Source organism: Crotalus tigris, unplaced genomic scaffold, assembly GCF_016545835.1.
Source record: "Crotalus tigris isolate CLP2741 ecotype Arizona unplaced genomic scaffold, ASM1654583v1 scf7180000024417.1347922, whole genome shotgun sequence".
Classification (NCBI taxonomy): domain Eukaryota; kingdom Metazoa; phylum Chordata; class Lepidosauria; order Squamata; family Viperidae; genus Crotalus; species Crotalus tigris.
The window spans coordinates 174,930-300,310 of record NW_024100583.1 but is presented as its reverse complement, the minus strand read 5'-3'; the positions used below and the strand labels follow the sequence as shown (position 1 = coordinate 300,310).

At 40.8% G+C, this 125,381-nt stretch overlaps 1 protein-coding gene across 2 annotated transcripts; it reads left to right on the top strand.

The window, feature by feature from the left end:
• The first annotated feature begins 5,245 nt into the window (after positions 1-5,245).
• Positions 5,246-77,474, top strand: TDRD3 (tudor domain containing 3). Of its 2 annotated transcripts, none has more exons than XM_039329826.1 (14): positions 5,246-5,425; positions 20,216-20,300; positions 25,229-25,294; positions 28,208-28,368; positions 33,037-33,178; positions 34,453-34,524; positions 37,324-37,473; positions 39,701-39,838; positions 41,734-41,890; positions 45,521-45,646; positions 52,520-53,346; positions 56,839-56,964; positions 75,106-75,231; positions 77,279-77,474. In XM_039329826.1, exons 1-13 carry the CDS (start codon positions 5,385-5,387, stop codon positions 75,223-75,225), a joined length of 2,211 nt encoding a protein of 736 aa, XP_039185760.1. In that variant the 5' UTR covers positions 5,246-5,384; the 3' UTR covers positions 75,226-75,231; positions 77,279-77,474. The 2 variants fall into 2 exon arrangements, with proteins under 2 accessions (XP_039185760.1, XP_039185762.1); XM_039329828.1 differs by having other exon boundaries at positions 5,387-5,425; positions 25,233-25,294.
• The last annotated feature ends 47,907 nt before the right edge of the window (positions 77,475-125,381 follow it).

Genomic DNA, 125,381 nt, shown 5'->3' with positions numbered 1-125,381 from the left:
CTTCCTCCTCTTCCTCCTCCTCCTCCTCTCCTCCTCCTCCTCCTCTTTCTCCTTCTCCTCCTTCTTCCTCCTCCTCCCTTCCTCCTCCTTCTCCTCCTCCTCCTCCTCTTCCTCTCCTCCTCCTCCTCCTCCTCTTCCTCCTCCTCCTCCTCCTCTTCTTCCTCCTCCTCCTCCTCCTCCTTTTCTTCTTCTTCTTCTTCTTCTTCTTCTTCTTCTTCTTCTTCTTCTTCTTCTTCTTCTTCTTCTTCTTCTTCTTCTTCTTCTTCTCCTCCTCCTCCTCCTCCTCCTCCTCCTCCTCCTCCTCCTCCTCTTCCTCTTTCCCTTCTCCTTCTCCTTCTCCTTCTCCTCCTCCATTTCTTAAACAGAAAAGTTTGTTACTTCAAACAGTAAGGAAAGAAATGCAGAAGAATTTACAGTGTCTATCTGGAAGTGAGCAAGAATAAATGGAAAGATATTTTAAAGAAAGAAATAGATCCCTACTTGTTTCTGCCATGGTTTGTTTCTCAGAATTTCAGAAAATGTCATTCGGTGACATCTCTTGGAGGCGAACAGACTTTTTAATAACACTTTAATGACAAAGGTTATTTGAGGCGAGAGAAAGACTATGAAACTTGGAGAAGTCCTTGATGTGTACATATCGGATTTAATCAGAAAGTTGAAGAAAGAAAGAACACTATAGAGAATGCTAGCTCTAGCAATATTGGGTAAGCTCTTTGCTTCAGCTGGTTTTTTCAGAGGTGTTTTTTTTAAAACAAAAATTCTATCCACCATTATTATAATAGGCACAATCACTTATTCTAGTTAATATCAAAATTATTAACATAAATGACCTGCTGTGTGCTAATTCTCTCCGCTCCCTGCTCCGACTCATTGAGGCATACGTTTTTATTAATATGCATTTGACATGTTTAATTTTAAAAAAGGACTTAAATAAATAGAAGAGTGACTGTACACCCTGGATAGTGACCTGATACCCTCCCAGTTTCAGCCTCCATAATTTCCAGTTAAAAAAAAAAATGAGAAAAAAAAAGGATCAGGTGAAAGTTCTTTGTGAGTTAACTCAAAATAACAAAGAGGCACAAACAGTGTAAGCTTGCTAATTCTGCATATTAAATAGAAAACTGGAAAAAAAATTAAAAGCACACTTAAAAATAAATAAATCTATGGATGACATTCAGTGATTCTCAACTCAAGGAGGGGTGTATTTCACCACAGATGAAATATTTCACCTGGAATATTATGATTGGGTTTTGAATGATGTAAGAAATTATCGGACTTTGCACGCATTTGTGAACACAGAGGCAAACGGCTGCTCTGTATATTGCAGATGTTTGGAAATAGCTTTTGTTGAAGGAAAAGTGTTCATCATGGTTCAATCCAAGCCGGGGATAAACATGGCGACTGCTTTAGAAAGAAGATTGCAGTTTATTGAAGAGGAGAGCCAGACAGAAAGATGGCTCTGGAAGAACAAAGAAGAATGAGCACATGTGGGGAGTGGGATTTTATACTCTCTGGAGCCTTTTGTTTGGAGTTGTTTCCTGTTCCTGTTTGAGGCTTTGTAGTTCCTGTGTCATGTATTCTGACCCGAGTCTGGGTGTGCCTTTTGGCATCTGTGGGTTAATCCTATTATGTCCTGTCTTAGACTTTGGGTGGTATATGTAGATTTTTGGCGTCTTTGTCTTCTTAATCTTCTAGCTGGGGGCCTCCAAACTTCCTGGATTATTTACATCTGCATTTCTACAGAGCTGGTTTCTGCTTGGGGGAGGGGGACTTGGGGCTATTAAGAAAACTGGGCATGCTTTTCTGCCTCTTTAAGATCCTTTGAGGAAATATATTTTTCTGCCCTTTTAATATTTCCTTCTCTGGGGGGTTGACTTCCCACACTTTGATGCACATGCTCTGGTCAGAGAAACCTGATTAGGAATTAGGAATAAATGCCAAACTAACCATGTTCATACATGGATATTAGCTGTTCAAATACTGCAACAGTCAAAGAAACACCATAATAAGAATAATAAATTAAAAGCCCTGAATGTCTCATAGGAAACCAACTAAACAATATATCTGAGGCCTGATTACCTGGGAATCTCCAGCTAGAGCTTGCAAAGAGGTTTCCAAAAGCTGCAATTTGCAAAGCACAGTATGAGTGAAGCAATCTCTCCTCGAAGTATTGAAGTGATGGTATCTTTTTGAAGGCCACCTGTGGCTTCAAAAGAGCTTCTTGGCAGTCCATAGGTGAAGGCGCATGCCCACCCGGACAGATGTGAGCCCCAGCAGAGCAGAGCAAAGTAGCTGCTTACGCATTTGAAGAGCTAATGCTTAGCTCCTGGCTCATGCATTTTGCAAGGGCCTTCTTTCATTGCAACGGCATGAAAGTGTTCAAGCACTTCATTGACTTATTTGATTTGTATCTCATCTTCCTTCAGGAGAGCCAGGCGACAGACTTAACACTTTCTCCTCTGACTTTTCTCCCTCACAAAAAGTTTTGAATGAAAAGAGAATCACACTGAATCCTCCAATCTGCTGGCTGAGACTGGATTCAAATTTGCCTGGTGCTCATCACCACTTTGGCTGCCTTTTGTAAAACATTCCCCCTTTTTAATACAGGAGTTTAATGTAGATGATGTTTGCCACTTAATTGAACTGTATTTTAAAGAGAGTATTGTTGAAGGAAAAGTCTTCATCATGGTTCAGTCCAAGCCGGGAATAAACAACATGGTGACTGCTTTTAGAAAGAAGGTTGCAGTTTATTGAAGAGGACAGCCAGATGGGAAGATGGCTCTGGAAGAAAAGAGAGCAAGCACATGTAGGGAGTGGGTTTTTATACCATCTGGAGCTTTTTGTTTGGAGTTGTTCCTGTGGCATGAACTTTGACCTGAGTCTGAGTGTGCCCTTTGGCATCGGTGGATTAATCCTATTATGTCCTGTCTTAGAGTTTGGGTGGGGTATGTAGATTGTAGGTGTCTTTGTCTTCTTAATCTTCTGGCTTCAACCTTCCTGAATGGTTTACATCTGCATTTCTACAGAGCTGGTTTCTGCTTGGAGGAGGGAGACTTGGGGCTATTAAGAAAACTGGGCATGCTTTTCTGCCTCTTTAAGATCCTTTGAGGAAATGTATATTTTCTGCCCTTTTAGTATTTCCTTCTCTGGAGGGCTGACTTCCCACAGTATAATAGTGTTGGTTTAATAAGCTGCGACTGTACAGTACATATGCACAAAAATGCGTCAAGGATATGGTAGAGGAAATTGTTACTGTTCATCATTCTATGAACAAGAGAAATGAACGTTTATTTCAATGGACCGTTTATTCAAAGCTGTTTCTTTGAATCATGTTTTTTTTTAAAAAAATAAAAACTAAAGGTGTGAACTTGCCAAGGAGATTGTAAAGTAATTACCGGATCAGTTTTATTATTTATTACACCATTTTTATTATTTATTACTACCATTTTCAAAGTGGGCAGATGGAGTGGCACAAAATCTTGAAGCATGGTTCAGAGACAAGGAAAGTGAGAAAAGAGGCTGATGGGGGAAACGCAAGCAAATCCTGCAGAAATCCACATAAACCCACTGGGGCATTTTTTTTTTTTTTTGCAACACAGCCCGGAAACGAAATCAGGGACACCAAGAGAAAGAATCCATGTTGCATTAGGATCCAAAGTGCCCGGTTCGAGTCCACCCTAAGGTGCAGAGACTCTGGGGGTGATTTGGGAGCAGGCTTTCTCCATGGATTTGACATACTTCGCCATGTGTACATATACACTTGAACTAGACTGTGATGTTTCTCTGTTTCATATATGTGGATGTATGTGGGTATACGCATAATGGTATTTTTTTGAGAGCTGAATGCAACACAATTTCATTTTAATGTATACTGATTCGTGTACATTTAAAGTGACAATATTCTATTTTCTCTATTCTATTCCATTTTCTTTATTCTATTCTATTGTGCTCTATTTTCTTTATTCTATTCTATTCTGTTCTATTTTCTTTATTCTATTCTATTCTATTTTCTTTATTCTATTCTGTTCTATTTTCTTTATTCTATTCTATTCCGTTCTATTTTCTCTGTTCTGTTCTATTCTATTTATTCTATTCTATTATTCTATTCTGTTCTAATTCTGTTCTATTGTTCTATTTTCTTCTATTCTATTCTATTTTCTTTATTCTGTTCTATTTTCTTTATTCTATTCTGTTCTATTCTATTCTCTTTATTCTATTCTATTCTGTTCTATTTTCTTTATTCTATTCTATTCCGTTCTATTTTCTCTGTCCTGTTCTATTCTGTTTATTCTATTCTATTTATTCTATTCTATTATTCTATTCTGTTATATTGTTCTATTTTCTCTATTCTATTCTATTTTCTTTATTCTATTCTATTCTATTCTATTCTATTCTATTCTATTCTCTTTATTCTATTCTATTCTGTTCTATTTTCTTTATTCTATTCTATTCTGTTCTATTTTCTCTGTCCTGTTCTATTCTATTTATTCTATTCTATTATTCTATTCTGTTCTAATTCTGTTCTATTGTTCTATTTTCTTCTATTCTATTCCATTTTCTTTATTCTATTCTATTGTGCTCTATTTTCTTTATTCTATTCTATTCTGTTCTATTTTCTTTATTCTATTCTATTCTATTCTATTTTCTTTATTCTTTTCTGTTCTATTTTCTTTATTCTATTCTATTCCGTTCTATTTTCTCTGTCCTGTTCTATTCTATTTATTCTATTCTATTATTCTATTCTGTTCTAATTCTGTTCTATTGTTCTATTTTCTTCTATTCTATTCTATTTTCTTTATTCTATTCTGTTCTATTCTATTCTATTCTATTATTCTATTCTGTTCTATTGTTCTATTTTCTCTATTATATTCTATTCTATCCTCTCCTCTCCTCTCCTATTCTATTTTCTTTATTCCATTCCATTCCATTCCATTCTTCTGGGGCAAAAGGCAGGATAGAAAGAGGACAAAAGAGGGACAATTCTGCATGCAGCAAATAGTGGAAAAAGCAACCAGAACCACGAAAAGGGGCTCATTCCAGCTTTTCCCAGCGGATCCTCTCCAGCCGCACCGACCTGCCGCCAACGCTCTTCAATGCTCCAAGGCGGGCGCCGTTCCTCCAGGATCCGCCAGGGGCACCCGCGCTCCCGCCCGCCGGAGGAGACTCTCTAGGCTCCGGGCAGAAGCGGAAAAGGGAGGCAGAGCGGAGCCCCGGATTTCCGGCAGCCTGAGCGAGGCCGAGGGGGCAGGGTCTTCCCCCTCTTTTTTTTTTTTTTAAATAACTTGAGAGAAACGCTTTCGGGATTGGCCCTCGCCGGCCACCGTGCCTCGGTTTCCCTGCGCGGGGTGGGGGGAGCAGGAGGCGGCGGTGGCGGAGGAACCGCCATGGCTGACACGGCGGCCGCGACCCTCTCCGAGTCGGGCTGGTGAGTTCCTGGGGCCGGAGGGTCTCCGGGCCGGGCTGGGGGCTGCCTGCCGGACAGTTCGCTCTCCGGACGGCCGGTGTCCTGGCTCCGTGGCCGCGGGGGCCGCTGTCCGGTGGGGGGGGACCGGTGGCCCCCTCCTCTCCGCGAGAGGGAGGTCAGCAAAGCTAAGCAGGGTCGGCCCTGGTCCGTCCTTGGATGGGCGACCACCCGGAACGGCTGAAGATGAGACTGTGTTGTGTTTGAGATGTGTTTGGATGTGTTGTGTTAAAACAAACAAAAAAAACCCCATGTGTTGTGTTTCGGTGCCATTCTAGTCTTGCAGTATGGGCACAGATGCTGTCAGTCACATCCTGGGCCTGGGATGGGAGACCACGGGGAGATGCCCGGGCGCATTTAAACAGAGAAAGGGTCCTCAGAAGAAGTCAGGACGGGATAGTAAAATATAACCACAGAGCCAAATGTGTGTGGACGTGTGTTGCTCCCTTTACAGTTGTGTTGCGCTTGTATGTAATATAATAACAGGGCCAAATGCATTTTAATGTGGGTTGCACCCTTTCCAGTTGGATTGTGTTTTTATATACTATAACAACAGGGCCCAATATATTTTAATGTAGGTTGCACCCTTTCCAGTTGGGTTTTATATACAGCCAAATGCATTTTAATTTAGGTTGCACCCTTTCCAGTTGTGTTGCGCTTGTATATAATATAATAACAGGGCCAATTGCATTTTAATGTGGGTTGCACCCTTTCCAGTTGGGTTGGGTTTTTATATTTTATATAATAACAAAACCAAATGCATTTTAATGTGGGTTGCATCCTTTCCAGGTGGGTTGTGTTTTCATATGATACAATAACAGAGCCAAAGGCGTGTGGATGTGTGTTGCGCCTTTCCCGGTTGTGTCGCGTCTTAAATTTCAGAGCCCAGCGCCACCCATCATCTTAAAAAATGTTTTTAACATTAGCCTCCTTTCCAAATGGCTTTTGATTTACGGGTGATGATTTGTGATAATGGAGCCAAGTGGGAGCCCTGATGCACCAGGCCTGGATCCAACCAGCGGGACTCACCAACTAAAAGCTTTCAGAGCATACTAAAACAGCTACATAAACCGAAAGCTTCAACCAAATGCATCTTTCCTTGGATGGCAAAGGGACACGTCTTTCAATGATGGAGAAAAAAACACATTTATTTGCTTGGGCTCTTTGCAGATCCGTATATGTGCAATCGCTGCATATCAATTGCTTGACGATAATCACAATAACCCTCGGCTTCAATCAATGGATTCATAGGTTGTATACAGGCAATCCTTGGCTTATGACTTATCATCCCAATTGAGCCCCCCAAATTTCTGTGGTTAAGTGAAATTTTGCCCCATTTTACGACCTCCCTGCAGTTGATAAGTTAGTAACCTGGTGGTTAAGTGAATCTGGGCTTTCCCCGTTGGCTTTGCTGGCAGGAAGGCCTCCCGAGGGGATCGCGTGAGCTTGGGACACCGCAAGCAGTGGTCATAAATATGAACCCTGTTTGCCAAGCGTCGGGATTTTGATCACATGACCAGGGAGGTGCTGGAAAGGTCGTAACTCTGAAAAACAATCGTAAGTCACTTTTTTCCCAGTGCTGTTGTAACTCTGAACGGTCACTAACCGAACTGGTGCAAGTCTTGGAAGCAACATTTTCTCCTGTAGAGGCATTTAGATTAATCCAGAATAAGATTAGATAACCTTTATTGGCAGTTTTCCCCCCTGTGGGCACTTCTCTGTTACAACCAAATAGATGTCCAATTATTATATAAAATGTTATTAAATATATAAAAGTTATCCATAAATGGCTCAAGAATAGCAGAACACATCATATTTTTGTTTAAAAAAAATCTATAGCTCTAATACTGAAGCAAACTAGTTTTCAACTGTCCTCTTGGATTAAGAAAGAAGACTATTTAATTTTTTTAAAAAATATTATTTTATTCCTCTAGCTGCAGCTCTTTGCATCCCCTTTTACTCTTTCATCCTACAGTTCTTTATATTCTGTTAGGCATGAGATAATTTTAAACGAACATAGATTTAAGTGGCATCTCCACAATGCCACAATAATAATCTTCTTTGGACAACTTACGGTTAGACATAACACTCATTTTGATACCTGTTGGTGATTCTGATTAGCTAGATCAGTGGTTCTCAACCGGTCTAATGCCGTGACCCCATAATACAGTTCCCCATGTTGTGGTGACCCCCAACCACTTATACATCACCGGGTGCCTGGGGCGTGGCCAAAGAAAAGGAAAAAAATGGCGGACAGCCTTGTTTGGCGACCCTCGTGAAATGATCGTTCGACTCCAAATGGGGTCCCGACCCACAGGTTGAGAACCACTGAGCTAGATGTATTTTAATTAGTTTTGTTATTGAGGTGGCCTTGATGATAGATGATTTTGACTGGGAATTACGGTTTGAAATACCGTTCAATAAACTTCCTGTGTTGAAATCACTATAATTTCACACTTTGTAACATGCCAGACTTCATACTGGATCTAATCCTTTCTTGTAGAAATGGTCTAGATCAGTGGTTCTTCACCTGGGCAATATTGCCCCCCAGGGGGCAATTTCGTTTTTCAGGGGGGCAATGGAACGAAAAGGGGGCAATGGAGCGAGAAGTTTTGGGGACACTTTTGAGACTTTTTCGTACAGTTGAATCGCTGTATATCTGATGGAGGGGGGAGCGCTTCTTTCGAAACATCGAATGCTGAGTGGCTCTGTAAAACATTTTGTATTGTACTTTTTTAGCGTGCACTCCAGTTCGATATCATATTTTCTTTGTGTCTTTTTAATCCTTTTTACAGTGTGCGTGACTATATATACTTTCCTCGAATCTTAATTTAGTTTCAGAGTTTTCGTCTTGAAAGTCTTAGTTCCTGCATTGCGGTTTGTTCTTATGCCCTTTTTATATTTCTTTTTGCATCTTAAATTTCACTTGTAATTCAATCATTAAATGTTACTGTTTTTCTTTTCGGGCATTTCACTTCCTTGCAATTGAATTTTGTTTTCAGTGGTCACTACATTTAAGCGTCTCGAATAAATAAGATAATAATGAAATACATGCATCACAAATTTTGGGAATAAAGTGACAGGTGGCACCAACATTGTTGAGGACCCAGATTGTTGGCGGCAATGTAAATATATATATACATTGCTTACTGGTGTACACCGCTTAGAGAGTGCTTGCACTTAAAGCGGTATATAAGTCTCATAAATACATAAATAAATAAACATTTTTTCACACAGTTGAGATGTGGGAAAAAGGCTGGAAATAAATTATTTGCGTCGATATGTCCTGATGACAGTTTTAAAGAAAACAAAAAAAGTGTTTGGATAAATTGAAGAATTATTTCCTATGTTGTGATTGAGAAGTTATGTTGGGGGAGGGGGAGGCGATGACAACTTCCTCATTGGCTCAAGGGGACGATTCGTTCAAAAAGGTTAAGAACCACTAGTCTAGATGTTGATAGAGTTAATAGGAAGATGAGCCATTAGTAGTTTCAGAATGCTAACAGACTGGCTGAGGAGTATAAATTCCTTCTATTCCCCTCCAGTTAGAACTGGAGAAAGTTTTGAGATGAGAAATAGAGAAAAATCACAAAGCCTAGAGAAAAATCACAAAGCATTTTTGGGACCTGGTTGAGTAAGAACTTCCATAATTAGTGTCTATCCAGGTCATAGTTATCCCAACAATGCTTTTCCACAAGGCAACTGGACTTTCTTGTTTTTCTTTGAAGACGTTTCGCTTCTCATCCAAGAAGCTTCTGAAGAAGCTTCTTGGAAGAGAAGCGAAACGTCTTCAGAGAAAAACAAGTAAGTCCAATTGCCTCGTGGAAAAGCATCATTGGGACTCCCTAGATCAGTGGTTCTCAACCTGTGGGTCGGGACCCCATTTGGGGCCGAACGACCATTTATTTATTTATTTATTTATTTATTTATTTATTTATTTATGAGACTTATATACTGCTTTAAGTGCAAGCACTCTCTAAGCGGTGTACACCGGTAAGCAATGTATATATATATATATATTTACATTGCCCCCAACAATCTGGGTCCTCATTTTACCTACCCCGGAAGGATGGAAGGCTGAGTCAACCTTGAGCCGGTGAGATTTGAACCGCTGACCTGCTGAACACAGTCAGCTAAAGTGGCCTGCAGTACTTCACGGGGGTCACCAAACAACAGGGGTCACCAAACAACGCAGTCCGCCATTTTTTCCCCCTTTTCCTTAGCTGTGCTACCCCCTTTTATTCTATTGGCTTTTGAAAGCCAATAGAATAGACTCTCTTGAATAGAGTCTAATTCTATTGGCTTTCAAAAGCCAATAGGAATTGTCCAGGCTATCTCTGCCCTGCTGAGTCCGCCAAAAGTCCCATTCTGCAAACGGTGCTGCACCAGTTGAGTAGTCCTCGACTTACGACCGGTTGAGTAGTCCTCGACTTACGACCGGTTGGGGGTCGCGGCATTAAAAAGGTTGAGAACCACTGCCCTAGATATTATGCACAACCGTCTTTCATAGCAATGGATTAGAATGTAATCCAACTTAAACAGGAGTATATAGTAATTGGTGAGCATGAATCTTGAGTCGGTTTTAAGGTTTCTGCCTCAGTTGACTAAGGTTGCATTATCTATCAAATGTGTGTCCTGGTTGGACCAGAAATTCAGATGGTAATCAATATTCATTAATTGGTTTTATCAGAGCAGAGTCCATTTGAGCAGGGGTCCCCAAGCTATGGTCCGCAGCCTGGGACCAGGCTGTGGGCTCTTGGCCAGCAGGCCGCGGAAACGGCTGGCCGGCATGTGCACACGTGGGTGTGAATTTCCCCCCACTCCTGCTAGCGCCCGTAGCCCTGTTTGTGCATGCGCTTGGGCACACACAGGGATGCTAGTGCAGGGCGGGTGTCTGCAGCCCTTTTGCTCATGTACCACTAGCCCGGATTGTTTGCATAGTCCATTTGCGCATGTGCAAACATGCCGCTAGCTGCCGTGGGTGTACATGGCTGTTCACACATGCACACAGTGCCAGCTCATGCCGCATATGCGAACAGAGCTGCTAGTGCCCGCCAGTGTGCGTGACCTCGTGTGCCTGCATGTGCACCCCAATTTTGAAGTTGCTCTCCTTCCCTCCAGTCCTCGAGCTGTCTGCATTTGAGGACCTCTCAAAACCTTGGACAGCATCCAGCTGGAGACACGAAAGTTACACCTCGACTTACCGCCACAACTGAGCCCAACATTTCGGTTGCTAAGCGAGACCGTTGTTAAGTGAATTTTGCTCTATTTTGTGACGTTTCTTGCCACGAATCCCTGCAGTTGTTAAGTTAGTAATGCTTAACAAGTGTTCAGTGAATCTGGCTTCCCCCATTGACTTTGTTGGTCAGAGGCTGGGAAAAGATGACCCCAGGACACTACAGCCGTCATAAATATGAGCCAGTGGCCAAGCAGCTGAATTTTGATCACATGACCAGGGGGTGGGATGCTGCAATGGTCCTAAGTGTGAAAAACGGCCCTAAGTCTTTTTTTCAGTGTCGTCGTAACTTCAAACGTCCAGTAAATAAATTGTTGTAAATGGAGGACTAGCCGTGTTGTAGAACAGGGGTCCTCAACCTTGTCAACTGTAAGACTTGTGGACTTCAACTCCAGAATTCCTCAGCCTGCAAGTCTTAAAGTTGACAAGGTTGAAGATCCCTGTAATAATAATAATAGTTAATAATAATAAAGTTGGAAGGGACCTTGGAGGTCATCTAGTCCAACCCCTTGCTCAGGCAGGAAACCCTATACCATTTCGGACAAATGGTTGTCCAATCTGTTCTTAAAAACTTCCGGTGTTGGAGCATTCACAGCTTCTGGAGGCAGGTTGTTCCACTGGTTAATTGTTCTAACTGTCAGAAAATTTCTCCTTAGTTCTAGGTTGCTTCTCTCCTTGATTAGTTTCCATCTGTTGCTTCTTGTCCTGCCTTCAGGCACTTTGGAGAAGAGCTTGACTCCCTCTTCTTTGGGGCAGCCCCTGAGATATTGGAACACTGCTGTCATGTCCCCCCCTCATCCTTCTCTTCGTTAAACTAGACAGACCCAATTCCAGCAACCGTTCCTTATATGTTTTAGCCTCCAGTCCCCTAATCATCTTGTTGTAGAACAGTGGTTCTCAACCTTTTTAATGCCGCGACCCCCAACCGGTGGTAAGTCGAGGACTAAACCGGTGGTAAGTCGAGGAGTACCCAACCGGTCGTTAGTCGAGGACTTTCCCTGCCTGGGAGCGCCGTCCATGCGTGGTGCTGCCCCCTGCACCGGCCGAGGCATTGCTGGCAAGCAGCAGAGATGGAGCAGGCCGACCACCGGCTGGGCCACCAGCTGGCCCAGCCCAAGGGAGGTAAGGCACCCGCTGGAAAAGGGGAAAAAAATGGCAGACACCCTTGCTTGGTGACCCCCGTGAAATGGTCGATTGACCCCAACTGGGGTTGCGACCCATAGGTTGAGAACCGCTGTTGTAGAAGATGGATTTGTACCTGGAGCACAATTACACCTGAGGCTTTAATAAGTTGGGCACAGGCAGTTTTCCCAGCTCTTTTTATCACTGCCTCTGTTGATAATCTCATGCCCCTGCCTGAATAAAGAGCAGGATGACCTATCCATTGGGAGTTGATCTTAGCTCCCTCTTATTGAGGAATAATTGGGAAACAAGGAAGTTGGGTTCCCTGCAGAAGGACATTCAGGAAGAGGGCTTACTAGACTTCATAAGGTTCCCTAAGCTTGTAGACCAGAAAATACAAGGGCAATTCGGAAATAAACCTCCGTTGTCAATGACAGACACTTGCAGATACAGAAGTTTTTATTATACCCATTAGAAAACTACAACATTGCATTACTTTTTAACGTAATCACCATTCAAATGAAGGCAGTTGTCATTGCGTCTTACAAGGTTTGAAATGCCTTAGTCGTTGTCGCTCGGCGCCAAATCTGGGCTGTGTGTGTGTGTGAGAGAGAGAGATCAAAAACATCCCAATGGAACTGCTTCCAAAGTTCTTGGGTGCGTCTAGCGGTGTGTGAACGAGCATTGTCGTGAACCGACACCACACCGGAAGTCAGCAGGCCCCGACGCTTGTTACAGAAGGCTCATCTGAGTTTTCATAACGTTTCACAGTACACGTCTGAATTGATGGTCGAAAGCACGCTCCATGAACATCACTAGCTGTACTCTTTTGGCATCTTCACATTGGGCAGGATTTTCCATAGCACCATGTCCGGTGTAGTGTTGCTTCACAATATAATACTCGCCTGCACACCACTAGATGCACCAAGGACTTTTGAAGCAGTTCCGTTGGGATGTTTTGATCACACACAAAAGGTTAATACAGCTGCCTAACGTGCAAGCGGCCCAGGATCGAATCTCAGAAGGGTATGGCTAGCTGATGAGAGCTAAATAGCTCAAAAAAGTTATACTAGTCTCCCTTTAATTCTTTGTCAGCAAAATCTAAATTTAACATAGAAATAGTTTATTGCAGTAGTGACTTTAGCCAGTAAAAGCTGCTAGATTCGGGATGAAAGGCAAAAGTAATATCCCATATTTGGGTAGACCATGTGTTCTATTAGACCGGTTTCACCAGAAAACATTTTGTGTGTGTGTGTGTGTGTGTATGTGTATATAATTGTGTGTGTGTGTGTGTGTGTGTGGGTGTGTGTGTATCTATCTATCTATCTATCTATCTATCTGTAGGTCTTTGGTTATTCGGGTTTTCTCCGCGTCAAATTGGAAGTGTCTTGGCGACGTTTCGACGAAGTCATATTCAGGCTGGTGTTTTCGGCTTCGTGCTCCTAGAAGCACGAAGCCGAAAACACCAGCCTGAATATGACGAATGAGACTTCATCGAAATGTCACCAAGACACTTCCAATTTGATGCGGGAGAAAACCCGAATAACCAAAGACTTACATACAAATACCTGCGAAAACCTCAGAAAACATATATATATATCTATGTATATATACTTTTTTAACATAATCACCTTAATGTTTGATATATTTGATAGATATAGATATAGATATTAAAGTTCTGTATGTGCGAGTGTCATTGTTAACCAAACGGAGGCTGAGTTCCGAATTGCCCCCGTACGGCAGATATTTTGCATCTGATCAGTCCAAAAGAGCATATATCCACAGCTGAAGTAGATGTGCCAACTACAGCCATTTCTAGACAGAGTGAATCTGGTCACTGCATTAATTTTATTGGGAGCCTACACAGCTTCCGTTCCGACGCTTGCATTTAATTTCAAGGGTACTTCAGCTGAATTTCAATGACCCTCTCACACAGATGAGTGCTAGGATGTCTGCAGCCTGCCTCTTTGGAGAAAAACTAGTGGCTTAATACAGGAATATTAGACGTAAAATATCACAGAAAGGAAAGGCCTATTGGCACTAATCTCACCTATCCTGTTGACCTCAGAAGAAAAGTCATGGCTCATCTCGAATTTCTTGTGTTGTGGGCAGGCAGTTGTCTTTTGAAAAGTGTCTGGAAACGTCCTACTAGTATTTATCGTAAGTAGAACATCTAGTCCATTGGTTCTCAACCTGTGGGTCGGGACCCCATTTGGGGTCGAACGACCATTTCACGGGGGTCGCCAAACAACGCAGTCTGCCATTTTTTCCCCCTTTTCCTTAGCTGTGCTACTCCCTTTTATTCTATTGGCTTTTGAAAGCCAATAGAGTAGACTCTCTTGAATAGAGTCTAATTCTATTGGCTTTCAAAAGCCAATAGGAATTGTCCAGGCTGTCTCTGCCCTGCTGAGCCTGCCAAAAGTCCCATTCTGCAAACGGTGTTGCACCAGTTGAGTAGTCCTCGAGTTACGACCGGTTGAGTAGTCCTCGACTTACGACCGGTTGGGGGTCGCGGCATTAAAAAGGTTGAGAACCACTGATCTAGTCCAAAGGGCAACATGTGCAGAGCTTAGCACACATATACAACCATCACATACAGGTGTTGAAGTCCACAAGTTATAAAAGAGCCAAGTTTGAAGACCCCTGACTTAGATGGTGTTTCTGCCTAAGGTAGGACTGGAACTCACTGTTTCCAGTTTGTAGTCGGGTGCCTTAACCATAAAACTATTATTGCTATAGTCTTAAAAAAAATAAAAGTGCAAAATTTATCAAGCTAATCCTTGATAAATCAAGCAACCCGATTTTTTTTTAACCGCACTAGAATTATATTTTACTCTTTTTTTCAGTAATCTTTTAAGGAGGTCTCCATTTCTCTTAAAGATACGGATCTGACTGTAGATATAAATGTGTATTGTGATTTGTTTAACTCTGCAATAAAGTGAACTCTGTTGCTATTAATTTATCCTTTAAAGTTCTAATTTAAAACTTTTGAATTTTTGAAAAACATGTTACCTAGTTATTTGATAAATGGAAGCCAGATATAAAAATTGGATGAAGTGGGAGGTTGGTAACAACTATGGAGCTAGGCACTTTGGTATAGGACAGTCAATCTGCATTGCAAACCCTTGGATGATCATGAGATGGCAGCAAAGGGATACTAACATTCTAACTTTTTGCTGCCATCTATTGTTCATCTAGTACTTTGCAGTTCACATACAGTAGTCTTTTGTAGTGTTTTTTTTTAAAAAATGTTAATTACAGCTAATTAAGGTAATACGCCATTTTTTTTCTTCACGTTTATAATTTAGCTCGATAGGAGAATCTTTAAGATATTGAAACCTTGAACATCATCTTATGGGCCCATTAAAGGTATTGCTTTCCTGTAGAAAATCATTTTTGTTCCTTTTTAACGTCCTCCACAGATACCATCGTAAAAATACATGCCAATTAAAAAGAGTAAACTGTAATGTAATTAAAATTCTCTGTCTCCCTCCCTGAAGTGGTGTTAACTTTGAGGATTACTGTATTTCTAATTGGCAATATATCGGTTTGGGTTTTGTGTTCCTTGAAATTATTTTATTCCATTTTTTTTACTGATTTTAGTTGTTTTCTAAGAATTCTGATAACTTTCTTATGTCTAGTTTAATGAAAAGGAGGATTAGGGGTGACATGATAGCAGTCTTCCAGTATCTCAGGGGCTGCCCCAAAGAAGAGGGAGTCAAGCTATTCTCTAAAACATCTCAAGGCAGGACAAGAAGCAACGGATGGAAACTGATCAAGATAAAGACAATGAGGACAATTAGCCAGTGGAACTGGTTGCCTCCAGAAGTTGTGGGTGCTCCAACACTGGAGTTTTTAAAGAAGAGTTTGGACAACTATTGGTCTACAGCAGTGGTTCTCAACCTGTGGGTTGGGACCCCATTTGGGGTTGAACGACCGTTTCACGGGGGTCGCCAAACAAGGCTGTCCGCCATTTTCCCCCCTTTGGCCACGCCCCTGGCACCCGGTGATGTATAAGTGGTTGGGGGTCACCAAAACATGGGGAACTGTATTATGGGGTCACGGCATTAGAAAGGTTGAGAACCACTGGTCTACAGTGATATAGGATTTCCTGCTTGAGCAGGAGGATGGACTAGAAGACCTCCAAGGTCCCTTTCAGCTCTCTTATTCTGTTATTCTGATCTTTGTTTCTTTCCATTGTCCTTTTTAATTTTATGGATTTCTCCCTCTTTCAAACTTTTTACCTTATTCTTAATAAGAAAGAAGAGCTGAGTTGACTTCTAATTTCTCCACCATTGACCGCACTCCATGCTTATATTCTACGGAAGTAGGTAGAAGTAACCAGACCTACTCAGCCTTAGCTCAAATTGTCTTGGTAATTCTTCTTCCTACATAACCTTCTCTTTGTGATAAGGGCTAATAGTTTCTACTTTCCAGTTACAAGCCCTTGGGTAAAATATATTTCCCTTTTTAAAGTCAGTTTTCTGACATTATGCCTATAGCTTGTCTGTCTCTTAGCCTTTAAACTGTTACAGCTTAAATTATAGGTCATGCAATATGCTATTTATATGTCTGGGAAGTAAATTTGAAGCTTCTTATATTTTCCCTGTACTGCTGGTCTACATCTGGCATCAGGGCAGTTGAACAAATTGGCAAATGTCATAATTCCAGCTGGAGCTATTACTGTTTTTCAGCTTTTACTAGTGTAGCTGAATGCTCTACAAAACATATTTATGAAGTGCCACCCTTGTTACCGATAGCTCAGCGTTGTTGGCCTTTAACAGTTGTATAAATCTGACACTACTGGCTTTACCGTTAACAGTGTTGATGAATTGCTGACTAAATTTAAGTCAAGTCAGTACTGATTTAAAGCTGGATCTCATCTGTCATATATTCTAAATTTAAATCAGTCATTTAAAGCTGCATCTCATCTGTCGTATAGCAGAGACTATAGCCAGTGGTTAAAAACTAAGCATGGTGTGGTAGCTAAGCTGCTGGTGTAGAAACCAGGAGGTGGCGAGTTCTAGTCTTACCTTGGCATGAAAGCTAGTTGGGTGATTTTGGGTCAGTCACCAGGAGATGGTGAGTTCTAGTCTCACACATGAAAGCCAGCTGGGTGACTATAGTCAGTCACCAGGAGATGGTGAGTTCTAGTCTTTCCTTAGGCATAAAATCCAGCTGGGTGACTAGGTCAGTCACCAGGAGATGGTGAGTTCTAGTCTCACCTTAGGCATGAAAGCCAGCTGGGTGACTTTGGATCAGTCACCAGGAGATGGTGAGTTCTAGTCTCACCTTAGGCATGAAAGCCAGCTGGGTGACTTTGGATCAGTCACCAGGAGATGGTGAATTCTAGTCTTACCTTAGGCATGAAAGCCAGCTGGGTGACTATGGGTCAGTCACCAGGAGATGGTGAGTTCTAGTCTCACCTTAGGCATGAAAGCCAGCTGAGTGACTTTGGATCAGTCACCAGGAGATGGTGAGTTCTAGTCTCACCTTAAGCATGAAAGCCAACTGGGTGACTTTGGGTCAGTCACCAGGAGATGGTGAGTTCTAGTCCCACTTTAGGCATGAAAGCCAGCTGGGTGACTTTGGATCAGTCACCAGGAGATGGTGAGTTCTAGTCTCACCTTAGGCATGAAAGCCAACTGGGTGACTTTGGATCAGTCACCAGGAGATGGTGAGTTCTAGTCCCACTTTAGGCATGAAAGCCAACTGGGTGACTTTGGGTCAGTCACCAGGAGATGGTGAGTTCTAGTCTCACCTTAGGCATGAAAGCCAACTGGGTGACTTTGGATCAGTCACCAGGAGATGGTGAGTTCTAGTCTCACCTTTGGTATGAAAGCCAGCTGGGTGACTTGGGGTCAGTCACCAGGAGATGGTGAGTTCTAGTCTCACCTTAGGCATGAAAGCCAACTGGGTGACTTTGGATCAGTCACCAGGAGATGGTGAGTTCTAGTCTCACCTTTGGCATGAAAGCCAACTGGGTGACTTTGGGTCAGTCACCAGGAGATGGTGAGTTCTAGTCCCACTTTAGGCATGAAAGCCAGCTGGGTGACTATGGTCAGTCACCAGGAGATGGTGAGTTCTAGTCTTACCTTAGGCATGAAAGCCAGCTGGGTGACTTTGGATCAGTCACCAGGAGATGGTGAGTTGTAGTCCTACCTTAGACATGAAAGCTGACTGAATGTCTTTGGGCTAGTTACTCTCTCAGCGATTAGTAAATAAATGATCTACCATTTTCATTCAGGCTTTGAGGTAAATGAATTTTCGACCTTCCTATTAATGATTGACATCTTCCATGGCGGAGACGAGAAGTCTACTGTTACTTTGGCCTAATCCTGTAATTCATTCACCCGCTTTCCCCTTTCTGTGGGTTAATTGCCAATAACTAGTTTTAAGGTGGAATTTGAGGGGAGTGGGACAAATGGATCCAGTTTAAAACTTTGGATCTCAGCCCCCACCATTATCCCTGGGAGACTCGCAGGAAGTGGAAGGCAACCGTAAGCCACTTCTGAAACTCTACAAAAGAAAATTGCTTAGTTTTATCCTGTTTCAAGACCTGAAAGTTGTTTTAAACCATTAGGTCTGCATCCCGCCTCCGTAACAGTGGTGCTTTATTTTGAAATGTTTGCAACAATAGTCTACGACACTTTTAGATCCTCATTTCTTAAATATCAGTCCACCGAAAATAGTACGTAGTAGTCCCTCTGCTTATTTTCCCTCACAACAACCCTGTGAGGTGGGTTGGGCTTAGCATGGCTTCACCTCAGCTATATCTAAGGGGGAAAAATCCATTCTCTCTAAGCACCCTAACCTGTGCAACAAAGTGACTTCATGTGCACCCTTATCCATTTTGTTGTTAGTTGCAAAGTCATGTCCGACCCATCGCGGCCCCATGGACAAGGTTCCTCCAGGCCTTCCTGTCCTCTACCATCTTCTGGAGTCCATTGAAGCTCATGCCTGCTGCTTCAGGGACTCCATCCAGCCACCTCATTCTCTGTCGTCCCCTTCTTCTATTGCCCTCCATCTTTCCCAGCATCAGGCCCTTCTCCAGTGAGTCCTTCTCATTAGGTGGCCAAAGTACTTGAGTTTCAACTTCAGGATCTGGCCTTCTAAAGAGCAGTCAGGGTTGATCTCCTCTAGGACTGACCGGTTTGAACGCCTTGCAGTCCAGGGGACTCGCAGGAGTCTTCTCCAGCACCAGAGTTCAAAAGCCTCCATTCTTTACCCTTCTCCATAAGCCACACTGAATAGCGTTGCTTAGATCACTCATTCTTCCCTCAGCTTATTGTATCCTCACTTTTATGAGCATGAAACTGTATGTATTTCAACACCCAAGCACCCACACGTTGATCCATTCAGTTTTTGGAGCTCCTCTATGTCTAAGTGATAATTGAACAGCTATTCCAAATATTTTTTTATGCCGTACAAATTAGCCTTTGCAGAATTGTGTATTTTCTGCGTAAAGTAAAAGTGACTATTTTCCTTTCAGAGAAAAGCCATTCTTGCTGCATAGGGTTGTATCTGCACCTTCGCTGCCATAGTTTTGCTTTTCTTGAACTATAATCTTACGTTAAAAAAAATCAAAACATAACAAATCCATAATTTAAAATATAACAATAACAACAACAACAACAATAAAAATAATAATGTTGAAAGGGACCTTAGAGGTCATCTAGTCCAACCCCCTGCTCAGGCAGGAAACTTTATACCAGAGATAGACAAGCTTGGCTCTTTTATGACTCATGGACTTCAACTCCCAGAATTCTTGAGCCAGCATGGCTCAGCTTGGAAATTCTCCCTTTCCTCTCAGCATGGCTGGCTCAGGAATTCTGGGAGTTGAAGTCCACGAGTCATAAAAGAGCCAAGGTTGCCTATCCCTGACCTATACCATTTCAGACAAACGGCTATCCAGTCTCTTCTTAAAAGCTTCCAGTGTTGGAGCATTCACCGCTTCTGGAGGCAGGTTGTTCCACTGGTTAATTGTTCTAACTGTCAGGAAGTTTCTCCTTAGTTCTAGGTTGCTTCTCTCCTTGATTAGTTCCCATCCGTTGCTTCTTGTCCTGCCTTCAGGTGCTTTGGAGAATAGGTTGACCCCCCTCTTCTTAATAATTGCTAAAGTTATAAAAACCTTATACACAATTAGTTCTTTAAAAAATTGAGAGTTTTCGTCTCTTCCTCTGTTGAAGGTTGTTCTTTTCTGTGGCTGAGAAGTACCAAGGACTTTATAAATGGAAAATTGTGCTGTGTTAGACAATCCCTGCACTCCATTTTCTATTGAATCATTATTATCTAATGTACATCTTCGATTAAAACAGCATTTCGCAATTACTGGATTGTTATTAGTCTGGATGTCTAATAAAACTTAACTGAGGTTCTGTTTTGTTTTCAAATAGGTACCTATCAGATGAAGGGATTGAGGCTTGCACAAACTCATCTGAAAAAATCAACATCAACGATATTATCCTGATTGCACTTAATGTAGGTACAGTTTGCGAACTTTTAAAATTTATAATCAGTTTCAGTGATCATTTGTTAGTTAAATTTTGAAATACACTAACTAGCTCTAAAAATGAAAATGTTCTAGGCTGGTACTATACATAGTTATTTTATTTTTCCTTTGACAAGTATTTATGTCAAAGGACATAAATATATTCAAGTTGTTTCCATTTCTACCTGTATTGTTTGTAATTAAATATAAAGCCATACTAAGTGAAGAGATAGTTCTTAAAGAGGGAGGGAGGGAGGGAGGGAGGGAGGGAGGGAGGAAGGAAGGAAGGAAGGAAGGAAGGAAGGAAGGAAGGAAATGAAACAAAACGAAATGCAAATCTGATTTCTGTTTAGAATGTTTTTTAGGAGTACATATTGAAATTTTGCTTGGTCTTTGTAAAGGATAAAGGTTTAAGTATATATTGGTGTACTGCATTTTCTTCTTCCTGTGATTAGTAGGATGCAAATAATAGTCTGTTAGATTGCAAGGTAGTTTCTAGATTAGAGATTATAATTTGCCTAGAACAAGGGTGTCAAACTGCCGGCCCCGCGGGCCAGATGCGCCACATGGAAGCCATGCCCACCCCAGCTTCGGCAAGGGGGAAAAAAGTCAACGATACGTAGCATCACTGACGGGGCGAGTTTGACACTCCTGGCCTAGAATGTCAATAATATTAGGATAAAACTGGTTACACGTTTACTTGTATCATATTGGCCTAGATCAGGAGTAGGCAACCTTGGCTCTTTTATGACTGGTGAACTTCAACTCCCAGAATTCCTGAGCCAGCCATGCTGAGGGGAAAGGGAGAGGTTTCCAAGCTGAGCCGTGCTGGCTCAGGAATTCTGGGAGTTGAAGTCCACGAGTCTTAAAAGAGCCAAGGTTGCCTACCCCTGGTATAGGGTATGTATGGTATAGGACAGGGATAGATAATCTTGGCTCTTTTATGACTCGTGGACTTCAGCTCCCAGAATTCCTGAGCCAGCCATGCTGAGGGGAAAGGGAGAGGTTTCCAAGCTGAGCCACGCTGACTCAGGAATTCTGGGAGTTGAAGTCCACGAGCCATAAAGTGGCCTAGGCTTAAGCCAGGGATAGGCAACCTTGGCTCTTTTATGACTCGTGGACTTCAACTCCCAGAATTCCTGAGCCACCCACACTGAGGGGAAAGGGAGAGGTTTCCAAGCTGAGCCGTGCTGGCTCAGGAATTCTGGGAGTTGAAGTCCACGAGTCTTAAAAGAGCCAAGGTTGCCTACCCCTGGTATAGGGTATATGGTATAGGACAGGGATAGATAACCTTGGCTCTTTTATGACTCGTGGACTTCAACTCCCAGAATTCCTCAGCCAGCCATGCTGAGGGGAAAGGGAGAGGTTTCCAAGCTGAGCCATGCTGGCTCAGGAATTCTGGGAGTTGAAGTCGACAAGTCATGAAAGGGCCAAGGTTGCCTACCCCTGGCCTAGATGTTCACCTCAAAACTGCTACTGTTTTTATTAGTAGGGAGTGTGGCTGTAGAATGGGGACAGCTAAGGATAGCACATCCACAGTTTCTCTATTTGTTAAAATATTTTGTGGAAGGCTTGCTTGCCCAAAACCATAATGGACAGCAAAAGACAAAATTTACAGGGCCATCTGTTGACATTCTTGATATCTGGAAGATCTGAATGTTGACTGTTAAGGGGATTAAGCGATTAAAAAAACGAATTAGCCAGTGAAACAGAAAAGAGAAAAGTAGAAACGTTTTTGTAAATTCTCTGAATTTAAGAAAAACGGAAAGCATGCAACAGAGCAGAATAAAGATCTTCTGGAGTGAATTTTATTGATACATGCCTAGAAGTGAAAGTGGTGCTTTCATTATAATTAAATCCATTCTTACATAACAGACGAATGAATATTCGTTTTAAAAGCATCAGTGGTTTGATTGCTTATGAAAAATAGAAGAATTACAAAGATGATGAGAACTTCCGAATGTGAAACAGACCATTGTTTGATAGTGTCAGAAGTGGGAAAAATAGACTATGAAGGCAAAGAAAGAAGCTTTAAAAAAATAAATAAAGAAAATAAAAATAAAAGCCTAACCTAAAGTAAAATTATTGCAAGAAGAGAAAGTCTTAAGTTCCTATTTGAAAAAATGTCACAAGATAGATTTCCAAATGCAAAGTGGAACAAAAGGTGACATGGAAGCTGGTGGAACACAATAAAATAACTATATTACAACTGATGGTAGGTATTTGTGTATATGTGGTTATATAAAAACTGAATTTTTCTTGGTTAAAGAACTGAATCTATATATTTTCTACTTTCATATTACTAGTCATTGCACATCCTGAATATTGTGTTACCTAGTACTTTCTGAATGTTTTCCTTTTAAAAAAAATGTTTAGCACTAAAACTTGCAGAATAAAAGTAACTAAAAAGAAAGTAACAAAGAAAAGGTTTGAATTTTTTAAAACCAATGATACACTCAAACATTTATAATTTTCTGTCCAGCGTGATCCTTACATAGTTGAAAGTGATCTGTTAGGAAAAAATAATAATTCATTAAATATCGACCAAGTTTGAATCCATTTCTCCTGCATTGTGGAGTTTTTCAAAGCTTTTCATTGTCAACTTTTCATCTAGAAGGATTTCCTAAACTCTTAAAAACCAGGCATCTAATGAAAAATGTGTTTTTAATTGACTGCTGTTGTTCAATAACAAATTTGTAGCTAACAGGACAAACCGAATCTATTTCTGATGTTGCATTGATTTATAAGACTTTAGAAATAAGGCAATAAACCGTTGCCTTCTTGGATTACAGATTCAAATTTGATATGTAAGTTTAGCTGAAGATTTATTTTATGCTTTTTTTATTATTATAATGCAAGTTTCTTCAGTATTTCTTTTTGCCTATTTTTGAAGGGAATATCCATTATTCAAAGCCTATTCTCAGCCAAAGACCCTTAAACCCTTCAGAATTGTTTACTGTCTTGTTTTGACAGAAGACAAGGTGAAATAAGGGGGATATATTTATTAACTTACTGTCACTATGTGGAAAATTAAAAGAGGAGAAGAGCGGTATCCTAAGGTCCTTTCAAGTACTTTAGTATTATTGTTGTTCCTCAGTTCAGAATTATCTGAGATACTTTGTCCAATAGGTCTCCTCCTCATATCTTGCTGACCATCTCCCCTTGTTCTTCGTACTATGTTCTTCCAGTTAGTTGCCGGTTCTGCTTTCTCTGCAGTGTGCTTGCTTACTTTTTAACAGTGAGATTACAAAGATCTTGGTTTGTCGGCCAGCTTATTGCAGATGCTGATTTGGGCTGAGAGACAATGATTGGACTCATTGTCCAATTGTCCAAGCTGGCTTCCATGCCCTCAAATCTCCTCATCCCAAACCTCAACCACGGCATATACAGATAATCTTCAACTTATGACTGGTCGTTTAGTGACTGTTTGAAGTCATGACAGACCCCCCAAAAAGAGACTTACAAGCTGGTTGTAAAGTTGCAACATTTGCCCACAGGGCAGCATTATTCAGCCACGTGACCACAAATTATGATGTTTTGTTTTTTTTTTTGCTTGAAATTGGCTTTTACTTCTGGTTCCCTACAGAAAGCAGCCTGTAGCAAACTACAAGTTCGCTTTACAAACCGCCGTGCTTTCTTTACAACTTCCCTATTTATTTAATAACCCCCAAAAGAAAGGTCGTAAAAACTGGGGACCAGTCAGGTGGCCCGCTTTACAATCACCATGACTTTAACGGCTGTAATTGTGCGTTACGATCATTGCTTGAGGATTATCGGTATGTTTTCTGAGGCACTGAACCAAATAGACAGGAGTAGAAATGTTTCATTGTCCTTTTAATAGTCAATAATGAATTTTAATGGAAATAGTGAGGTAAGGGAGAACCAGCATTTAAACTGCAAACACCACATGGGTTGTTATTAAAATTAAAGCCACTGTCTGGAATCGGATGATCTGCTTGAGATATTAATGGCAACACTCAAACCATTATCAAAGCAAAAGCTATCTGCTCATCAGGCGCTTATGGTTGTATTTTATTTTTATTTTTTTTTGTAACAAATTTTATTAGTTTTCCAATTTTAACATCCAAGTATTTAGAAAGCAACGTGGTAACTGGGTAGTCAATAGTTCAGTAACAGCATTTTTAGTACATATCTCAGGTTACATTGTCAAAAATTCCTTTGAACATTTAGTATAGCATAGTCAAACTAGTAAATTCCTAGCCATAGCAGGTTCCATCAAAACGTTTATCAATCTATCTTTTGTTTATCCATATCCATATCCTGTTTTTAAGTTTTACCTAATTCTTGATTTCTAATTACAGTATTCCAATTTTAACCTTTAACATCCATAATATTCAAATTTCTGGTAATCCAAATTTATTTTATTTCACTACACAAGAGTTATAATGTCTAAAATACACATATTATTTAAATATATTCTATTTTTATTTCATAAACATTTTCTAATTCTCATCCTAATACATCACAGCTTACTAGTAGAGTAACCTTTATTCTCTCAGATCCATCCTCCATCTATATTTTCTGGGCTAAGGCTGATTCTTAATGTTTATTATAAATCTAAACTCTAATTATTAGGCCAATTAATCCAACAATATTTAAATCTAATAGTCATATTTCCCTTCGTCTCCAGGTCTCCCTTTAGCCCATTAGTTAAGACTTTAGGATCTCTCTTAGTAAGTCAGGAGGCGGTTGTATTTTAATTTTTCAAGAGTTGCAAATAATAATAATAATAATGCCGTTTATAAGATTGTGCAGGTGGGAAAAAAATCATAAACCTACGTTGATCCCAAGTGGTCTGTTGTCGTTCGTACAACAAATGTCGATCTCTTTTCTTCCTTATCCATGCCTTTGAAAGCAACGTTAGCATTTAATTTTTTTTTCTTTCTTTCAACTTTAGACAGATTTAAGAGCCATCGGTAAGAAATTTCTCCCAAGTGACATCAACGGTGGAAAAGTAGAAAAGGTAAAAAAGATTCCCAGTGCTGTCTTTAGTGAGCTTGTGCAAAAGTTTGAAAAACCGCTTTGCTCAACCTGCCCTTTGGCAAGGTATCCCTATGTCCTTTTTTTTTTTAGGTATTTGTGTGTCTCTGTGTGTGTGTTTTATTTTTTTATACAGGGTTACTGTTTCTCTCTGAAGAACAAAAGTTGTAAAAAAAAAAAAAAGTAAATGTAGAAATTTTCTGTGGACTGTAAAAATATGATTCAGCCACCAGATGGCTGTATTTGATTAAACTTGAAGAAAAAAACAACGTAGACTTTTTTTAGTGACAGCTTTTCTTTTTTATTGTAGAGTTAAAATCGTTCAGGCTGGTCAGTCGCGATCATTGGGCGTATAAAAGGAAGGATTTTATCATTGGGCATGTAAAAGGATTTTCCAACAATGTCCTCAAAGGGGTTGTACCAATTTAAAGCTAAAACAAGGAAAACTCCCCCCCCCCTTGATAAATATTGTTGGAATACTTTGGACACTTTAGATGAGGAAGTTGGATCTTTTCTGCGAATATCTTTTAAAAATCTTAGTTACATGCTTGAAATGTGGGTATCTGGGTTGTTGGCAGTGTTGTTTGTATCATATTGAAGGTAAGAGCTAAGGTTTTTTTAGCTTTAGACATTAAGATGATTCTCCCTCCTGCCCCCAGGATATAGTATTTGCAGAAGTAACTTAAGAGTCCAGTCTATCTAACATGAAAAGGTTTCTTTAAACATATCTTAAAAAGTAGGTATTTGTACGGGTGTACTGGTAGTCCTTGCCTTACAGCCACAATTGAGTGAAATGAGTTTTGACCCATTTGACGACTTTTCTTACCACAGTTGTGTGAATCACTGCAGTTGTTAAGTTAGTAACAACGGTTGTTTGATAAATCTGGCTCCCCCAATGACTTTGCTAGTTGGAAGGTCGCAAAAGCGCCTCGCAAACAGACTCAGAACATTGCAACCCTCATAAATATGAGTCAGTTACCAAGCGTGTGAATTTTGATTACATGACTATGAGGATACTGCATTGGTTTATGGCTGCTGAGCATATTCTTCAGACTGCTATAAAAAGTCCCTTCATTTTCAAAGTCTGTTTGCTTGTATCGTACAGGGGGACACTGGCATTTGAAAATATAAACAAAAAACCAGAATCTCCATACATTCATCAATAATTGGACAATTTTTTTTATCTTCCGCTTAAGAATCGAGAGAGAAACTCAGTAGCACTTTTTATCATAGTGTATTAAGGTGACTAAACTAAAGCATAGAAAACTTCCCTGAAGTGATAACACAGTACACAATTGGGTACTTGTTTCACAGGGATGTTTCTGTATCTCCAGATTATAATCCTTTCTCTCGGTTTTGGTGAACCTAGAGCAGTGGTTCTCAACCTGTGGGTCGGGACCCCATTTGGGGTCAAACAACCATTTCATTGGGGTCGCCAAACAACGCAGTCTGCCATTTTTTCCCCTTTTCCTTAGCTGTGCTACTCCCTTTTGTTCTATTGGCTTTTGAAAGCCAATAGAATAGACTCTCTTGAATAGAGTCTAATTCTATTGGCTTTCAAAAGCCAATAGGAATTGTCCAGGCTGTCTCTGCCCTGCTGAGCCCCCCAAAAGTCCCATTCTGCAAACGGTGCTGCATCAGTTGAGTAGTCCTCGACTTACGACCGGTTGGGGGTCGCGGCATTAAAAAAGTTGAGAACCACTGACCTAGAGGCACGAAGCAGAAGCAGATAACTTCTGCCTAAAATGATCCACCAGTGCAAAAGTGTTCAAAATTCCAATTAGTAGACCAAGAATATCTGGGTACCGTCTCACAATGCTCAATTAGAAATGGCAGGTTATTTTTTAGCTCTAAAGCTATAATGCTGGAGCTTTAAGATTAGGTAGGTGACCTTCCTCATAAAATAACTTAAATGCATTACTTGAAATAGTATTGTAGTAAGAACGCACACACACACACACACACATTTCAGCCTCTCTGCCCCAACCAAAAATTTTGCATACCAGGTCTGTAAAAATGTAGATTTGATAATCCTCTCAGAAAAACTGGAGCCAGGAAGCTTGGAGCTGATGGGATTAGAAAGACAAAGATCCCTAGAACCAATAACCCCTCATCCATCCAACACAGGGTATAGCCATCAGCCCCAGCCCCAGGAAAACAGGACATGACCTTTAGGACATAATAGGATTAGCCCATCACCATCGGAATACAAAAAGGGCACACTCAGACTCAGGTGAAAGTACATGACACAGGAAATACAAAGTCTCAAACAGGAACAGCTCCAAACACAAAAGCCCAAGAAGGTATAAAAACCCACCATTCCCAGCAACATGTGGTCAACTGCCCCAGAGCCACATGCTGTTGTGGTTTTGCTCTTCAATAAACTACAACCTTTCTAAAGCAGTCTCCATTTTGTTTATTCCCAGCTTGGACTGGACCCTGATGAAGATTTTTCTTTCAACAGTACGAAAATCCTAACTTTGTAATTATAGTAGGCAAAATATTGTAGGAGATGCCCAGGTTGAGCCAGAGGGAGGGGTCAAGAGCGTCATCAGTCTGCAATCCCTTCGGACCCACAAGGGATCTTAAGTCCAGCCTACCGAGAATTCCGTTGCCTCTTATCTACCGCCTATTTGCTCTGACATTTAGTAGTTCAGATTCCTGTAGAGAGCATAAGCTTGCAATAAACTTTTATATTTCTTTTGAACTGTCTGGACTGCCTGATTTTTTTCACACTTGACAATTGTGCCCTTATTAGTAGTGGCAGTGGCAACGAAACAAAACAACACCAAAACTGGAGAATAGGTTGGACAAAAGCATTTTCGCCACGCTTACATTCGTGGGTCTCAGTTGAACAATTTTTATATGGTTATTTTTTCCCACATTGTCTTCACAGCTAGAAGGCCCCTGCGTTCTGCAGATTCAAAAAATCCGCAATATTGCCGCTCCGAAGGACAATGAGGACTCTTCGGTGGCCCCCAGAATGCTGCGCTTGCAGATGACCGATGGACACACCAGCTGCACGGCAATAGAATATACTTACATGTCAAAAATAAGGTAAATGGAGCTTATTTGTGCTTTACGATGACTCCTGCAGCTTTTAACACACCAGATCTTCGCAGTGCCCAAGAGTTATATCTACCAAACAATTATTTGTCCGTAAGTTTAAAAAAAAAAAAAAAGGCGAAGAGCTGGGCCCCAAGTTAAGACGAAACATTTCTGTATGGAATATACTGCCAAGCCCGACTGCTTATGAAAGTTGAATTAGGGGCAACATTATCATAATTAAAGTTTCTCCTTCAGGTTTCTTGAACAGCTCCATGAGTGTTTATGGTGCAGGCTAGAATTTGAGCCACAGAGAGAAAACATTTACAGGTCAGATTTATTGAGCTGTCGGTTGGAATGCGGCTGAAGTTCATTACTGATGTGCTATCAATTTTCACTAAAGCCTGCCGAAGGGAAGTAGCATTAATAATATTTAATTTGTCTCCCTTTATTCATAAGCTACTTTTAGGTAAAAGTGGAGGCAGTTGCTGCTAGAGGCAGGTTGGCAGTTCCGTAGTGTTATTACCGATAAAATTACAGCTCATGTCTCAGTTTCCAATTTAATGTTACCGATGCTGTGAAAATACTATTAATATATTTACACCTATAGGTGAAATAGTTGTTTAAAACAATGGCTTGCAAGCTTTCAATTCTGTAGGGAGAAAGAACAAAAAGTTAAAAGAAAAACCAAAATATTCCTATTCATTTTACAAAAGAGCTCGGTGTATTCCCCCCACCCCCCCGCCACCCCATTGTGGGCTACCTTGCACAATAATTTCAAGGACATGAATTGTCCCAGCATCACTAATAACTGCAGAAAAATAGCCCTGCCTACAGGAATCGCTCTGATAAAATTACGTCTATAGAGGTCTGAGTGGTTTAAATTAGGTTTTGGGCAAGGGGAAAGATCAGGCTCTTACTTTTGAGATTAAGTGGGGTTTTAACCTTGTAGGAATTAAGAACTTTGGGTTTTGGGTTTTTTTTTTTAGAAATGATGCATTTTTACCCGGACGGCACCACTTTCAGACTACCTGTCCATCACCCCAAGTTCTTGGTCAGTCAGAAGAGAAAGAGGCTCGAATCCATTGTTAGCAAAAGCTCACTTTACTAGAGCTAAATGGTTGCAAAGCCAGATCTGAGATTTTTCGCGCCCAAAGCATATGGTTCACTTTTCCCTTAGTCCCTTGGTTATCTCTTAAGTGTCTAATCGGATTGGATGACAGTCCCGGTCTTTGCGGATTGGATGGTGCTACATTCCATAGTGTGACCTGGGAACCGCTGGGCTGGGAATGGCACGATGCTTAGTTTCAGTTCCTCTCCTACTAACCTCCCCCCACTCTTATCCCACCCCACAGCCCCCCCCCCCCCGTGTACAGTAGCCTGGCAGCAAGCAAAGCATGGCATAGTGGTGGTGGCAGTCCTAACACTACCTCCCCACCACACCTCCGGAGGCTTTTGTTTTTCCCCCCTACAACACACTGATCATTTACCCACCTATGATCATATTCTGCAGTAAACAAATACGCTTCTGGATATTACTGACTATTGTGGGAAATGTGCTCCCTGGCCTTGTCTGGATACTCCTCAGAGTTAAGCCTATTACAGTTTGTAAGTTTGGGCAGTTTGTCAGAGAGTTTCAGCCTGAACATGATACTGTGATGCTTGGGAAGGAGGTGCTTGTGTATTTGAGAGCTCTGCTTCCTTTCAACAACAACAACAACAACAACAACAACAACAACAATAATAATAATAATATACCATCAAACATCACATCTGCCTATCCCAGGTCCTGGGTAAGGACTCGATAGGTAGACAAAATGCCAAATCCAGTCTGAACATCTGGCTGACTGTGATGATCAATCATCATCATCACCACCATCATCAATAATCAATACTAATACTAATAATAATAACAACAACAACTATTATTATTATTGATCATCGCACAGTCAGCCAGATGTTCAGACTGGATTTGGCATTTTGTCTACCTATCGAGTCCTTACCCAGGACCTGGGATAGGCATTATTATTAATTATTATCAATCATCGCACAGTCAGCCAGATGTTCAGACTGGATTTGGCATTTTGTCTACCTATTATTATCATTATCATTATCATTATTATCATTATTATCATTATTATCATTATTATCATTATTATCATTGTTGTTATTATTTGGGGATTGCACAACTGGAGCACCACTTAAATACAACTGGAGCACCAATAGTGTTCAAGTGGTGCTCCAGTTGTGCAATCCAAAAACAACTGGAGCACCACTTGAACACCATTGGCATTGACAAATTCACCATTAGTCAATTGCAAAAGGCAGCCTTACTAGGAACTGCTTCCATCCTGCGACAATATCTGTAATACCATCAAACATCCACCTCTGCCTATCCCAGGTCCTTGGTAAGGACTCAACAGGTAGACAAAAATGCCAAATCCAGTCTGAACATCTGGCTGACTGTGCGATGAGCCTCAATAGTAGTAGTAGTAGTAGTAGTAGTAGTAGTAGTAGTAGTAGTAGTAATAATAATAATAATAATAATAATAATAATAATAGATGAGAAAGAACTGAAGAAGATAACAAAATACAAAGACCTACAAATAGAAATAGAAAGACTGTGGCAAAAGCAAGCAAGGGTAGTACCAATAGTCATAGGCACCTTGGGTGCAATCCCAAAACAACTGGAGCACTATTTGAACACCATTGGCATTGACAAATTCACCATTAGTCAATTGCAAAAGGCGGCCTTACTAGGAACTGCTTCCATCCTGCGACGATATCTGTAATACCATCAAACATCCACCTCTGCCTATCCCAGGTCCTGGGTAAGGACTCGACAGGTAGACAAAAATGCTAAATCCAGTCTGAACATCTGGCTGACTGTGCGATGATCCTCAATAATAATAATAAACTTGTTTTCTGTAGTTCTGGCTTTATGGAGGGAGGGCCCATGCTGTAATTCTCAAGGTCACGCGAAAGTCACATTATCTAATATCTTATTGCAACTCTGCAAAGATAGCTGCCTCAGGAAAGCTCCTCTGGCTGACCTTCTCTGGCGTGAGAAGCTAAGTAGGGTCCAGCAGGATTAATAGTTGGATGGGAGCCTCCCCCCCCCAAATACTTAAATTGTAAACTGAGCTAGAAAGACATCCTGGAAAAAGACCGTTCCTAATCCATGCCTTCTAGTTGCCAAGAACGTTCTTTAGGGCAGGGCTTTTCAACCAGTGGTGCGGGTACCATTGGCACCTGGCAGGTGGTACGCAACCATCCTAGAAAAGGGGTAGCGGGGGAAGGGAATGAGCTGAACCGGTGGCAGCACCGCACAAGCCTGAGCGAGAGACGGCTGGAGCTGCAGGGCTGTCAGGGCTCAGCGGAAGCACCAGGATCAGTGCTAGGCTCAAACTGGCGCTCGGCGCTGATCCTGGCACTTCTGCTGAGCCCAGAAGAGGCGCCGATCAGCTGAAATGTTGCAGCATCTCCAGGGTCTTGTGATTTACATTCAGATGCTCAGCAACTGATTCATATTGATGACGGTCACAGTGTCCCAGGGTCACGTGAATTGACCAAAACCTGCTGCAACCACCAAGCAGACGGGGGGAATAAAAACCAAACACCCCCCCACCCAACCCCCGCTGCCAATCCTCAACAGAAATGCTCACAACAATGAAAACCTCGGATAGGAGGAAGAGCACCACCGGGCGGGCAGGCAGGTGTCTTGCTCGGCTGTGGCTTGGGGGGCACTTTTTTCAGTGCCATTGTAACTTCGAACAGTCACTAAGCGAACTGTTGTAAGTTGAGGACTACCTGTACTTTCTCACTTTTTTCCTTTCTTTTTTTTTTTTTTTGGTCATCAAGTTTTTGACGCCTTGCTAGGCGTCTGGTGATATGTTGCCATATCCTAAAAGTGGTACAATGGATGAAAAGGTTGAAAAGCCCTGCTTTAGGGTGTTGAGCTTTTATTTTTATTTTATTTATTTTATTTTATTTTTATTTTATTTCATTTATTTTATTTTTATTTTATTTTTATTTCTCTGAAGAAATTGGCTACCATCTTACACCTTTTGGATTGTAGCTACAGATGCTGTCCTCCTGTTTCCATAAATCGGTGTCAACTCTTGCCCAAGTTCCCGTCACCTCAACTAGATCTTTAAAATTATCGAGAGCTGATTTTCCTCAATATTCTGTCCATTTGACGGATGTACTCGGCAGCCGAAAATGATAGCTGTTGTTTTAGATCTTGTGGCTTGAAATTGTGTTTTCGGTTTCCCTGCTTTGACAGTGAACAATGGATATACACACTCGATGGAAATTGTACAGCAAGCCATGCTTTCAAAGACAGCTGTCAGAAGAAGGACAGAGATGGATTCTGACACTTCCTGGATAAAGTGGTAGCGATGGCCCACATATTTTCCATGGCTTTTCAGCTACCTCGTAAAATACAGACGAGTTATTTGCTTGCAGAGTGGGTGTCGTTTTTATCAAATCATTAAAAAAAAAAAATGCAGCGTGGTTTCACCGTCCTGCACACAGCCAGTATTCGAACTAACAGAGAACGCGTACAAAACAATTCGGACTGTCGCACTTGAGCTGAATTAGAGCAACGTAACTTGAATAACGCCATATCGTCCTAACACTTGTAAATGTATTCTTTCTTTCTGTTTTGCTTGCATGTAGCCTGAACACACCTCCTGGAACAAAAATTAAGCTGCTGGGAATCGTGGAAGTGAAAAATGGCTTTCTCCTTCTGAATGATAGCAACACGGTGGTTCTAGGAGGTGAAGTGGAACATCTGATTGAAAAATGGGAGTTGCAAAGGGTGAGGTAACATGAAGCATTTTCCTACCTTAAGCCCAAATGTTAAAAACTCCAGCTGACTTGTTGGACACATTTAAGGATGTTGTATTTTTTTTTGCTTTTGTTGTTATGAGAGCGACTTGTCATATTTTATCTCCCCCTGGAAAACATTTCCATGGAAGGGGCAGTATTTAAATTTGGATAATTTAAGAGTCAGATCAATTTTATTGGCTTTCCGAAGCATCAGATAAAAACGCTCAAGGAAATGGAGTAATGTTCATCTCATTCTTCTCTTTATAAACAACGGTTGCTTGTCTCCTCTGAATTATTTCTTGGAGGTGCCTGATGGTATCATAAAGGCTTTGCAATTAGATTCTTTATTTAAATCCTACCTCCTCTGGATTTTCCAAGAGGAAAAAGTATGAAGTATGAAAACAGTTATTCAGTTTTTTGTAGCCTTTCCATAGCAAATCTTGATTATACCTTTGTTTTTAGGGTAAAATTCTGTCTGTCTGTCTGTCTTGTCTCCCTACCTACCTACTTAACAGCTGTCTGTCTGTCTATCTATCTAATCTTCCTTCCTTCCTTCCTTCCTTCCTTCCTTCCTTCCTTCCTTCCTTCCTTCCTTCCTTCCTTCCTTCCTTCCTTCCTTCCTTCCTTCCTTCCTGTCCCTACCTACCTACCTACCCACCTACCTACCTACCTGTCTGTCTGTCTGTCTGTCTGTCTGTCTGTCTGCCTGCCTGCCTGCCTACCTACCTACCTACCTAACATGTCTGTCTGTCTGTCCGTCCGTCCGTCCACCCACCCACCCACCCACTCACCCACCCACCCACCCACCCACCCACCCACCCACCCACCTATCTATCTATCTATCTATCTATCTATCTTTCTATCTATCTTTCTATCTATTTACTGTATCTATCTACTATATCTATCTATATCTATCTGTCTGTCTCTCTCCAATATCTATCCATTCATCCTACTTATTTTCTTAGAGATAAGAGCAGTCAGCCGTGCCATTATACTCCATTATGGGCTAAACAGTCATTTTGCTTTCTTAGGGGTGTGTGTGTGTGTGTGTGCGCGCGCGCATGTGTGTTTTCAGTTATTTCAAGCCTTCCTCCGTTTTTAGTGGCGATGTAGAAGAGAGATCAGAGTCTTCAGAACATCCATAGCATTCAGGCAGTGAGAAGCTTCCAGGGGACAACATTAAATGATGTGTACATACTACTCTCTGTGTTTTCCTACCATTTCCCCCCCTTATCAGTTAATGAAAACTGCTTAATCTTTCAGAGTTTATCAAAGCACAACAGAAGTAACATAGGAACAGAAGGAGGGCCTCCCCCCTTTCTCCCTTTTGGACAGGTATGACATGCTTTTTGGTCTTGCACATCTTCATTGCCATCTTCAGACTGTGTAGAACAACAAAACAGAACAGAATAGAATTCAATTCTTTATCGGCCCAGTGTGATAGGACACACAAGGAATTTGTCTCCGATGCATAAGCTCTCCGTGTACATACAAACAAGTGATAAATTATGATCATAAAAGACAATCATCATAAATCATAAGATACAAACTCGGTGATAGTCACAGGCTGCTAAATAAGCAAACAACATCAATCATAATAGGATACTAAATGAAGGCAATCAACATAAATCATGAGACACAAACAATCAAGTTACAGTCCTAAGAAGCTGAGGAAATAGATAATAGGAACGATGAAATGATGAGAAGGATAATAGGCACTCTTCATAACTGAAAGATGTCGTCTTTTGTGAAAAATAACTTCTCTACATTGCGACAGTTTTTTCCTCCGGCAATATTAAATAATTTGAATATTTTTTTTTTGAAGCTGACACTTAAAAACATAGAACATTTACAAATTCTTTGCTGAATAAATACATTTGAGCCAGTACAAGAGAATATTTGTAGCTGTAGCTCAGGGCTGAACTGTGGGATCCTTGCTACTCGCTAAACTTGGTAGTTTTCTTGCAGACGTTTCATTACCCAGCTAGATAAATATCAGCAGTTAGCATTGATGATGTAATCTAGTTGGGCAATGAAACGTCTGCGAGAAAAAAAAAATGGATCAAGTTCAGGGAGCACCAAGGGCCCCTGAACTTGAGCATTTGTAGCAGCAGGTATGAAGTCAGAAGGTGGAAGAGTGGGGAGCTTTAGTCACCCTAATGGAGCTTTGCCTCCTGCTTTACCTGTTCACTTGGGTAGGTAGGGTTGCTACTATCTAAAGTCGAGGATCATGTGCTTATCTGGCATTTTATCCCTCAGTCCCACCACCTGAGCAGCCTGCATGCCATACTGGAAAGTAAAAAAAAATTAGATTAGATTAGATAAGTTCTATTATATGCCTCCTCATGCTGGATTGGTGAGCCGTATGGCTAGGGAAAAGAGGAGGAAAAAAAGAAAGGGAAAAAAGAGAAAGAAAGAAAGAAAGAAAAGAAAGAAAGAAAGAAAGAAAGAAAGAAAGAGAAAGAAAGATGAAGGAAGGAAGGAAAAAAGGAAGGAAAGGGAGGAAAAAAAGAAAAAAGAGGAAAGAAAAAAAAGAAAGATGAAGGAAGAAAGAGAAGGGAGGGAGAGAGAAAGGAAGGAAAGAAGGAAAGAAAAAGAAAAAAAGAAAGTTGAAGGAAGGAAGGAAAAAAGGAAGGAAAGGGAGGGAGGAAGAAAAAAAGGAAAGAAAGAAAAAAAAGATGAAGAAAGAAAGGGAGGGAGGAAAGAAGGAAAGAAAAAAAGAAAGATGAAGGAAGGAAGGAAAAAAGGAAGGAAAAGGGGAGGGAGGAAAGAAAGAAAACAAAAAAGAAAAAGATGAAGAAAGAAGGAAAGGAAGGAAAGAAAGATGAAGGAAGAAAGGAAGGAAGGAAGGAAAAAACAGAAAGAAGGAAGAGAGGGAGGTACAATATTACAAAGAATAAATTAAAACCAGTCCATCCCAGTTTGTTATTACTTGTTTCTCTCCATTTTCAATCATCTGAACTGCATTTTCCCCCAAAGAGAGAAGGGGGTGGTTTATGGGAAGCTCCTGGGCCTGCATGCTTGCTAGCCACACCCCTGTCAGGAAGACACATTTTGAGATAAAAGAAGGTGAAATTTCTTGTCCAGGATGCGGCTGCCAAGCTTCTGAACGCTGATCACAGCATCAGTGCCAATGCACGGAAATACGTAGAACAAACCTTTCTTTTTGCCTGTTTTAAAGGGCGAGGTCAGTGGTGGCGAACCTATGGCAGGCGTGCCAGAGGGGGCACTCAGAGCCCTTTGGCTAAGTTTTCGCAGAAAAAAGCCATTTCTCAAGCCCCTTCCTAGCCAAAACAAGCCTCTGAGCAGCTTTGAATTGTATCAAATCTGATACCAGAAACAGACTAACGACCTGAGTGCTGCATGTGTTGCTCTCAAACTTACAAAGTATAAGCCAAGGTTAGACAAATTATCAGCATGCGTACAACAGCAAAATTCACATTAATTGTTCAAATTCACATTAATTTTTACAAAAGTGTAAACTTTTACCTTTCAGTAAAATGTTGCTTGTATCATTGAAAGCTTTGTTATTGTGTTTTTCTTTTAAGACAAAAGATGTTAACGTATGAGTTGTTTTTTCTAAACTAAAACCTCAGTATTCAGATTAAATTGCCATGTTGGCACTTTCCGATAAATAAGTGGGTTTTGGGTTGCAGTTTGGGCACTTGGTCACTAAAAGTTTCGCCATCACTGGGCTAGGTGAATTCTTCCACCTGCTGGAATCTTGTAACCGCACTGAGATTTTTCCTTCCTTCCTTCTCAGCCCCTCAAGATTTTTTTCTTTTTGGTCTATTGGTTATTATTTCAGCTCGCTGTTTCTAAGCCAATCCCTCTGGCGATAAAATTGATGTTTTGCCTTTCCTGCAGGGGCAATATGACCTCAGTGCTAACCCTTTTTGCTACGCCACACGATTCTTTCTTATCACCAGTAGTAGTTCCTCATCACGAACAGGACCCTGTCCTCGATTCCTTTTCTGATTGCCAAAAATCTGCTTTGGCAGATGCCAAGGACAGGTCCTGGCTTAGATTCAACTCCCAAGTAAATGATGGTTGGTTTGTTTTATTTTTTAATGCACGAACAATTGAACATGTTGTCGGTTTATCTCTTGCTTAAATATGCTTTTGTGTCACCAGAGATGCGTGTCTCAGCTTCAAGTGGACAGCAAGGAGTTGGACCGCCGAAAAACCCTGCAAGTCACCAACGTGGCGAAACCGATGGGGGACAACGACGAATTTGAAAAACAGCGGACCGCTGCTATTGCCGAAGTTGCCAAAAGCAAGGAGGTTAGAACGAACGCCTCTTGTCTTTTTGTTTTGAAACAATACACGAATGATCTCGGGACAGATCTTAACCTGATATGGAAAAGCTATTTGCTGTGATCCATCAAGAGCAGGCTGTTTCTAAAGTACTGGACTTAGGATGTTAAGTGTGAATTACTGAAGGAAAAAAAAATACCTTGGAATATACAGACTTTTATTCTGTGTATATCTTAAGAAACAGCGGGGTTAAAGGGGGACATGTTTCCTTAAAAAAATCTTGTGTTCCAGTTTTGTCTTTGGAAGGGAAAAACATGAAGAGAAGGTATTCCGAGAACGTGGGCTTAAGGCTAATAACACCACCATTAGTGAAGTATTTTGCATTTGATAATGGGCAGAGCGGGACACATCCCGGGTCATAAATTGCTCTGCTGAAAATCTACATGGCATTTCCGTGTACGTCTCAAACTTTCCTTCATACCCTATAAGTCTTACAAATCTTCCCTGGTACCTGAATAGCATTAATACATTTGTCACACTTGAGTGTTTGATTTGACCACGGTGACTTGTCTTTAGTAGACTGCAGTATTTGAATGGAAGCTTCTTGATTTATGTGAGTGGCAACGTTTTGCTAGATTCTGTAGGCTAGTTCGGGGGTCCCCCAACCTCCGGTCTGTGGACCAGTACCGGGCCGCAGTATGCCAGCAACTGGGCCGCACAAACAAGCAAAGCCCCATCCATGAGATACAAGCAGCACACAAAACCACACACCCTCCGGTCCATGGAAAAACCTCTCTCTCCACGGAACCGGTCCCTGGTGCCCAAAAGGTTGGGAACCTCTGGGCTAGTTCTATACCAGCTGCACAAATCAGATCCTGTTGGCCCTGTTCCCCACCCAAAATGTTACACATTGAGATACAGGTAGTCCTTGATTTAAAACAGTGGTTCTCAACCTTTTTAATGCCGCGACCCCCAACTGGTCGTAAGTCGAGGACTACTCAACTGGTGCAGCACCGTTTGCAGAATGGGACTTTTGGGCTCAGCAGGGCAGAGACAGCCTGGACAATTCCCATTGGCTTTTGAAAGCCAATAGAATTAGACTCTATTCAAGAGAGTCTATTCTATTGGCTTTCAAAAGCCAATAGAATAAAAGGGAGTAGCACAGCTAAGGAAAAGGGGGGAAAATGGCGGACTGCATTGTTTGGCGACCCCCGTGAAATGGTTGTTCGACCCCAAATGGGGTCCTGACCCACAGGTTGAGAACCGCTGATTTAAAAGCATTCATTTAGTCACTGTTCAAAGTTACAATGGCATTGAGAACAGCAACTTAAGACTGTTTTCATACTTAATGACCGTTGCAGCATCCCCAGGGGTCACGTGATCAAAATTCAGGTGCTTGGCCGCCGGCGTGTGTCTTTGTTCTGGGATCATGCGATCCCCCTTTACGACTTTTTGACAAAGTCAGTGGAGGAGCCAGGTTCCCTTAACAATCGTTGTTAACTGCCATGATTGGCTTAACCGCCGTGGCAAGAAAAGTTGTAAAACGGGGCAGAACTAACTTAACGCTCACTGTCTCATCTAGCAATGGGAATGTTGGGCTTCATTGTGGCTGTAAGCTGAGGAATGCGTTGTTGTGCTTCCTTGCCAGCTAGTGGATCTGGCAGCTGAGTCTGAGGAATCAGATGAGGAGGAGGGGCCTGGAGTGACATTAGAGTCAGAGGAAGGCTCTGAGGAGCTCCAAGACTTACAGTCTGACCAGGAGCCTGGCCCCTCTACTCGTGCTCAGGCTGAGACACAGCTGTGCTGGGAGGCTGAGTTGGACAGTGATGAAGAACAGCTGGGACAAATCCCAGATGCACGATTGCGCAGGCAAGAGAAGCGAGTAGGGCAGAGTAATGCAATGGGGCGGCTCCAAAGGCAAAGGAGAAGGCATTAGGAAGCCACGCCTTGGCTGCATAATAAAAGGAAGGTGTGGGAGGTGCTGGTTGCCGAAGGCAGCCGTTTGTGTTGAAGATTGAGTTTCTGTGGACTGTGTTTGTTTGCCTTGGACATTGACTCAGGTCTGTGAGAATAAAAGGGGTTGGTTTTTTCCTGCAGTTCCTGCCTGTTTCTTGGAAGAGGAGTTTCTCCTTGTGAGCATAACAAGGACTCATGTAGGCTGGGACAGAACACGCATGTGCTCGGCTTGTACATCTCAGTCATTTTAGAAATACGTGGCAGTGGCATTACTAAAACATGGTTCTCTTCTCTAAAGACCAAGACTTTTGGCGGCGGCGGTAGTAACACCAGAAGCAACCTCAGTTTGAATGCTGCAGGGAATCGAAGCAGAGACGTATTCCAGAAGGAGAAGACGAAGCCTGAAGGAAAAAATGAAGGTGTCTATCGTGAATTGGTAAGATACACATCGCCCCCCCCCCAAAAAAAAGAATATCGTCTCCACATCGTAGGAAACGGTCATGGTGTCCAATCAGTTAGTATGACTGATTGCAGAGAAGGGCAACAAAAATGATTAGGAAGCTGGAGGCTAAAATGTGAAGAACTGTTGCAGGATTTGGGTATGGCTAGTTTAATGGAAAGAAGGAGTAGGGTTGACAGCCTTACAATGTCTCAGGGGTTGCCACAAAGAAGTGGGGGGGGGCTTCAACCTATTATCCAAAGCACCTGAGGGCAGGACAAGAAGCAACGGATGGAAACTAACCAAAGAGAGAAGCAACCTAGAACTAAGGAGGAATTTCCTGACAGCTAGAACAATTAATCAGTGGATCGACTTGTCTTCAGAAGTTGTGGGTTTCTTGCTTGAGCCAGGGGGTTGGCCTAGAAGACCTCTAAGATCTTTTCCAAATCTGTTATTTTGTTTTATGTAATCATTAATTCAACATCTGATGCTTCTTGCACATACCAGAAATACAAAGAGGATAGGGTAGGGTAGGGTATGTAGAGTAGAGTAGAATAGAGTAGAGTAGAGTAGAATAGAGTAGAATAGAATAGAATAGAACAGAACAGAACAGAACAGAACAGAACAGAATAGAATAGAATAGAATAGAATAGAGTAGAGTAGAATAGAGTAGAGTAGAATAGAGTAGAGTAGAATAGAATAGAATAGAACAGAACAGAATAGAATAGAATAGAATAGAATAGAATTAGAGTAGAGTAGAGTAGAGTAGAATAGAAGTGGAGTAGAGTAGAATAGAGTAGAGTAGAATAGAATAGAATAGAATAGAATAGAATAGAATAGAATAGAATTAGAGTAGAGTAGAGTAGAGTAGAGTAGAATAGAGTAGAATAGAAGTGGAGTAGAGTAGAGTAGAATAGAATAGAATAGAATAGAATAGAATAGAATAGAATAGAATAGAATAGAATAGAATAGAATAGAACTGGAAGGGACCTTGGAGGTCTTCTAGTCCAACCCCCTGCTCAAGCAGGAAACCCTAGGCAACCTTGGCTCTTTTATGACTCGTGGACTTCAACTCCCAGAATTCCTGAGCTAGCCATGCTGAGGGGAAAGGGAGAGGTTTCCAAGCTGAGACATGCTGGCTCAGGAATTCTGGGAGTTGAAGTCCACGAGTCATAAAAGAGCCAAGGTTGCCTACCCCTGCCCTATACCAATTCAGACAAATGGTTGTCTAATCTCTTCTTAAAAACTTCCAGTGTTGGAGCACTCACAACTTCCGGAGGCAGGCATAAGTTGACTTACATTCAAGAAATTACTAGCTATCTCATGTACCGACCTACATTTCATCGATTAAGATGTTTTAGTGATCAAATGAACTAAATAAGCACACATTTCTTAATGCGCCTTGACACGGACATTTAAAAACAAAACAAGGTCCTGACATCTTATGGACTTCGGATATTTTAAGAATTTAGGGGCTCTAGCTAAAAAAGTTCATTGGCTGGAAAGGGAAAGGTGGGATTGCCTTGTTTTCTTACGCAGGGAAGGCAGAGTCACGGCGTTATTTTGAACTCTTTCTCTTCTGCTTTTCGGCTCTAGCATCTATTCCAGAGAAGGGAATTAGTCACTTGACCTAAAACTGACTACAGCAGAAGACATAAATGGAGTTTGGGGTTTAAGCCGGGTGATAAAGTTCTACCAAAAAAAAAAAAAAAAAACCCACAGCAGAGATTTTTATAAAAAAACAACAACCAAATTCAGGAAAAAAAAAACCCAAAACAATCACAATGAACAACAGTTCAGTTTTAAAAAAAAAATTCTTTATTTGTATTTTAAAACTAAGAGTTCCGTTTGGTTTCCTCTCAAAATTGACTTTTTGCTCTTTTCTCTTGTAGGTTGATGAAAAGGCTCTCAAACACATAACAGAAATGGGCTTTAGCAAAGAAGCTGCACGACAGGCACTTATGGATAATAGCAACAACCTTGAAGCTTCATTAAATTTCCTCCTCAACAGCAATAAACAAGCGACTACTCAAGGGCCAGCCGCTAGAGGTATAATTTCATTCATCTATCACACAGGAAAGGATTTCTGTAGGATCACATTTTTTTGGGAGTACAGATTTATTTACTTGTAGGTAGTCCTCAACTTACTACAGTTCGTTTAGTGACTGAAGTCATGGTTCCGACAGATGAAACTCTTCAAAGAACTTCGAGGCATTGTTTACCTTGAGGAATCTTTATTGGAGTAGCATAGCATCGGCACTAACATAGTGGAAGCCAACATATGAATTCCCCTCCCCTGAACACATAGTATCTAGCGCAAATCCACCCTCTAATTAACAGTCATAAATCACAATCTCCAATTAATTTGAAACGCAGGCCTTCCCTCCAGTTCTCCAACTCCAACCCGCCATTTCTTATCATCTCTTCTTTCAAAAAACCTTGACTCTCATACTATTGCCATATTGTTATGTCTAACTAACTCTCATACACATTCATTCTCCCCCCCCCAGTATCATCTAATTCTAACTCTAAGAGTAAAACATAAGAAGGAAAATGGCTGCATCTCCATATGTTGTCAAAGCAAGAACATCCGATGTTAGCAGCATTGACAACAACAGCGCTGAAAAAAAAGTGACTATTTTTCACCCTTACGACTGTTGCGTTCTTCCCAGGGTCATGTGATCAAAATTCAAAGGCTTGGAAACTGGCATATACTTATGACAGTTGCAGCCTCCCGGGGTCACGTGATCCCCTTTTGCCACCTTCCAACAAGCAAAGTCAATGGGGGAACCAGATTCACTTAACAGCCATATGCAGGGATTCACGTAAGGTCGTAAAATAGGGCAAAGCTTACTTAAATGTTTCACTTAGCGACGGGAAATTTGGGCTCAGTTGCGGTTGTAAGCCGAGTCCTTACCTGTACTTATTTAATTATTTATGAAATTTATATGCCACCCAAATTGCCTAGAGACGACTCTAGATAGCTAACAATCAATGAAAACCAAGTAAAACATTAAAAAGAATTAATGTTAACATTAAAATCGATGTAAAATTGACCGAGATGGGAAGGAAGGGAGCAAAATTTACACACCTTTTAAAGGTCGTCTAGGCAACATTTTCATTAAATGTTTTGCAAATGAGCATTGGTGGTAGGTTCACGTCCTGGCTAAATTTCATATGGGAAGAAAATACTTCAAAATAAAATAAGGAAAGAAGATGAGATTTGGAAAGAGGAACTATATTAGACCTGGGGGAAAGATATAAAATATGAAAGTAGGAATAGAATGGTCTGCCGATTGAAAAATGTGGAAGAAATTGCCGAGAACAGAGGTGCACATAATTAAAGAGCTTCAATTCAATTTGAAATTTTGATACTTGAAACGGTCGGCTTCAAAGCTTTTGCTCTTTTAAATAAATCTTTTGCATACAACGTTATCGCGAACAAGTTTGCATTAGAAGTTACAGAGTTAGGGCCATATATATGTAGCTGTTATAAGCGAGCTGTTGTAAGTGGAGGACTACCTGTACTTTATCACTTTTTTCCTTTTTTGGGGGGGGGTTATCAAGTTTTTGACACCTTGCTAGGCGACTGGTGGTACTTGGATGTTGCCTTAACTTAAAAGTGGTACAATGGGTGAAAAGGTTGAAAAGCCCTGATCTAGTCAAACTCCTTGTTCAGGCAGAAAACCCTATACCATTAACAGAAGGATAGAATCAAGATCACGTGAAATGTTAATACCACTTTACAAGGCCTTGGTAAGGCCACACTTGGAATACTGCATCCAGTTTTGGTCACCACAATGTAAAAAAGATGTTGAGACTCTAGAAAGAGTACAGAGAAGAGCAACAAAGATGATTAGGGGACTGGAGGCTAAAACATGTAAGGAACGGTTGCTAGAATTGGGTATGTCTAGTTTAACGAAGAGAAGGACAAGGGGGGACATGATAGCAGTATTCCAATATCTCAGGGGCTGCCACAAAGAAGAGGAAGTCAAACTATTCTCCAAAGCACCTGAAGGCAGGACAAGAAGCAACGGATGGAAACTCATCAAGGAGAAAAGCAACCTAGAACTAAGGAGAAACTTCCTGAACAATTAAATCAGTGGAACAACCTGCCTCCAGAAGTGGTGAATGCTCCATCACTGGGAGTTTTTAAGAAGAGACTGGACAACCACTTGTCCGAAATGGTGTAGGGTTTCCTGCCTGAGCAGGGGGTTGGACTAGATGACCTCCAAGGTCCCTTCCAACTTTATTATTGTTGTTGTTGTTATTATTTCGGACAAATGGCTGTCCAGTCTCTTCTTAAAAACTTCCAGTGTCGGAGCATTCACCGCTTCTGGAGGCAGGTTGTTCCACTGGTTAATTGTTTTAACTGTCAGGAAGTTTCTCCTTAATTCTAGGTTGCTTTATACAAGCAGGCCCTTTTCTATTGTATGTTTTTGGCACAAAAGAGTGTTAACAAGAACAATGCTAAAAAGCACTCAAGAGCGTTACCAAAGAACAAACAATGGTTTAGCAGCGGGTGAAACCAACACTATTCCGAGTTGTGAAGGACGTTCTGCCCGTTAATAATCAATTCAGTTATCCCAGAAATATTGAAAGCACTGGAAAACTTAGGTAGCCCCTGGGAGGTTGTCACAAAATGGCCCATAAATGGACTTTCCATCATGGGCTCATTCTTCACAGCACTCTGTCAACGCTGCAAATATTGTATATTCTTGCTTTTGACAATATGCAGAACTGTCTGGTATTTATGGGGTTAATACAGAGCAGAAGGGGGGGTGGGGGTAAAGCCCAGGAAAGAAAGAGGAAGGAAACCTTTGACCTTCACACTAATTGGATAATGTGATATATGAGGCTAATTTAGGGAGGGAACATGCTGATAATTTAACTTAGGTCTTAGCATCCTCCGTTATGCCTGTGCCAACATTTTGTAACAATCACTGACTTTTAGGAAAATAAATGCCTAGAAGTTCTTTGAAGTGTTTCATTAGCCGGAACCATAACAACTCTCTGAACGGTTCACAAATGTCAGCTTATTGCCCCCCCCCCCCGCCCCCCAAACAATATGGCTTCTTATTTTACTATGACTTCGGAAAGACAGAAGGCTGAGTCAACCTTGAGGCAGTCGGGATTGAACTCCTGGCTGTGGGCAGAGTTAGCCGGCAATGCTGCATTCTCACTATTTTTCCACTTAAAATGCTAATTCTGTGTAAAATGCTGTTTTTCGTTTCCCCGAAGTACAATTTCAGATTAAAGGGGCCCTGTGCTTTGTTCTGTGGTGTACTTTAATCTAACCATCAAAATGGAGGCTGGCTGAGGAATTCTGGGAGTTGAAGTCCACAAGTCATAAAAGGCCCAAGTTTGAAGACCCCTGTCTTAAATCTAACAAACAAAATGGAGGCTGGCTGAGGAATTCTGGGAGTTGAAGTCCACAAGTCATAAAAGGGCCAAGTTTGAAGACCCCTGTCTTAAATCTAACCAACAAAATGGAGGCTGGCTGAGGAATTCTGGGAGCTGAAGTCCACAAGTCTTAAAGGTTGTCCAGGTTGCAGACCCCTGAACTAGGCCTTAACTGTATTTCTTAAGGAAATGTAAAATAATGGTTTTAAATACTTTACAACATAAGACTCGGTTTCTTTCTCCTGTCTAACTTTAGGCTGTGTGGCTTATCTTTAGGAAAAGGAAAGGGGAGAGGCCGCGTAAGACCGGAAGATGAGGAAGAACTCGGAAACGCCAGGCCATCTGCCCCAAGCACGTTGTTTGACTTTCTCGAGTCAAAAATGGGGACCCTCGCAGTAGAAGGTGGGTAGGAAGATCCACGGATGTCTGCTTTCGTCTTTCGTGAACATCGGCTTGTGCAAAATTGCACGCGGGTTGCCGCTCTTGAGAAAAACCAAAGCTCATTAAATAACACGGCTTTGTCTTTAGGGCAGATATTTACTCACACAACAGAGCAACCCAGTGGCCTAGAGGTAGAGATCTCGCCTCACAATCAAGAGACTGTGAGTTTGGTCCTATAGTAGTGGCCCATACTGTGGAAACCTTTTGGGAAAAGTGTACAGTAGAAATGCCACCTTTGGTCAAGTTTCCACCCATTTTTCTTCCAATTTCTTTATAACTGTAGCCTTGTTCACGTCATAATTACTATTTGACATGGCTTTCTGGGCAACCAGTCAACTCTTTGCACCATTCCTTTAATTTTATTACATTTTACAAGCTCACTAAATGAAAGAACACAAAAAAACCCCAACCAACTTGATAGCGATCACATAACACACTGACCAATGTCCTCCTCTCAGCTTCAACACATGACATCAATAACTAGATCCTACTGTGATCTGATTGGCTCATTGCCAAAACAAGATGACACCCGATTGGCTCTCTAAACACTTGTGTTCATTGGCTACCATCAGATGAAGGAAAGCTACCCGATATCAACTTAAGCAAGTTGTGCTTCCTTTTTCTGGTTATTTGGCTATAACATTTTATAGAATACAGTACAGGTAATTGAACAAACTTCGTTGCGTTACATTCCTGATTAAATTATCTTTCCATTGATATATAACTTTATGGTACTGCTCCAAAAACAGGGGTGTTATTAGCCATCAAACCTCAAAAAATACACTTTTCTCAAAAGGTTTTCACACTTTTGGCCACTACTGTCGTTTGGGTAATGAAACAACCAAACTCAGAGAACACCAACGACCCCTCATTTCAACCCTGAGCTGCAAATATTCTCTGGAAACGTGTCAGAAGCTGTCCATCAGTTGGCAATCCTACAGGGGATAGACAGTTTTCTACTATCACCAACATTGGCCAAAGATTGATCTATAAAATCTCCTTGTGCCCATATGCCTAAGTAGATCAGGGGACCCTTGTTTCAGCAACTGTGAAGATTCAAAAATACTGGTCAATTTTTACTAACTATGCTCAGGGTAATAGTAAACTTAAAAATACACTGGAAACTACTGTCGGTAGCAGCAGGTACTTCTCTCTCTGGGCGTAATGAGTTATATAGTCTGCTGCGAACTCACCTAGGCATCAGGAGGGGCACGCGGCCAGTAAACGCTCCAGCTCCGACCCCCCAACCTTGTCCGCCCCCGATGCAAGAGGTTACAGGGTCATTAAAAGAAAAAAATAATAATCACACCACAAAACCCAATCAAATATATCAAATCTTGACGAATTTGCAATCCATGGGAAGGAGAAGACAGGAAGGAGCAAAGAAAGGCAGAAATTTTACTTCCTTTGTTGCTAGGGAAAGTGACTGCCTATATTTTTTCCCAAGCATCTGATCTTTGGAGGGTTGCCTGTAAACCAGTTGGAGAGAACACTGAGAAAGTACCTGTTTAAATTGATATGTCAAAACCAGTAAGGAAGATAGCACCGGATAAATATCAGGAAAGTGGAACACAAAGTAATTATTAACTAGAAGGGCAAATGAGTTTTCTACAAGCAGGGACTTTTCTATCGTATATTCCATTTATATTGTATGTTTTCTGCACCTGCACTTATTTATTAAGAGTATTAACGAGAACAGTGCTCAAAAGCACTCAGAATTGTTACCAAAGAACAAACAACAGATTAGCAGCTGGCGGAATCAACACCGCTCAAAGTTGTGAATCACACTCTACCCACTAATAACCCAATTAAATTGTCCCAGAATTTTTTATAAAGCATTTTAAAAACCCTGGGAGGTTGACACAAAATGGCCCATAAATGGGCATTGCATCATGGGTTAATTCTTCTAGAACAGTGGTTCTCAACCTGTGGGTCGGGACCCCATTTGGGGTTGAATGACCATTTCACGGGGGTCACCAAACAACGCAGTCCGCCATTTTTTTCCCTTTTCCCTAGCTGTCCTACTCCCTCTTATTGGTGGCCACACCCACTTGGGGGTCACCACAACATGGGGAATTGTATTATGGGGTCACGGCATTAGAAAGGTTGTGAATCACTGTTCTAGAAGGTGATAGTTTTTTAGAACAAGATCAGATTTTTTTTTTTAATTCTTTATATTATTCCTTTCCCAGTGATCCACTAGCCGAAAATTCTCCGAAGGCAAAATGTTGCTGGACAGTTGTAACAAAACGAAAATTGATATTTTAAAGCAAGCCCTGTTATTTTTTTTTTTTTTCTCTTTCTCTCTATAGCCAGAGAATCCATTGGCCATTATGGTAAAAAGTAGAAGAAAAATGGCTTGGAAAATGCTTTAGCATTTGCCTTAATTGCAAGACATGAAAGCTTTTGTCTTCAGTTAGGTAGTTTCAGCTTGACAAGCCTTTTCCTTTTAAACTGTCATTCAATCATTTTATTCATTTCATCGCCTGTGAATTTGTGACCTTGAAATAATCATGCCAAACCAATTTTTCTTCCTTTGAAGGAAGCCTTAGAAATTCACTAGGAGGGATGCTAGGGGAATGCTTAACAAAATTGAAATGTATTTAATGGATGGCGGCTTTCAAAATCCCAAGTTATTGTCAGTCAAATTATCTAATGTGATAAGAGCATCAGAATTGCACCAACATAATTACAACAAATGCTTCTTTCTCTGTTCTTTTTATTCCACTTTTGACGTCTTCTGTTAATTTCTGCTAAATCTCCCGTTTGCATAAAAATTAAGGTAATTATTACCTTGATAATTTTGTTAATTTTAGACAAAAAAAAAAAAAATCTGATGGGAAGATTTGAGATGCCCAGTTAGCAAAAACAGATCTTCAAATCCACTTTCTTCCATTTCTCTTTTATATAATAAAAGCTCTTTTTTTTTCCTCCCCAAATTAAAACAGTAATCCTTTTGGTTTTCTACGTGACTGAAGGAGAGGAGATTTATGACTCCTCCCACTTACAAGTTTTGGGATGAAAGTAGTAAGGTTGACAGGTTGAAATTTGATCCAGATAAATTAATAATCTAGTATCGTGTACTGTTTTTTTTTCTTAATTCACAACCATAGGTTTTAGCAAAAAGCAGCACCCATTTTGGGTTGTTGTTGTTAGTTGCGAAGTCGTGTCCGATCCATCGCGACCCCATGGACAACATTCCTCCAGGTCTTCCTGTCCTCTGCCATCTTCTGGAGTCCATTTAAGCTCAACGCCTACCCATTTTGGGTACCCATATCTAATTTTTATCTCAAATTTAGCTTGCTGCTTTTTAACTGAGGCACACACAGCTGTATCATGTGTCCGTACAACCCCCCTCTTAGACTTTGACCTTCCTGTATTAAGAAATATCTGAAGAAGGCTGCTATTTGGTCCTTAATTTACTAATTTAGAAAAAAATGTACGTTCCACCCACATCCTTAATGGTGCTGGACAAATTAGAAAAGTACAATCCAATGTCAATCAAAGCATGAGGGATATAAAACATGAAACTAAAGAGTGGCTTTATGAAGTCAGAATAAATGCTGTGTATATGTTTTGTTTGTCCCTATCAAATTGTAATGAAGTCAGGAGTTACTTTACATCCGGTGCTGTGTCTTCCACAATATGTTTCTCCATCTATGAATAAAACCAAATTGAAGTCAAGCATGATAATAAGTTGTTTGGTACATAGAATAATAGAGTTGGAAGGGACCTTGGAGGTCTTCTAGTCCAACCCTCTGCTCAAGCAGGCGACCCTATACCATCTCAGACAAATGGTTGTCCAGTCTCTTTTTGAGAGCCTCCAATGATGGAACAAGCTATTCCATTGATTGATCGCTCTCACCGTTAGGAAATTTCTCCTTTGTTTTGCTTGGTTAGTTTCCAACCGTTGTTTCTTGTCTTGCCTTCTGGTGCTTTGGAAAATAGTTTGACCCCCCTCATCTTTGTAGGAGCCCCTCAAATATTGGAGCACTGCTATCATATTCCCCATGTCCTTCTTTTCATTAGATTAGACATATCCGCTTCCTGTAACCGTTCTTCGTTTGTTTTAGCCTCCAGCCTCCTAATCATCCTTGTTGCTCTTCTCTGCACTCTTTCCAGAGTCTCAACATCTTTTTTTACCTTGAACTGGATGCAGTGTTCCAAGTGTGATCTTACGAAGCCTTTGTAAAGCGGTACTGGAACTTCATGTGATCTTGATTCTATCCCTCTATTAATGCAGCCTAGGATTGCTGCAGCCTAGCTACGACCTGTAGGAAGTGACTCATTGATGAACTCATCGATGATATAAGACTAAGCGATCACCTAGTAACTTGGGTCTCAGTTGTATGAAGTTTTATAACCCCCCGTGAGCATCTTGAACTTAGCAACACTCTTTCAATAGGAGATTAAAAAACGGCATTCAAGGAGACTCATTCAGTACCCGTGCTGCCACATTACAATATCCAGGCCACATTTAAGGATCTCTCCATGAATAATATGTCCAGTCCAGAACAGATTGTTGTTGTTGTTAGTTGCGAAGTTGTGTCCGACCCATTGCAACCTCATGGACAACGTTCCTCCAAGCCTTCCTGTCCTCTACCATCTTCTGGAGTCCATTTAAGCTCACGCCTACTACTCCAGGGACTCCATCCACCCACCCCATTCTCTGTCGTCCCCTTCTTCTATTGCCCTCAATCTTTCCCAGCGTCAGGCTCTTCTCCAGTGAGTCCTTCCTTCTCATTAGGTGGCCAAAGTACTTGAGTTTCAACTTCAGGATCTGGCCTTCTAAAGAGCAGTCAGGGTTGATCTCCTCTAGGACTGACCGGTTTGATCGCCTTGCAATCCGGGGGACTCACAGGAGTCCTCTCCATAGTTCAAAGGCCTCAATTCTTTGGCGCTCAGCCTTTCTTATGGTCCAGCTTTTACAGCCATACATTGCAACTTGGAAAACCATGACCATAAATTAGAGGTATAGGTGATAGCTAATTATGAGGATGATACATCTCAGAGACTAAATATTCATCCAAGAAAAGGTCATCTGCCTATGCTGTACACTGTACCCTTTGGACTCTTTCTTAAATCTCCAATCACTTCAGGAATCATGTTCAGAGCTAATTGTATTGCACACTGCCTCATTTTGCTATACGTTTTTACGTGTGCCTATTTCATCCTTTGCTACTGCTGGTTTTGATCTTGACAGATCCTGACCTGGTGGGTTTCACTTGGAGAGAAATCTGTGACAGATTTGGCCAGACATAATAAGAGCTGTTTCACTACACCTTTTCTGCTCACTTTTAACTTCCCAGCAGGCACGTGATAGTTAGAGCCAATTTTTTTCCAGCCTCTCCTAGAGTTCAGCTGAACGATGAACTCCTTCGCTGTGTGAAAGAGGGAAAGCATAACAGGTCTGCGGTGCTAAGATGAGTAGGAGAAAAAAAAAAACTGGCAGAAAACCATTTTTTTTTCTGCAAAAGATAGAAGGAAAAAAAAGAGAAGGAACTGAGGTGGGGTTATCTAATTGTGGCTAGAGAGAGCAGAAGAACTGGGGAGATGCAAGGAGATTTGGACAGGTTCAGAGAGCTGACCTAGAAAATAACAAGAGAAGGAAAAGGGAATCCACTTGGAGGCAAAGAGGTCTATAGAGGAAGAAAAGAAGGAAGTGTTTAAGGCAGACTTACGATGGAGTAAGGAGAATGTTCAGTAGGGAATGAAGAACAGGAAGAAAAGAAATACATTTAAATACACCTGTCATGGTTCAAAGGTGGACCAGAGTATCTTCTGCTCTAGTCAGTCTAGAATAAAATAGAGCTGGAAGGGACCTTGGAGGTCTTCTAGTCCAGCCCCCTGCTTAAGCAGGAGAACCTATACCATCTCACGCAAGTGACTGTCTAGCCTCTTCTTAAAAATCTCCAGTGATGGAGCACGCACGATTTCTGGGGCAAGCTGTTCCACTGGTTGATTGTCCTCACTGTCAGGAAGTTTCTCCTTAATTCCAGGTTGCTTCTCTCTTTGATCAGCTTCCAACCATTGTTTCTCGTCCTTCTCTCTGGTGCTCTGCCTTGTGGCAGCCCCTCAGATACTGGAACACTGCTATCATGTCTCTCCTATTCCTTCTTTTCTTTAGACTAGCCAAACCGAAGTCCCGTAGCTGTTCTTCGTATGTTTTAGTCTCCAGGCCTTTGATCTTCTTAGTTGCTCTTCTCTGAATTTTTTCCAAACTCTCAACATCTTTTTTGTGATATGGTGACCAAAATTGGCTGCAGTATTCCAGGTGTGGCCTCACTAGAGTTTTATAAAGCGGTACTAATACTTTACGTGATCTTGATTCTATGCCTCTATTTATACAACCCAGGATTGTATTAGCTTTTTTGGCTGCTGCTGCACACGGCTGGCTCATAGTCCAGTGATTGTCCACTAGGACTCCAAGGTCCCTCTCGCAGTTGCTGTTTTTCAGCCAGATCTCACCTAATGTGTACTTAAACTTTTGATTTTTCCTGCCTAAATGTAAAACTTTGCTTTTCTCCAGGCTGAAACTCAATTAGTTGGATAGGGCCCATTGTTCAAGTTGGTCAAGATCTTTTTGGATCCCGAGTTTGTCTACTGGGGTGTTGGCTATTCCTGACAGTTTGGTGTCATCTGCAAATTTGATGAGTTTTCCTTCAGTTTCCTCATCTATGTCATTTATGAACTTTATGATTTGCCCCAGTTCAGAGATAACTATTTGTCTTCCTTGTCTTCCCGTTGAATAGTTGCACTACTTGGCAAGTGTTTATCTGTGAAATAAACTTCAAAAATTAGTTGGGTCAGAAGTTGTGGCGTCTTCTTTTGCAGAGCCAAAGGTACAGGCGGCCTTGCAGCAGCACGGAGCCCAGAGGGTGCCCAACATGGAGCAGAATGGCGTAAAAGCATACAACCATCCAAGGCACGTTCCTCGAAGTGAACCCCGGCTGCCGAGGAATGAAAAGCCGCCTCGCTTTCAAAGAGATAATCAGAACGCAAGACACAACGTGGACGGAAGTGGCTTTTCGAGGGCCAGGCCTTCGGAAAGGCCGAACTCCCTGGGTCCCGACCAGTGGACGGAGGAGAAAAACAAGTGCGACAGACTTTATCCTCGGAAAGATTTTGGGTACCCCACCGCTGGCCATTCGGGGGACCTTCCTTTCAAGAGGAGGGAGACCCCCGTGCAAAACCGGCCGGGGAAAATGGGCTCGCTCCTCGAAATGAAAGAGAACTCCGTCAGCCAAGAGCCCGCCGACAACAACCATCAGAAACAAAGAAGTCAGCTACATCCCCCCAACCATTTCTGCGATAGGAAGACGCTGATCCTCGCGAGCGATTCTTTTACTGGCTTAAAAAACGAGCCGCCGTTCGGTCTGGCCGTAGACTACCCGAACCCGGTTCGAACTGATCCCTTTTGTTCCGTACCCAATGGCGATTTGGACCACTTCCCCAAAGGGAGGAGGGTCGGACCTATTAAAATGCCTCCTCCCCATATGGCCGCGCCCTTCGATGTCAAAATGTACTATGACCCCGGTCCCAAAAAACGATCCGGGCCCATCAAGCCGGAAAAAACGACGGAGCCCCCTGTTTCAGGAGAATACGGGAAAAGCTGGCAAGTGGGAGACGAGTGTTTTGCTCTTTATTGGGAAGACAATAAGGTATGTTTTTGTTCCCAGCCAAAGCTAACATCGTTGTATTCCAATGGTTCTCAACCTTTTTAATGCCGCGACCCCCCAACCGGTTGTAAATCGAGGACTACTCAACCAGTCGTAAGTCGAGGACTACTCAACTGGTGCAGCCAATAGAATAAAAGGGAGTAGCACAGCTAAGGAAAAGAGGGAAAAAAATGGCGGACTGCATTGTTTGGTGACCCCCGTGAAATGGTCGTTCGACCCCAAATGGGGTCCCGACCCACAGGTTGAGAACCACTGTTGTATTCGACGTGGCTGTTATTTTTTTGGTGAGGTTATCAAGTTGCGTTGGGGGAAAAAGGGACAGTAGCTTTGTAGCAAAACGTGCCTTATCCTCTGTTGTCCTATAACAAGGATAGGCAACCTTGGCTCTTTTATGACTCGTGGACTTCAACTCCCAGCATTCCTGAGCCAGCATGGCTTAGCTTGGAAACATCTCCCTTTCCCCTCAGCGTGGCTGGCTCAGGAGTTCTGGGAGTTGGAGTCCATGAGTCATAAAAGAGCCAGGGTTGCCTACCTCTGGCCTAGGCCTAGGCCGCTTTCTGACTTGTGGACTTCAACTCCCAGAATTCCTGAGCCAGCACGGTTCAGCTTGGAAATCTCTCCCTTTCCCCTCAGCAAGGCTCGCTCAGGAATTCTGGGAGTTGGAGTCCACCAGTCATAAAAGAGCCAAGGTTGCCTACCTCTGGCCTAGGCCTAGGCCGCTTTATGACTGGTGGACTTCAACTCCCAGAATTCCTGAGCCAGCATGGCTCAGCTTGGAAACCTCTCCCTTTCCCCTCAGCGTGGCTGGCTCAGGAATTCTGGTAGTTGAAGTCCACAAGTCATAAAAGAGCCAAGGTTGCCTACCCCTGTCCTATAAAAACAAACCAGCTCTTTGAAGCCAAGGTATGTAGAAGTGTTTTCCTGATCTAGTTCATATTTGTAGCTGCAAACAATCTTTCTTAAAAGCCGTTACGTTCCGGGGATGCTAAATTGATTGGTGATAGACCTGCAAAAGATGGTGAGCCTCTAAAAGGGGATTCCCTTCTCAAGGCTTTCTAGTCCCCAGTGTTCTTAAGAGATTGATAGGAAACCCTTAAGAAAGGTAGGATGTTTTAGTCAAATTTGTTTTTTAAACAAGCAGGGATGGCTGGAACGGATTCCACTGCTTTTAAGAAAGTGATTCAGTACTAAAACAGATCAGAAAAAGGGATTCTTCTAGGTGTCGATGGCAGCTGTAATTATTCCTCTTTGTTCTGTCATGCTGGACCATAATAATAATAATAATAATAATAATAATAATAATAATAATAATAATAATAATAATAATAATAATACAACTGGAGCACCACTTGAACACCATTGGCATTGACAAATTCTCCATTAGTCAATTGCAAAAGGCGGCCTTACTAAAAACTGCTTCCATCCTGCAACAATATCTATAATACCATCAAACATCCACATCTGCCTATCCCAGGCCCTTGGCAAGGACTCGATAGGTAGATAAAAATGCCAAATCCAGTCTGAACATCTGGCTGATTATGCGATGATCCATTATGATGATGATGAGGTGAAGCATATACAATAAAGCTATATAAGAAAGCTGTAGAACAAAGGACAAGAAAGATGATTAGGGAACTGGAGATTAAAATATAGGAAGAATAGTTGCAGGAATTGGTTATACTAATCTAATGAAAAGAAGGACTAGGGGTGATACGATAGCAGTGTTCCAATATTTGAAGGGTTGCCAGAAAGAAGAGGGGGGTGGTCAGCTTATTCTCCAAAGCGCCTGAAGGCAGGACAAGAAGCAACGGATGAAAACTCATCAAGGAGAGAAGCAACCTAGATAGAACTAAGGAGAAACTTCCTGACAGTGAGGACAATTAATCAGTGGATATCTTGCATCCAAAAATTGTGGGATGCTCCAACACTGTAGGTTTTAAAGAAGAGGTTGGACAGTCATTTGTCTGAAATGATATAAGATCTCCTTTTTGGGCAGGGGGGTTGGACTAGAAGACCTCCAAGGTCCCTTCCAACTCTGTTATTCTGTTATATCAGGAATTATGTCCATTTTCAGTAATCAGTTTTGAAGAGGCCAGCCAATACATAGTACATGGTTACAAAGAGTTTTGCATTGTTGACAGAAAGAAAATTGTCCCCTTATCTTATGCTTCATTACTGAACTTGGCTAGACTCCTTCATTAAACCAAACTCGTTGGTTACTATATGGAGTACAATTAGATATACCATATTTTCCGGCGTATATGACAACTTTCTAAAGCATGGAAATTGGCGGCGAAGTCGGGAATCGTCTTATACGCCGAGTTGTCCTATACGCCAGAAAATACGGTATTTTATTCCTTCCTGAATCAAACAAGTCATTTCAGTATGATACTGTATGGGGAAAAGTCTCACAATTTCTCTGTTTAGTTTTTTGCATTCTTAGAAATACTTCTTCCTCCTCCTCTTCCTCCTCCTCTTCTTCTTCTCCTCTTCCTCTTCCTCCTCATCCTACTTCTTCTTCCTTCCTTCTTCTTCTTCTTCTTCTTCTTCTTCTTCTTCTTCTTCTTCTTCTTCTTCTTCTTCTTCTTCTTCTTCTTCTTCTTCTTCTTCTTCTTCTTCTTCTTCTTCTTCTTCTTCTTCTTCTTCTTCTTCTTCTTCTTCTTCTTCTTCTTCTTCTTCTCCTTCTCCTCCTCCTCCTCCTCTTCCTCCTCATCCTACTTCTTTCCTCCTCCCTCCTCCTCCTCCTCCTTCTCCTCCTCCTCCTCCTCCTCTTCTTCTTCCTCCTTCTTGTTTCTTCCTCTCTCTCATCATCTTCCTCTTTCTCTTCCTCCTCTTCATCCTTCTCCCTTCTCCCTTTTCCCTTCTCCTCCTCCTCCTCCCTTCCTCTTATTATTATTATTATCATCATCATCAGAATAATAGGATACCTTCATGGTTTTTCCCCGATGCAAGTAGTCTTTGATTTACAAGGATTCCTTTAGTGACTGTTCAGAGTTACAAAGGCACTGAAAAAGTGACTTGTCACCTTTTTGTACACTCAATAACCATTTGCAGCATCTCAGGATCACCTGATCAAATTTCAGAGGCTTGGCAACTGGCATGTACTTACGACGGTTGCAATCATCCCAGGGTCACGTGATGAGTTTTTGCAACTTTCTGACAAAGTCAGCGGGGAAGCTGGCTTCACTTAACAACTGTGTTTCTAATTTAAACAACTACACAATTCACTTAACAAGTGGGGCAAGAAAAGTCGTAAAATGGGGCAAAATTCTCTTGAGTAGCAACAAAAATATTAGGGTTCATTGTGGTTGTAAGTCAAGGACTCCCTGTATCACTGCAGGTTTTTTTTCCCTTAAAAAAAATTGTTAAGTTGTGCATAGATTGGTTATTTTTGTAGTTGAAATACGCAATTGCTTGTTTTGTAAAATGTCATTTTTAATAATAATAATAATAATAATATTTTTCCCCTTCCAGTTTTACCGGGCAGAAATTGAAGCTCTCCATTCTTCTGGGACAACTGCTGTTGTTAAGTTTTGTGATTATGGAAACTATGAAGAGGTGTTATTATGCAACATCAGGCCTGTTCAAGCTGACCCCTGGGTACGTGACAATACATTGTATACAAAGAGATAAAGTACATATTTCTTGTGAACATGGAAGCCATAATCAGATGACCGGTATCGTGCAGAAGGTTTTCAAATCAAAACCTGAAGAAAAGAATTGTAAAACTTGTTTAAGGTGTTTTTTTTTCTTTTTCTTTTTCTTAAACTGCATCTCCATCTATAAACTATGCCTTAAGAAGCTTGTAGCCTTAACTTCACCTAATAACGTTTGTAAATTGAGCAATATATTCTTGGCTTTTCAAGCAAATAATTACTTACCTGAAGAAGGAGAACGGTTTTTCAAACACATTCTGCCAGGCTATAGATCCTAATTGATGGTTTTTCCCTGTGGTTTGCTCTAGTTTAGAAATCAGATGAATCCACAAAATTTAAACTCCAGAGGGATTGTCTTTCCCCTCCCACACACACCCTTAAATGTTTCCGTTCACTATATGTATGCCTGGACTTACCATATTTTCCGGCGTATTAGACGACTCGGCGTATAAGACGACCTCCGACTTCGGAGCCGATTTGCATGCCTAGAAAGTCGTCTTATACGCCGGAAAATACGGTATCCTTGTTTCTATCATTGTATTGTGTTCTTTTGACAGACATTAAATATATTTGAAGGACAGGCTTGTGTTAAAAACATCCAACATCTTCCTTACACAATGAGTTTATAGAAGAGTGCCAAATGATAGAGTTAGAAATAGGGGGGTTATTTTTTATGAAGTGTGGTTAAAAAACAACAACAAACGGGAAGAAAGTCGTTACAGAAAATCTTTCTCATTCGCTAGATTTTTTTGTTTTGTTGTTTTGTTTTCCTTTGTTTCTTGTGTGGCAAGAACAATTCTTCTTCTCCAAATGCATTTGGGCGAGTGCAGCCATTTTTGTTTTGGCTCACTTTCTGAGACGCCTTCCACCTAATGAATTGCCATCCTTTATTCCATTTCATGTTAACGATACGTAGAAGAGGGAGCATTTCTATGTAAAGTTTGAAAATGCTGCATTTTTGATTCTTGAAATGTTCCCTTGTGTGTTTACTTCAGAGACCCAAGTTTAACTCTTAACATAGCTTTAAACATACTTTGGCATTTAGTCGAGATTCTGCATCTCTTAGTGCAAATTTTCATGGAATGAGGAGAGAAAGACTGTAATTTGAGATTAAGGCAGGGCAAGGATGGATACTAAACATGTAGTAGGTTTCTTGAAGAAAAAGAAACAAGTCTAGTTAACATTGGAAGGCATCAGTTCATTTATAAAGACTTCAGGGTTACCTGTTGAAAGTTTTATAATCATCATCACGGCCATTTGCTTCAGCGCGTGACGGTAAATTATACCTAATACAACTAGACAGTTACATGCAATCAGACTTGAAATAAACAGAGGCTGGATTTCATGGGTTTGGGGTAGGACAATGAGGTTTTAGTAACTGTATCTCTCCAGAAGGCTCCTCCTATTGTGGTCTGTCCAATTAAATATTTTTAATTTCCTGAAGTTGGGAGTTTTGATTTCTTTTGCTCCTCTTTCAATTCAGTAGTTTTCGTTTTGTTAGTAAACCAGCAAAATAAATAAATAAGGTTTCTGGAACGATCATTTAACGCAGTCTTCTCCATGACTTCCTGCGTCATGGCGGATAAATAGCGTTCATTTCATAGATAGCAAAGTACATGGTGCAGAAGACAGGAATGAATTAAGCAAGCAAGTACATTTTAGTTTTATTAAACATAAATGAACGGCTACACAAATTCTGTATTTTTGTTTTTTTCCCCATAAAGCAATAAATATGGAGTGTTGAATTAGCTTTTCCTATGTAGACATAACGGAGTTTTAATTAGACAATGTGGGCGAGAAAGAAGCTTTGGTTTCCATTTGTTGAAGGACTGTTTAACCTTTTACACTTGACTAGAGAATGTACCCATATATATATATATGTAATCCCCTGTTATGCTAAGTGTGGCAGTGATCACAGAATAAAGTTCTATGCTTGCAACATATCAGCCCAGGCTTAAATGCCATCACCGTAATAAACTTTTTTTTTTTCCTCTCGCAATATTTAAAACAAGTATCAAAAGCATGCATTGTTCAGACAAAATTAAGTCTGTGCTGTAGAAATCTAAAATAAACAGAATAATAACTTAAACCTAAAGTGTTATATGTTATTTTCTCAGATGTAGAGGGGTCACCAAGGAGTACGTATTTATCAGGAGCTCATTTTATTCGCAGTCTACATTTTCCTTCTTCCTTGCCGATATCTTTGTACGTGCCAGTAGTTTGACTTTATTTTATGAAAGGTAGAATTTTAACACCTGGGTTTCAGTAGACGGTTGTGGCTTCACCTGTTCCTGAAAGATACTGAGATAATCTGGAGAGAAACTGTTTCGAAAAAGGATGCCATGTTCAAATTGGCTAGTGATTTTAGCTTTCCTTTCATGGAACACTTATCAAATTAATAATCTTCTTAAGGGTCTTCTTTCTACAGGTAGATCTCAACCTCCAACAGTTCGTTTAATGACCGTTCAAAGTTACAACAGTATGGAGGAAAGTGACCTACGACCGTTTTTCACACTTAACGACTCCATAGTCATATGATCAAAATTCAGATGGATGGCAACTGGCATGTACTTAAGACGGTTGCAGCGTCCCTGAGTCACGCGATCCCCCTTTGCAGCCTTCTGACGAGTAGAGTCAATGGCGCAAACCAGATTCACTTAACTGACTTAACAACTGCAGTGATATGCTTAACAAATGGGGCCAGAAAAATCATAAAATGGGACAGTGTTCACTTAATAAATGTCTCGGTGACAGAAATCTTGAGTTCCATTGTGGTCGTAAGTCGAGGAATTTAGCTGAACATATTCCAGAGGCATTTTCTTTCTTTCTTTTTTATTTTTTAATAATTTTATTGAATAAAAAAGGAATTAAAAACATTGAACGTGGTAAATCAACATTTGACAGACATCTCAGTCCATATTTACATTAATTACAAATAAATCTCTTTACAGTAACATCGTTCTAATCTCAATCTTGACTTATCTCATTACAATGATCTCCGTTTTTTCCCCCGCCTATAAAATTTATCCCATATTTGATAAAAGTCTGTTTCATCCTGATTTTTTTAATCTTTTAGTTATCCTGTCTAATTCTGCACAATACATAATTTTCTGAATTAATATTTCCCCACTCGGTACAGCCGTAGCTTTCCATTTTTGAGCAAATAATATCCTTGCCGCTGTCACCACGTGAATGAATACCGCTGGCATCATATCCCTTCTTCTCCCTACATTGAATTTCACCTTGAAGGAACACTTCGGATGGGTAAAGTTGGTTAGAGATTGATCTACGTGTTGAGTTTTTCCTTGTTTCATAAAATTCAACGCCAAGCTTTTCTCCTTCCATGTCTCCAATTTTAACCCTTGCGAAAGTCGTCTTATACGCCGGAATATATGGTACGTTCAAAACATGTCAGTAAATAAATTTACTGACAATAAAATAAAATAAAACTCCAAAACACTTAGCTTTACAGCAGTGCGAAATTTCCAGAAAACCAGGGTGAATTAATGTCATTCCTATGAGGAAGGTCACCCACGGTGATCCAACCCAGATGTGAGTGTGTCCGAGGGTACAATATTATTCCAGAATAACTAGACCAGTGGTTCTCAACCTGTGGGTTGGGACCCCATTTGGGGTCGAACGACCATTTCACGGGGGTCGCCAAACAACGCAGTCCGCCATTTTTTTCCCCCTTTTCCTTAGCTGTGCTACTCCCTTTTATTCTATTGGCTTTTGAAAGCCAATAGAATAGACTCTCTTGAATAGAGTCTAATTCTATTGGCTTTCAAAAGCCAATAGGAATTGTCCAGGCTGTCTCTGCCCTGCTGAGTCTGCCAAAAGTCCCATTCTGCAAACAGTGCTGCACCAGTTGAGTAGTCCTCGACTTACGACCCGGTTGAGTAGTCCTCGACTTACGACCGGTTGGGGGTCGCGGCATTAAAAAGGTTGAGAACCACTGAACTAGACCCATCTATAGTCCCGGTTGGTGGACCAGAGAGAAAGAGAGGGGCAGTGTTTTACATGGTGTGTGCGTGCGTGAATGGGGCCACGATCATGCATGCAACGCAAATGGGGCGGTGCTAGCGCCCACGTGATACTTGCTAGCCCTGCCCCGTTCTTGTGCATGACCTGTTTTCGCACCCCGCGGTGTGTTCCATTTATGCACCCCCGTGGCCACGGCACTAGCACAAGTGGGTGGGTGTGTGCTACAGCCCGATAGTAGGTTGGGGACCCCTGATCTACATAACATGATGGGATGGGAGGTTGTTTCTAATAACCTTCTATCTTCAGTGGAAGAAAGAATAACAGAAAACAATTTATACTCAATTGTTGTATGGTGTTTGCTGACTCTTATACTGGACTATCTGTCTGACCCGGTTAACAATCTTCTGACAAAATCAAGAGTAAGAAATGCAGAATCCCCAACCGCAGATCATAGCCTCACTTCTCACCGTTTCTGCGCAATTCTAATGCAGCACTTCGAAGATCAACCGATCACGATAACTTTATAGCTTAGAATGAACGAACAGAAAATGTCGCTTCGTTTAAATTTACTTAAGTAAAATCTACCTTTTCCCTTGTGATTTATGATTCACTGCTACTAGCCGTGACAGCTGTCAGATTTCATTAGAAGGAAAGAAAGTTTTGGGTGAAAACTTAAAATACTAAAATTATTTTTGTAAAAAAAAAAAAGAAAAGACCTTGGGTGAAAACTATGCTAAATGACAGGAGCTTATGCAGAAAGTCCTCGGCTTATGATGCAATCAAGCTCAAAGTTTCCACTGTTAAGCAAGACAGTTGTTAAGTGAGGCTTGCCCCCATTTTATGACCCTTCTTGTCGCAGTTGTTAAGCGAATCATACAGTTGCTGAGTGAATAATACGGTTGGTAAGTGACTCTGGCTTCCCCGGGACACGGCAACTGTCGTAAATATGAGTCGGTTGCCAAGCATCCAAATTTTGATCAGCTGATCACGGAAATGCTGCAACGGTTGTAAGTTTAAAAACTAGTCACAATTCACTTTTTCAGTGCTGTTGGAATTTCAAACGGTCACTAAGCAGATGGCTGTAAGTCAAGGATTATTTGTTCAGAATAATTTTAATAGTCAGTGTGGTCTATTCACAGGCTACATTTAAAATACAAGTATGCCTAAAGGCTCTTTGGGTGCTGATCAACTGATCTACGTCATCCCCAGACATTTGACTTGAAGTCACAGCTCTAAAAATAAGCTGCACTCTATCCTTTTACTCTAACTTGATTCCACTTGATAATAGTTTACCCCTTCCCAAACCCTGGATTTCACCGAGGGATTTTCCACGGGGCTTCCAAAGCAGACCTTCCATCTTCCAATGTCAAAAAAAAAATCTGCTTTTCACGTGAACATAACAGTACCATGATTGGACATGCTGCTTACTACTAAAAATGCATTGCAGGTCCTGAATTAATTAATTTTCCTTCTCAGGAAGGATATTTATCGAAGGGCAGAGATTCCTGGGTTTGTCAAATGCAAAGAAAAAAAAAAGTTTTAGGAGTTGTCCAGTTAAAGCACGGCTCCTTCCAAAAAGGTAGAATTCAATGCTGCGGAACATTCGTTCATTATTCGGGAATTGAGAGGAATCAAGAGGCACAACATGACACACAAAAAAAATCTGTTTTTCCCCGTCTGGAAGTATGCCACTTTCACACCGCAGTGATGAATGGTATATTAATATAGGCTACCTAAATTGTTTTAAAGGTGGGCTGTTGTTATCCTCCTGATATTATAAGTCTCCATTTCTATATTAAAAAAAAATATCCACTGTGTCTTCCTACTAACGAATATCAAAGGACCGAATGTCATTTATACCAATTGCCTGCCAAAAAAATATACAGAAAGTGAGGGTATCCTTTCTGGAATATTTCCCCACCCACAGATAATGCCAGGAAGTCTACTCTCGTACAAATTAATTATGAATTTATTTACTGACATGTTTTGAACGTACCATATATTCCGGCGTATAAGACGACTTTCGCAAGGGTTAAAATTGGCACCGAAGCCGGGGGTCGTCTTATACGCCGGAAATACTGGTAGTTCCCGGCGTATAAGACGACTTTCTAGGCATGCGACTCGGCGCCGAAGATGGGGGTCGTCTTATACGCCGGGTCACCTTATACGCCGGCATATACGGTAACTCTTAAAAGGAGGTTAACAATACCTCTAAGGCAGAAGTCTCCAACCTTTTGGGCACCAGGGATCGGTTCCGTGGAAAAAGGTTTTTTTCACAGACCAGAGGGTGTGTAGTTTTGTGTGCTGCCTGCATCCCGCTGATGGGGCTTTGCTTGTTTGCGCGGACTGGCATGTCGCGGCCCGGTACTGGTCCACAAATGCTCTAATGCGATTTTTCCCACTTCTGTCAAGGCATTATCAGCTTCTTTTTTCAATTCTTACCAGCACACACACACACACACACAACCCCACTTGTACCAATTTGTCTGAAATTTGGCAAGCTTTGTCTTTCCATAAGAGGTTACTAGTCCCAGAAAGTTCATCTTAGCACTGGCAAATATCCATTTTGATTGATTTTTTTTTTTTAACGGAAAGAGTACTTGGAACAGGTAATAAACTCCACATTCCCCTTGCTCCATTTGATTTACATTAGGCACTCCATCCTAGCCACACTCTCCTCTATATCCTCAGCATAACGACCACTATTGAACCCACCATTTCTGTTGCTACATGAAACATTTGTTCAGTGAATGGTTTGCCCCATTTTATGACCTTTCTCGCCACAGGCGGTAAAGTGAATCGTTGCAGTTAAGTTAGTAACAAAGTCATTAAATGAATTTGGTTTCTTCCCCATTGACGTTACTTGTCCGAACATTACAAAACGGGGTCACGTGACCGCCCCGGGACGCTGCAACCATCAGAAATATGAGTCAGTTGCCAAATGTATGAATTTTGGTTATATGACATGGGGATGACGCAAAGCTTGTAAGCAGTAATGGGATTCAAATAGGTCAATGGTGGCGAACCGGGTGCCAGAGGCAGTACTCCGAGCCCTCTCTGTGGGCATGTGCGCCATCGCCCCAGTCCTAGGCCTTCAGCTGGGTTTTATAAAACCTTTTCGCTTTAGGCCTCTGCCGCCATGTGCAAAAACAAACAAAAAAAAGGTTCAATCAATCAATTTCAACTTCTCGCGGGGAAAAAAAAGATCTTGCAAAGTTGGAATTGATTGATTGAACTTTTTAGTCCCACCCAGTCTGCCGTTACCACTGCAGCCATGCCCACCCAATGGGCCACACCCAGCCAATGGGCCATACCCACCCGGCACTCGACGATGCATAAGTGGGTTTTGGGTTGCAGTTTGGGCACTCAGTCTCTAAAAGGTTTGCCATCAATGAAATAGGTGAACAACTGGTTCTCTGTATGGATGCCGCTTCCGGAAGTCCATTCTGGGCCTGGGCAACAAAAAAATTGGCTACTGGTTCTGCCGAAGTGGTGCGAACCGGCCGAATCCCACTAATGTTTGTAAGTGTAAAAAATTGTCATAAGTGTATTTTGGATGATTTTTCATTCTGCTTGCATTATGCAGTCGGCCATGCCACTTAACCTTAAAGCATTTTATCGTGCGCAACTCTGAACAGATGGACACATCAGTTCCATCCTTTAGTATAATTAATTAATCACCATAATAAGAATTCACGTCTCAGGGCCTTTTGTCGATAGAGGCAGAATCCTTAAAAGGGTTGAGTCCGTCAAAAATAAAAATAAAAAAAAAATACAAGCAAGGCATTTTGATGTTTTGAGTGTATCTTATACCTGCTGAGAAGATACGGTTTGTTACAACTTCCTCTTCTATGTTCTGGAATGATTTTTTAAAAATGCAAATGAAGAAGGTCTTCAAATCAATTACCTTAACGAGGAACAGAGCGGCTAGCAGTAGAGTTTCCTACACTGTTTTATACGTTTTGTAATTGAGCTTTCAAATCAACTTTATGAAGGGGGGGGGAAACCCCAGATTTTATTCTAGAGAGGAGTTGAGATGAAAGTAAAGGGCCAGCAGAAGATCTTCAGGTTTTTAATTACATTAATTATATTTGCAATAGTGGCGAATATCTATAGCTCGGGCATAGGATGAGGGCGAAGGTTCGTTCTCCGAGCTTGTGGGTTGGTTTCCGAATGTTTGGTTACTAGGTAACATCTTCAGCGGAGTTTAGGGGATATCACTGACATAAACTCCCCTAAACGCTGAAGTTGTTACGTAGCCTGATAGCAAAATGTTCGGAAACCAACCCACAAGCTCGGAGAACGAATCTTCACCCTCATTAATTATATTATTGTCTTATCCTTTAACACAGTGGTTCTCAACCTGTGGGTCGGGACCCCATTTGGGGTCGAACGACCATTTCACGGGGGTCGACAAACAACGCAGTCCGCCATTTTCCCCCCCTTTTCCTTAGTTGTGCTACTCCCTTTTATTCTATTGGCTTTTGAAAGCCAACAGAATAGACTCTCTTGAATAGAGTCTAATTCTATTGGCTTTCAAAAGCCAATAGGAATTGTCCAGGCTGTCTCTGCCCTGCTGAACCCGCCAAAAGTCCCATTCTGCAAACAGTGCTGCACCAGTTGAGTAGTCCTCGACTTACGACCGGTTGAGTAGTCCTCGACTTACGACCGGTTGGGGGTCGCGGCATTAAAAAGGTTGAGAACCACCGCTTTAACAGTACACTTTATTTAATTTTTTACTCAGACACCAGTCAGTAAAGGACCATAGAACCATGGAATAATAGAATAGGAAGGGACCTTAGAGGTCTTCTAGTCCAACCCCCTGTTCGAGCAGGAGATCCTATACCATCTTCAAACGGCTGGTTGTCCAGTCTCTTCTTAAAAACTTCCAGTGTTGGAGCATTCACAACTTCCGTTCCTCTGATTAATTGTCCTAACCGTTAGGAAATTTCGCCTTAGTTCTAGGTTGCTTCTCCCCTTGGTTGGTTTCATTCCTTTGTTTCTCGTCTTTTGGAAAAGAGATTGACTTCCTCTTCTTTGGGGCAGCCCCTCAAATATTGGAACATGGCTATCATTGAAGAAGAACAATGCTGCTAAAATAAAATAATGCGCTGTTTTCCTCTTCTGCTCAATTTATGCGGTTAGGTATTTGAACGTATGATTTAGCAGCGAGCACTGGTGCTTAGTGTCTATGGAGACTCTCCATAATCCAGGTCATAGTTATCCCAAAGGTGCTTTTTTCAGGAGACCACTGGACTTTCTTCTTTACCTCTGAAGACATTTTGCTTCTTATCCAAGAAGCTTCTTCAGCTCTGACTGGATGGTGGGGAACGGAAGGATTTCTACTCCTTGCAGACAGCTGGTCATTTGCATCCTTTTAGAGAGACGTTGAGGCCACCTGGAGGTTTATCTGTGTCTTCAGGATCACATGAGTGGTGCAAATAGGTGTGGAGCCTTCTTGGAACTGCTGAAAGGACTCTGTTGTAGACTGGAGATCGATGATGTTGTATCCCCCCCCCCTCTGTTGAGAGAGGGCTGTTCAGTTTTGACCCTCTTTGTGGGTCAAAGAAGCCATCTTATGTCTCTAGTCCACAACACAGTCCTTTCAGCAGTTCCACACCCATTTGCACTACTCAGGTGACCCCCCGAAGACACAGATAAACCTCCAGGTGGCTTCAACGACTCTGTAAAGGATGCAAATGACCCGCTGTCTGAAAGGAGTATAAATCTTTCCATTCCCCCACCATCCAGTCAGAGCTGAAGAAGCTTCTTGGATGAGAAGCGAAACGTCTTCAGAGAAAAAACACCAAAGTCCAGTTGCCTCGTGAAAAAAGCCTCTTTGGGACACTGGTGCTTAGCCTTTTACATATCAAGGGAAGAAAAAAAATCCCAAGGCCTGAGGGGAAATACATTTTTACAGATCTACAAGGATCCAGTTGCTGAACCTGTGACCAGGAATACAGCTTTTAAGAATGACAATCCACTCTCAACATTTTTCCCCAGCTGCCACGTCTGAATTTAAAAGCAGCAAATGGCGGTGAGCTTTAAATAATTTTGCAGCCAAAATAAGGCTTTGAAGAAAAGCACGTCGATATTTTGAAGTCTTTCTAAAACGTGGCATGCTTCCCAATACAGCTTTCCCGTTAGAAATGGTAAAACTCATTCGAAGCAGGCTACTGGATGTTACAGGTCGACAGAACTGAGCCCAAAGTTCATGTTGTTAAGTGAGACATCTGTTAAGTGAGTTTTGCCCCATTTTATGACCTTTCTTGCCACAGTTTTTAAGTGAATCACTGCAGTTGTTAAGTTAGCAACACGGTTGTTAAATGCATCTGGATTCCCCTTTGACTTTGCTTGTAAGATGGTCACAAAAGGGGATCACGTGACCCCAGGACACTGCAACTGTCATAAGTACGAGTCAGTTGCCTAGCATATGAATTTTGATCACATGACCCTGGGGATGCCGTGTTGGTCACAAGAGTTGAAAAAATGATCGTAAATCCCTCTTTTCAATGCTGTTGTAACTTTGAACTCCCAGTAAACAGAAAGTTGAGGACTATCTGTATTTAGTGTTCTGAATGTCTTGAAAAACATAAACATTGGTCCAGTATATATAGATTAAAGAATGTTAAGAAAATGCCTCATTATGTTTCAGGGTTTTTTTTTATCCCTGCCAACCTATATTGCTTAGTCCAGTGGTGGCGAACCTATGGCACGGGTGCCAGAGGTGGCACTCAGAGCCCTCTCTGTGAGCACACGCGCCGTTGCCCTAGTCTTAGGCCTTCAGGTTTTATAAAACCTTTTTGCTTTAGGCCTCTGCTGCCATGTACAAAAGAAAGAAGTTCAATCAATCAGTCAATTTCAACTTCTTGTGGGAAAAAAAAAAAAGATCTTGCAAAGTTGGAATTGATTGATTGAACTTTTTAGTCCCACCCAGTCTGCCGTTATCACGACAGCCACGTCCACTCAATGGGCCACACCCACCCAGCACCCGACGATGCATCAATGGGTTTTGGGTTGCAGTTTGGGCACTCGGTCTCTAAAAGGTTCGCCATCATTGGCTTAGTCCTTCCTTTAACAAACTATAAATATGCCCCCTTTTGTTCTTGGCACAAAACCTATCAATCACTTATTATTTTTTTAAAGTAATAATAGGAGAGGCTTTCGGTGTGACGAGGAGAATGCGGTTTAAAAATGATTTATCCAGTTTAAAAAGGATTTATTTGGGTGTTGTAGTGAGCAAAGGGTCCCTGGTTTTGTCAAATGTAATACCTGTTTTTGTCATAATTTAGCGATATGCTTTGAACAACCTGCAGCCAACATTAGTCTTTAAATAATAGAAGATGCTTCATTTGATTCAATTTACACACATTACCTTGAAGTTTTCCCAGCAGCAATTGATTAATTCTTCACTTTTTTAAAAAAAAGTTTTTTTTTTTTTTTTCTGAAAGCTGACAAGGGAGTTTATCAGTGCTTCAAATCTAGCTTTTCCTAACCCGTTTACTCGTAGCATATTCATAGTCTCGTTTCTTTGACATTATTTGAGTCCAACATTCAACCAGGATAAAAAAATTTGAGCTTTCCTCAGCTCATAGATCATCATCATCATCATTATTATTCATTAGACGTGAACCTCAGTCAACTGAACATTCAAATTGGCTGGCGCTGATGGTTGACATGGGTTGCTACCAGCATCCTAGGTGTCAACTAGGTATCTCCTTAAAATGTAAGATGTTCCGAGTAGCGCAGTTTTTTGTAGCATTGCTGGAGTTATTGCAGGGAGCTGCAATTTCTTGATGTGTTTTTCAAAGTTTTGGGACATGGTTCCCAGTGCCCCGATGACAATGGGTACCACTGTTACACGTTTCATCCATAATTGCGCAGTTTCGATGGCCGGGTCACGATATTTTGTAATTTTCTCCAGTTCTTTTTCTTCAACTCTGGCATCTCCTGGTACAGCAATATCTATCAGCTGTACGCTTCAGTTCTCTACAACTGCAATATCCAGCGGGTTGTGTTCCAAATGGTGATCTGTCTGTATTCGAAAGTCCCACAAGATCTTCACCCTCTCATTCTCAACAATTTTTTCCACCCTATGTTCCCATGACTTTTTGGACACAGGCAAGTCGTATTTTTTACACAGTGCCCAGTGGATTAATTTAGCAACTCGGTTATGTCTAGCTTTGTAGTCAGTTTGCGGGATTTTGCTGCACTCACATATTAGATGTGAAACAGTTTCCACTTCGTCATTGCAAAGTCGGCAATTTGGATTGTCAGTGGATTTTTATATCTTCGCTTTTGTGGCATTATTTTGTAGTGCTTGTTCTTGAGCAGCCAGTATTAAGCCTTCCGTTTCTTTCTTGAAAGAAACGGAAAGCTTAATACTCACTCACTCACCAGGCGAACTGTTGTAAATCTATTTTGCAACTATAATTTTTTTAATTTCATTTGTTGCAGTTGGGAAATCAGTGAAATTTCCGTTATAGGCTCTCTTTTGACGCTCTGTGTTGGACAGTCACAGTTCTGTCAAGTACACAATTCGGGGAGGGTATTTTGCCCCACTGATAAAAGGACATCTGCGCATGTGCCGTGCGCCAGTACAAATCTGGTTCAGTATGGCACATATTTCAATGGCCTGTGAAAAGATGCGTCTGTCTTAGCAGCATAAAATTAGTGCAAGAGGGCATAAAAGCCACTTCGCCACCTAAGTACCATCACACGCGGACATTTAAGTGTTAAAATTGTTTTCAGTTTTATGGAGGTTTGCTGGATAGCCATTCCATCTGCCAACTTCATTTTAGCCATTTTCAAGCAACTGAATAGTGCTGTGGTCTCAGGAAAACGAGATCCTACCTATTCTACATTCATTCCAAATCCCCCAAAAAATATTTAATTGTGAATGCTTATGTTTATTCCCTTGAAAATGGCACTGATGCTAATGGGAATGGCCTAAATGTTTATTCATTGCTAATAAACCATATGTTTATCTAGAACTGAAATGGATCTTGCAAAATCTTCCAGGCTTCCCCCCCCCCTTTTCTTTTAGACTAGCGCACTCAAAAATGCTGGCTTAAACTGTTGAATTGTTTAAACGTTGCACTAATGCGAAATCCGATAGCTCTTTTAAATAATCTGCTTCAGCATTCTGTCACTTAAAAAAAAAAAATCTGTCTGTTCTATTTCTATTTCCAGAAGGGATACTCTAAGGAGCATATGGGTAGTATCTTTTTTTTTATTTAAAAGTTTTATAAATTTATTACAATATAACCCCCACCCACCCCTTCCCCCCTCCCCCACTTCCCAGAGCTGATTACAGGATAAAAAATAAAATAAACAAACATAATCTAACTAACATTAATGAACTATACTATCAATCAAAACCATAACACACTTTAACTCCTTCTCCCAACAAATATTAACAAATTAAGTCAAAAATAATAAAATAATTAAAACTAATAATAATTATCTAAAATCTACTCAAAAGCAAGATAATACTTTTCAATCTCATACTTCTTCTGAATGTAATCAATCCATCTTCTCCAAACCATAATATATTTTTCTTGTGAATGGTCCTTCAAATAGGCGGAGATTTTCGCCATGTCTGCTAAATTAGACACTTTAAGTATCCATTCTTCCAAAGTAGGCAATAAGTTTTTCTTCCAATATTGCCCCACCAATAATCTTGCAGCTGTTATAAGGTTCAACATCAAATTAGTTTCTTTAACATCAAAATCTACAATAATACCCAACAAACAATTGCGGAGTAAACTTTATCTTTCTCTTAAAAATCTTCTGAATATTCCATCAGATCTTAATCCCAAAAACTTTAATATCTCTGCAAGTCCACCAAATATGAAAATAAGTTGCATCTAAATTTCCACATCTCCAACATTTGGGCTGTAAATTCGGATACATGTGGGACAACTTTTGGGGATCCAAATGCCATCTATAAAACATTTTATAAAAAATTTCTCTTAAATTTTGTGCCTGAGTGAATTTTACATGGGTAGTATCCTCTTGATAATGCTCAACTGATGCTTCCTAAGTTTCCGTTTAAAAATTTTAACCACGCAGAATGCCGAGGAGACGCTTTTCATATTTGTTGTTTTTTTTTCACTTTGTGAAATGTCACTTTGATTAATCAGGAGAATGATTAATTACCAGCTTTTAAGGGTTTGGTTTTGTTTTTTCCTCCAGAGGCTGTCCAACCCACCTAGAAGGAATAGCGAAAAGGGGACAGCTGGAGATCAGAATGATTTAATAGCATACTCGGTATACTAGAGCTTGGGAATTTTAAAAAGAAAAACTATTTAGGCCGAAGAGACGTGGATCTGTCAGAGCCATTATGCCTTTCAAGTTGCTTTTCTGGACACTGAAGTTTTTATAACAGGTTTCGTGGTAATACTTAACTAACGTTGATATATTTCAGCTTCCTTTTCATTCAATTTTACAGCGGTCTTTTTGGTGCGTCGGTGCATCTTTCAAAGAATAACATTAAAAACGTTCTATAATTTGTGGATGTGTCCATAAGGGATCTAATTCTTATCTTCATTCATGATGATGATGGTGATGAGATCTGGGTTGACGTTTGCCTTTTTTTCTCCTCTGATGATTTATTTTTCTTTCTCCCCCCCCCCCAACCCTTGTATGACATTTGGACTTGTTCCACACAGCTGTGTTGCCTTCTTTGCTCTTAACTGCCACCTTTTTAGATGTCTTTCCACGTGAAATGAAAAAGCTACCCTGAACAAGAGCACAGAGGCTATTAGCACTGATTTGTGAGGGGGAATATCCAAGGCCTAAGTGGACTTTGTCACCTGCTGTTTCAAATATCTAAAAAAAAACAAAAGAGGAATCGAACGCAGTTTTGCTTAAATCTTTGGAGCCTTTAGTTGTGGTCTAACCTGTACTAGATATTCAGGGTTAATCTTCTCATCTTATTGATTGGAATCTGAGAGTTGTTCCTTTCTTTGTATGTCACCAAGCCCTGAAAAGATTTATGAGAAGTTTTTTTTTTTCCCCCAGCAGAAAATTAGAAATTCAGGGGAATATGGAGCAATTCTTTATTCTGTTGTTCTAAAATATTATAGGAGCCATTTTTCTTCCAATTTTCCCATTTTTCAGAGATGTGGGGTAAAAAAAGAGAAGTCTACAAATGGTCAACCCATCATTGTACTCCACATACATCTCTCTTTCTTTTTCTCTTTCTCTTTCTCTCTCTCTCTCTCTTTCTCTTTCTCTTTCTCTTTCTCTCTCTCTATATATATATCTGTGTATGTGTGTATATGTGTATGTGTACATATATAAATATACATATATACATACACCACACACACACACACACACACACACACACACACACACACACACACACATATATCCGGATAGCTGCAAAAATGCGAATCCCGGGCATATTTGTTCAATAACACAATCTTCAATCTCTGGTTTATACCTCTCCCGGAGATCGAAGATTGTGTTATTGAATACACACACACACACACACACATACACACAAATATGGGTGACATGACAGCAGTGTTCCAGTATCTCAGGAGTTGCCACAAAGAAGAGGGAGTCAAGCTATTCTCCAAAGCCCCTGAAGGCAGCACAAGAAGCAATGATAAGGGGCTAAAACATATAAGGAACGTTTGCTGGAATTCAGTATGTCTAGTCCCGTGGTGGCAAACCTATGGCATGAGTGCCACAGGTGGCACGCAGAGCCCTCTCTGTGGGCACGCGCACTATCACCCCAGTCCTAGGCCTTCAGCTGGGTTTTATAAAAGCTTTTCACTTTAGGCCTCTACCAACGTGTGCCAAAAAAAAAAAGGTTCAATCAATCAATTTCAACTCGTGGGGAAAAAAAAGATCTTGCAAAGTTGGAATTGATTGATTGAACTTTTTAGTCCCACCCAGTCTGCTGTTATCATGGCAGCCATGCCCACCCAATGGGCCACACCCACCCAATGGGCCACACCCACCCGGCACCTGACGATGCATAAGTGGGTTTTGGGTTGCATTTTGGGCACTCGGTCTCTAAAAGGTTCGTCATCACTGGTCTAGTCTAATGAAGAGAAGAATGAGGGGTGACATGATAGCAATGCTATCAACTCCCAATGGATAGGTCATCATGATCAACTCCCAATGGATAGGTCATCCTGCTCTTTATTCAGGCAGGAGCATGAGATTATCAACAGAGGCAGTGATAAAAAGAGCTGGGAAAACTGCCTGTGCCCGGCTTATTAAAGCCTCGGGTGTAATAGTGCTCCGGGTACAAATCCATCTTCTACAACAAGATGATTAGGGGGCTGGAGGCTAAAACATATAAGGAATGGTTGCTGGAATTGGGTATGTCTAGTTCAGTGGTTCTCAACCTGTGGGTCGGGACCCCATTTGGGGTCGAACAACCATTTCATAGGGGTCGCCAAACAACGCAGTCCGCCATTTTTTCCCCCTTTTCCTTAGCTGTGCTACTCCCTTTCATTCTATTGGCTTTTGAAAGCCAATAGAGTAGACTCTCTTGAATAGAGTCTAATTCTATTGGGTTTCAAAAGCCAATAGGAATTGTCCAGGCTGTCTCTGCCCTGCTGAGCCCGCCAAAAGTCCCATTCTGCAAACGGTGCTGCACCAGTTGAGTAGTCCTCGACTTACGACCGGTTGGGGGTCGCGGCATTAAAAAGGTTGAGAACCACTGGTCTAGTTTAACGAAGAGAAGGACGAGGGGGGACATGATAGCAGTATTCCAATATCTCAGGGGCTGCCCCAAAGAAGAGGGAGTCAAGCTCTTCTCCAAGGCAGCTGACGGCAGGACAAGAAGCAAGAGATGGAAACTAATCAAGGAGAGAAGCAACTTAGAACTAAGGAGAAACTTCCTGACAGTTAGAACAATTAACCAGTGGAACAACCTGCCTCCGGAAGTGGTGAATGCTCCAACACTGGACCTTTTTAAGAAGAGACTGGACAGCCATTTGTCTGAAATGGTATAAGGTTTCCTGTCTGAGCAGGGGATTGGACTGGGCTTGGATCAGGCCCTTGGAATCTCTGTTCCAAGCAGCAGCAGCAGCTTGGAGCAGTCTTCCAAGGGCTGGATCCAACCTCTGGAGGCCTGCAGGAGTCCCCCCCCCCAATCTCCGTTCCTGGTGCAAACAGCTAGGACGGGGTAGGCAACCTTGGCTCTTTTATGACTCGTGGACTTCAACTCCCAGAATTCCTGAGCCAGCCATGCTGAGGGAAAGGGAGAGGTTTCCAAGCTGAGCCATGCTGGCTCAGGAATTCTGGGAGTTGAAGTCCACGAGTCATAAAAGAGCCAAGGTTGCCTACCCCTGGGCTAGGAAAACCGCTCCAAGGCTTGGATCAGGCCCTTGGAAGTTCTTTAGAAAACAGTAGACTAATTCAGAAATTAAATTGGGTCGTAGCAGTGTTTCTGAAACAGTATCAAAGAGGATGACATCATGTAACATCTAAGCACAATTTCCCCAATTAATTGTTGACCATTTCTGTCTTTCTGGAAATAAATAAAAGAATTGCACAAAGGAGGTGTCTATGTAAAATTTGCATTACATAGCCACGTGACCTCTGCAAATAGCGAAAAGACTGCATGACCAGTTAATTCATCCTGTCAGAATTCACCATGCCAATGTAACTTAATTCGGTGTAGACGTTCCTGATTTTGTACGATTGAAGGGGGGGAAAAATCAAAATACAACAGTGAAAAATTTTATATAATGCATCATTTGAACGTGGAATGGAATACGAATGTAATTCTCAAGTTTCGGGAACGTGTAGGAATCACAATATTCAACACAGTGATCATAAAAAAAAAAAAAATCTCCTTTTCCATAGGTTGCTAAAGATTCCCAACTTTCAACCTCCTTTTCCATCTTTACAAGTTTCCATGCTCATTTTACACAACTCCCGTTATCCTGATCTCAAATGTTTCCCCTATTAGATCTGTGGGGTTTTTTTTGGGGGGGGGGAAACCTAACTTATAACCTGTCTCTGTGTTTCCTCTATTTTTTTTTTTTGTAAACGAAGATAATTCTGGCTAGATAGAAGGATATCATTATGGCCATGTGCGTTTCTAAATCATGCTGTTTACTTGCAGGAAGAGGAAGAAATGACTTATGAACAAACCTTAGAATTTCGCAGAGGGGGTGACGGTCAACCCAGGCGCTCAACACGACCCACGCAACAGTTTTACCAACCACCAAGAGCTAGAAACTGATCAAAGGTGAATGATTACTTCCTACAATAAAAAAAAATAGCTCCATTCCTCTGGAATTCCCTTGATATCCCAAATTGCTCTGAAAAAGGCATATGCATATCCCTTTTGATACTTGTACAGATATAGTATAGGGGGTACCTTGCTCAATAGTAGTAACTGTCAGAGGGATCTTGGAGTCCTAGTGGACAATCACTTAAATATGAGCCAGCCGTGTGTTGCAGCTGCCAAAAAAGCCAACACAGTGCTAGGCTGTATTAACAGAGGGATAGAATCAAGATCAGGTGAAGTGTTAATACCACTTTACAATGCCTTGGTAAGGCCACACTTGAAATACTGCATCCAGCTTTGGTCACCACGATGTAAAAAAGATGTTGAGATTCTAGAAAGAGTGCAGAGAAGAGCAACAAAGATGATTAGGGGACTGGAGGCTAAAACATACAAGGAACTGTTGCTGGAATTAGGTCTCTTCTAGTTTAATGAAAAGAAGGACGAGGGGGTGACATGATAGCAGTCTTCCAGTATCTCAGGGGCTGCCACAAAGAAGAAGGAGGTCAACCTATTCTCCAAAGCGTCTGAAGGCAGGGCAAGAAGCAACGAATGGAAAATAATTAAGGAGAGAAGCAATCTAGAACTAAGAAGAAACTTGCTGACAGTTAGAACTGTCAGTGGAATGCTCCAACATTGGAAGTTTTTAAGAAGAGACTGGACAGCCATTTGTCCGAAATAGTATAGGATTTCCTGCCTGAGCAGGAGATTGGACTAGATGACCTCCAAGGTCCCTTCCAACTTTTTATTTCTATTATTATTATTATTATTATTATTATTATTATTATTATTGTTGTTGTTGTTGTTGTTATTGTTATTGTTATTATTGTTATTACTACTACTACTACTACTACTACTACTACTACTACTACTACTACTATTACTACCTTTGATATCAAGTATCTTTGATACCTACTGTGTTTCCCTGAAAGTAAGGCCTACCCTGAATATAAGACTTAGCCTGATTTGGGCGGGGCATGGGCCTAATATAAGCTCTAGTTTTGGAATGAGCGCATGCCTAAAAATCAAGCTAGAGTGGAGGTGGGGGGATGGAGATGCCCCATGCGCCCCACACCCACTTATCGTTGCAGCTAGGCCTCCCATGAATTGACACCTTCCTTGTCTCGCTGGCCCACTTCTTCGCCCCCAGACTCCATTTTGCTATCAGAGGCCTTCAGGAAATGCCTCTATAGCTGAAAATGGAGCTCCAGATTGATGCACACGGTGCCCTCCCCCCAGCCTCCACTTTGCCTTCAGAAGCCTTCCGGAAAGGCTTCTGCAGCCAAGAACCAAGCTATGGAATCCATAGCTCGGTTCTTGGCTATACAGGTCTTTCCGGAAGGCCTCTGATAGCGAAATGGAGGCTGGGGGCAACACGTGCGAGGTGAGACCGTGGAAAAGACACTCCCCGAAAATAAGACTGGTGCCTCTTTTGGAGGCCAAAAAATAAAATAAAAATAAGGCCAAGTCTGATTTTTAGGGAAACACGGTATGTCCGGCCTGGTTCATAATTGGGTGATAAATGCAATGCAAATACCAGCAAAAAATAAAGGTGATGATTAATGAAGAATTTGTCAGGCATGAAGAATCAGGATCACAAGCTAAGTTACCATTAAGCTGATTTATTGTTCATGCCTATACACAAGATTCTAGTCCACTAGCAGTCAGTACTAAACTGGCACTAGATAAGAGTCAACAGGATTCAAGAAGAGTTGTACTTAGATCATTTATGGGAACGTAAGGATTCCAGGCTGATTCCTCTCTTGACTCTGCCCCCAGGCTCTGCCTGCTCTTCTCCAACAGAGTTGTAATGTACGTCATTTTAGTGCATAAAACTTGGAAACTCTTAAGACACATATTAAAATGGTGTGTAAACATTCTATGTCTTGTTCAGTCTCTTTTTTCCCAAGTGTTCTCTATTTGATAATAACACGTGCAAATTATCCTGATGAACAGAAAGAGTAAAAGTGATGAAATTATCCCAACGTTCTCCTTTTTTCTGCTTCAGATATTCATTGTGGCGAGATCGTTCTGCATTTCTTAACGTCTGAAGAAGAATGTTTTCGAAAGATCCAGACGGGGAGTATAAAAATCTACCCACCACAGACTTTTTTTTTAAGTTAATGCTGTGAAGCTAAACTTTTTACATATGAAAAAAAAAAACTTGTTAATAGTGACATCAATAAAAGCCACCATGCTCAACACTGTCTTTGCTTTGTGCTTTCCTGATTGCATGAACTATTATTAAGAGGTCCTGATCATTGTCTCATACCAAAGAATTGATGAACTCTATTAAAAATTCAGACTTGAAAAATTGAGAACTGAGAAGGACCTGGGTTTTTGCAGCAGTATAACTGAGGCTGACACATTTATTAGTGCTGTCCCAGTTAGGGTACTGCCAAATCACTTAAGGCTCTATTAGCATGCATTATATTCCTGCCCCAGAGATCTTACAGCCCCAAATCTAATCCAATGGAAAAAGAGAAATAGAAGGAAAATAATATATGTTTTAAATAATAATAATAACAACAACAACAATAATAGAATTCAATAAAAATAAAAAATAGAATTCAAACAGACAAGCACCTTCCACATAACACCCCGGACTTAACAATTGTCGATAAAAAAGACAAAAAAGTCTGGATAGTGGACGTGGCAGTGCCTGGAGACAGCAGAATAGACGAGAAAGAACTGGAGAAGATAACAAAATACAAAGACCTACGAATAGAAATAGAAAGACTGTGGCAAAGGCAAGCAAGGGTGCTACCAATAGTAATAGGCGCCTTGGGTGCAATCCCAAAACAACTGGAGCACCACTTGGGCACCATTGGCATTGTCAAATTCGCCATCAGTCAACTGCAAAAGGCAGCCTTACTGGGAACAGCTTCCATCCTGCGATGAGATCTTTTAACATCATCAAACATCCACATCTGCCAGGTCCTTGGTAAGGTCTCGATAGGTAGACAAAAATGCAAAATCCAGTCTGAACATCTGGCTGACTGTGTGATGATTAATAAGAACAACAACAATAACAACAACAACAAAACCCATTTACTTACCACCTCTTCTGCAAAATTTCTCATTGCCTACTTTTCCCCCTGTTGCTTGATACTGCCACGTTGCAAAATACTTGCTCAATATAACAGATCTATGAACTCAAGAAGATGGTGTTTTACTATTACATAACTTTATAACTCTTGCATTGCTCTGTTAACTTAATTTGGTTATTCCTTCCTTCCTTCCTTTCAGTTTTCCTCTTCCTTATTGCTCCCTTCCTATTTTTACTTCCTTTCCTCCTTCCTTCTCCCTTCCATTCCCCTCCCTCCCTTCCTTCCAGTTTTCCTCTTCCTTATTGCTGCCTATTTTTCCTTCCTTCCCTCCTTCCCTCCCTCCCTCCCTCCCTCCTTCCTCCCTCTCTCCCTTCCTTCCTTCCTTCCTTCCTTCCTTCCTTCCTTCCTTCCTTCCTTCCTTCCTTCCTTCCTTCCAGTTTTCCTTTTCCTTATTGCTCCCTTCCTATTATTACTTCCTTTCCTCCTTCCTTCTCCCTTCCCTTTCCTCCCTCCCTCCCTTCCTTCCAGTTTTCCATTTCCTTATTGTTCCCTTCCTATTTTTCCTTCCCTTCCTTCTTGCCTCCTTCCTTTTTCCCTCCTTCCCCCCTCCCTCCCTCCCCCTTCCTTCCTTCCTTCCTTCCTTCCTTCCTTCCTTCCTTCCTTCCTTCCTTCCTTCCTTCCTTCCTTCCTTCCTTTCTTCCCAATTTAAACTGTCCCAAATCTCAAATTTGCAGTAAGTGAGAACTGAGGAGGAGGAGGAGGAGGAGGAGGAGGAGGAGGAGAAACTAGAGAATCACTGAAATATTTCTTAATTTTGTCCCTGTCTTACTAGCCATAAGAGCACATTGATTTTTCTCAGCCTCGGAGTGGTTACATAATGCGAAGGGCAGTGGCATAATGAAAAATAATGGTCTTTGACATCCCAATTAGTAAGATGAATGCCGATGGCTTTCCAGGGACATGCAGTGAAATGAATAAGAAGTCTGTTTTCATATTCCATTGTTTACCTCAAAGACATTCTGGGTGGTGAATGATTTTTTTTTTAAAAAAAAAAATCACAGTAATTTTACTTATAAGTACCTGCTCTGCAAAGATGAGCACTCATTACATTAGAAACATATATAAGACCACGTAAAGTATTAATACCACTATTCAATGCCTTGGTAAGGCCACACTTGGAATACTGCATCCAGTTTTGGTCACCACGATGTAAAAAAGATGTTGAGGCTCTAGAAAGAGTACAGAGAAGAGCAACAAAGATGAATAGGGGACTGGAGGCTAAAACATATAAGGAACGGTTGCTAGATTTGGGTATGTCTAGTTTAACGAAGAGAAGGACGAGGGGGGACATGATAGCAGTCTTCCAGTATCTCAGGGGATGCCATAAAGAAGAGGGAATTAAGCTATTTTCCAAAGCACCTGAAGGCAGGACAAGAAGCAACGGGTAGAAACTAATCAAGGAGAGAAGCAACCTAGAACTAAGGAGAAACTTCCTGACAGTGAGAACAATTAACCAGTGGAACCACCTCCCTCCAGAAGCAGTAAATGCTCCAACACTGGAAGTTTTTAAGAAGAGACTGGACAGCCATTTGTCCGAAATGGTGTAGGGTTTCCTGCCCGAGCAGGGGGTTGAACTAGATGACCTCCAAGGTCCCTTCCAACTTTACTACTATTATTAAGACGTGAACATCACTTCCAAAGCAGAATGAATACTCTCTATCATTTATTATTTTCAGGGGAGGCTGAAATGCACCTGGGAAAAAGAGTCAGGTGACAAAATTTGCTGGAGCCAGTTATGAAACAATCCACCTTCTTTCTAAGTTTCTCCTCAGTTGGTTCTAAAATAGCTCAACTCTCTCTTACAGTAGTCCTTGAATTAGAACCGTAATGGAGCTGCCCGTTAGGGTCACGAGTCTCGGTATTTGTAAAGCAGGCTTGTGACTGACCTGATTTTCTGACTTTTCCCCCCACAGTGGCTGTTAAGTCAATTCCACAATTGCAAAGTGAATGCCGCAGTCATTTTAACACCACAACCATGTATCGAACCAATGGCTGGAAAGACCTGATTTTGCCATAACCGAAAGCAAATGTCCGTTTTCGGTGAAACTGTCACGAAAAGTGGTCACATGAGTGTGGGACACTGCCAATGGCTATAAATGTGGTGTCATGCCTCCGTCAGAGCCTGACTCTGCTGAGGAAAATGAGCTGTGATAGAAGTAAAGGAAAGGTCTTCAAAATTTAGTAATAGTAATAGTAGTAAAGTTGGAAGGGACCTTGGAGGTCATCTAGTCCAAGCCCCTGCTCAGGCAGGAAACCCTACACCATTTCGGACAAATGGCTGTCCAGTCTCTTCTTAAAAACTTCCAGTGTTGGAGCATTTACTGCTTCTGGAGGCAGGCTGTTCCACTGATTAATTGTTCTCACTGTCAGGAAGTTTCTCCTTAGTTCTATGTTGCTTCTCTCCTTGATTAGTTTCCACCCGTTGCTTCTTGTCCTGCCTTCAGGTGCTTTGGAAAATAGCTTGATTCCCTCTTCTTTATGGCAGCCCCTGAAATATTGGAATACTGCTATCATGTCCCCCCTTGTCCTTCTCTTCGTTAAACTAGACATACCCTATTCTCGCAACCGTTCCTTATATGTTTTAGCCTCCAGTCCCCTAATCATCTTTGTTGCTCTTCTCTGTACTCTTTCTAGAGTCTCAACATCTTTTTTACATCGTGGTGACCAAAACTGGATGCAATATTCCAAGTGTGGCCTTACCAAGGCATTGAAGAGTGGTATTAATACTTCACCTGATCTTGATTCTATCCCTCTGTTAATGCAGCCTAGCACTGTGTTGGCCTTTTTGGCAGCTGCAGCACACTGCTGGCTCATATTTAGGTGATTGTCTATTTAATATTGAAAGATAAATTTAAAATTGAATTTGCTGCAATGGAAACTTACTGCCTGGACAAACAAACTTACCCAAAACTATAACGGCTGGGAAACAGGAAAGGATAGCATAAAGGTAGGATGTAAGATAAATATGTAGGAAAAAATTAGCTGGGTCTTAGAATGGGAAAGGAAGAAGACAAACTGTAAAAAACATCTGTAAGAGGAAATGGCTAGCCAGGAAAACGTAACTAAACTGAAAAACAGGAAAGAACCTATTGTTCTAAGGCAGTGTTTCTCAACCTTGACAATTTTAAGGCATGTGGACTTCAACTCCCAGAATTCCACAGCCAGCATTGCTGGCTGTGGAATTCTGGGAGTTGAAGTCCACTTACCTTAAAATTGTCAAGGTTGAGAAACACTGTTCTAAGGGGCCCAGAACTGAAAACCAACAATTGAATATGTCTAATATTTTATATTATTAATGTACATGTGATGTATGATTTAGTATGTAGCAGGAAAAAGTAGGAGGCAGTCCCTCAGCCAATGGGGAAAGAGGAAGGATGTAGCGGCCGGGACAGGGCTGTATATAAAAAACGGAATATTTTGGGTTGAAACTTTGGAGAGAACCAAGCTTTGATAACTTCTCTCCCTACTTATTGCAATAAACAAAACAAAAAGCCTTCACTGTGTCTAGGCTGGTTATTGGTCAAGCAAACTTGCCTCTGGTCATGAAGGAAAGTGGCCAGGAGCACATAACAGCTGGAATGGGACCCTATGGAGGTCAAGGGAGAGGTGTCTGTGGCTTCAGAGCAATGTGGGAAAGAGCAGGCTGAGGCAGGCCAGGTTCTTTCAGGATTGGGACAGGATGAATATGAGAGACAGAGTTCAGGTGATGAGCAAGGGCCACCCCCTCCTCATCCTAGAGCACGGAGAGTGGAGAGAAGGAGGGAACGACGCAGACAGGCTCAACTCCTCGGGAAGAGAGTGTCCCGCCCCTCTCCACAAGGCACACCTGGAGACTGAGACTTAAGGAGACGCTGTGGGGAGAGGCATTGGTCGGGAACAAACATCGCTTTCTTGGAATTTTGTGTGCTGTTGCTGATCTTGGAAACAACTCTCTGATCTCTTGCTTGGTGTTGTGATTTCTGCTTGGAAACCCTGAAACTCTGACCATTGGTCTGGCTGACAAACCTGATTTGGTGTTCAAAGACCTCGGATTGAATTTTGGCTTCTCTTCTGAAACTGCTCAGGCAAGCTTGCATTTCCACAGACTCGTTAGATTTTGGATGTACGTTTCATTCCTTGTTATCTACGTGGCCTTGAGTAAATTACTCTTCTAATCTAACTGTCTGTGAAACTACTTGCAGCCAGAGGCTGCTGAAGGTGTGTGTGTCTTACTTTGTTCTGGGGCTTGCCAGAAATGTGGGAGCATTTGGGGAAAATTTGGAGCAATTAAAGGGCAGTTTGAATTGCCAACTGGCTGCATTGCCTCTGTGCTGTGCCCTGGGTCATCACATGTGGTTTGGTTGCCCAAGGTGCAGTCACATGATCATGGGGGCAAGGGTAGCCATAGGAACATCAAATCCAGATCACAAGTATCCCTCAGGTAGGAAATTTGACCTGTCATTAAGTAATAAGTCATAAGTCGAGACCTCCTAAGTCACATTTTTCAGTCCCATTGTAACTTTGAACAGTCAACCAATGAACTGTTGTTAGTCAAGGAATACTGTAAAGCCCAAAGGTGCTTTTTCAGGAAGCAACTGGACTTTCTTATTTTTCTTTGAAGACGTTTCACTTCTCCTCCAAGAAGCTTCTTCAGCTTTGACTGGATGGTGGGGGAATGGAAGGATTTATACTCCTTGCAGACAGCCGGTCATTTGCATCCTTTTTAGAGAGTCGTTGAGGCCACTTGGAGGTTTGCCTGTGTCCTCAGGGTCACCTGAGTGGTGCAAATGGATGGGGAACCTTCTCAGAACTGCTGAAAGGACAGTGCTGTAGATAGATCAGGGGTCTTCAAACTTGGTCCTTTTATGACTTGTGGACTTCAACTCCCAGAAACCCTCAGCCAGCATGCCTGGGTGAAGAATTCTGGGAATGGAAGTCCACAAGTCATAGACGGGCCAAATTTGAAGACTCCTGAGATAAATGATGTCTTATCCATCCCTCTCTATTAAGAGAGGGCTGTTCAGTATTGAAAATTGAACAGCAGTGGCCCAAACCAGCAAGGAAGGGGTTAAGTCAAGCCCTGGAGCCACACCTGCCTCAGCTGCAGGTGTGGCTCTTAAGTACTAATGAGCATGACAGGGCAGTGAAGGTGAGGCCTACTTTTCCCAAGGTGTGTTATTTACAGGATTCAGAGAAGATGGCGTGGTAGGAAAAGGTCCCCGACTATGACTTCATGTTGCTTGAACCTTCAATGCCAACAGCTGCTGGACCATGCAAAATGGTTTTGGTTGACTCTTCAGTGGAAAGACTTGGCAAAGAGGTATCTAGAATAGGAAGTATTTTTCCTCAGATTCTCTGAATTGTTGACTTCTTGTTATCTTTCTCCTCCTTTGTCCTTTATTTGCATTCCTTCTTTGAAAGTTGCCCTATATCTGCACAAAACCTTGTGAGTCTTTCTTTACAAGCCCAGTTTTTCTAGTTTAAAGGGATGGGGGCAGAGTAAGGTCTTTTTGTGGCCTTCACTTATTTTGTGGGTTGGATTGGCTTACTACCAAAGGCTCCACATTTGCTCCATGTTTAGTTCCTGATCAACAGGGGGCAGCACCCCACATTCGGGAAGGAAGGAGTGCTAACATTGTGCTTTTACTTAACTTTCCTTTGCTTATTTTATTTTTTGTTATTTTATTATTTGTATTCTATTTTTACATTTATTTTTATTTACTTTTGTTTTTTATTTTTCTTATTTTATTTTTCTTTTATTTCTTTTATCATTTTTATTTCTTTTTATTTTATGTCTTTTTTTTATGTCCATGTCTAAGGTGGACTAGAACTCATATTCTCCTGGTGATTAGCCCCAAAGTCACCCAATCAGCTTTCATGTCTAAGGCAGGACTAGAATTCACATGCTCCTGGCTTAACCACTGGACCACCAGCTAATTATGACATATTTAAGTTATATGATTGATTTTTTGGGGGATTTCCGGATGTTTCTGCTTCTTTAGAAATGCCCCAATAAAGGTGTTTGATTTTAAGAATATTTTTTTTTTCCTGCTGTGTAATTACAAACAAAAACTTAGTGGTAGCTGAAAAACCTCCTAGCTCTTTGCCTTTACACTAGAGTTTCTGCAACAAACTATTATTCTACTATTCTACTATTCATTGTTACAAAAAAAAAAGGCTCAAGGGTAAGATTTGAGTCAGGGATGACAATGAAGAGTTTTTGTCAGCAAATAGTCTCAACCTGAGCTTGCCATTTTTCCAGACAATAGACTTTCATTGATTCTTTACAGTAGAAAACAAGGACACCCTTGTGTCTGAATTATAACTTTCCTTTGTGAGTCTTTTCTGAACAGTGACTCTATCATGGTAGAGAAGATGTCCAGTTCTAATAAGGCTAAAGGTGGAGTCTTAATTCATTTCCACACAAACAATATCAGCCTAAGCAGGGCTTGTATAGAAGAAGTAGCAAAAATTGTCACAGCATGAACCCCAGTCAGAAAGCCAATTTTAGCAGGCTAGTCAACTGTATCAATTCTGCCTTGGAAGTCTAAAATTCAGCATTTCCTTTCCCACAGAAACACTGGCAGGGGTGTAATTGTCTTGCAAAGGTGGCTGATTATGCTTGCACGTTTCAGCGTGTAATTATTACCAAGGCAATAAAAACGCAAGTCGGAAGACCGGTCTTGGTTACGGAGAGAACAGGCCAGGATTACCCGTCCATTTTCCCCATGACCCACAAAATTGAGAAGTGGAAGTTGCTGCCAACTCAGTTTCTGAACAGTCAAACTCGTAAAGTCTACTTTGGAAAGACAAGGTCCACAACTTGGTTTTTGAGGAGGTGAGGTTTAGCAAGGCTACTGTGTTTTCTGTGCTGGATCTTAATGACAAACACTTGGTGAGTTGAAACAAGTTCTATTAGTGTCAATGGAGATTCTCAGTCATCCAGGTCATAGTTATCCCAAAGATGCTTTCTCAGGAGGCAACTGGACTTCTTTGTTTACCTTTGAAGACCTTTCGCTTCTCATCCAAGAAGCTTCTTCAGCTCTGACTGGATGGTGGGGAACGGAAGGATTTATACTCCTTGCAGACAGCTGGTCATTTGCATCCTTTTAGAGAGATGTTGAGGCCACCTGGTGGTTTATCTGTGTCTTCAGGATCACATGAGTGGTGCAAATAGGAGTGGAGCCTTCTTGGAACTGCTGAAAGGACTCTGTTGTAGACTGAAGATCAATGATGTTGTATCCCCCCCCCTGTTGAGAGAGGGCTGTTCAGTTTTGACCCTCTTTGTGGGTCAAAGAGGCCATCTTATGTCTCCAGTCCACAACACAGTCCTTTCAGCAGTTCCACACCCATTTGCACTACTCAGGTGACCCCCGAAGACACAGATAAACCTCCAGGTGGCCTCAATGACTCTCTAAAGGATGCAAATGACCGGCTGTCTGAAAGGAGTATAAATCTTTCCATTCCCCACCATCCAGTCAGAGCTGAAGAAGCTTCTTGGATGAGAAGCGAAATGTCTTCAAAGAAAAACAAGAAAGTCCAGTTGCCTCGTGAAAAAGCATCTTTGGGATAAGTTCTAATAGTATCAGAGAGCTTGGGGTAGTCATTAAGGATCTTGGCTAGAAACTGGGAGATGATGAATTCTAGTCCCACCTTAGGTGCAAAACCTGGTGGGTTACCTTGGACCACTCCCTCACTCTTAGTCCTTGGAAGGAGGCAATGACAGGCCACTTTTAAAAGAAAAAAAAACGTGCCCGGAAAATGTCAGGGATTTGTTCAGACAGTCACCAGGAGTCAACACAAAGTAGATTAAGGCGCAAAGATATATTAACCCCTTGTTCTATTCTACATTAGCTTAGAGCAGGGGTCTTCAAATTTGGCCCTTTTATGACTTGTGGACTTCAGCTCCCAGAATCCCTCTAAGACCCCTGGCTTAGAGAAAGTGAAAAAAAGCATTTTATGGTTTGCTCAGTGGCTCTCTAGATGGGTGTATCTTGGCTGAGGACCATATGAGAATCAGAATCAGAACAGAGCTGGAAGGGACTTTAGAGATCATCTAGCCCAGTGGTTCTCAACCTGTGGGTCGGGACCCCATTTGGGGTCGAACGACCATTTCACGGGGGTCGCCATTTTTTCCCCCTTTTCTTTGGCCACGCCCCTGGCACCCGGTGATGTATAAGCGGTTGGGGGTCACCACAACATGGGGAACTGTATTATGGGGTTGCGGCATTAGAAAGGTTGAGAACCACTGATCTAGCCCAATGATGACGAACCTTTTAGAGACCGAGTGCCCAAACTGCAACCCAAAACCCCCTGATGTATTGTTGGGTGCTGGGTGGGTGTGGCCCATTGGATGGGCGTGGCTGCAGTGGTAATGGCAGACTGGGTGGGACTAAAATGTTCAATCAATTCCAACTTTGCAAGATCTTTCCCACCGCTGAGAAGATGAAATTGACTGATTGAACCTTCTTTTTTTTTTTTGTACATGGTGGCGGAGGCCTAAAGCGAAAAGGTTTTATAAAACCCAGCTGAAGGCCTAGGACTGGGGTGATGGCATGCATGCCCACAAAGAGGGCTCTGAGTGCCGCCTCTGGCACCCGTGCCATAGGTTCGCCACCACTGCCCTATACCATTTCAGACAAATGGCTGTCCAGTCTCTTCTTAAAAACCTCCAGCGTTGGAGCATTCACAGCTTCTGGAGGCAGGTTGTTCCACTGGTTAATTGTTCTAATTGTCAGGAAGTTTCTCCTTAGTTCTAGGTTGCTTCTCTCCTTGATTAGTTTCCATCCATTGCTTCTTGTCCTGCCTTCAGGCGCTTTGGAGAATAGTGTGACTCCTTCTTCTTTGGGGCAACCCCTGAGATATTGGAACACTGCTATCATGTCCCCCCTCATCCTTCTCTTCATTAAACTAGACATACCCAATTCCAGCAGCCGTTCCTTATGTGTTTTAGCCTCCAGTCCCTTAATCATCCTCGTTGCTCTTCTCTGCACTCTTTCTAGACTCTCAACATCTTTTTTACATTGTGGTGACCAAAACTGGATGCAGTATTCCAAGTGTGGCCTTACCAAGGCTTTGTGACTTCCAGAAGTGACATCCACGCACTTCCGTTGAGCCGTTCTAGGCCTGGGAGATCTCTTCCAGGCCTCCGAGGCCTAGAACGGACTTCCAGAAGCAGCATGGGTTCAACCGGTTCTCCGAACTCAACAAAATTTAGCTACTGGTTGTACCGAACCGGTGCAAACCGGCTGAATCCCACCACTGTCTTCATGTTATATAATTTGAATACCATGTCAATAATATTATTGATCGTTGGAAAATAAAAATAAAAAATAATAAAAACAGGGTGTTTTTCTTTTTCCAAAGCTGTTTTTTTTTTCCTGCAAAAATGAAAAAAGGAATGTGAAATATGTTATTTTCTAATGATCAGTAATGTATCTGTTGACCTGGTATTCAAACTATATAAAACATGAAGACCTTAATGAAAGATTTCTGGGACTTTTTGTACAGTCTTCAATTAATGCAAGTTCTCTCAGCTAAAAACGAGCAAATCCTGGAATAGAATTCAAGTAATTCAATTCAAGTACTTCTCAATGCAGTTCTCAAACATGAGAAATATGCATTGGATCCACTAGGGGGCACTTCAGGGAAAAGACTGGGGTTTAGTTTGCATGTTGATGGTTCTTTTGCTTTTTTTGTTGCTTTTGAGGGAAAGGGGGGTGGGTACGATTTTATAGCAAGCACAATATTTTATATACACTGCATTTCACACAAAACTACTCCACACTGAACTTTTTTTTCAATTTTTCCAAAATCTCTTATTTTTTTCTGGAAAAAAAAAAACATGGCTTCAAAATTTCCAGAAATTGTACATCTCTACAACCAGAGTTGTATCTTCCTGGGACTGCAGGATGGGACTGCAGCCAAGAAATTAAAAGATGCTTGCTCCTGGGGAGGAAAGCTGTGGCAAATCTAGACAACATACTAAAAAGCAGAGACGTCACCCTGCCAACAAAAATACGTATAGTCAAGACCATGGTTTTCCCAGTTGCAATGTATGGCTGTGAAAGTTGGACCATAAGAAAGGCTGAGCGCCAAAAAATGGAGGACTTTGAACTATGTGTTTGGAGAAGACTCCTGCGATTCCCCTAGACTGCAAGGCGATCAAACCGGTCAATCCTAGAGGAGATCAACCCCGACTGCTCTTTAGAAGGCCAGATCCTGAAGTTGAAACTCAAGTACTTTGGCCACCTAATGAGAAGGAAGGACTCACTGGAGAAGGGCCTAATGCTGGGAGAGATTGAGGGCAATAGAAGAAGGGGACGACAGAGAATGAGGTGGCTGGATGGAGTCACTGAAGCAGGAGGCGTGAGCTTCAATGGACTCCAGAAGATGGTAGAGGATAGGAAGGCCTGGAGTAACGTTATCCATGGGGTTGCGATGGGTCAGACACGACTTCACAACTAAGAACAACAACAACAACCTGAGTAGAACTAAATTGATGGGGACACCTGTGTGCACTTCTGCTTTGACCCCCCCCAAAAAACTTTGAGCGTGGGCAAAGAATTGAAATTTGCTGGAAAAACTAATCCCACCCATTTTCTACCACTGTATATCATTCTTCCCTTCTTTTAGAATATTATTTGTGTCATAACTCAGAGGCAAACCAGCTGTTCTTCACACAGCGCCAACACAGGTGGAACTCCAGCTTACACTGATATAATAAACTGAGACAAACACACAGTAAGACAAACTGTCATTCTAACCAACAATGATAAATCTCTCCCCCTTTCAAGTTGTTGTCTCCCAATTAAGTTTGTGCTAAAAGGTGGAGATGCACTTTGGGGGCTGAAACATTGAGTTGCTGATCTCCAGCCCTCTTCTCCCCACCACCATCCAGAGCTTTTCTTGAGGGCACTTAATGAATCACAAACAAAACACCCATCTTTCATTTTGTTCAAATTGTCAGCGCAGAAAAATTTACCCAAGGCTCCAAATAGAATATAGTTTGAGGCGACTGTCAATGAATCATTCCTTTGTCAGCTACTAAATCCCTCCAGTGGCTTTAAAGGACATCCTAGGAGAGAGCTTTGGTATCGTACCTCCTCTTGCTGATCCAAGAAATATCTTGTTCTCCAAAGTGACTCTTTTTTTAGTATTATTGTCCTTTCCAGCTCCACTCTGTGATAACAGGCCTGGAAAAGACTGAGCTGTGTTTGGAAAGAAGGAACTAAAAAGAAGAAAAATTAAGAACAAAAATGAAGAAGAAGGAGGAGAAGAAGGAAGAAGGAAAAAGGAAGAATGAAGAATGAAGAAAGAAGGAGGAGGAGGAGAAGGAGGAGGATGAGGAGGGAGAAGAAGAAGAAGAAGAAGGAAGGAAGGAGGAGGAGGGGGAAGAGGAGGAGGAGGAAGAAGAAGGAGGAGGAGGAGGAAGAGGAGGAGGAAGGAGGAAGAAGAGAAGGAGAAGGAGGAGGAGGAGGAAGGAGGAGGAAGAGAAGGAGAAGGAAAGGAGGAGGAGGAGGGGGAGGGGGGAGAAGAAGAAGGAAGGAGGAGGAGGAGGAAGAGGAGAAGGAAGAGGAAGAGGAAGAGGAAGAAGAAGGAGAAGGAGAAGGAGAAGGAGAAGGAGAAGGAGAAGAAGAAGACAAATCAAAGAGCAGGATAAACAACTGGGGAGTTGGCTGGGTTTTTTTGGTCAATGCAAGCTTGTTAAGTTTCAATCAGCTTAGAGCTGGTGCCCGCACTGCTGTTTCTGCCTCTTAAAGTTACTAAATAAGAAGGAAAGCAATTCTACCCATTGACACCTCGCCTGCACAAGGGGAAAAGATGTGTGTTTTGTTTGCCAAGTCTTGTTTTTATACTTGTCTACTTTCTCACCTTTTTCTGCCTCCCCTCCTGCTGATGGATCACAGCACTCGGCTTCATTAGAATACATTGCTGTAGTGATCAGATTTGTTACTACAGACTGGCACCAATAACCACAGGAGCCCTTGTAGAGTATGCTAATTCTGAATCCATTAATTAAACCTAGCAACTTCCATAATCGCCTCTGTATAATTTAAGCCCCTATTAATCTTATTAATAAAACAAGAACAAGTATGTGCCTACTTCTTATGCCACCATGCAAATATTTTGATTTACCTTAGTGCAAAACTAATCTATTTCCAGCCTCTAGGTGGAAAACTCCCCCCCCAAAAAAAGATATCAAGCACACTAATTAAACACACTTCTTGCCCTTTCCAAGCACTTGCCTGATTAAGAAAGGACATCGTCCTTATTTTCATTCATGAACTATAAAACACATGATTTCTCCTGCAGTTACTACACTGTAATGTTTGTTGAGGCATTAATAGTTAATGCAGATAAAGCAGAGGTGAGCACAGTCTCAGCTATTTTTTTTCCCCTTTTGTTTTGCACTCCTTAGAAAGTCTTTGGGTCCTGATGGCTGGAAAAAAGGTGGAGTATTTTTGGCTTAATCGGTGTTGAAGGAAAAGTCTTCATTATGGTTCAGTCCAAGCCGGGAATCAACAACATGGCGACTGCTTTAGAAAGAAGGTTGCAGTTTATTGAAGAGGAGAGCCAGACAGAAAGATAGCTCTGGAAGAAAAAAGAATGAGCACATGTAGGGAATGGGTTTTTATACCCTCTGGAGCCTTTTGTTTGGAGTTGTTCCCGGGACATGAACTTTGACCTGAATCTGAGTGTGCCTTTCTGATATTCTGATGGTGGTGGGTTAATCCTATTATGTCCCAAAAATCATATCCTGCTTCCCTGGGGCTGTGGCTGATGACTCTTAGATTTTTGGTGTGAGGGTTGTTGATTCTAGGGATCTTTCTTCCTAATACCATTTTCCTGACTCCAGTCTTTCTGACAAGATTATCACATCTGCAATTCTGCAGACTTGGTTTCCGTTTGGGACAGAGAGACTTGGGTTGGGGATTGGTTTCTGCCTTTAAACCCTTTAGGGAAATATATTCTGTCTTTTAAATATTTCCAAAAATATTTCTTTCTTGGGGGGGGGGGTGACTTCCCACATCAGATAAGAAGTACCATAAAACTTTTGAACTCCAAAATACATTGATTGGTTGAAAAGAAAAACTCAAGAAAACCCGCAACAAAATCATCAACCCACCCATTTACATTAAAAATGTATTGGCCCTCAGAACTTTCTCATATGCATCCTCCAGACATCAAGATTTTCCCCAACTTATACAGAAAGAGACTTAAGAACAAAGCCATTTTATTTGAATTCGGTGGTTGAGTTCCATCAAGACTCTTTTCTGCTATTTTTCAGAATACCTCTGTAGGAAGAGGCTTGTAGCCCTGACAACCACGTTTAATATTCTTCGAATGAAATTTTGAAATCTTCACTTTGTACCAATTTGTTTTATATATATGAAATATATAAATTCAATTGATCCAGTCAAACATCAGCATCCCACCATGTTTCCAAAAGCCATGAAGATGGGAGAGCCTGCATATATCACTAGCATGGTCCATTCACTCTTTTGATTCAAATCTTCATGGGAAAGCATGAGCATTCAAGGATATTTTTTTTAACCAGTTAATCAAGTTTAAGGCTAATGGACCATCCCTAAGAGACAGCCAAGAAAGTCTTCTGTATCTCAGATTTTTTTTTTTTGCAGCTCAGATCTAACAGCTTTAACAAATATTAATCAAGCATTACAAATTTTGTTTTTATTAACTTTCATCAAGGTTAACTCAGAGTGAAAAATATTTCCCCTTAAATCCACTTGTTGGTTTCCATTCTAATTGAGTTTGCTCCATCGCTGAAGATTTTAAAGAAGAGGCTAGACAGTCACTGATCTGAGATGGTGTAGGTTCTCCTGCTTGAGCAGGGGGCTGGACTAGAAGACCTCCAAGGTCCCTTCCAGATTCTATTCTATTCTATTCTATTCTATTCTATTCTATTCTATTCTATTCTATTCTATTCTATTCTATTCTATTCTATTCATTTCACTCAGCTCAATGATACCATTGAATTTTCTATTGTACAGCTATGGTCATTTTATATATATAAAAAATCTCGACTTATTTATTATTAAGGCAGGCTGAAGGATGATAATCCTTTATAAGAATCCTTTTTTTGCTTATAAGAATAATCGCAACCTTATTTGTATTCTGCAAAATTGATGTGATGCCCCTAAGCACAGGTTATATGTATATAGCTATTGGAAGGAGGTTAAGCCAATATCAAGCAGGCACCAGCCCAAATTAATGAGATATTTGTCCCTTGCAAGAAATGTAATTGCAGGAGATTGATTTACAATAGGAGTCAGAGGCTGTAATGGGACAGGGGGAAAAAAAACCTTGGGAGATACGGGTGAAGAAATGGTGCAAATAAAATGGTTAGATAAGAGATAGCATAGCCCACAGCTGGATAGCAGATGGGGTAAGAAACAATAGATGGAAACTAATCAAGGAGAGAAGCAACCTAGAACTATGGAGAAACTTCCCGACAGTGAGGACAATTAACCAGTGGAACAGCTTGTCACCAGAAGTTGCACGTGTTTCAACACTGGAGGTTTGTAAGAAGAGACTGGACAGCCACTTGTCTGAAATGGTATAGGTCAGGTATGTCAAACTGCCGGCCCGTGGGCTGGATGCGTCACACTGAAACCGTCGTGATACGTTGTGCGACATCATGTGACATCGAAGTTTGACATGCCTGATATAAGATCTCCTGCTTGAGCAGGGAGGTTGAACTAGAAGACCTCCAAGGTCCCTTCCAGCTCTATTCTAATTGATTGATTGATTGATTGTAATAGGCTGGGACAGAACCTTCACTAGTTTTTGCATTGAAGTGGAGTGGGAAAAAGCTTGCCTTGCTTGAAGGAGACAGTTGCGTAGAATGTAATGAATTTTGTGCGATCTTTGTTTGTCAACTGCAAAGAAGCATTGTAAAATCAGCCCTTCTCTTAGTGGCTGTCTGTCAATCATCTCAAGTATCCTTGGGTTTTTCTAGAGCTTGAAGAGGTCAACTGGTCAATAGCCTCCTCTTCCACCCACTATCCAGGTTCAGGCTGTGCTGCCTCTTATCTGCCATTCTCTTGGTGCCATTTCTTTTTTTTTATTATTATTATTAAAAGTTTTTAAAAGTTTACAATAAAAACCCTTTCCCCAATCCTTCCCAACCCTCCCCCAAACCCTCCCCATTCTTCCCAGAGCTGAATACAGGCTTAACTAGAACTTAAAAGAATTTTTTTTTTAAACCCAAATAAACCTTAAACTAATATCATTACACTCAATAAACAAATTATGACATACTTTAACTCCATTATATATAAAAAACAGAAAGGAAAATAAAATAAAAAAAGATAAAAAAATAAAGAATAATAATAATTATACTTCTACATAAATATCTTAAACTTTAAATATAAATTATTCAAAAGCTAGATGGCATTTTCTTGTATCATACTTATATTGTATAAAATTTATCCATCTTTTCCACACCAAGAGGTACTTCTCTTGCGATTGGTCTTTCAAGAAAGCTGAAATTTTTGCCATTTCCGCTAGATAAAATACTTAAAAAAAACATTCTTGCAAAGTAGGCAAAAATTCCTTCTTCCAATATTGCCCTATTAACAGCCTAGCCGCAGTAATTAAATTTAACATTAAAATAATCTCTTTATCATCACAATCCGAAACAATACCCAACAAAAACAGTAAAGGAGTAAATTTTATCCTTCTTTTAAAAATTCTTTGAATATTCCACCATATCTTAATCCAAAAAGCTTTTATACTTTTACATGACCACCAAATATGATAATAAGTGGCATCCAAGCAACCACATCTCCAACATTTAGGCTGCAGGTTTGAATACATACGAGACATTTTTTGTGGATCAAGGTGCCATCTATAAAACATTTTATAAAAATTTTCCCATAGATTTTGGGCTTGTGTAAATTTGACATTCCTCACCCAAATAATCTCCCATGTGTCTAATAGAATCGTTTCATCAAAATTTTGTGCCCACTTAACCATACAGTCTTTAACTAACTCTGCTTCTGAATCCAATTCCACTAACACACCATAAATTCTTTTAATGTGAGTTCGACTTTGATCTCTGATTTGTTTTAACAAATTCTCATCCTCTCTAAACAAGCCCACCTTATAATCTATCTTGGTGCCATTTCTTCACACCCCGACACACCCAAGGTCTATTCCCCATCCCATTGCAGACGTATTATTAGCAAACCCCTTTTTAAAATTGATCTTAGTTAATTGGTTACCCTTCATAAATGAATACCTTTAAATTATGATGTTCATAGCTTTCATTTACCCTTAATTGCCTTTTCAGAATACATGCATTTTTTGTTCTTCAAAATATGGTATTAAATGTGTACTTAAAAATGTGTATAGGCTAGATTAGGAAAAGAGAATTAATGTCATCTTGGACTTTGTATCTACCCTTCCCACCCACCTCATTTTTGTTATTTGAAATGTACAAATTCCTAGTACCGTCCAGGCCAAGAGAATCTGCACTCCTCTCTATGTTTTGTGCATGCATAAACACTCAGAAAAATTGCAGGCATTTTGTTTTTAAAGTCTTGTTATAACTGATTCAGCACCCTTTGCAAATGGTGGCCTCTTTGGCCGAATCCAGTCTTGAGATCTCTGTTATTGCTTTTTTAAAAAAGGACTGCCACTTTGGCATAGGACAAATTCGCTAAAGGGATTCAGACAAACATTGGGCTAAATGAAAAATGCTGTCTGGCTGAATTCAGTCATTCAATGAATACGCTCATTCGTGTTTAATCCCTTATGCAAACTCAGCCATGGTTTATGCATTACTAAGTAATAAGAAGCCAGCCAGAGGAAGATTTGTGCTGCTTGGCGTTCCAGGAAAGTAGGAATATAAATGCACTATGGGGAATTAAATCATGGTTAGAGCTAGTCACAGAATTTTGTGTCAGTCAAAACTGGAAACCAAAAATTCAACGGGGGGGGGGGGAGAGATTCGATCTGTGAAATGTGATTTTTCACGCCTCTGTATTTCAGATCCGCAGGCATTCTGGGTTAAACTGCATTTCACATCATTTAAATGTAGCTAATGTACTTGTTTGATTTATTCCAGAGAAAAGGTACGATGTGTGTGCCAAATTAAAGACAGTTATTGCTGCTGACATTGTGTGAACAGGAGGCGACAGGTCTGGATGGAAAATACTGTACGGTTTCATCCTGGATAGGCAAAATGTGAGATACCCTCTAGATGGCAGCAAAGAGCCCCTTTCATCCTGGTCTGCTCTCTAATGGTCATCTAAAGCTTTGCAGCTCAGATTTGTACCTTTACTGCTGACTCCCCAGTATTTTCCCCATGAAAGACTGCATGACATTGTGGAAGACTATTTGATTAATTGTTACATTTCTTTGGGGTACATATATTCAGTGTCCTTTTACTTACTGTTGTTATTTTGCACGATGCAGCAGTGTATTCATTGCAATAGGGGCGAACATCTGTAGCTTGGGTATAGGATGAGGATGAAGGTTCGTTCTCCGAGCTTGTGGGTTGGTTTCTGAACATTTTGTTACCAAGCTAGGTAACATCTTCAGAGTTTAGGGGATGTCAGTGTACTTCTGTTTATAATTTATTTATTTATTTATGAGACTTATATACCGCTTTAAGTGCAAGCACTCTCTAAGCGGTGTACACCAGTAAGCAATGTATATATATATTTACATTGCCCCCAACAATCTGGGTCCTCATTTTACCTACCCCGGAAGGATGGAAGGCTGAGTCAACCTTGAGCCGGTGAGATTTGAACCGCTGACCTGCTGAACACAGTCAGCTAAAGTGGCCTGCAGTACTGCACTCTAACTGCTGCGCCACCTCGGCTCATAAGGGCTTCAGGTGATGTTGAGAGTCTGGAAAAAATGCAGAGAAGAACAACTAAGATGATCCAAGGCCTGGAGACTAAAACATATGAAGAACGTCTATGGGACTTGAGTTTAGCTAGTCTAAAGAAAAGAAGAAACAGGGGAGACTTGATAGCAGTGTTCCAGTATCTGAGGGGCTACCACAAGGTGGGGGGGGGTCAGGTTGTTCACCAGAGCACCAGAAGGAAGGACGAGAAACAATGGTTGGAAGCTGATCAAAGAGAGAAGCAACTTGGAATTAAGGAGAAAATTCCTGATAGTGAGGACAATCAACCAGTGGAACAGCTTACCTCCAGAAATCATGGGTGCTCCATTGCTGGAATTTTTTTTAAAAAAAGACTGGACAATCACCTATCTGAGATGGTATAGGTCCCTCTGCTTGAGCAGGGGGCTGGACTAGAAGACCTCCAAGGTCCCTTCCAGCTCTATTCTATTCTAAAGGGTCTGTGATGAGTCTTGTGATGGGTCTGGTATGACAGATGTATTCATTCACTGAATATGCGTGAAGACTCTCCCCAACATGCTTAGCTTCAATGAATCAACTGTCTGTGTATGACAAAATATTGACCAGCATCTTACACAAGGAATCTATTGCGTGTTATTAGCTTTTTAAAAATCTTGCTGCATTTGTAGCGTTCTCTATCACTGTGGATTGTGCTTTGGGCTGAAATCCTAAATAAAATGTTATCCTGTCTTCCATTACATCTTAAGCAGCCCATTGGTATTCCTCCCCACATACAGTATCTTTCAAGCCTAAATAATACAAAATTGCTCTAGCAATGGCACCACAGGCTTCATTTTACACTTACATCCATCGCCACGGCAGAAGAGAAATTTTGGTGACTAAATTTAAGACATTTGGAAATTAATAGAAAATAAGAATGTTACACTGTATTATTAATTAGATGACGTAAAATGGTGAGAAATAGAATATATTCAAATAGATAAGATGTGTATCCTGAATATTAGACTCTGTGATGAATTGTGATAAAGGGAACTTTGGTCACTTAAAACTTTGAAATTATAAATATTAAATGTTAAATTTAAATATTAATGGGAAACTAAAAATTGGGAGAAACTAATTAGGACATTGATTGTCTATAAAGATTGAATGTTAAAATAACCAGATATGTATAAGCTTGTTGTTGTTGTTGTTAGTTGCAAAGTCATGTCCGACCCATCGCGACCCCATGGACAATGTTCCTCCAGGCCTTCCCGTCCTCTGCCATCTTCTGGAGTCCATTGAAGCTCACGCCTATTACTTCAGTGACTCCATCCAGCCACCTCATTCTCTGTCGTCCCCTTCTTCTCTTGCCCTCCATCTTTCCCAGCATTAGGCTGTTCTCCAGTGAGTCCTTCCTTCTCATTAGGTGGCCAAAGTATTTGAGTTTCAACTTCAGGATCTGACCTTCTAAAGAGCAGTCTTCTAGATCTCTTCTAGGACTGACCGGTTTGAACACCTTGCAGTCCAAGGGACTCGCAGGAGTCTTCTCCAGCACCATAGTTCAAAGGCCTCCATTCTTTGTCACTCAGCTTTTCTTATATAATGTATAAGCTAATTATTGTTAAATGTAAGAATGTTATTTTTATTTAATTGATATAATAAGAATTGTATTAATTTAGACATGAGACAGTAAATACTAAGAGGAAAAGAGAGGAAATATTTAATGTGGTAATTTGAGACTTGCACTAAAGATGCTTGTATGTCATTGAATTATCGATTAAACCAACCACCACGTTGCTTTTCAAATACTTAAATGTAAAATTAGAAAATCAATAAAACATTAAAAAAAAGAAACGATGGCTAGCGATGCATCAGATCAAAAAGCATTAGATCATGCAACATTCAAGGCTGCTTCACTTACTATGGAGTGATTGTTTGCCTGCAAAGATCTCAAGTCCCTCTTCCAACTGCAGGCCATGAAAATATTCTGAGGCAATTGCCTTTTTTAAAATATAATTTTTATTAAAACTAAAAAAAGAGAAGAAGATGAAAATCTAACATAGATTTTACAATTGAAAAGCAAAAGCAAAAAAAATAAAATAAAAATGAAAGAAAAATAGGAAAAAAATGCAACTTGGCTTTTGATATTCTTCCCAGGGGTTATGTGCAATTATATTTAATCTCTCTCCAAAGTTGCATCATAAATACTACTATTTCTCTCATCTGTCCTGTCTAATTGTCAAAACCAGAAATCACGAGTCCATTTTTTAAAATTTTTATAAGAGGCTTCAAATCTTTTCTCTAATCAAATAAGTTAATTTATCTGTTTCAGCAAGATGGGGTCAGTTTGACTTCTCTTCCTTCCACAGTGAGTAGGGTCAAATCTTTCCTTCCCCAGTATATAAATAATCTTGTCTAATCTTAAAAATATGCTGAGACAATTTCCATCTTTCCTGATTGTGGACTAATGGACATTGTAACATAAGCAAATGGTGTAGCCTTCTGCAGGAAAGATGGGTCTAGACCAGGAGTGTCCAATCTTGAAAACTGTAAGACTTGTGGACTTCAACTCCCAGAATTCCTCAGCCAGCTTGAGTTGAAGTCCACAAGTCTTAAAGTTGTCAAGGTTGAATGCCCCTGGTCTAGTTTTTCATAGCAGGCAGTCTGTGGGCTTACAAACCACAGTTTGTAGGTTCAGATCACCTACATATGCACCCATCATGCTTTTCCCTTGAAAATAAATGAGTAAGATGTAGTTAGCAAAAGAAATGAAATAGAAAAAAACCTAACTAAATCTAGCTTATACTAATACCATTCGTTATTCTTCTCTATACATTTCTATCAAAGGCCTGGAGATCAAAACGTACAAAGAATGGCTGCAAGACTTGGGTTTGGCTAGTCTAAAGAAAAGAAGAAACAGGGGAAAGATGATAACAGGATTCCAGTATCTGAGGGGCTGCCACAAGGCAGAGTGGGCCTGGTTGTTCACCAAAGCATCAGAGGGAAGGATGAGAAACAATGGTTGGAAACTGACCAAAGAGAGAAGCAACCTGGAATTGAGGAGAAACTTCTTGACAGTGAGGACAATCAATCAGTGGAACAGCTTGCCTCTAGAAATCATGGGCACTCCATCACTGGAGATTTTAAAGAAGAGACTAGACAATCACCTGTCTGAGATGGTGTAGGTTCTCCTGCTTAAGCGGGGGGCTGGACTAGAAGATCTCCAAAGTCCCTTCCAGCTTCTATATTATCCTATCCTATTATCCTATCCTATCCTATCCTATCCTATCCTATCCTATCCTATCCTATCCTATCCTATCCTATCCTATCCCATCCCATCCCATTCCATATTTTCTATTCTATTCTATTCTATTCTATTCTATCCTATCCTATCCTATCCTATCCTATCCTATCCTATCCCATCCCATCCCATCCCATCCCATTCCATATTTTCTATTCTATTCTATTCTATTCTATTCTATTCTATCCTATCCTATCCTATCCTATCCTATCCTATCCTATCCTATCCTATCCTATCCTATCCTATCCTATCCTATCCTATCCTATCCTATCCTATCCTATTCTATTCTATTCCATTCCATTCCATTCCATTTTTTCTATTCTATTCTATTCTATTCTATTCTATTCTATTCTATTCTATTCTATTCTATTCTATTCTATTCTATTCTATTCTATTCTTATATTCTCCAATATCTATTCTATTCTATTCTATTCTATTCTATTCTATTCTATTCTATTCTATTCTATTCTATTCTATTCTATGCTATTCTATTCTATTCTATTCTATTCTATTCTATTCTATTCTATTCTATTCTATTCTATTCTATTCTTATATTCTCCAATATCTATTCTATTCTATTCTATTCTATTCTATTCTATTCTATTCTATTCTATTCTATTCTATTCCATTCCAGTCCATTCCAGTCCAGTCCAGTCCAGTCCAGTCTATTCTAGTCTAGTCTAGTCCTTGCTAGCATATCTGTAATAATTCATCATACCGTTATCTATTAATATATTAAACAACCCATCAGACATCGTACATCCTTGTCCTACTTGCTGTTAACTACCTGTTTATTTTCACACTTACTTCCTTCTAACATGCACTCAGTAGCTTACTAGAGTTCACTATGCCTCATAAAAATTTCCAATAAAACCGGTTAATTTGAAAAAAAAGTGCCACCAGATTCCTTCCAATACTTTTTTTTTTTTTTACTTTCCTCATGTATCATGCTTATCCCCTTCGGCAACCAGCTTTCAACTCCACATTCATGAAAAATGTTTCATAATTGAAACCTACATAATATATCATGCCTTTCCTTTAAATCAAATGTACAAGGAACGTTCTCGCCTTCACATGTTTCTCAATGACCGGCTGAATGCAAAAAGGTGTGTCTTGCCCGTTCCCTGCCTATCATAAATCCTCCGTTGCGCTTCATAATTTTGTCTCGTTGTCAACTCGTTGCAACTCTTTTGGCTGTAATTTTCCCCAAACATCTGTTCAAGCATGAGCCTAAGCAACTTGCCCATCTGTCTCGAGCGTTTCATTCATAATTCATACCTTCTCGCGGATTACAGGCCTAATCTGTTTTGACTGCCTTTTAACCCAGTTAACTCTAAGATACTGTTTATCAAAATAAAATCCCCCTTTAAAGGAGAATATTTGTAGCTCAGGGTTGAAAACTCAAGGCTCCTTTGGTGCTTTCTGAGCTTGGTTGTCTACTTGCAGACGTTTTATTACCCAAACTAGGTAACATCATCAGTGCTAGAAGGGAGGGGGTGTGCAGAGAGGAGGAAGAGGAAGAGGAGGAGGAGGACGGTGGTGTCCTTGGTGCTCTCTGAGCTGGGGAGGTTTTTCTTGCAGACATTTCATGACCCAACTAGGGAACTTCATCAGTGGTAGAAGGGAAAAAGAGGAGGAGGACTGCGGGGTTCTTGGTGCTTTCTGAGCTTGCTTGTTTTCTTGCACACATTTCATTACCCGAACTAGTGCCCTGATGATGTTACATTGTAGGGGTGATGAGATGTCTGCAACCCCTCCCCCCAACCAATCTCAGAGAGCAGCAAACACCCCTCAGAAGCCACCATGGAGCCTGTATGGAGTTGGCTATGTACAAAACGTTATAATTCTGCCGATTGATATGATAGCTGAATAAACCCTTATTCACAACGTAAATGAAATGTGAAAGTGGGCTACAGTATATATAGGCTATTCATATTGTTTTAAAATTTCGGGCTTGTTCAAAACTGCCTCTCTGCTGCATTGAAGGAAAAGATAATAGGCAGTAATTAGAATACCCAGTCCTTTGGCGGGTACTTCATCGTGGTAGAATTCCAAACTTTGAACATTGACAGTAATTTGCTTAATTTCCAAGTTTTCTTAATCAACCAATTTCAGTGAAATTGACCCCAAACAGTAAATTATAGGAGAGCTTCAACAGCCCATGAATTCCTCTAATTAGGAGCCATTGGTTCATTAATCAGGAGTCATTGCTTCATTACAAAGACTTGTTGGAGATTCCCTGTTTATCATACCCTGTAACTGCAGTGGAAGCAAATCTCATATGGTCTTTTCAATATTTTAATGCCAAGAATTGGAGTTAGATTACAGAAACCTGAGTACTAAGGTAGGATCACTCCATTTTTTTCTTTGGTAATGGCTTTTCTAAAGCCTTTGTCTCCCCCCCCCCTGGACTGTTTGAATGATCAACTAACAATTTGTTTCTGTGATAAGCCCAGTGGTGGGATTCAGCCAGTTTGCACCAGTTTGGCAGAACCGGTAGCTAATTTTTGGTTGCCCAGGCCCAGAATGGACTTTTGGAAGTGGCATCCACACAGAGAACTGGTTGTTCACCTATTTGAATCCCACCACTGGATAAGCCTTTAACCACCTCTGTCATTTACTCATTCTATACTGTGAAGAGATACTCCTACTATATCACCACCATTTGTTATATCAAGAAGAGCAACACAGATGATTAGGGCACTGGAAGCTAAGAACAGTGTTTGCAGGAATTAGGTATGTCTAGTTTAATGAAAAGGACTGGGAGGTGATATGATAGCAATGGGATCTTCAGACTTGGCTCTTTTATGACTTGTGGGCTTCAGGCACGCTGGCTGAGGAATTCTGGGAGTTGAAGTCCACAAGTCATAAAAGGGCCAGGTTTGAAGACCCCTGAGCTAAAGGGTTGCCACAAAGAAGAGCAGATCAATGTATTATCCAAAGCACCTGAAGGAAAAATAAGAAACAATGGATGGAAACTAATCAAGGAGAGAAGCAACCTAGAACTAAGGAGAAATTTCCTGACAGTCAGAATGATTAATCAGTGGAATGATTTGCCTCCAGATATTGTGGGTGCTCCATCACTGAAAGATTTCAAGAAGAGATTAGACAGTCACTTATCTGCAATGGTATAGTGTCTCCTGCTTCAGTAAGAAGTTCAAGGTCCTTTCCAACCGTGCTATTCGGTTATTCAAACGATGTCCTGAAGCAAAACCTCTAGTATTTCTTCAGCAGAGTTAGGTCTTGTCAGGAAAAGTCTGGGTGCTTAGAAGATAGGTAAGTCCAGCCATTTACTCACATTAGTAAAGAACTTATCTTTGCCAAATTCTCTGCTTTCTTTTCCTCAAATGATGACCCATCTGTCAAGTTAACTGGGATTTTTTAATTTTTTTTTGCAGCAATCATTGGCCATTTTCTCACTAGTAATTTATAGTGTCTCACAACGTTGCCCAGCGATTGCAGAGGAGATACAAAACCTGTCTTTGTGATGATATATTGTCATGGTGAAGGCTGGACAGGGCTATAAGTAATAAATCACCGCTGTGCTGTTAATTATGCTCGCTCTGGAGAAATGTTTCCTGATCCAAATTTAGCTTCTTTTGATGGCCCTGATTTTTATTTTTATCTGAAATTCTTCCCACTTCTGTTTCCTTTGTCCGAATGCACAAAAAATGTACAATTGGAGAAAATGCAGTTTTCCTACGCTATCTTTGGCCTGCAGTTTCTATAAGACAGTTTATGTTAAGTCCTCGAAGCGATGGCACATTTCTACAGAACAACTCTTTATTGTGCTTTTAGTCAAAACTCCAACAACGAGCAAAGGCACGCAGGTCTCTTTTTATACGCCCAGGTCCCAGGACATAATGGCAACATAGTCAGGCACTTTTCGCGCCTTGTGCATGCGCACAAAGCCGGCGCCACTCAGTCTGGTCCCGGGCAGCTTCTGCAAGGCCCGGGACCATTGCAACATCCCGAGCCTGCATTTGCAGGCTCAGGACACAACAGTTTAGTTTAAAAATAATCGAGTGAATAAATGAAATTGCTAAGTGGGTAGAGAAGAGTGCAGAGATAGTCTTGACAAATAAAAGGTTGACAGAGGGAAGTTGAACCCAAATTTTCCATGATTACTGGGACGACTGTTAATTCCCATAGCACTCAATTTGGAGGAAACAGTCTCTCATTACCAACCCCCCCCCCAAACAAACCCCCCCCCACTCCTTCCAGGACTTCTAAGCATTGTGATTTGCTTGCAAAGATTTATTGGAAAGGACTCTAGGCTGAATTCTGATCATAATTCTGAATTCTGATCATAATACAAACTCCCATTTTAGGCAAAGTCTAAGGTCAGTTCAGAGATCAAATGTTGTATACTGCGGATAGGGAACTTGTAGATAGCGGGGTAAATATTATTTCAAGAGGAATCTACCAAACACATTTTCCTGAATACATAACTGAAGTTACACTGAATCCGACAACATTGAGTGACTGTTCAAAGGTACAATGGCACTGAAAAAAGTAACTTATAAACAGTGGTGGGATTCAAATTACTGAACAACCAGTTCTCTTATTGGATGCAGGCATGGGCCTCGGAGGCCTAGGATGGACTACTGGAAGTGGCATCCATGCACTTCCGGCGGAATGTTCTAGTCCTGGGAGGCCTCCTCCAGGCCTCTGAGGCCTAGAATAGGCTTCTGGAAGTGGCATCCATGCACTTCCAGTCAGCTGTTCTAGTCCTGGGAGGCCTCCTCCAGGTCTCTGAGGACTAGAACGGGCTTCCGGAAGTGGTATCCACGCACTTCCATAGGGCCGTTCTAGGTTTGGGAGGTTTCTTCCAGGCCTCCAGGGCCTAGAATGGACTTCTGGAAGCAGTGTTCATTCTCCAAACTCAGCAAAATTTAGCTACTGGTTCTACCGAACTGGTGCGAACTGGCTGAATCCCACCACTGCTTATGACCCATTTTTCCTCATTTATGACTGCTGCGGCATCCACGTGATCACATGGTCAAAAACTCAGATACTTGGCAACTGACTCATATTTATAATGGTTGCAGTGTCACGCAATCACCTTTTGTGACCTTGTGGCGAGCCAACTCGGTGGGGAAGCCACTTAACAACCATGCTACTAACTTAACAATTGCTTAATAACTATTAAGTGAAACAATTCACCTAATAACTGTGGCAAGAAAGATGATAAAATGGGGCAAAACTCACTTAACCAACATCTTGCTTAGCAACCAAAAATTGGGGATTAATTATTGTCATAAGAAACAAATATTTCTCTCTGGATGCCGTCAAGGTGTAAAAAACAAGGTTTTTCTCAAAATTCACCTTGCAACCATTAGTATCAGCAAGTATATACATGTGCCTTTGAAAAACGAAGCAGTTGGTTTGGGGTCTGATAGCACTAAATTGGGTATTCATATACCAAGCAATTATCTGTTATGAGCGGTTGCCTAAGGATTGATTTAGAAGAAGCTTCTGATGCACCTTTATTGCAGAAAAAAATTGAGATCATTTCCTAAGCTTTCAGCAAATTTCCCCGCATTTACAGCCCCTTTATTCGACTCCAGCTTTTTCTCCAAAGTGGGAAAAATAGTCCAAATGACAAGGGAAGATGTGAAGAAAAATCAAAATGATTCTAATGAGGTTCTCATTTTTTTCCTAATCAAATTGGTTAAGGAAGGAGACTTCACATCCAACTTAGTTGATGGTTTCATACCACACTGCTCCCTGGTGAAAATTTGGAATATGTAATGTAATATTCAATGATTCTAGAAGCCATGCTGCTGATTCAAATCACTCAGCTCACTAATATATGACAAAAAAGTGTGAAACTCCCCCCCCCGGTTTTCATCTGTAATGGTTCCGAAGAACTTTGAGGCATTGTTTACCTTAAAGAATCTTTATTTTGAGTAGCATAATATTAGCACTGCATAATCGAAACCAAAAACTGAATTCCCCTCCCCTGAGCACATAGTATCAAAGAACAATTCCCTCCTTCAATTAACAGTCATAAATCACATTCCCCAATTAGCTTGAAGCGGGGCCTCCTCTCCAGTTCTCCAGCCAGCCAATTCCTTATCAGCTCTGGTTATAACAACCTTGTTTCTCACTCTAGGTTTAGTGTTGTTATGTCTAGCTGGACTCTCGTTCACATCCCCCCTCCCAGTATCATCTAACTTTAAAAGCAAAAGGTAAAAGATGGTTACATTTCCCTCTGTTGTCAATGCAAAGCATCCGATGTTAGCAGCATTGACATTCTAGGCATACATGTTACAAGTATGTACCTTAGATATAGAACAAGAGTCTTCAAACTTGGCCATTTTATGACTTGTGGACTTCAACTCCCAGAATTTCTCAGCCAGATGCTGGCTAAGAAATTCTGGGAGTTGAAGTCCACAAGTCATAAAAGGGCCAAGTTTGAAGACCCCTGTCTTAAATCTAACAAACAAAATGGAGTCTGGCTGAGGAATTCTGGGAGTTGAAGTCCACAAGTCATAAAAGGGCCAAGTTTGAAGACCCCTGATACAGAACTTTAACTGGATGGTTAAATGTCAGATGATGTGGCTTATACAGAGAAGACATTGCCAAGAAGAGGACTTCTTTCATGCATTTGTTGTTCAGATTCCTTTATTTTTGGCTTCCAAAAAGAAATTTGCCTTATCCTGCTCTCTAGATCTTCTAAAAGAAAATTGGGCAAGGGATATATTTCTTTGCCATCTTAGCAATGTTGTATGTGTGTTGTTTTGTGTTTGGATCACAGAAACACTGAGTTTAAAGGGGCTGCTTGACCTCTAAGGTCAGATCCTTGGTCAATGTAGGATAGAATCTGTCTATTCTCTGCTTGAGCATGTCCAATATATATAAACCCATTTCCCTTAGTAATTGATTCTGTTACAAAATTGCTTAGGCTTTGAAAAATTTTCCTAACACTCATCAGGAAACTGCCTTTGGCAAAATTGGATGCATTTGATCAGAGGTGGCACACATAATTTCTTCTCAAATTACTTGGGGAATAAATGCATATCCTTTAACGTCTTGTTGCCATTGCTAAGAGTTGTTGTAAACTAAATTGATAGTTCTTATATGGATTTGGATTTTATATTGCTGCTATTTCCTCTTACAGATTCTTGGCAGTATATAGACTACTCAGCAGGGAGGGGATAGATATATTCTCTTTAACATTTTCATTGATGTTCTTCCTTTCCCTTTACACTTTTCACCTAGCCTAGCTGTCAAAGCTGCCTTATTCCTACTCCTTAAGGCCTTTCAGTTATCCAAGCAGTTTAGCCTTCTTAATAACAATAACCCTAACAGTTGTAATGTATGGATGTGAAAGTTGGACCATAAGAAAGGCTGAGCAAGAAAGAATTGAGGCCTTTGAACTCTGGTGCTGGAGAAGACTCCTGCGAGTCCCCTGGACTGCAAGGCGATCAAACCGGTCAGTCCTAGAGGAGATCAACCTTGACTGCTCTTTAGAAGGCCAGATCCTGAAGTTGAGACTCAAGTACTTTGGCCACCTAATGAGAAGGAAGGACTCACTGGAGAAGAGTCTAATGCTGGGAAAGATGGAGGGCACTAGAAGAAGGGGATGACAGAGGTGGCTGGATGGAGTCCCTGAAGCAGTAGGCGTGAGCTTCAATGGACTCCAGAAGATGGTAGAGGACAGGAAGGCCTGGAGGAACATTGTCCATGGTGTCGCGATGGGTCGGACACAACTTCGCAATTAACAACAACAACAAACGCTAAGAACAGACTCTTTTCTCTCCCTATGCCTCTTTTTAATGTAAGGTTGCTCTTTGGTTCTGGCATTCTGGATAGCTTGGGAGCAAATCGTGACCTTTTATGCCCAAACATCTTTCCTGGATGCCAAACAAATTCTATTCCCTTTGTGTCTTCTCCAAGAACTATTTTTTTTTTAAACTTGCCTCATCATTTCTGTTTTTTCTCCTCTCAAAGTTTACTTTCTGTGGATACTTCTTAAAACAGGGCACCTGGAATGGGGCCTAGGATATGGTCTAGTCCAGGGGTCTTCAAATTTGGCCCTTTTATGACTTATGGACTTCAACTCCCAGAATTCCTCAGCCAGGCACACTGGCTAAGGATTCTGGGAGTTGAAGTCCGCAAGTCATACAAGGGCCAAGTTTGAAGACCCCTGGCCCAGTCAGTGCAAAATACAGTGGAATATAAGGGTGAAGGTTCGTTCTCCGAGCTTGTGGGTTGGTTTCCAAATGTTTCATTACCAGGCTAGGTAACATCTTTTTTAAAAAATAAATATTTTATTAATTCTCATAAGTACTTAATAAGCAATGTCCTGGGTCCATGAGTAATTCACTAGTCCATATTAACTTCTTCAATCTAGACCCAACATTGCACCATCCAATGCTTCCTCTCTTCTTCCAGTAGTACACATTTTCCCACATTAGACAAATATAATTCTTTTTTTATTGAAAAGTTTTATAAAAGTTACAATATACACCCCCAAACCACCCACCTAAAACCCCCCCTCTCCCTCCCCACTTCCCAGAGCTGAGTACAGGGTAACAAATATAATAATCATAATCTAACTAGCATTAACCAACTATATAAATAACCAAGTCCATAATGCGCGTTAACTCCCCTTTAACATAAAAATAAACAAATTAAAAATAAATATAATAATATAAACAAATTAATATCCTAATTCTTGAACAATACAATATCCAAATTTATTATTTATTTATTTATTTATGAGACTTATACCGCTTTAAGTGCAAGCACTCTCTAAGCGGTGTACACCAGTAAGCAATATATATATATATATATATATATATATATATATATATATATATATATACATATTTACATTGCCCCCAACAATCTGGGTCCTCATTTTACCTACCTCGGAAGGATGGAAGGCTGAGTCAACCTTGAGCCGGTGAGATTTGAACCGCTGACCTGCTGAACACAGTCAGGTAAAGTGACCTGCAGTACTGCACTCTAACTGCTGCGCCACCTCGGCTCTTGTTAAACAATACTAATACTAAAAATAATAATAAAACTAATAAAAATTCCACTATAATAAACTATTATTATTAATAATAATAATCTAAAATTTACTCATAAAGTAAATGGAACTTTTTAGTCCCATATTTATTCTGAATATAATCTATCCATCTTCTCCAAACCGAAATTTATCTTTCTTGTGAATGATCCTTCAAAGAAGGCAAATATAATTCTTATTGTTGTTCATACACGTACAGTTGAATATCAACATCTTTGTTATGTTTTCCTAATGATATCAGTAAATGCTACGGAATCCTCAGCATTGCTCTAAGATTTTTTTAAGAGTGCAAAGTATACATTTACTATACTCAGAATCCCTTACTTCCAAGAATGTTATCATTACGTGGTTGATTTCCTGCAGAGTGCCTAGTACTTACCCTTTGCCTACTAAAGCCCTTTCTACTTGTAAGTGCAATGTGAGCCAAGATTAGCATCATCTCTCTTGTGTCCATGATACCAAAGCACTTGCAGAAAAGTCTTTCAACCCGAACTGATTCATTTCCAGTTTAGCTGCTGCATCAGAAGAAACACCACAAAGATACTTCTTCTGAAATTATTAGTCAGGCAATTTCCCATTTGGTGAAACCTCTGCTTTTCCCTTCCTCTTCTGAAATCAAAGTAATTGTAGCAGTGTTGTTCATATAGTCTCCTGCTGAATTATAATATGCTGATTGCTTGTTCTTTTTGGAGGGCTCTCTTAGAAGCATTATCCAGCCACCTAGCCTTTATTTTCAGTATGATTTTTTAATACTTGTTTTGAACCATGGACAACAAAGATGATTAGGGGACTGGAGGCTAATGCATATAAGGAACGGTTGCTGGAATTGGGTATGTCTAGTTTAATGAAGAGAAGGATGAGGGGGGACATGATAGCAGTGTTCCAAGATCTCAGGGGCTGCCCCACAGAAGAGGGAGTCAAGCTATTCTCTAAAGTGCCTGAAGGCAGGACGAGAAGCAATGGATGGAAACTGATCAAGGAGAGAAGCAACCTAGAGCTACAGAGAAACTTCCTGACAGTTAGAACAATTAACCAGTGGAACAATGTGCCTCCAGAAGCAGTGAATGCTCCAACACTGGAAGTTTTTAAGAAGAGACTGGACAGCCATTTTCTGAAATGGTGTAGGGTTCCTGCCTGAGCAGAGGGTTGGACTCGATGACCTCCAAGGTCCGTTCCAACTTTATTATTATTATCAATCATCGCACAGTCAGCCAGATGTTCAGACTGGATTTGGCATTTTGTCTACCTATCGAGTCCTTACCCAGGACCTGGGATAGGCAGATGTGGATGTTTGATGGTATTACAGGTATCGTCGCAGGATGGAAGCAGTTCCTAATAAGGCCGCCTTTTGCAATTGACTAATAGCAAATTTGTCAATGCCAATGGTGTTCAAGTGTTGCTCCAGTTGTTTTGGGATTGCACCCAAGGAGCCTATTACTATTGGTACTACCCTTGCTTGCTTTTGCCACAGTCTTTCTATTTCTATTTGTAGGTCTTTGTATTTTGTTCTCTTCTCCAGTTCTTTCTCGTCTATTCTGCTGTCTCCAGGCACTGCCACGTCCACTATCCAGACTTTTTTTGTCTTTCTTATCGACAATTGTTAAGTCTGGGGTGTTATGTTGCAGGTGCTTGTCTGTTTGAATTCTGAAGTCCCGGAGCAGTTTAATTTTATCATTTTCTATGACTTTCTCTATTTTATGATCCCACCAGTTTTTGCTTACAGGCAAATGATATTTTTTGCAGATCTTCCAATGCACCATTGTTGCTACTTTGTCATGCCGCTGCTTGTAATCATTTTGTGCAATCTTCTTGCAACAGCTTACCAAGTGGTCCACTGTTTCTTCAGCTTCTTTGCATAGGCGGCACTTACTGTCTTTTGCTGTCTTCTCAATTTTGACTTTGTATGCATTTGTCCTTAAGGCTTGGTCTTGTGCAGCCAGAATTAGTCCCCCGGTCTCTTTCTTCAATTTTCCTGCTCTTAGCCATTGCCAGGTTTTATTATTATCTGCTTTCCCGGCTATTTTTTTCATGTATTGGCCATGTAGTGCTTTGTCTTCCCATGCCTCTATTCTGTTCTTCATTTGGTCTTTCTTGTAGGCCAGTTTGGTCTCTCCAGTAGTTAGTAAGCCTTCCTGATATACTAATTTCAGTGCATCTTCATCATTGTTCTTCAGATATTCTTCCAAAGCCATTTTTTCTTCTTCAACCATCTGATGTACTTGTAGCATTCCACGCCCACATATTTGCCTTGGTAGATAAAGTCTATCAATGTCACTGCGTGGATGAAGGGCATGATTCATTGTCATTATTTTTCTGGTCTGCCTATCCATTGCTTTTAGTTCTGCTTGCGTCCAGTCCACTATTCCAGCTGTGTACCTAATGACTGGGATTGCCCATGTGTTGATTGCCTTTATGGTATTTCCTCCATTGAGTTTGGATTTTAAGATCTTCTTCACTCTCTTGATGTATTCACCTCTAATCTTTTTCTTGACTTCAGTGTGCTTGATGTTGTCAGCTTGAAGGATACCCAAGTATTTGTAGTACTCTTCTCATCCAGACTCTTAATGTTATTTTCGTGGGGCATCTTGATTCCTTCAGTTTTCATTATTTTTCCTTGTTTGATAGTAAGTGTGGCACATTTGTCCAAGCCAAACTCCATTACAATATCTTGGCTATATATACGGACAGTGTTGAGCAGCGATTCTATTTCAGATGATGTTTTTCCATACAGCTTCAGATCATCCATATAAAGGAGGTGGGATAGTCTGGCAGATGTTTTTGATGTTTGATAGCCATGTCCTGAGTTATTCAGTATTGTTGACAGAGGAAACAGTGCAATAACAAATAGTAATGGTGATAATGAATCTCCTTGAAATATTCCTCTCTTGATATTAACCTCTCCCAGCCTCTCACCATTGATCTGCAACTGTGTCTTCCATTGTGCCATCGATCTTTGCACAAATTTCTGATGTTTCTACTGACTCCTGTTATTTCTAGGCACTTTATTATCCAATCATGTGGCAGAGAGTCAAATGCCTTTTTGTAGTCAATCCATGCCACATTCAGGTTGGTCTTCCTTCTCTTGCAGTTTTCCAAGATCATTTTGTCTATTAGGAGTTGATCTTTTGTTCCTCTGCTATTGGGGCGGTTTCCTTTCTGCTCAGGTGGAAAGAGATTGTTTTCAACTAGATGCTGTTGTACTGCATCAGCTACTACACCAGTTAGTAATTTGAAAGTTGTTGGTAAGCAGGTAATTGGCCTGTAGTTACCTGGTGTTGCCCCTTTTGCTGGATTTTTCATTATTAGGTAGGTTTTCCCAGTTGTTAGCCACTTTTCAATTTCTCCTCCTTGTAGTATATTGTTGAACTGTTTGGCAATGAGTGGGTGTATAACAGTTAGATGTTTCAACCAAAACCCATGCAGTTCATCTTCACCTGGTGCTGACCAATTTTTGATTTTCTTTGCTCTTTTTTCTACCATTTTTGTTGTTATTACTAGTTCTTTCATTTCAACTTCTGTTTTATTTGCATCCACCTCTTTTAACCAAGCCGCATCCTTGTTGTATTTCTTTGGGTTATCCCATATCTGCTTCCAGAACTGCACTGTTTCTTCCTTGTCAGGTACTGACTGATTCCTTGCAGTTTCTCCATTGATGGATTGGTAGAAACGTTTCTGATTGGATTGAAATTGGAGGTTCTGCCTATAGTTTGCAATTCGAGCTTCATATCTACTGATTTTCCTGGCTATAGCTGTTATTTGTTGCTTTATTATTTCCAGTGCTTCCTTGATCTTCCTTGTTTCTAAGTGGTATTTCTTGATTAGGTATTCTTTGGTCTTCTTGTTCTTCAGCTTCTTTTCTTTCATCTGTTCTAGCTTGCTTGCATGTGATCTTAACTTGCTGATCTTATTTTCTAGTCTAACCTTCCATTTTTCTGGTGCACTGTTTGTTTGTTTTTCTTTTTTGTTGATTTTGCATCCCAGGTATTCTGTTATAACTGCAGCTGTGCTGTACATTAGTTGGTTTGTTTCTTGCAATGAATTGGTGCTTATACTTGATATTGCAGTATTTGCATCTTTTAATGCTTGTGCTAGCTGTTTCTTTGGAACAAGCTTCAATTATTATTATTATTATTATTATTATTATTATTATTATTATTATTATTGATCATCGCACAGTCAGCCAGATGTTCAGACTGGATTTGGCATTTTGCCTACCTATCGAGTCCTTACCCAGGACCTGGGATAGGCAAATGTGGATGTTTGATGGTATTACAGATATCGTTGCAGGATGGAAGTAGTTCCTAGTAAGGCCGCCTTTTGCAATTGACTAATAGCGAATTTGTCAATGCCAATGGTGTTCAAGTGGTGCTCTAGTTGTTTTGGGATTGCACCCAAGGAGCCTATGACTATTGGTTCTACCCTTGCTTGCTTTTGCCACAGTCTTTCTATTTCTATTTGTAGGTCTTTGTATTTTGTTATCTTCTCCAGTTCTTTCTCGTCTATTCTGCTGTCTCCAGGCACTGCCACGTCCACTATCCAGACTTTTTTGTCTTTCTTATCGATAATTGTTAAGTCTGGGGTGTTGTGTTGCAGGTGCTTGTCTGTTTGAATTCTGAAGTCGCAGAGCAGTTTAATTTTATCATTTTCTATGACTTTCTCTATTTTATGATCCCACCAGTTTTTGCTTATAGGCAAATGATATTTTTTGCAGATCTTCCAATGCACCATTGTTGCTACTTTGTCATGCCGCTGCTTGTAGTCAGTCTGTGCAATCTTCTTGCAACAGCTTACCAGGAGGTCCACTGTTTCTTCAGCTTCTTTGCATAGGTGGCACTTACTGTCTGCTGTTGTCTTCTCAGTTTTGACTTTATATGCATTTGTCCTTAAGGCTTGGTCTTGTGCAGCCAGAATTAGTCCCTCGGTCTCTTTCTTCAATTTTCCTGCTCTTAGCCATTGCCAGGTTTTGTTATTATCTGCTTTCCCAGCTATTTTTTTTAATGTATTGGCCATGTAGTGCTTTGTCTTCCCATGCCTCTATTCTGTTCTTCATTTGGTCTTTCTTATAGGCCAGTTTGGTCTCTCCACTAGTCAATAAACCTTCCTGATATACTAATTTCAGTGCATCTTCATCATTGTTCTTCAGATATTCTTCCAAAGCCATTTTTTCTTCTTCAACCATCTGATGTACTTGTAGCATTCCACGCCCACCTATTTGCCTTGGTAGATAAAGTCTATCAATGTCACTGCGTGGATGAAGGGCATGATTCATTATTATTATTATTATTATTATTATTATTATTATTATTATTATTATTATTATTATTATTATTATTATCTCCCTGTGAAACTCTTTCCTCAATAATTAATCTCGCAAGCAGTTCCATATTGGCCGAACTCGAGTGGAATGGCTGGCTAAAAAGATGACCTTTTCCTGAAAGGTCTCATTTAAATCATGATTACTTGTAGAATTATAACCCTGCTGGTATATTTTTGAATAGATGGGCTTTGCTTCCTCAAGGAACCAATAAAATTAATCAGCGTCTTTTTGGAATGAAAATAAGAGCTTGATTCCGCCTGATTAATGTATGCTCATGTGCTCTGATATTTGGATTTTTAAAAATATTTTGTTGATTCTCATAGGCAATTCATTGTTCTCATGATGCCTGCAACTGAACTAAAGCAAGTTAAACCATCAGAATATTGGACAAATGGGATTTTGATCTGTAGCAGAAGAATCAGGAAGACCAGGAAGTTTCCATGGCTAGGATAGCACAGGAAATCAAAGCATCCCATTTTTATCACGTTCACAAACTGATTCTTAAGTTTTTAGCTTCATTTTTAAATCTGGTGCTTTGAGTAAAAATGTTCTGAATTGAGACCTCAGGACATGGAAATGGCACCTTTTAAACATGAGGACTAATTTAGAGAGTTCAACTGCAAGGGCATTCGTAGCCTGTCATTTCACTGTTTTTAATCTGTATAGTCTCATTCTCTAATTACCTCTTCAAAATAGTAATGAAATGTATGCAGTTGAACTAGAGCATGCAAAGATGTATAACATGACCTTGAATTGACCTTCAATCCATGGAGCTTTAGGAAGTTATGCCTTTGTTCTAAAACAAGCTTATAGGACAGAGAGAGAGAGAGAGAGAGAGAGAGAGAGAGAGAGAGAGAGAGAGAGAGAGAGAGAGAGAGAGAGAGAGAGAGAGAGAGAGAGAGAGAGAGAGATTATACAACTTGAACAATAGAACAAAAGTCTTAATTTGAGGAGGTGGCAGAAGTCTGCTATCTCCAATAGCCTGCCTCTTGGTAGGACATCCAAATACGTAATAAAACAGAAGAATCAGTGCCTATAAAAGATGACTGTAGTTTGACTTCCCGATTTCATAAAAGTATTCTGTACCCAATTAATATTAATGTAACTAAATTAAGTCTTTAGTGTTAGAGCACAGTCTTGTTGCATGGGATGTTTACTAGGAGTAAACATGGTAAACAGTGGTCTGTAGTAAATGGTGGTTTATCTTACACTATCTGCAATATCATACACCAGGAACAATGTACATACACATGCTAATTCAGCAGGATCCAACACATCACAGTTACAGCAAGAAATGGAAGAGACAGAACACATCAGCGGAGTCTTCCCTTTATACAAAGGCTCTCAAAGAGACACAGACCTTGCTGGCTCTTAAAGAGACACAGACCCTGCTGAGTCATTCCCATCATTACCTCTTAAATCTTACATTACATAAGCTGGTTAGCTGTTAAATCAATACCTTGACATTTAGGAAAGTGTTCCCCATCACCAGAAGGCTGATTTCTTCTGGATACTGGAATTGATGCTTGCAGTACCTTATAGTGAATATTGCCAACCCTGCTGTAACAGGGAAGTTCACCCATCTGCCTTATTCCTGTACTGCGAAACAAGGTAGGAGAGGAGGCTAAAACTTTAAATAGCATACAGCTAGGAGGACCAGGTGTTGTAGAAAACAACAGTGCTAATGCAGGTGGGCCAACTTCTGATCCAAGTTTGCACCCTTGTACATATGTCAAAGTAGTTAGAAAGAAACTCAAGACCTCAGCAGCTGGGATATATAGGAAGGACAATGATAAAGCCACTGTAGCACATGAATTGCCCAGGATCTGAGCTTAACTCAAAGGAGATGTTATCATCTTGATTATTTTCTATGCCTGGGATATACATTCCCTCCTATTTAAATAATAGTTGTTGATTCTTAATCGTGACCTCAGGTCAAACACTAGTTCCTTGAAGTCTGCAGGAAACCCTAGTGTGCCTGCTTTCTTGGCAATTGTTTGCTTTGTCCAAGCGTGTCTCTCATCTTTCATTTCACAAACGTTTTGGAATGATTATACTCCTTAAATGTTTCTACCAGCCTTGTGCAACCTCTAAATATTGCTGTATATGCCATGTCATTGTCTTGTCAAGTTCAGACAGCAAGGAAACGTGTAATTCATGCAAAAAGCATTGGACATTGGAAAAGATACAATCCAAGATAACTAGATAACAGTTCAGCAGGACATGTTACGGTAGCAGCCGGCTCTTATGTCAGTGATTTATCAAATGCTCTTTTCACCGGAAATGTTCCCTGCTACCACGTTATTTTTTTCTTGCAAATATTGACTGGTGTCAGGAACAATGATTCTTTTTAAGGTTGTCTTACTTAGTTTTTTTTAGCTGAGCAGTGACACCCTATATCTACTCTGCTTAGACAGCTTTGTGAATGACACCTAGATTTGGGGCTTCCACATCCCCTGTATTTCTGTCTTCTGACATTTAATCCTTTCACCAAGTATCTTTTGGTTTAGATTTGTAAGAAGCAATCCTGGACAGGCTCCTAAGCCTTGGGGATCCAGGACCATCTCTCAAAAATATTTAAAACCGTGGGTGGTTATAACAATCAATGGAAATCCTTCCAATGGCAAAAGAATATTTTTGGAACAGGATTAAAGTATGGTTGGAAGAAATATTAGAGCGAGTGGTAGAACCAAAACCAGAACTCTTTCTATTAGGTTTAACTACGCAAAAGCATGACAAAGGCACACTTTATTTAATGCTACACATTTTAACGGCTTCCAGACTGGTTTTTGCTCAAAATTGGAGGAATAAGGGAACTCCAACGGAAGAAGAGATCCTGCATAAAATTTTATCCTGGGCTGAGATGGACAGGCTTACAATGATTATGAAAGACAAGCCAGAACACAAATACTTCGAAATCTGGGGCAAATTTTACCATTGGTATGAATTAAGGAGAACTGCTCAGACTTCAAATTAATGGTAGAATTAATATATATATATATATATAACTGTACATATAATTGTATATATAATTGTATTGTATAGAAGATGAGGCTTATATAGAGATTAAGAATGATGTATTAAGCTTTTGTACCATGATAGGAACTGATAGGAAAGTTCATTCTGGAATGTCATGTTTGTCCATTGTTGTTTTAATTGTATTATGAATAAAAATATTAAAAAAAATAAAAAAAATTAAAAAAAAAGAATATGATTCAATTTCCAGATGTGAATCGAGTCATTTGGGTACCATCCAAAAATGGATTGATGTGAAACTAAAGTATCTTGAGAGTCTTCCTCCAAAATATAATATTTTGTTGATTCCATCTTTTATGAATTCAAAGCTTGTTTGAAAAGCAAGTAAATAAGTAAGATAAGGGCTGCCACAAGGAAAAAGAGTCAAACTATTCTCCAAAGCACCTGAAGGCAGGACAAGAAGCAATGGATGGAAATTAATCAAGGAGAGAAGCAACCAAGAACTAAGGAGAAATTTCCTGACAGTGAGAACAATTAACCCATGGAATGACTTGCCTTTAGAAGTTGTGAATGCTCCAACACTGGATATATTTTTTTTAAAGATAGTTTTTATTAAATTTTGACATTTTACAAAGACAAAACAGTCTTCCCCCCAACCCCCCCAACCCTCCCTTTCCCCCCCCCCCGACCTTCCCAGAGCTGGATATAGGCTTAATTAAAATTTCATCAAAAAATCTTAAAAAAAGATATAAACCATAAATAAATCTAACATTAGTTAAAAATCTAAATCTAAATCTAAAAATCTAAATACATTAATTAGAAAAATTATAAAATAATTAACAATAGTATATATATATATAAAAACATGAATACAAAAAATAAATGTTTAGAAAAGAAAAGAATGAAAAAAGGGAAAAAAAACCAAAAAAACCTAAATATTCCATTTTAAATATAAATTGTTAAAAAACTAAATAATATTTTTTATATCTAACTTATGTTGTATAAAATCTATCCATTTTTTCCATACCGCAACATACTTCTCTTGCGATTGATCCTTCAAGAAAGCCGAAATCTTTGCCATTTCCGCCAAATAAGAAACTTTAAGAAACCACTCTTGCAAAGTAGGCAAAGATTCCTTCTTCCAACATTGCCCTACTAACAACCTTGTGGCTGTAATTAAATTTAACATCAGTGTAGTCCCAACACTGGATATTTTTAAGGAGAGATTGGACAACCATTTTGTTTTTGAAATGGTATAATGTTTCCTGCTTCAGCAGGAGTTGGACTAGAAGACCTCCAAGATCCCTTCCAATTCTGTTATTCTGTTAAGTGCAAAATGATAGCATAAGCTTCAAGGCAACAGAATTTGTAACTAGTAGATCAACCAACTTAAATTTGACACCCACATATAACTTTTCAGGTAGAAAATTTGTGCTTTGGAGAACACCAAATTTAGGGAAGGCTGAGGCAAGACTTTAAAACTCATCCCAGTCTGGAATTTGAGACTACTTTTGATTGATGGATTCATCCGTGCAGTTCAAGATTCGCTGTCTCGACTAAAAGGCATAGGTTTAATTTACTTGATCAAATTATTTCATCAAAGGAAGCTTTTTACATAATGAAAAAATATGATAATGAAGGTGGCTTGAAAACTAGATGCTCAGTATTGCCTAAGCGTTGTGTGGTCTTATGTGCCATATTGGAATATGATGATTTATGGATTTTGAATGAAGACTAATTGCTTTGCTCAAATGTGAAAATTAGGAAGTGGTTTGTAGGGAGACAACATGTATTATAATAGCTAAGACTGAAAGACTGTATAAACCAGAAAATATCTGATGGACTTTCCTAAGTTTCACAAACATAATGTATGTGTAATGTTATGAATCTAGAGACTTGCCTTGCTCAGTGAGTAGTGAAGTAACAAATCTCGGATTCTAAGAGTGTAGTCATTTGATTTTTGCATCACTTAGATCTGGAGGCATAAAACAGATAGTATCTGTCTATAATTCCTTAAAATGACTCTTTCTGCAGCTGCAGAGGTCAACCATGGAAAAGCAGACAGGTTTTATGTGAATGACTACTCCTGAATATAGTTCCTCTCCTTTCCTCTCCTCTCCTCTCCTCTCCTCTCCTCTCCTCTCCTCTCCTCTCCTCTCCTCTCCTCTCCTCTCCTCTCCTCTCCTCTCCTCTCCTCTCCTCTCATCTCTTGAAACCTTTTGGTGTAAGCATCTTACACAGTTTTTTGCTCTTTGGTTGTTAAACACCTGTTTTTACAAAGCAATCTTTGTATAGAGTGTTCCAGGAAGCCGAAATGCCCTGAAATGCAGGCAGGTGATCTGGGCATGCCATTTTGGGGCAAACACAGCTGCCTAATGTGCAAGCAGTCCAGGTTCGAATCTTATAAGGGTATGGCTAGCTGATGAGAGCTAAATAGCTCAAAATAGCTATACTAGTCTCTCTTTAACTCTTCGTTGGCAATCCAAATTTAACATAGAAATGATTTGTCGCAGTAACGACTGCTGCCTGGGATAACTTATATAATTTATATAAGACTCCTGCGAGTCCCTTGGACTGCAAGGCATTCAAACTGGTCAGTCCTAGAAGAGATCAACCCCAACTGCTCTTTAGAAGGCCAGATCCTGAAGTTGAAACTCAAATACTTTGGCCACCTAATGAGAAGGAAGGACTCACTGGAGAAGGGCCTAATGCTGGGAAAGATTGAGGGCAATAGAAGAATGGGACGACAGAGAATGAGATGGCTGGATGGAGTCACTGAAGCAGTAGGTGTGAACTTAAATGGACTCCAGAAGATGGTAGAGGACAGGAAGACCTGGAGGAACATTGTCCATGGGGTCACGATGGATCGGACACTACTTCGCAATTAACAACAACAATAACTATATATATAATATATATATATATATATATATATATATATATAATCGGGTCTTATTTTCGGGGAAACATGATAGATAACCTCCTCTTCTCTTTCCTTTCATTTCCCCAGCATTATGGACTTCTCAAGGGAGCTGGGACTTTGCATAATCTGTGTAAAATGAGACAACACAGCAGGAGTTAGAAGGGATATACAAACAGATTAGCACAATGCAATTCTCTGAATGTTTATTCATGAGCCCAACTTCTTTATTCTTTCAGAATTAATTAGAACACCAGAGAACCATTCAGGGACAAGTGACCGAAATTTAAATCTTACTTGGACTTGTATTGAGAAGGGAGGAGTCCTTTCTTTCCAATGATTTATCCTTGGTCTTTAGGGCTGCCATGTCTGTTGGGTGTACATTGGGAATGTTGCTATTATAGTAATGTAGCTCCAAAGTCTCCTTTATCTATATCTTCCAACTGACTGGTTGATACCATTAGAAGGTCAAGATCTCATCTCCTGCAGTGGATAGATCTGTAGAATCTGTGCATGGATTTAATTTCTCTTGAGGGTAGATGAAAAAAAAAGGTGACCTACCCTATTTGAAAGGCTTTTTCAAAAACCAGACCACGTCAACCCAAATACTAAATGCTTATTTATCCATTCTGACACTTATCTAGGAGCAGTGTTATGCTCCCATATCCATTTCTGCTTATAGTTTGATTGCTCTATTTTCCAGTGTCACTCCATATTTATATATTTGGTTTTTCAAGTTCTTTATGCAGTCCACTGATTAGCAACGCTTTGGGGCAACATTATTCTGAGTGTGCGGAGGCTCTGCTCTATGTTTACTTATTGTGCATGGCAGTGTTTTTCGTATTTTATATTGGCATCTGTGTTTTTATGGTTTGACTTCTGAGTGATGTTCCATAGCCTGCCCTTAGCTTGGGGAAAGACAAGGCAAAAAGACAGAATTTGTGTCAAAACAACCAATGGTAATTTGGCTGATTTCATGCATCTTATTTGTAAAAGCTTTACATTGAGCAAGTGGCACCAAAGCCTACAAATCATTTGTGGTGGAGTCTGGAGAGTAGCAGAGTCTCTTTGGAGAATAGTGTGAGTAAGAATGGATGCCCCAGAAGGAATGTTTGTAATTACCACTAACTCATTTTTTTCTACTGACCCAAAGCTCTTCTCGGTTTCTTTTCCTTTTTATACATCTCTTTCCTCTTCCTTATGTTTATTCACTTTTGTTCCTCTTTCGCTCTTCTCTTCCTTTCCCAGGTTAGCAACTCCTTTTTCCAATTCTTCTTCTTTCTCTTCCTCCTGTTTATGCTCTGCAAGGAGAGACTGTAGTGTTCAAATCAAAAGGCTCGCTCCATGCACATGGTGATCAATTAATTTCAAGTGTCTTGTTTTACAGGCAATCAATTTTAATTAGTATTTTGTCCAGTCTTTGGCCTGGCATCTTCTCCTCTGGATGTGCTCCAGTTTGAAAATGTCTTTGCTAAAATGCGGTGTGCAGAATTGGGTGTGGGATTGAGGGAAACAATAATTGAGCTTGATATTGTGTTTGAGTTGATGCAGCTTCGAGTTCTATTTCCCTGTTTTCACAGCTACACCAAGCAGATGATTCATGTTCTCTTTGTGATCCACCAAGACTTTCTGATCCATTTCACATGTACTTCTGCTCAGAATAGTCTTTCCCCATCCCAATCCTATACGGATGTGCTTCTAACATTTTGTACCCAAATGTGGGATTTTGCATGTGACTTTGTTGAGATAAATTGCTCTGATTTCTGCCCTTCCTTCCTGCATCCTGATGGTATCCTCCAAGGTAGACAGCCCCACCTCCATTTGTGCTGTTAATTAGGTCCTATAATCTTATAAGATCTTAACAGGTTATATCTTATATCCTCAAAGTAGTCATTTATGTTGAACAACACAAGCTCTAGGGTAGGGGTCTTCAAACCTGGCCCTTTTATGACTTGTGGACTTCAACTCCCAGAATTCCTCAGCCAGCGTGCCTGGCTGAGGAATTCTGGGAGTTGAAGCCCACAAATCATAAAAGGGCCAAGTCTGAAGACCCTTGCTCTAGGGCAGTGGTTCTCAACCTGTGGGTCGGGACCCCATTTGGGGTCGAACGACCATTTCACGGGGGTCACCAAACAACGCAGTCTGCCATTTCCCCCCCCCTTTTCTTTAGCTGTGCTACTCCCTTTTATTCCATTGGCTTTTGAAAGCCAATAGAATAGACTCTCTTGAATAGAGTCTAATTCTATTGGCTTTCAAAAGCCAATATGAATTGTCCAGGCTGTCTCTGTCCCGCTGAGCCCGCCAAAAGTCCCATTCTGCAAATGGTGCTGCAAGTTGTCTGCAGCGAAGGCGAGCTGTCTGGAAGTTTCCACCCCTCCCTGCTGAGCAACTACTAAAAATGTAAGTAAAAGAGGGCCAGGGGTGGGAGATGGGAGGCACAGGGACAGTTGCTGGTGCACGTGGGGCCCGGCGGGTGCCTTATCTCCCTTGGGCTGGGGCAGCTGGTGGCCCAGCCAGTGGTCAGCCTGCGCCATCTCTGCCACTTACCAGCTACGCCTCAGCCGGTGCAGGTGGCGGCACCACGCATGCGCAGCGCTCCTGGTCAGGGAAAGTCCTCGACTTACAACCGGTTGGGTAGTCCTCGACTTATGACCAGTTGGGGGATCGCGGCATTAAAAAGGTTGAGAACCACTGCTCTAGGGTAATAGTTGGGAATACCAGTCACTGCTTCCCTCCAGTTTAATCTGGAGACATTGATGTAGAGTTGGGAGATACAGTTATTCAATCAGTTCTGTGGGAACTAATCCAGCTCACATACAGAATAAAAGGTTGAAAGGAATCTTGGAGGCTATCTAGCCCAACCCATTGCTCAACCCTTTACCATTGCAGACAAACAGTTGGCCAGACTCTTGTTAAAAACCTCCAGTGATGGAGCACACACAATTTCTGAAGGCAAGCTTTTCTACTAATGAAAAGAAGGATGAGGGGTGACATGACAGCATGGTTCCAATATCTCAGGAGTTGCCACAAAGAAGAGGGAGTCAAGCTGTTCTCCAAAGCACCTGAAGGCAGGACAAGAAGCAATGGATGGAAACTAATCAAGGAGAGAAGCAATCTAGAACCAAGGAGAAATCTCCTGACTGAGAACAATTAACCAGTGGAACAACCTGCCTCCAGAAGTTGAGAATGCTCCAACACTGGAGGTTTTTAAGAAGAGACTGGACAGACATTTGTCTGAAATGATATAGGGTCTTCTGCTTGAGCAAGGGTTGAATAGAAGACCTCCAAGGCCCCTTCCAACTCTTCTATTCTGTTCTGTTCTGCTCCACTCCATTCTGTTCTGCTCCACTCCATTCTGTTCCATTCCATTCCATTCAGTGGTGGGATTCAAATATGTGAACAACTGGTTCTCTGTGTGGATTCCGCTTCCGGAAATCCATTCTGGGCCTGGGCAACAAAAAATTAGCTACCGATTCTGCTGAAATGGTGCAAACTGGCTGAATCCCACCACTTATTCCTTTCCTTTCCTTTCCTTTCCTTTCCATCCCATTCTAATTCTATTCATTCTGAATCCCATCCCATCCCATCCCATCCCATCCCATCCCATCCCATCCCATCCCATCCCATCCCATTCTATTGATTAATTGTTCCCACTGTCAGGAAATTTCTCCTTAGTTCTCGGTTTGATCTCTCTTTGATATATTTCCATCTGTTCCTGCTGGTCTTCCCCTGAGGCATTTTGGAGAATAGATTATCCCCCTCATTTTAATATTTTGATTGAATATTATAGGATACCATAAAGAGATCAGGCATAATCATAATAATGTGTTTTGGAATCGTTCAGACAAGTTGAAAAGCCTTCCAGGCAAATATCATACAGGACGTTTTTTAAAACTGGATTTTTACTTGTAGTTCACTAAGAAGTTATATAATAATAATAATAGTAAAGTTGGAAGGGACCTTGGAGGTCATCTAGTCCAACCCCCTACACCATTTTGGACAAATGGCTGTCCAGTCTCTTCTTAAAAACTTCCAGTGTTGGAGCATTCACACGTTCTGGAGGCAAGCTGTTCCACTGATTAATTGTTCTCACTGTCAGGAAGTTTCTCCGTAGTTCTAGGTTGCTTCTCTCCTTGATTAGTTTCCACCCGTTGCTTCTTGTCCTGCCTTCAGGTGCTTTGGAAAGTTCTGACACAATTTGGTCTTTCTGTGATTTTTTCTTCTTCCAAACTCAGAGAAGATCCCAAATAGCATTTTCCATCTTGTTGCACACAACAGCGAGGGAAATTTGAATATCAGATAAGATCTCCACATCAACTTTCCATTATCTCTATCATATTTGATGTATCTTGGTTGGATATGCTTCCCTTATAGATTTCTGAAATAAATTGATTAACGCACCTTCTGTGCTGAATAAGGTTCCCCAAGTGCAGTATTTCCAGAAGTTGCAACTTAATAAGATTTTATAATTGAAAAACAACAACAACAACAAAAGAACAGAACTACCACTGGCTTTCCTACATAGGCTTTGGCATAATAATATTTCGGCTTAAGAACACAATTCTAGTTTCATTTTATCCACTTGGCTCCAGACACATGCTTTAAAAACAAGTTGCTTTATTCTCTACAAACAAGCAAAAGTTGTGAACTGTTGTGTAGTCTCTAAATGCTTCCTTTCCTGTTTTTTACTTTGATGGGAGATGATTTTCCATAAAACCGGCAAGTTCATCATGCATGAAATTTATATCTTTCACGGAAAATAATTTTAAGAGATCAAGACTGAGGCTTTATTGCTTTGCAAAACAGTCTGCATTGTCAACGGTAAACGGCACTTCTTTGAAAGAAAATTAGCCAGTGAAAGGAGTTACCTAAATAAGAAAGTTCCTATGCTTCTCATATGATTTGATTTCTGAAATGTGTCATTTCCCCTATTTTATTTCTCAATCTTCTTCCTTCCCAAATGTCCAGTTGGTGACTAATACTGCTGAATGGAAAGCAAAGCTTTCTCACTTTTTATTTTTGCTTTTCCCTTCCCCAAATAAGTTCACGGCACCTTACTTTAAATAAAGCCTAAAGATGGTAACTGGTCTCCAAGAAAGAAAAGAACTTTCCGGATCACTGGTGTTGCCATAGTGAGAATTGAACCTGTGCTTTCCCAAAATTAATACCTACCAGTACGGACAAATCTTTTCAGAGAATCTCTGTGAGCATTTAGTGGAAGAAAAGCAAATTATATAGAAGAAGGCATTCTTTTTTTTTTCTCCTGGCCCCAAGCCATAGAGATCCTTAAAGTTAACCAGCAGTATTTTGTACTTCATCCAGAAGCTGTAATGTAGACTCAAAAAGCTACTTTAAGGTAATGATTAAAGATTAAATGGGTATTTAGGGTACATTTAAGGTAAAGATTAAAGGCACTAGGGAAGAACCAGAACATTCTGAATTCTAGTAGACATACTTTGGGCCAATCTTTGCATTCCAATAATGTCATTTATACCAATGTATTGCAGTAATACTGACTGATTTTTATTTATCTTCCTGCATGAAGATTTATACTTTTTTTCCTATATGTTCCCCATAATTAGTTTATATTCATAAACATTTTTTTGGACCAAGGGCTTGTTCTGTT

Coding starts and splice junctions, on each gene's coding strand:
- TDRD3 (XM_039329826.1), top strand. CDS start 5,385: ATGGCTGACACGGCGGCCGCGACCCTCTCCGAGTCGGGCTG. Junction 33,179..34,452: donor AAAAATGGGAGTTGCAAAGG/GTGAGGTAACAT, acceptor TTAATCTTTCAG/AGTTTATCAAAGCACAACAG. Junction 34,525..37,323: donor CCTTTCTCCCTTTTGGACAG/GTATGACATGCT, acceptor TTGTGTCACCAG/AGATGCGTGTCTCAGCTTCA.